The 122,087-nt window shown below is 37.8% G+C and overlaps 7 protein-coding genes across 19 annotated transcripts; all 7 read right to left on the bottom strand.

The window, feature by feature from the left end:
- Positions 1 to 3,254: 3,254 nt before the first annotated feature.
- LOC113643736 (E3 ubiquitin-protein ligase TRIM50) lies at positions 3,255 to 8,657 on the bottom strand. Its single transcript, XM_027148158.2, has 6 exons — positions 7,401 to 8,657; positions 6,575 to 6,670; positions 5,890 to 6,120; positions 5,206 to 5,228; positions 4,721 to 4,851; positions 3,255 to 4,055 (listed from the first exon to the last, which is right to left on the bottom strand). The coding sequence occupies exons 1-6, from the start codon at positions 7,806 to 7,808 to the stop codon at positions 3,496 to 3,498; spliced, it is 1,449 nt and encodes a 482-aa protein (XP_027003959.1). The 5' UTR covers positions 7,809 to 8,657; the 3' UTR covers positions 3,255 to 3,495.
- Positions 8,658 to 9,374: 717 nt separating this feature from the next.
- On the bottom strand, positions 9,375 to 27,420 carry atp1b3b (ATPase Na+/K+ transporting subunit beta 3b). Its single transcript, XM_027148157.2, has 7 exons — positions 27,012 to 27,420; positions 17,319 to 17,447; positions 16,180 to 16,278; positions 14,368 to 14,555; positions 13,920 to 13,970; positions 10,925 to 11,011; positions 9,375 to 10,381 (listed from the first exon to the last, which is right to left on the bottom strand). The coding sequence occupies exons 1-7, from the start codon at positions 27,115 to 27,117 to the stop codon at positions 10,214 to 10,216; spliced, it is 828 nt and encodes a 275-aa protein (XP_027003958.1). The 5' UTR covers positions 27,118 to 27,420; the 3' UTR covers positions 9,375 to 10,213.
- Positions 27,421 to 30,317: 2,897 nt separating this feature from the next.
- tfdp2 (transcription factor Dp-2) lies at positions 30,318 to 65,735 on the bottom strand. 8 transcript variants are annotated; one of them, XM_027147891.2, is made up of 15 exons: positions 65,557 to 65,735; positions 64,766 to 64,887; positions 56,287 to 56,351; positions 54,279 to 54,342; positions 48,235 to 48,323; positions 44,932 to 45,062; positions 44,543 to 44,590; positions 43,137 to 43,169; positions 39,548 to 39,710; positions 37,662 to 37,811; positions 36,663 to 36,731; positions 33,689 to 33,840; positions 33,267 to 33,433; positions 32,050 to 32,092; positions 30,318 to 31,464 (listed from the first exon to the last, which is right to left on the bottom strand). In XM_027147891.2, exons 3-15 carry the CDS (start codon positions 56,299 to 56,301, stop codon positions 31,332 to 31,334), a joined length of 1,257 nt encoding a protein of 418 aa, XP_027003692.1. In that variant the 5' UTR covers positions 56,302 to 56,351; positions 64,766 to 64,887; positions 65,557 to 65,735; the 3' UTR covers positions 30,318 to 31,331. The 8 variants fall into 8 exon arrangements, with proteins under 8 accessions (XP_027003692.1, XP_027003696.1, XP_027003691.1 ...); XM_027147895.2 differs by lacking the exon at positions 54,279 to 54,342 and having other exon boundaries at positions 65,557 to 65,734; XM_027147890.2 differs by lacking the exon at positions 64,766 to 64,887 and having other exon boundaries at positions 65,557 to 65,734.
- Positions 65,736 to 68,464: 2,729 nt separating this feature from the next.
- mkks (MKKS centrosomal shuttling protein) lies at positions 68,465 to 73,643 on the bottom strand. Its single transcript, XM_027145303.2, has 5 exons — positions 73,235 to 73,643; positions 70,877 to 71,563; positions 70,036 to 70,217; positions 69,215 to 69,325; positions 68,465 to 69,035 (listed from the first exon to the last, which is right to left on the bottom strand). Exons 1-5 carry the CDS (start codon positions 73,518 to 73,520, stop codon positions 68,607 to 68,609), a joined length of 1,695 nt encoding a protein of 564 aa, XP_027001104.2. The 5' UTR covers positions 73,521 to 73,643; the 3' UTR covers positions 68,465 to 68,606.
- Positions 73,644 to 77,915: 4,272 nt separating this feature from the next.
- rffl (ring finger and FYVE-like domain containing E3 ubiquitin protein ligase) lies at positions 77,916 to 93,700 on the bottom strand. 3 transcript variants are annotated; one of them, XM_027148197.2, is made up of 7 exons: positions 93,466 to 93,698; positions 92,166 to 92,235; positions 86,121 to 86,320; positions 84,832 to 85,227; positions 82,825 to 82,893; positions 80,420 to 80,630; positions 77,916 to 80,285 (listed from the first exon to the last, which is right to left on the bottom strand). In XM_027148197.2, exons 3-7 carry the CDS (start codon positions 86,304 to 86,306, stop codon positions 80,104 to 80,106), a joined length of 1,044 nt encoding a protein of 347 aa, XP_027003998.1. In that variant the 5' UTR covers positions 86,307 to 86,320; positions 92,166 to 92,235; positions 93,466 to 93,698; the 3' UTR covers positions 77,916 to 80,103. The 3 variants fall into 3 exon arrangements, with proteins under 3 accessions (XP_027003998.1, XP_027003999.1, XP_027004000.1); XM_027148198.2 differs by lacking the exon at positions 92,166 to 92,235 and having other exon boundaries at positions 93,466 to 93,700; XM_027148199.2 differs by lacking the exon at positions 82,825 to 82,893 and having other exon boundaries at positions 93,466 to 93,695.
- A 1,118-nt stretch (positions 93,701 to 94,818) lies between these two features.
- Positions 94,819 to 106,052, bottom strand: eif4h (eukaryotic translation initiation factor 4h). 4 transcript variants are annotated; one of them, XR_007144310.1, is made up of 9 exons: positions 105,898 to 106,052; positions 100,155 to 100,342; positions 99,999 to 100,063; positions 99,832 to 99,922; positions 98,470 to 98,541; positions 97,951 to 98,097; positions 97,432 to 97,481; positions 97,016 to 97,131; positions 94,819 to 95,773 (listed from the first exon to the last, which is right to left on the bottom strand). XR_007144310.1 is itself a non-coding variant. In XM_027148200.2 (8 exons), the coding sequence occupies exons 1-8, from the start codon at positions 105,954 to 105,956 to the stop codon at positions 95,768 to 95,770; spliced, it is 744 nt and encodes a 247-aa protein (XP_027004001.2). In that variant the 5' UTR covers positions 105,957 to 106,052; the 3' UTR covers positions 94,819 to 95,767. The 4 variants fall into 4 exon arrangements, 3 of the variants coding, with proteins under 3 accessions (XP_027004001.2, XP_027004002.2, XP_047676205.1); XM_027148200.2 differs by lacking the exon at positions 97,432 to 97,481; XM_027148201.2 differs by lacking the exons at positions 97,432 to 97,481; positions 98,470 to 98,541.
- A 12,665-nt stretch (positions 106,053 to 118,717) lies between these two features.
- si:dkey-35i13.1 (uncharacterized protein C11orf87 homolog) lies at positions 118,718 to 121,626 on the bottom strand. The gene is made up of 2 exons (XM_027147976.2): positions 121,034 to 121,626; positions 118,718 to 120,483 (listed from the first exon to the last, which is right to left on the bottom strand). Exon 2 carries the CDS (start codon positions 120,325 to 120,327, stop codon positions 119,857 to 119,859), a length of 471 nt encoding a protein of 156 aa, XP_027003777.1. The 5' UTR covers positions 120,328 to 120,483; positions 121,034 to 121,626; the 3' UTR covers positions 118,718 to 119,856.
- Between the last annotated feature and the right edge of the window lie 461 nt (positions 121,627 to 122,087).

The raw sequence follows: 122,087 nt of genomic DNA, 5'->3' as shown, positions 1-122,087 counted from the left end.
ATTTACATTTACAGCATTTGGCAGACACCCTAATCTAGAGCGACATACAAGTGCTTATTCACATTACACATTACATATTTGCAATTGGCTTCCATCCTGAACAAGGTCAAACTTATTGGACTTGGAATAAGTAGAGTAGAATCTTTAGGGATTCTTTAGGAAATAACACTTCTTGCTGACTAACCCTGTGTGATCTAAAATGATGTCTTCATGATAACCTTTATACCATCTCCACTCTAGCTGGTCATTGACAAATCAAATAGAACCACCACTACTAGGGAAAACTATAAATTACACTGACATGCATTCAAGTTAATAATTCATGGAGTAATGAAAAATAGTGTTGGCTCTTTCACATCATAAAGAAGGCCTATAAAACTAGCAGAATACCTGTATATGTATTTTAAGACCTACCTGCAAAACTCAGTGGCTCTTAGAGATTGACATCATGACAAATCCACTATGGTCATGCTAAGAAGAAGGGGTACTGTCTCCAAACTGTGTCCCAATTTTTGGCAAAATGACTGTTTACTTTGGACCAACACTACCATTAGCGACAGACTGCAGAAAATGTTTTCTGTGTACACATTCCCTCTTGTAAAAAAAAAAAAAAAAAAGGATCTCACCCCTTTTAGTTTCTTTATATATTTTCTTCTGGCCAGATGAGAACAAGGTCACTAGACAGATAGCGCTGTTGAGCAGACTGTCTAAAGCCAACAGCAAAGTTCTCCTTGAATAAGCCCAAGGCCTACAAAGCACCAATAGATCACCTTCCACTCATCTGCCCACACACACAACACAAGTCAAACACACATTGCTAGGTTGTCATTCTAAGTAAATGTTGTCATATATGTCCATGTTAATACTAAAACTGTATTTAATTTAATAACACATTGCAAACGAGGCCAACATTATGAAAATGACTATTTTTGAGGGCACATTTAGAAATAGGTGCAATATTTTTTAATTTACGGCTGCTCTCTTGAAACTAAACCGTTGGTTTGTCATGGAGAGCCTATATGTTTAGTCTACATCCAACTACCATCCATGTTTACAAATGGAGGAACTGATTTATGAGCTGTTTTTCATAACCTTTCCAGAACAACTCTGTCCACCTTAAGCTCATGGAGCTTTTTGCATTTTGTCATTTTTTTTATACATTTGTAGTCAGTACCTTTTATGTAGCTACTGATTTAAATGTATATAATCCTGACACAGGCCTATTGTATATATAAAATAAATGTCTTTATAATGTGAGTCTCGATTTTAGTTTAATAGTCATACAAGCAATGCGATTTGTGTTGAGAAAGGTATCACTGCACAAACAGCACAGATTTATATCCAACATTCAACTTTATAACTAGAATCATTCTGCATTACATAAAAAAGGGAAAACATTCCCTGTACACATCATTATCCCTTTAACAAGAGGTGTTACAGTATGTTCATGGATACCCTTTTTTATTTTCCCTCTCTTTGTGCTTTGGAACTTTGATGCTCTGCTCTGGTCATACTATCACCAAGGAGACGGGCTGAGGCGTTGTCATAGTATTTCCATAGCAACTCCTCTAGCTTGTTGAAGGCCAATGATCCATTATTCCCATAGAGTGGGTGAGTGGGTGGAGATGGGGGAAGGCAGAGGAAGCACTGGGCCTCAGGGAAAGGTCTCACTTGTTCTGTTAATACAGTATATTGATTTAGTTTTTTAGTTTTTTTATTTTAAATATCTCACTGTAGTACTGTGCATTTGTGTTTCATCCAAATGAATCCACCATTACTTAATTTACATGAAGGTAACAAAAATACAGTTAGAGAGAGAGAGATTAATATTGTTCAATAGTGAAATGTACATCATTTATGATGCATATGTAAGACCATATTTTTTTATACTAGGGAAGGTGGACACTTATCTTGCTCAGTGAGCATGGTTTGGGGCTGTTTGTTTTGCTCAGTAGACTCAGTAATCACTGTGAGCTTTTTGTGCCGATTAATAAATTGCTGGTGGAACAAATGTCTCTTTGCGAGTCAGGAGTAAAGTAAAAAAAAAAAAAAAAACACCACACATTTCCATTCTGTCAGTAATTCAGGTGTATTGGATTTGAGAGATTCATTACTGACAAGCTTCAAACACTTAAACGAGACTAAGATGTACAGCAGATCATACATGGTAGTCTCTCGTTTCTTTCTTGCCATCACTTTGAAGATTACAATTCAGTTTATAATCAAGAGAGAATTTTTAGCCCACACTAAATTCTGGTTGGTTGTGCTGTACAGGGAGAAGTGGTTGTGTAACCTGAAGTACAATTGTTTTGTGTGTGCGCTAGATGCAGGAACATCAACATTGCCATCTAGTGGTCAAATACAAGTAGTGCTGGTTTAATATCTAAGAAAAAATATATAGGAAAAAAGTTGCCACCCCTTAAGAGTAACATCTAGTAAAATCTAAAAACATATTTAGATAATCTGTTAATCTGTTAGAGCAAATAAATTGCAACGTTTTGCATTACATTATTTACACAAAAATATAAATAATGTAGTTCCAAGAAGTTTAGTTCACAGAACTAAAGTACTGTTCTCAGAGGTCAAAAGCATTTTATAATATATTTATAAGAACGTATCGTTATACATCAAATGATTTCTAAATTCTGCTTTAAAAAACACTAAAATATTTAACTAAATATTCTATTTAAATTTAAGTGTCTGGAATTAAAATAAATAAACCACATAGTTTCAGGAAAACTGAAAACTCGGCTATAGTGAACAGTTATGTTAGGGGTGAGATTAGTGGTAGCTCAGTGTTTAGGGTGTTTGACTACTGATCAGAAGGTCACAGGTTTAAATCCCAGGTCCACCAAGCTGCATTTGCTGGGCCCATGAACAAGGCCCTTAACTCTTAATTGCTCAGTTGTATAAATTGAAATAAAAATATAAGTCACTCTGGATAAGGGAGTCTGCTGTAAATGTAATTTTACATCAATAATGTAATGATTGCATTAATATAAATCTCATTCACCCCTTCTCCCTAAATATGTGTCTTTAATTGTTGAAAAAATTGTTAAGGAGTTACAAAGAATTTTTATAGTTTGTTCAGGCAATTTTAAATTATATACAATTATGGAACATATTATTATAACTTACAGTATGAAACACTAAAGTAAATGCATAGAATAATATAATAGTTTTTTTTATATAATATTTAAAGCTAGGTCTAACTATAAGTAAACAGTAAATATAAACAAAATAGGTTTAAGAAATACACTCATCAAAATCTTTTAAAAAATTTTACAAATTTTTTTACAGTTCCAAAATAACTGCAAAAATACAGGAATTTATATTCATGCTGAAGCAGACTAAATGTAAAAAAACGGCAATTGAAATTATTTTATACTTTTAGTAGTTTATCAAATAGTTTATATATTTATTTACAGTTATACTCTCAGTAAACTATCATACAAGTTTATAACCACAGCTATAATTGCTTCTAGGCTAATCTCTCTAGGCTTCAGTGAATGGCCGTGGCAGGATTATTGGCATCTTGTTGGCACCACGCTCATGCCAGCACACGTCAAACAGTGGGTAGACCTTCCCCTGCAGCTCAGCCTGATAGGAATAAATGAATCCAAGCTCATCTGGACTGTCCGCGTTATAAAAGGTCAGCTCTCCTCTGTCATAGTCCAGGAAAACCCCCAAGCGTTGTGGCTGACTCATGAGGGGCAAAGAGACACGATGAGTGGTGAAGGCCTCATACAGCCGACCCTCCTTTAGCCCAATCAGCCACACTCCTCCCTCAGGGCTCTTGGGAAGCTTACTCTTACGGCAAGTAGTCCCTTTGATTAACCCCAGCCTCCATTTTGGTTTCTCTCCCACCTGGACCTCCCAGTAGTGCTTGCCTGATGAAAAGCCACGGTTGGCCAGCACACAGTAGCTGTAGCTGAAACGCTCAGGATTGTTGGGCAGGCGGTTGACGAGGACTCCACACTTCACCGTGGTGAGGTCTTCAGTGAGGTGCAGCATCGGGTGAGCTGTGAGAGGGTCAAAATTCAGCAATTCGGGAGCTGTTAAAAAAAAGGGGGGGTTAGAAAGGTTGACATTTTACATTTATAAATTTAGCAGATGCTCAAAGAGCAACATACAGATGTGTACTTAAGTCTCACTGCCATATCAATCCTGGGCAACCAGCCAGTCATGAGGCTATACATTAAATCATTGCCTATTCAGTTTACAGACTTCAACTGCTTTGGTGATCATGTGCCCACTGTAGCTCGTTCTTGGCTGTCAGGAGAGGAACCCAGTGTGTACTGCTGTTGTAGCCAATCCACTAACGGTTTGAAGTGTTGCATGTTCTGAGATGCTATTATGGTTTACACTGGTTGTTTTTAACTGGTCAACCTGGCCATAGTTTTATGATCTCTCTCATTAAACTCCACAATAATGCTAGTCACTGATTGTTTTTTAAATTATTCTTCGAAAACACTAGAAACTGTTGTGTGTGTAAATCGCAGGATATTTTGCTGCTGCCACTTGATTGGCCGATTACATTATCACATCACTTAGGAGAGTGTTCTTATTAAACTGGTCAGTAAGTGTATATTGTGTTAGAGTTTTCATATGCAGAGTTCAAACATCTATAATTATATCATAAATATGATTATCAATGTGCATAATAAATATTAGGATTTAATCATGCTGATTTTCATCAATAACCGAATCTACTCTTAACCTGGTAAAACTCTCCTGTGTAATCTCTTCCATACAGTCATTTTGATATCACTGTGATTAAAGCCTGGCTTAAAGCTGATGGAGCTGTAGGTCCTCTCGTTCTTCTGTTCTCTCTGCTGGCTCTCTCGAAACCTGAAACATCACAGAACATTTTGAGTGCTGAGCATAGCAACAATATTTATGTGATATCTTCAGAAAAGCCAGAATAAAATATATATGCAATCCAGTTTTTGTTTAATGATTAGAACCTAGTCTTTCAAATTCAGTGAAATTACAGATTAAAATTATTAAAACACACGCACACGCACACGCACACACGCACACGCACACACACACACACACACACACACACACACACACACACACACACACACACAGAGAGAGAGAGAGAGAGAGAGAGAGAGAGAGAGAGAGAGAGAGAGAGAGAGAGAGAGAGAGAGAGAGAGAGAGAGAGAGAGAGAGATCCAAATAAGAAGTGTTGCTTACCTTGGGGCTATAGAGCCATATTTCTAAAAAGAAAAAAGTTATAAATACAAGTTGTTCTAAGACCAGATTTGTCTTTTTGAGTTATTCGAAGGCAGATAGTTTAGCAAGAAAATGCATTAATAAAACTTTTTTTTAAACAAAGTTGTTTCAGGAAATGATGTTTGTTAGTCTTAAACATTACATATTTTCTAATGGATAAAATGTCACATTAAACTTAAATATAAAATTGATAAAATTGATAAAAAATAAATTGACAAGATTAACTTTACCATAGTTACCTTTCAAAATCAAAAGTTATTTGTTTATTTAATTATTTTTGCAAAATAAATGATTAGGATTTGTTTTGTTTTATCACTTCAGTAATATAATGTGTTGTGCAGGAGACATACCTCAGCAATATTAACTCCTAAACAACCACTTCACATTTCCTCTGTCTGATAAATAATGTTGCAACACTGTAGAGTTCAGCCTGATTTAGTTCATTGTGTAAAGAAACTTGACTGTAAGGGTATCTACATTTTAAAGCTTACATAGATTATATGCAGTATAGCATAATACTACATGAATAGACTAAAAATGCTTTGAACAGGATAAGATTTCCACTATTCATGATATTGATATTGATGATATATAACAGTGATATGTTACATTTTTTTGTCATTGTTTTAGCCTGTATGCACTCACAGTGATAAAGTCCAGATGGTTCTCGTTGCTCAGGGCTTCTAGTGTGCCTTCAGCCTCCTGGAACTTAGCCAGCAGCTGACTCATGTGATCAGCCTGGGTCTGGATTGAGGAGATGAGAGTCGAGGCGGTGTTCTCTACCTTCTGCATGAAGCTGGCCTCCTCGAGTTCCACCCAGTGTCGCAGCTCCCCAAACTCCTTCCGCACCACCCACTTCAGCACGTCCGACTCATTCTACTCATACACACACGAGAAATTTTTTTTTCCACAATTGTCGGACTGTATGTTTATAAGCACACCCTCCAGTGTCACCCAAATGAGGATGAGGTTCCCCTTTGAGTCTGGTTGCTCTCAAGGTTTCTTAGTTTTACCATCCAAGAGAGTTCTTCCTCTCCACAGTCGCCTCAGTCACCTCAGACTTGCTCATTGGGGATAAATACAAACACATTTAAACATGTCTAATATTAATCTTTAATTTTTGTATTATATTAATTTTTATATAAACCTTTTGTTATATGTTTATGTTCTGTAAAGCTACTTTGAGACAATGTCCATTGTTAAAAGCATTATACAGTACAAATAAGTTTGAATTTGAATTTTACAGTCATAGTAATCATCTGTTTTGAAATGACATGCCATTGTAAAATCAAGGCTTAAACCTAACCCTGACCTAATGGAGTTAACTCACTGTAATGCGAGACTTATTGTAGGCCATTTTACAAATCTGCTCCTCCAGTTTCCTCTTCTGTGTCTGAAAGTTAGTCAGCAGACAGGAAATGTCCTCCTGAGGAAAGAAGAAAACCACAATGCTCCAATGCACTTTACTGTAGGCTTACTATCATTAATTTTATTTTTATTCTCATGTGGATGAAAATACCAGGGACATTCTTATTCCATTGTTTGTGTACAGTGGTGTTTTTTGATGCAGACTGATTATAAGAGGAAATTCAACTGTATCATTAAAAATCCAATTACAGCAGAAACAATGAATCCTCACTCCGTTTACTGAAGTCCGTTTCTTATTATTTCCCAGCACACAAGCAACAAATACTGTATGTAAGTGCTTTTTAAAGACAAGTGTGAAGCTCTTTATAGGTTTATTGTTAATATTTAACTAAAGAGATATTAGGTGTTTTAGGATTCAGAGGTGGATTTTGATCATCACAAATAAAAATAGTTTTATTAATTTTTATTATACTTATCATCATACTTTTCACCATCCCCTGAACAGCTTGTGGATCCTCAAAGTTGTAATATTTAAAAAAAAAAAAGTTCTTGAGGGTTCTGGAAATATTTTTTTCTAAATAATTTTCCTGTTGATTTACATTTGCACTTACATTCTGTCTGTTTCATCTATAATATAGAGGTGTATGTGTCTCATGCAGAAACAGTGGAGAGTTTTGCACATTTTTGTGACATCCTCTTGCCTCATACATTTGTGATTTTTGCTAAACATCTGGGAATTTCTGTATAACTTAATGATAACTCTATTAAAAATTAATATAATATTTTACCTTCATTCGGCTGTAGACGCTGCTGATCGGCGTGACCTTGTGTGCTTTGTGGCTTCCGATGCTGCCACACAGTCCACAGATCAGTGTCTGATCTTCCTCACAGTACAGACTCAGGGGATTATGGTGTTGGTTGCATGTCTCTGGAGGGCCTTGACCTGGTTCACTGATCTCCCGCAGGGCATCCACAATGCGAGCCAGTGAAACATTAGGTGGAGGGCTGTCCCCATCCACTGCACAGCGACACACAGGACACTGGAGCTGCCCCAGAGGATCCATGCCCATAGAGCGCACACAACCACGGCAGTACGAGTGGCCGCACTGCAGCATAAGCGGCTCAGAGAAGACCTCCAGACACACAGGGCAACGCAGCTGCTCCTCTAGAGACTCTAGACTGCAGCGTCTGGCCATCTGACACAGATACGTCCTTAAACGTCCTTATTTACCAAGGGTTTAAAAGAGATCAAATTTAGAATATGTTCTAGTTCAGCACGACTGTGTTGACAGCTGTGTTTTTAAGCTTTTCAGTCTGGTTGTTGGTCTTCCTCAAAGTGGTTACAGGAACTAGGAACCTTTCTGTATATGGTATGATGTTTTAAGCTAAAAAGCCTTTCAGATAAGAGCTGCTTTCACCTTGCTTTTACAAAGCCTCAGCTAAAGGTTCTAGCACTATTCAGGGTCGGGTCTATCATAACAATGCTAAATAATACTTGAAACTCATAACTTCATGTCAACATGGGTCACCTTCAGTGATTGTAACTATCAGCCACTGATTGCACAGGAGCGTAAGCTCCTGACTCTGCAATAACATTGCTGTTATCAGAGGAAAGTGTGATTACATTACTAAAAGCAAATTACAAGTAAAATGGAATTTCAAACACTTCAGAAGATAAAACATTTCCCCAATCCTTGTTTCTGCCATCACAACACTGAATGTGAATAAAAACATTACATTTCCTCCCAACATTTACTCAGATATAGAGTGTGGATGTTATTTTACTTCATTAGCATTTTGGGTTTCACCTCCTAGTGAGCACAAGGTTATTCACAATAAACTAGGAAACCTACAAATACAGAAATCATCATCAAGAACTTAATACAGGACATCAAAAAATGCTTTGGAATTTTGTAAAATGCTTTTGGAAGTGTTTCACACACACTGAAGCTGAGCTCACATTCTGCCATATAAAAGAAACATCTACAGTAATGTTGTTTACTACATTTTAAGTAGTATATCTAATTACAGACAGAAACTGCCTTCCTAGTCCTGTTACTGAAAATAAGGAATTATATGAAAATAGTTTCCACATTGTGAAACACCACACAAATCAGTCTATAGGGGGCAGTATTTAATATCTTCTAAACACTTGGCTAAAAAACTGCATGACTTTTGCCAGATGCATTTTAGGAGTGTCAAGATGGGTAGCATGGCAGTCTCAGCTTCAGTGTCCTTGTTTCAATCCTTAGCCCATGTCAAGGTGTCCAATTTTTCTCCCTCCAAACAAAAATGTGCAAGTAAATGAACTGGCTACTCTGAATGCATGTTCTCTGATGGACAATTCTTCCCAGAAGGATCTGGACCTGTCACAACCATGTCCAGGACACACAGTTACTGAAGATGAAGGAATGAATAGATAGAGTACAATATACTAAATTAACAAGGATTATTTACATTTCACAATATAAAACACCATGAAGCTGTGTTATAGCATGAATACATTATCTCTAATTATTGGTTGGAAATTGTCTATATATTTTATTAAGCCTGAATTGGTTTTGAAAAATGAGACTTTTCTTTTGAAAGAAACAATGACAATCATGGTATTGGAATTTTTTTTTGTTGAGCAAACATTTTGTGAGTGAGTTGGGCTGCTTTGGTCATGCAGACCTGCCAACCCTGAAATTAGTTTTCTGATGACACCTATGATCAAAACACAAAACACTTTAAGGAACGAATGACTTGCAAACGCAACTGTGTCCATGTTTAAAATCTCCTTTATTTTAAGTTGTTTCCAAACAGATCTTAAGGCATCTGCACAAAGTACAGTTTCTGCAGAGGTTTTAAAAAATCACTTTCCTCGGATGGTAGTGATGGATTGGAAAAAGACTTGTGTGTGTCCCACCCCACCTTAATAACCTTTTCATTTCTCCAAAATCTTAAATTACAATTCATATTACATATATAGTATCATAACCTTGATTTCTTACAGCAGTCAGACATAGTGTGTGATGATACAGGAAAAAAAAAAGTGTCTTTAAAATCCATTAAATATGTACATATAGACTTCACATTATGGCACTCGCATACACATATGCATACATATCTCACTCACACACACACAAACACACACACAGCAGGCTGCACAGCACTATAAGAGGGAATAGACATACAACTCTATGCTCTGACACGTCTATTTACAGGTCCCTGCTTCCTGCACGATGTCACTAGCTTTGTGTGTTCCAGAGATGGGGTTGAAGGAGGCTGAATGTGCACTTACTTTTATTAAATTTTCCAGTGAAGGGGTTGGTGTGTAGAAGGGACGAATTGTTAATTGAAATCTAAATATATATATATTTATATATACACACACACACATACACTACACACATTACTATATGAGCAGCCCATTGCCCTGTTATGAACCTACCTTCAAAGTACAGTACAGATAAATGCCAAGCACCCTCAAGATGTCAAGAGGCAGTGTGACATGGGAGGAGCGAGGGGCTACCTCATGCAAGTGTGTGTGTAAGGAGAACAGGTTGTAAGACTGGGATGCGAGTGATGGACATCGTGCAGCTCCGGTGAGCAACCCAGTCTACTTGGTCACTGTGATGCGGAAGGTGATTCTACCCAGGAACTTGTCACGTTCATCATTGTTGCGCAGGTTGGAGCCCTCCACTTTACACTCGATGGTCAGTTGTGTGTTATAGTCTTGCTCAGTTAGCTGCAGCTTCACTGCCACCAGTGGCTGCACATATTTAGCCTGCAAAAGAAATATGTCTGCCTTCATCTAAGCAAGTCATACACAGCATTGCACTAATCAAGGCTCACCAGTGATGTGCAACTGGTAAAGACGAACAGGACTGTAAACTAGCTCTAGTCTATCTCTTTTAGGCAGATCCTCCAGTTTCCTGATACAGTTAGCACACTGTGCTCAGTAAGAGCTTCCGCTCAACTTTGTAATACTTTCATTGCAAAACTTTAAAAATCAGTTAGTTTTTTTCCTGAACACTGCATTTACTGCCAACTTAACAGGAGTCCTCATAGTATTGGGGTGAACATTTCTCTAATTTCCTTCAGAATTAAACTGTCTTTGAATTTTTGGGCTATAGAGCATATGGATGAGGAAATTATTTGACCAGAAAATAATAAAATGAAAATTTAGATTTATGTACTTTTACTTGAGAGTGGAAAAGAAACTCTGTTGTAGTATGGAATGAAGACCAGAATTACAACTATTACTCATATTAGCATCACCATACAGTGTAGCTGATTCTGACATCTTTTATTCTGTTATAATACTCACATGTAATTTCTTGCCATAGTAGGGGAAATACATCTTGTCAATGTTGCCCTCAGTTGGGAAATACTGCATCTGCAGAGGAGTTTCTCTCTGAAACAGAAAGAGGATGAAGGGTGAGGTTGTGCCATTATTCTTTACTGAGAATGGCACTCGATGTGTCCTGTGCTGTTGCCTATAGCAACAGGCTCTTCTCACCCAGCTAGCTGAACTGGATGATGGCCAGGTGACACTTAACAATATGTTACTATTCTTGACATACAGTCAGGAACACACAATATTTATCCCACCCCCAGACAAGCACAGTCTCTCATTCATGTTCAGTACAGCAAGGCAAATACACAGTCCAGCTTCAGTACATACCACCTCTCATGTTACAAAGCACACGCATTCCTCTGACATATGCACTACTTATTTGCATGTCCAGATAATACCTGATGTGTTTTCCTCCGAAAACACTTCATATCCAACTGCTTAACACTGAACAAAATGATGGAATCGCACAAATTCAACAGTAACAGGGTTCCTGTAGCTTTCACAAAATCGTTTAAAACCTATTATTGTTTTTCTGAGCTAAGAAAGATTAGAGAGGAACAAACCTCTCTATTGCATAAAAGAGATGAAACAAAATGACTCCTTATGCCATTTTACTTTCCTGCACTGCTCAAATCTTTCGCTATGATTATTAAGCATCAGTTGTTTTCTCTAAAAGAGATCCAAAAACTAGATCAAAATGCAAATAATGCTAGACAGAGATTTTAACCAAGACTGGAGGGTTCCAATTAAATTCTGATAAATATATAGCTGATTTAAAATAGCTGAAGTCTATCAGGTCTTTTCAACAATTCTCTCATCTGATAGAGCTTAGAAATAGGCAGTCAATTTAAAAGTATTTGACCGTCTCTGGTACAGCTGTATGCGCTACATTTCTTCCTCTTCAGAATATTAAAATATATTCCCCTAAAAGTAAATGGCGTAGAATAAACAGTAAGAACCTTTCACATAAAATGTTTCTGCCATTTTGGTGCGTCACATGTAAATGCCAGTAATCCGTGTTAATTGAGGTGTTTCCATCATCTTGTAAATGATTATGATAAGCAGTTATACAGGTTAGCAGTAGTAAGTGTGCAGCTCGTCACATGCCTCAATGTGGCTGTTAAATGGGACTCGCATACAAAGGGTTATTCTTAATTAGGTCATGACATGATCATGTGTAATAGGTGGATCATGTGTAAGGGTCATATCTTAAAAATATATTGATGGATATATCAGATACACAGAAATATGAATTTACACACATCTGTCTGTGGAATATAAAAGCAGAATGATTCAAATTAGACTGTTTAAATTAGATGAATTAGGTTAGATAAAAGTTACTTGCTAGGTTACTTGCTTTAAACCAGGTCCAGTATGAATAAAGCTTCTAAGAGTAAACTGTGGTTCAAGAATTCACAAAATCTGAGTTCTTTAGAACTGTCTAGTCATCTTCTGAAATTTTCTCTGTTAAAACTCTTGTGCTTCACATGCAGCCTAATTCTTATACATATCCACGGGCTCTCACTACAATTTACTGTGCGGTCGTAAATGTCCCGTTTCATGCTTATGCATTTACTCTTCAGATTTACAGTAGGACTAACACCACTAAAAGTTATTTTGAATAAAAGTTGCTTTAGAACATGTTTACCAGACATGTAAGGAGTGATTATTAGAAAATTTATACATAGCAGTCCGGCTCTCATTTTCTTAAAACTGATCCACATTTGTACTAAATCCTTCCTTAAACTGCGAACGAACAGTCTCTCACATCTGTCTCACCAACACAACAAATGAAACATAAGAACCAAAACTGAATTATAACCAAATATATAAACTGCAATATGTTCTATCGTGTGTGTATTTACTACTTCAATTTTTCTCACTAGGGTAACTAAAGTATAGCTTTGGAGATGAAATGGATCGTCACTGGAAGATGCGTCCTGCCTACTGCAAATCCTTCATTCTGTTAGTCTGTCAGGTCAAGCAACACAATCCACTCCTTTATAGATTAATGTAATCTCTAATGGAAGCACAAAGGCGTTGAAGGCTTTACTGCAACCTGCAGGAAAACAAGCTCTGTTAGAAGGTGAAATCAGGGGAGCAGTATGAGCAGAGCCTGTTTCCTAAAACGAAACAGAGCACTATTCCTGTTGTCCGTATATACCTTCAAAGGTTACTACCGTTTGCAATCAAGTAAACAAGGGGAAGGGTGTTCAAAGCTAGGGAGGACATTACAGTAGGCATGTATGGTGACTAGCCAGTTTCCCCCAGCTAAAACTATATAAAGTTCAACTGCTTATCAAAACTTTGTGACTTTAATATTAAATGTATTCAAACTTCCACCATCATTTAGGTACAGTCAGTACAAAACTTAAGAGCTACAAGACTACAGTAGCTGATCTATGTGAACCCTGTTATATAGCTATAAACAAGATAATCTCAAGTAGTAATTTCCTCTTACCTGGTTTGTTTAATTAGCAAAATGTATTTAACTGACCAAATGAATTCTGCTAGCTGACTGCTTAGGGAGTTACAGAGCTGGAAAATGTTCCAGCTTAGAATGAGATGCAACAAGCCTGAGAATTTCTTCCACTTCCTTTAGCTGGGGGTTTGAAGGTATACAGTACACTGTGTCTTGCATGAGGGAATAATAAAAGTGGCAGACACAAGCAGTAGAGGACAGGAGCCGAAAAAGAAGCAGCAATGTTATGAAAAAGGGTCAGAACAAGGTCCCTGGTGACAGCAGGGAGGTTGGGCCTCAATTCTTACCACTTAAGTGAACTGCCAAGGCAGCATGGAGAGAGACCATATACAAACACATGATTGAAAAACAAAATGAACACACACTCATACATTCATTATAATGAACAAATTTTTTTTTTTACTAAAAACAAACATGCCTCACAAACATGGTTGATTATAATTTGCATATACCGTACACATGCAGGAAGGAGGTGCATTTTACCTTGGCCGTGCAGTTGACATATGGCTTTCCTTGGGGCCTCAGACCTATAACCTACACAATACAACCAAAAAAACACAAGAAAAAAAATCTGTAGTTTGATCCAAAAATCGATCCAATAAAATTGTGTGAGTGGTGAAAGACTACAACTGGGAACCAGAAAATCTTAACAGGAAGCCCTGGCCAGAGTGCAGTGTCAGCCCATATACCCTGATGCCAAGCCTAGCGTGCATAACCTTCTAATCAGTAAATCAGAACCATAAAATCTGAGCCACAACTCAAGAGACAGCCCTATGGACAATTGACAAACATTGTCTTTGGTTCTAGTTGCTAAGATGAGAATGTTTTAGATTAGGTATTTCTTCATTAATATACAGGACTGAAAAGGTTTGCCTAAATGAGCAGCAAATTCTTCTTTTTTAATCTAAAAGTGTGTGTTTTGTGGACTTACCCGATTCAACTTGATTAACACGCAGGGTTGTCCATCGCTATATCCAAAGTTTGTATCAGCCAGACCAGAACACTGACGCAGTTGACTGCGCTTGAACTGGCATACCTGTTTCTCTTCTGGACCCTCCTGCACAAAATAGTCACCTTCTGGGCATTGAACATTCTGCTCCTGCAGCGTATCGTTATAATCTATATGGGGAGAGAAAGTATAATTTATTTATATATTAAATCAATACACATTGCTATTCAACAATACATAGGTTTTTGTTTTGAATTCAGTATCATTTGCCCAGGGATATTCAAAAACAAATAGCCTGTGTTGCACTGCACCGCTAATTATCCACTGCCTTGTGGCTAACTCCAAAAAAAGACAGATCTAGGAGCATGGCCTGAAAAAAAAAAACATGTTGTGTCAGCCAGCTTTAAGATGCATCTCTAGCAGTTTCCTCAAGTTGTAGAAAGGTACAAGATATCTTGTGTTCTCCTTGCTCTGTGAACTCACAGCACATAGCCGAGACAGTGCTGCTGAGGTGTGCACCCAATACCATTTTGAAGTGCCAATAACAAGTATCTTATCCTGTATATCTTTTTATAGATAGCATGGTGGTGATGGAAGCAGCTTTGAATGTGCCAAGAGCACTGAGTCAGACAGGCAACAGTCACTGGCAGCTGGAACTGAATGGCAGCTGTCTTCAACAGACTCCTGTGCAACAGAGCAGCTCTATTTAGGGACCACACTTGCCCACCCCATTAAGACAGGGGCCATGAAAAGGAGGTCTAAAAACTGCCTCCTTAAAACCATCACCTCAAAAGAAAACCGACCCAGTAAAGACATTGTTTCTTTTGCTGTGAGGAATTCTTTATTTCTGAAACAGGAAGGGACTTTCATTCAGTTACAGGTTTGGAGAGCCTGCGTACTAGGTCAGTGGGTACAAAAAGCAAAGAAAAATGGCCTGGATTATTTATACTCTTGTATGATGAAAACATTCATGTTGAACCACAATACGCCATAGGAAATGCAATCTATTTCTGATCTAGTAACTGTTCCATTACACCAGTAAAATGAGAAGCAGACAAAATAGTGGCGGCTTGTTGCAACCACTTTAACCACCATATCTTTCTTAAATTTCAATTTTGAAAATGGATCCATCAGTTAAAATGGCTGCATTTCAATGACAAGGCCATCAGCCACCATGTTTCATCTCCCATTTCTTGTGTACAAAAACATTGAATATTGTCATTTAAGCTGAATTCGTTGTTCCATCAACTTAATGTTTAATGTGCAATGCTGCTACAGGTCCACAACAGACTGAACAGCTATCTCAGAACTCCCAGATGATTTCCAGCAGTCTCTTGTTGTGCCACTTATGACAACTAGGTTAAAGTACTAATTAATCCCCAGGCAATTTAGGATAGTATCTTAATCATTATAAACACTCTTAGCATAGACTTTATCCGGTAACTACTGGTATTCCTATCAATTATCTCTAGTATTATTATTAATTATGTATGCAAGTACTGTTTTTTCATACAAGAACTTTTGTGAATGAGATTGCTTTATTTAGTGCTTTACATAAATTTACAAACTTTAGACTACACAAAATGTAAAACTTAACATATTATGAAGGAAAAAAAACACAAAACACATTTCCTATTTCTAGCCAGTGATGTACATGAAACATCAAATGACAGGTATTTCTAAATAGATGTCCCACTTAAACTGTTGAATTACTACAAGCCGTTGTGTTCCTTCTGCATGCTCATTGAGTTCTCCTGCAGTTCTAAGCATTTTACAAAAGGAGGCACTACTCACCCAGGAGGAAGGTCTCCAGCTCCTGGACATACTTGCTGTACTGCTGCGAGTTAGAGCGGTTTACTACCATGTCCAGATACTTGGGTCTGATCATCAGACCTGTCAATACAACAGCAGGACAAGTTAATATAATTTATGTAGTAAATACCTTCATATTATTCAGTTTATTTCACGGATAAACATTTCACTTTCAGGGATCCTCAAAGACCAGTAATGTTTATAAATTAGCATCAGATGCCATTGATGCTAGTAGAAACATTTTCGATTTTCTTAGGCTTGAATCAATACATTGAACAAATTCAGGGTTTTCCAACGATACATCAATATAACCACAGATCTGAAAAATTCTCACCAGTCATTGTGTCAATTCTAATAAGCGGTAATTGGTTTCATAAAATGATAAAATTAATAGCACTGCAAATAGCATCAAATTCAGAAAAGTATTCAGAATCATACAAGATCTCACAAATAATTAATTGCTCAGACTGTAGAACTGGTGAATTAAGACAAAAAGTAAATAACGTTAAAACAAACAATTCCTGCTAACTGAGAATTCTTATATAAGGGCATCTATATACATGTTTGTTCATCGGCTACTAAGGTGTTATGGAAAAAAAAAGAAAGAGCGCTACCTATTGTGCCACTCTGAGTCTCCGATATTGCAACAAAGAATATTAGTTTGCTTACTTGCTAGTCTGTCCTAAATTGGTATGTAAAACAAAACACTTTGTACACCAGTTCTACAGTCTGAACACTTAAACGTACGATATCACTTTGCCATATACAGTAACATTACCATATGGGATTATGAGCATAAATTTCTTTTCTCTGAAACCCAAACTGGCAGTTACATGCTCAGAGAGTAATCCAAAGTGCATTACCATTACAATTTATGATACGAGAGAACAAGAAGAGGATGTCTAAAGTGACCACCGAGTCTTTGATTGCTATTGGTTTTATATCAGAAGGATGTCAAATGGCTACTGTCTAATGGACAGCATACAAACAGATGACTCAGCAGGCTTTTCCAAAAGAAAGTTCACAATCCTGTAAGGCAAGTGTAGTTTTGTGCATAATTAAAATTTTACAATTCCTGTTTGTTATGTTTACTTGAGAAAAGGTTGAAGGTGATACAGTACCTGGGTTGGCGACTCGATCTCTGTACTTGGGCATGGAATCATCCAGTGTTTGCAGCATCACCCACATGGTGAGAGAGAACATCCCAGCAAGGAAGCCATAAAAGACCAAATAGAAGAGGAAGATGAGAGCTGAGAAGAAGAAAAAAAAAAGAGAGAAAGAGGCAGAACTTTACTATTTCGCAGGTTTTGGGACAGTAAAGAACGCCTATACAGTTTGTATACAGATGCTCTTTGGTGTTGGCAATTAATTTTGGATTAGACTTTGGAGGTCCAAACCACCTTTTAGCCCAACTTCATTTTTCTTGTCATATAATCCTTGATAGAGACAATACAGATGACTATGTGAAACCTTGCATATGACTGTGTATAGCAGCGGTGTCCAATCTTATCTGGAAAGGGTCGGTATGGTGCAGGTTTTCATTCCAACCAAGCAGAAGCCACACCAGAGTCTACTAAAAGCCAAAAACAACCGATTAAACAGGTGGAATCAGGTGTGGCTTCTGCTTGGTTGGAATGAAAACCTGCACCCACACCGGCCCTTTGTGGATAAGTTTGGGCACCCTTGGTGTATAGGAAACCGTGTTCTATCCATATACTTACAGAATTACTGAGATGTACTCTTATAACTAAATACTACACACCACAAAGCAAAACTTCATTTTGGTTCAGAAGCATCTCAACCAGAGGTGTATTTTAAAAAACTGGCCTTCAGACACTGCTAGACACTTAATTTCTATTCCATAACTATTTGAAAGTAATATACATGTTATAGTAATAAAATTGGGAACCAATGGAAAATGCAATGACCTTTGCAAAATAGATATATTTTAGAACGTTCTATAAGGTGCTTGATAGAGTTGAAATTTAATGCATTTTTTAATATTGGCTGAAGCAAAGCACATAAAATAGGGTTACTTGGGAGAGAAAAACACTGAGGGCTGAGAGAGAGACACTAAAGTTACTTATAGATACATATCTGAAGTAGTTTGTTGCTACTATAAATAGCATCTAAGGGAGGAGAGTTAAGTGAAGGCACAGCAGTGGCCTGGAGAAAGGAGACAACATTCAGACACAGTACTACGTACTTCATTCACTGAGTGTTCAAGCGTACATTTTTCAGATGTTCTAGAGATATCAATAAGACCTCCTAAAAGGGCACACGTGCTATCCAGGCATCTGTTAAAGCATGCACGTTTAGCTGTTTAGCAGCTCAGTAGGTTTCGAATAAGATTGTGTGTAGTGGGACACTGCAGAGGAAGGAGGTTGATATTTCTAATAATAAGCACTTAATGACAGTCACTGGTAGATAAATTGGCCAGTGGATGCTTGAAGTTGTTCAAAATGTCAAGTGGCAACAAAAATGGTCTAACACTCGAAAATACAGCATTAACATCACAATAAACTTTTCTGAAGTCATCAGCTGTTATAATATTCATAACTACAATCTTACTCATTGTTATAAATAAGTGATTGCATGTTAAGATCTATTTTTGTACCAACCTTTTTATGATCTCTTTTAAAAAGGGCCCCTACTAAATTGTCAGCAAACAATAAAAATATTGCAATTCAATGTATTATAATGTATATGCTATTTTTGTCATACTGTTCAACATTACTGTCGGGATCTGTTGGAAAATGCCAGATCAATGAATTTTACAGCAAATATTAGTTTATTCATCTGAACACAATCAAGTCAAAATAGTCCAATTATGGCATTGTTGCAAATGACAAGTCATAATGTGACTGTGGCTCCTGAGATGTTTTGAGAGTGACCTTTTTAATGTAGAAGCTAGTACCCAGCAGAAATAAAAAGGCAGTGTTTTTATTGCATGAGAAATTAAATGGCAGTGTGTCTGCATCTGTAGGTGTCATATTATGTTGGTCTTCCTCCAGTTGGCTGACACTTGCCTGCCCTTTAATCATTTTAATGAGTGTACACATTTTAAAATCATGCGGCAGTTTGCAGTCAGGCAACCAACTATGTTTACTTCTGGTTTGTAAAACTACCGTCCAAAACATGGAAAATCTTTGTGCAGGATATTTACTGTACATCTCAAATATGGCAATAAAATGACAGGTGACAACATTAAATCCAACTGGGGACCACTGACCTTTTAACATTTACATTTTCTGCATGTAGCAGAGACCATAATGCAAATCAACTTGCAGAATTGGTTTAGTTGTTTCTATTGAAAAAAATGTTAGTACAAATAAGTCATTATCTAAGAATACCATCAAGCTAAAACGCTGTAAAAGAGGATTCTAATCCTAATTCACAGATCTAGGGTTACATTTTATTGGAATTACTAAAAGCTTTGTGTCAATTTTTATTATTTAAATCTTTTTTAAGCATATTACACATTTAAAAAAAAATTCATAGTAATGGACAGTTATGAAGTAGTTGATATTAAAAATACAATATTCTTTTATTGACTCGATAGAAAACAAGAATAGATACATCGAAAACAAGTGTCTAAGTGTCTAGAAAGTGTCCGAGACAAACAACATTCAGAATTAACCAACAGCAAAGAAAATGAATGGAATTTCAGGCTGTTCAATTAAACAGTAGACCACAGTTAAATCCATTTAAAAAGTTTATAATGTTTATTACTTTTATTATCTAAAGATGCTAAAAGTTATATAGGAATCATTCCAGTTTGCAACTTTGTGTGTCTGTCAAAGATCAAAAGGATTTACAAATCAGTCGCACTTCCCTCCACTCGGGTGTCTATAAAAGATCTCTCAAAGTGAAATAGTGAAAATCCATCCAAAACCCATCATAGAGTTTGCTCATCACTTGTTTTCTGCTCTTAGCTGTTGATGGAGTTTGTCTCCCTCATTCAATTGTAACCGAATCTCAATACTTCTCCTAGTGACTCACTAACACGGATAAAAATATCAGTCAGCAGGAAGCCGGGGGCTGTGGGATGGACCCCAACATGCTGAGGTTTGGGAGAGTAGCACAGCAGAACAACAAAGCCTGCAGTCCGTGGGTGGAATTTTTGTAGGTCAAAATGGTTCGGTATGGCATCTATGGCTTGAAGACACTTGCTTATAGACATGTAATGCAAAAACAATGTGATAAACAGATACCAACTGAAAGCCTTTTAACATTTAGTGTAACCTCTGCCCCAGACAAAAATGTCTGTACATGTCAAATAACAGCCCATTAGGCTGTAAAGCCTGCTTAGTGTTTGCCCTGTTCCCACTCATTACTCATTACAGGCTCTCTGTTATGAGCCTGTTAAGACCAATTATACACACTATTGCCTGAAAATGTTTTGAAGAACTTGGATATAACCACCAACCACATGAGCCAATCAACAATGGTGTGGCCAAAACCAGTTTCCATCAATTCTGGACATTTTTCTTTGTAATTTTTCTGATCCAAAAATGTTTTGTATTTAAAAACTGTAATGAAATCCAGGACCTGTCTGCAACATATCAAATATTTCATAATTCAGAATACAGTTCATTATACAGCTTCAATAATTCTCAGTAACATCACTGGAGGACCAACACTATTACAATGAGATTTCCGTTTCAGATGTCAACATTTGGAAGCATTGAATGATTGCATATATGTTTTGTAAGACATATATAAATATTAAAATACATCATATAAAGTCCATAACATGGATAATCTGTCAATATATGTTAATATAAATATGAATATGTAGACTTATCCAGAGGTTCTGGACTGCATGGTTGGATTGGGATATTCAATCTAAATACTAAAACATCTAAAAGTTGTTTTTGTTGTGTCTGGCTACATTGCAACATTGCTTAAAAAGAGACTTTAAAAAAAAAAAAAAAAGATCTAGAACCCTAGTCTCTGTTGGTGGACAAGACAGATCCATGCTAACAGCCTAAATGATACACAGCACATTCTACTGTATTCTGTGATTTTCCTGACCAGAAACCAAAAAGACTCACTCTTGTGAATCTTGTGAATTAATAAAATCAAAGTTACTCGAGAATAACCACAAAGAGGACAAACATGCATCTTTCACATCCTGTATTATTTCCTCTTCACTGAATTAGCTTTTCCAGCAGGCAAATTGTATTCACATTTGGTCTGCTTTATTTGAAAAAGCAAAAATACAAAAACGCTATGGCTAAACCAAGGATGTTCCCAACTCTGGTCCAGTATGATAGCCTAGATTGAGACAAGTTGAGTTGAGTAAATTACAGCAGTACACCTCATGTCACTAACTAATCATGTTATAATATTCAGATTGAGAGGATGGGTTAGAAATAAAATACTATAACCTACCAAATAAAGCAGAAGCAAATGAGATTAGCATGCGTGTGCAATCCCTTCAAAGGGTTCTACATGTCTGAAACCCCCACACTTTTGTCTTTTCACTTGCTTTACTTTACACACATGAGACCTTTAAGTGTGTTTTGCATAGCTTTGTGTGCTTTAGAGACCTGAGCTGGCCTTGTTGTCATTGTAAATGCAGGTAAGCCAAGTCTCACATTCAGGCTTCCCTCAGAGTTTTAGTGATTCAATTCTATTATGTTCAGAACATTGTCTCAATAGCCTTTATAAACTACCAACTGTGGGCAAGGCAACAAAACCCAACCCAGTTTTAGAGTGAGGTTAAGAAGACCATCTCAATTAAATTACTAAACACATTTGAGTATACCAGTACTAATTCAAACTTTACTATAAAGTGGTTATGTACGGGAGAGATAAAACAGGCATGAACAACTTGTGGTGGGAGTGAAACTGGGAACGATCGGTCCGTGCTGCTGAGAGAAGGATGAGAAACCAGCCATGATGGGCTGGGGCAGCATTCCAAATTCATTCACAACGGCTCCGAAACATACTTACCCAATTACAGCAGACAAACTCTCGTCATCAGTTGGTTCAGGCCGTCATGGAAAAAAATCATGATATTTCATTGTGGTTAAGTGTTTAAATAACAATTTAAATTAATCAGCAACCATTCGTGATGGGAAAATTACTGTTTGTTATAAATGTGGAAAAAACAGACATGCTGTCCAAAAATGCAATTTGACATCTTCACACGCACACACACACGGTCCAATTGTCCACTCAAACTTTAATTCAAACCTGCTTGAGCACTTCAGTGTGTTCCCACATTTTCAGTTTAATCTATTATGTTGGAAAGCTTAGGGTTTGCTGTGAACTATATTCACATGAGCTTAAATAACTGATACAAGAGCTATGCAGTGTGAGTGAAACTGTATCATAATCTTCGAACCTGCTTGAGTGTCAGTAAGCACATGGACAAATGCTACGACCTTCACAGCCTGAGCCCAGAAGATACATGGACATGTGGAGAAGCTCTATTCAATCAAACAGAGATTAAAAAAAAAATCTATTGTATGCTTGCTTATTGGTCAATAGACACAAAAGATTATAATCAATCTATACTCCATTCCTTGTAGCTCATATTCATCTAATCAAATTAGGAAGTGCATGACGAGTGCGTCAGAATCGTCTTGTTTGACCCTTTGACCATGTGTGGAATGGCTCAAATACTGCATAACTCACAATATCTTAATACTCACTGGAGTTTACCCAGCTTGAAAATGTTTACACTCTACTTTTAAGCCCAGATGAGAAACAGTACATAAGCTTAAGGTTTAAAACACACACACAGCCTGAATCCGTCTGTTGTACTGTCTAAGATACAGACTAGACAACATGTCTTTTCCTTTCATGCACACAATGAATGCATAAGTGTTTCTGGGCCATTTAAGTTTAGATTTTTGCTACAGTTAGTTACTAATTTCCAATAGATTCCACTGTTTTAGTTTATTCATTTGTCACAGCAAACGATCAGTTAGAATTGGTAGACTAACATGAAGATAACCCAATAATGGAATATATAAAGCAAGATAAAGGCTAAAATTATAATCATACTTATTTTGTCCAATATTTAGATTACCATCATTTTATTACTGACCAATTTGGAAAAAAACATTTCATTATGTTCATTACAATTAGCCTATTATATACTACAGCTGTGAAATACAAAGATATAGTATGGATGAGGATAAATGGGGTTATAATACCCTCATTGTGGGCATCATCAGAATATATATATTATATATATTATATAATAGTATATATAGCTTTTTTTTTTTTAAGTTAAAAGATCTGGAAACAGCTAATGGGGTTTTAAATTTAGCTTTAAAATTGAGACAAAATTGTACAAAAAATAGAAAATGCAACACCACTAATTTATTGACAGCTTGTCAGTAACATGTACATATAGTTATGAAAAAAATAAAATAAACAAATATGATGCAATTGTAACTTTCAGGTCCATTATCCGTTTTGTGCGTGAACAGATTTAGAGGAAGAAAACAGTTGAATCTAGCACTCATTCTTAAGTTCCATACATTTATGCATTAAACAGAAAACACTACACCTGAAAGTTTTCACGGTTTTGGGAGTAATTACCTGTCCACATACACTCTACAAAAGCTTTCTACTGAAACACAGACTGGAAAATAATTATAGCACGCTTTGATTGATTATATAATCAGTTAAAATGTAAGTAACTGTAAATCTCATCTTTTAAAATCTAATAAGGTTAACCGAATGAAGTTTTGCTAAGATTGCAGTTAGTTTCACAGTTGATTGCACCTAATTAAAAGAGGAAGCAAACTAAAAATTTATATTTTAAAAAATTTAAGTATAATTTTGTTGTTCTGTGATCAGCGTTGTTTTACTTCACCTTATTAAATTTATGGCTCAATGTGTCCAGTGATTCTAAACTGTAACATGGGCTAATTCACTGGGAAATAGAAGTGCTCAGGGTGAAGAGCCAAGATTACAAGAAGGAAAGACGTAGCCATTAACTCAAATCCAAGCCTTTTATCCCTTCAATACTCATCACTCTCGTCATCTCTCCAGGGAGAGCAGTGAGGGTCTGGGATAAAAGCTATGCAGGCATTACAGTTTTTCCATTACTCTATCATGAACGTGACATACCAAGATCTGTGCTGCCATCACTGCAGGGAATACACACAGACAGAATAAATAGATCTTTCCTACATCCCACTTTAGCTGCTACTTAGTCATCATTCTGACTGGTCAGTCAAGGATATATAGAGTATATACTGTACAGAGGCCACAGAAGAGCATTAACAGGGCAAGAGGCATTAAGCATTAACAATGATATGTTAAAAGTTAAACAGGACAATAATTGTTAGTCTAAAAGGATCGTTTAATGAAACTAATACAGACATCAGACATTTGAATTACAAAAATTATACTGCCTTTAGATTATTTATTTAGAAAATGGCTGCCTTTGTGGATCATAAAGAAAAGAAATAACTGCAGGAAATCAATTGTCCAAAGAGGTTATTAGAATAATAACTCAAGATAAAAATTAAGAATTTATTTTTTACAGTAGAACAGTAAATTCTATTTTTTGTGACACAAATCATAAGTGTAATCATTTTCCACCACAAATGTCCATCCACATAATGTTGTTTTGTAGTGGGATTTTTCATTTTCTACTTCAAGTGAACAAAAACGATTCAAGACTAGGCAATCAAAATGTTCACCAATACAGACTAGTGGTTGTAGTCCACAGAATGTTCTTGTCTGCTCCAGACCCAAACAAATATTTCCAGTCTGATTGGGTCATGTTTCATAATTCACGGTCACAGATTTGACCTACTTGATACAGGAGAAAGGTACATTTTCTAGTCAGGTAAACAACACCTAAGCATCAAAATAAATCTATTTGCAAGAATGAAGGCTTCTCATTTAGAGAGAATAAAAAAGCCAATACATTACTAATAATGAAAATATTAAATATATTATATCCAGAATTCCATAGGCATGCTAAAGCTAGAATTAAGAGTCATAGTTTTACATTTATGCAAGGTAAACAAATATTGCCACCGCTGTCTTTTTTCAGAAAAAGGCGAGGAAATTGGATATGAGCAACTGTTGAATCTGCAAGGAACTCAAAATCAGAATGAATAAATGAAGATCAGATTTAGTACAAAAGTTAGGGAGAAGATGGCAGCAGAGCAGAGCTTGGAGAGCATCAGAATGGAAGACGCCCATGATGTGATGACATCTGTGCACTACAGCTATCCGGATGTCAGGTATTACATCCTCTAACAGATACCTTGAAATATATAAATATGTTCTTATACATTACTTTAGAATTAAACCTCAACCTTCCACATACTGATCTAAAAAAAAAAAGCCTCAAGGCTTTACAAAAAAAGGCATACTGTCCTTACTGGCTTACTGCGGTTATTCTCTGCTTAATTATTGTATATAAACACTATTTAATGTAATGCATATAATACATATTTGGGTATTTGTCAGGGCCTTTTTACTCTGTACACTAATCCGCATCTAATCATTGGCCTCTAGCAGCATGGAGGAAATCAGTTTGACCTTGAAACCAAAGGGAGGGATGAAGCACTGAGGGAGGGCAGAGAGAGAGAGAACGAGAGAAATTGAGAGAAAGAGAGACGGAGGGAGAAAGAGAAGGAGAGAGAGAGAGAAATTGAGAGAAAGAAAGAGAGAGAGAGACAGAGAGAGAGAGAATGAATATCAGGGAACTCATGTATGCAGCAAGGGAAAAGCCATCGTTAGTAATATGGGGTAAACTACAGAGCTGTCGTTAGTAATATGGGGTAAACTACAGAGCTGTCGTTAGTAATATGGGGTAAACTACAGAGCTGTCGTTAGTAATATGGGGTAAACTACAGAGCTGTCGTTAGTAATACGGGGTAAACTACAGAGCTGTCGTTAGTAATACGGGGTAAACTACAGAGCTGTCGTTAGTAATACGGGGTAAACTACAGAGCTGTCGATGCTCAAGCACAAGCTTAGAATTTTTATTTTATGAAAACAGAAAATGTAAACCGGCAGCTGGCATTTCATTTATAGCTTGTAACTAGGCAACAGGGAGTAATTTAAGAAACTGGACCCAACCCCCATCTTGTAGAATGTACTACGAAACAGCAACGTGTTACACTTATAAACCCAGACACACAATCTGTAGCTTTGCTAACGTTAGAGAGACATCACGACCTCAGACACTCAGCATGTCGTGCGGCGTGAATTCAACTCGAAGATTTGACAAAAGATTCCGGCGGAATTTTCCTCTCCTTGCAGAGCAACACGGCAAAAGCTCATTTGCATAATTATGCACGTAATGTGCTGCGTCATTGCGTCACAGCCGAGCGAGAACGTGGAGCGCGCGCGCTACCGCAGTCGGTAATTTGAACGGCAATTTATTTCTCCTGCGATCTTATGATGAAGGTGACGTCAGTAAACTTAATCTGCGCACCGTCTCGGCTCTGAGAAAGCGCTAAACATAGCACAGGTCGCCCCTTACCACAGCATCAAACATGCGCTTTAATGCGCATTGGAGTCCACAAAGTGACTATCACCAAAAAAACATCACGCGCGACATTTACACAAAAAAAAAACACCATTAATGAATCATCTGGTGCTCAAATCATGTGTACTCAAAGGCCACATTACAAACAAACAATCTGCTAAAATGTTATCATAAAAAAACATCCAATTATAGGGGACCCTATTATGAAAGGCATTGCAGGGGTGTGTGCGCGCATGTGTGTGTGTGTGTAAAGCGTGCCATTTTATTTCATCAGTCGTCAAAGCAGCATTGTAGAATCTGACATCACACCCTAGTAGGCAGGTTTTCTTACCCCAACTGCTTGCAGTGCGCCCCAGAAATTCCCCCGTGCGCGGATTGTAGATAAAATCTTTCCAGCTCGATTCCTTTCCTTCTGGTTTCTCCTCCTTATTTGCCATGGTGAGGTGAAGACGGCTTGAATTGCAGGAAACAGGGAAAGCAAACGCGTGTGAGAGAGAGAGAGAGCAGGGATGCCCCTTCCGAGTGGAGAGGAAATGAATGAGGTTTGTGTGCGGTGCGTCTCCACGAGCGCGGCGCTGTCAGAAGCTGCGCATGCGCAGTACGGCACCACAAATTCCAAGGCAATCACAGAGACCCTTGTATAAGAACCAACAGTTAGGTTTCACCAGTTTGTTTAGCGCTAGGAATCTCGTTAGGGGCGAAAACATCACACATTATAACACTACAATCGTGTAGTGTTCTATGGTTGTTGTCACTGCGTAATATTTGCTAAAAAAATCAAAAATCCTATAAGCCCCGCCCTCAAGAACACACTTGTGTGAACGTGATTAACTGATTATGGGGCCGATTATAAGGGACAATCTGAAAAACGTTTCTAGGCGCACCCTCGTGCTGTTTAGATCTAGAACTCTAGAGAAAGATGGACCAATACATCCAGATCAATATGCATCGTGTTATGTGATGATCTATAATGGCTGAAGTACAAAAGAGCTACATATGATGCTTCCTTCCTACACATCACACCTGTAAACATAAAACATACAACATACCATGGCACGAGCATGGCTTTAGGATGTTCAGATCTTACACACACGCACACACTTAGCACTTACCCTATGACAGTGCAGCTCTGCAGCGTTCACTGAATGCCTGTTGTTTTTGATGAAAGTGTTGGTAAAAATAAAAAGTCACAGAATCTCAATTTACACCCAGGCCTCATTCAGTGCATACTGTTCTCGAAGAGATCATAAGGATCAGAACGTGTTAAATTTGTACATTTCTAGACAGGACATGGTATATCTGTGTTCCGGACAGAACTGAACAGCCTGAAACAGAGAAGCATTATTATGGTATTATACTTTATAAAGAACCTCAAATAAAATATTTTGCTAGTCACGTGGCCTGAAATATCTGATAACTTGTGGATTTATTTGTCCATGATACTAAACTATATTCCGACAAAATATATTGAGTACCTGGGAAACACCAGGCAACGTAGTGCCAGAACATATCACTGGCACTGCAGGGCTGTGAATCATAATTCTAGATTATAATAATTTAATTTGATTAGTGTGTGCACTGGAGCTGCGTAATTCTGTAAGACATTACACACAATACAAGACATTGAGAGCGACGATCACGATTACAACAACGATCCTTCTGTATCATGGTGGAATTAGGACAGAAGCAAAGAATGCAAAAAAGTATAAAAAAGACATTGGCCCATACTGTACACTAGGTAGCATAAAACCTTAAATATCCTACCACAAAATTCAAATAAAATGACAAAAATGAGTGGTTTGATATAAATGTTTAAAATATCAATAACCTTAGTGTACACTTAACAGGTATTTTTCTATGGTCCCATACTTGCTGACAATCATTTAGCATGATTATGATATATTCATGAAAACAAAGTATCATGTTTCGTTTATTATAAGGTCAAACGGTTATATATAATTTAGAGATAAAAACATTCATTTGTATTATTAAGCTATTTTAAGTAATAAGTATTCTACAGTACAGCCATGTCTCAAAACATATATCCATCTCTGTTACTAAATCCCATTTAACTGGCTAGAGGAAAAAATAAACTATTAAACTATCGTTAAAACAGGAACGCCCAGTCAAATATTTGCCTTTTCTTTTTTATATTGTCAGCATTGTTTGTCTTGTACAGTTCAACAGCACAATGATGTGAGAAGAATATGACTACAAAGTTATTTGTAAAGTATTGAAAAAAATTGCTTGTCATATTTATGAATAATGTAGCCAATCATGATGCAAGTTATGTGTAGACATTGATTTATGCATTTAGCCAAAAACTGCAGAAACAGTTCACAGGCATGCATATAGACACACCAGAGATTTAATAAGATCACCTCACTCCGCCAGTCATGGGGCGGTAGTGCATTAAGTAGAAGCAAGAGCTTCAGTTAATGTCCACATCAAGCATTAGAATGGTGGAAAATGTTAGAGATTTAAGCACTTACAGTATGTACATTGCTCTGGATAAGGGCATCTGCCAAATGCTGTAAATGTAAATATGGAAATCTAATTTCAGTGACTTTCATCATAACATAATTGATGGGCTAGTTTGAGTGTCTATATTATATATAACTGCTTATGTCCTGTTGTGGCTGATCTCACCCACAACAGCATGTAGAGTTTACATAGAATGGTCTGGTCTGTGGGCAGAAACTTGAGGCTAGAGGTGAATTTCCAGACTGGTTTGACCTGACAGGCCATTAGAAAGGTGGTGTGCTGAAAAGAATGCCCAACATGTCAAAATTTGAAGCAGATGAGCTACAAGAGCAGAAGACCACATCCATTCTTGTCAGCCAAGATCCAAGTCTTCAGTGGGCAGCTATTCGCTGAAATTACACAGCTGAACATTGGAAAAAAGACCAGGAGATGTTTTTTTTTTCCAAATCAACTATTCAGTTTTGGTTGAAGAAGAAACAAAAAGAAAAAAAAATATATTAAAAATCAGGAGAAAAAGTGACACCACACCAAGTATTAAGATGTTCATCTAAATAAACACATTAGACCGTAGAAGAATGTGGACTGTTTGTGTTTAATTTTATTTATTGCCTCAAAGAATCTTAAGTAAGCTAATATATCAAACATTTTGGGACAAATATCTTGGCCACCATTAATTAGGTGAGTTTAGGAATTCTTAAGCAACCCAGAAGCAAAATGTTGAGCAATTCCTTTATGCTATCTTTCTCTTCTGATGTGATAACATACCAGAAAACCCCAAAGTATTTATTCACAGTTATAAACATTGAAAATGTTGCCCTTATCGTAATTCACAGACTTATTTACCACAAAATGTCAGTGTTCTATCCAGAGTATAATCTAAAATCTGAGATAAGTGTATATATTTTGGCAGAAAAACTTTAGAAGAATAAAATCTGAGTTTGAAAGAAAGACTTACCATTTTTGCTCAAACTGAACAGGGTGATATTTAGCAGCAGAGATTTTTCCCCTCCCCATTTTTGGCCACCAATTTGGCCAACAGCCAGCTCTCCCAATCATACATGAAATGAATCTAACCATTTGCACAAGTGTATAAAAAATAAAAATCATAACTGCTTGTTGTACAGAATAAGGATTTGCTGTAGAGACACAGAGGTAACCAAAATTATAAGTTTATGTATACATATACATACAGAGTTACATTTCCAAACCAAAGTAGGAATCATCAGAGAAAAATACAAGTAATAATAATAATATTACTCTTTTGGGTTTTCAAATAGGTTTCTAGGTTTAAAATGCTGACTTGAGTAGGACAAAGACGGAGATATCCCTGGTTTCGTCCTTTTCGTATCTGCTATAAATTTCTAGCAAAAAAACAGACATTAGCAGGAGATGCTACTCTACACATCACACTTAGAAAAACACTTCACTCCCTAGCATGCGTCTCTTCAGGGCATATGCACCTAATCTCATTATGGTAATTTCATTTTTGTCCCCATTTCATTCTATTGCAGTAAATGGCAAGACATGAATAAACTAGGCGATGCACAACAAAACTGTGAAGAATCTTAAGAAAACAAACAATTTTTTTATACTTCCACACAACATGGAAACAGTTATCGATTAGCTACTGAAGCTATCGATTTCTTAACAGCACATATGGGGGAGGTGCAAACAAAAAACAAAACAATAAAGCATTAGCTGTTGTCTAAACACAAGAGATTTCACTGATAACGGAACAGGACAGTAATAAATACAATGAGACTGAGTACTGAGTGAAAAGGTGGTTTTGAGGCAGTATGAAGACCAACTGAAAACTGTTGATGTGAAATTCCTGCCAGCACTTACTTCCTCCTCATGCTTGACCTGAGGTATTCAAGGAGAAAAAGCACCATTAGGACACAACTGATCAATCCTCCTCAGATACATAACCAGTATTGTGTCTGCATGTGTGTGGACGCCCTTTCGCACAAGATAGATAGATCAATGAAAAACAGAGATCGATATACAGTGGGCTAAACAGATGGAGAGTTTGGAATATCACATCACTAGGAAGTGGAAGCTTATTCCCGGTGTCTCATTCCACCTGTGGATTTGGCAGAAAGTCAAACAGCAGAACAGAGGCCCAGTCTCTGGGAAGCACGAGGCGTCAGCACACTGATTTCCGAGTTCATTCTGGAGAAGATGGCTCATCGTCGTCATCATCGTCATCGTCATCATCGTCATCATCCTCCTCCTCGTTGAAAGAGCTGGGTGTCTGGCCCCGAGATTCGGAGGTGTATGAGGGAGCAGTGCTGCTGTGACTACAGAGAGAAATTAAGCTATTTGAATATGCCACATATTATACATTCTGAACAATTATAAAAATTCACATGGGTATAATGGAAATATTTAGGATTTTAGAAATGTGACCTCTTAAATCATCTTAAAATGGACAGAGATATACTTCAGGAAATGATAAATCAATTGTAAAAAAAAAAATTGTCATGTTTATAACAAGAAATTCCAATTTTCACTTTTTACTTACATGCCACATCTTATGATAAATTTGAAGTTTATGCTACTTTGCTTTATCCAGCTACCAAATTAATTAGCACTGCTTGTAATGTGTAAATGAACAAGTACACAAATATAACAAGAAGTTAAACATTATGACTAATGTGGATTCTCCGATAATGCACACTAGCTTGTGTAAAACATTATTCTAAAGGAAATACAACCAACAGAACTATGCTTGACAATAATTATAATCAATATGTATAGTAGTGTTATTTACATCTGTACTTTTGAGAGTCACAAACAGCTGGAACCAAATTATTTGTGTGTGTAAACACACTTGGTCAATAAACCTGATTATGATTCTGATATGCTGAAAGATGGAAATATACCTTGTATAGTTGGGAGTGGTTCTGATCGATTTCTTGGCCATGCCTAGGAATAAAAATAGATAAATAATAGATATATAAATACAGAAACAAGAATATTCATAACTGTATTTATATAACTGAAAACCAAAAGAACAAACTTGTCAAACTCCAAGCACCTGAAGTCTCCGAATAACAGTCTGAAGTCTGAGTGCGAGACTTTGGTGGTGATCTGCACTTAATCCTTCAATTCTTAGGTTAATAAAGTCTGTTGTTAATGTAACTACATGCCTTGTTTTTTTTGAGTCAGGCCAGCACAAATTATAGCTCTTTTGGATATTTTATTTGTACTTAAAGCGATCGTGCTATAAATGCAAATTGATAAATGTGTCAAAAAAAATCTAGACACATTAAAGGTGCAGTCAGCAATTTTGGCTTAAAATATACAGTCATGCATGTCAGCTTTCTATATAGAGCCACATCCTCAGATACACCAGACTAGAGCACATGAAATCTGGCAGTGAGAGTGAATCATTTCTGAACTCATAGGCTAGCAAATATATTCACATTATTTAAATTTACAGAAATAAGCAAACACTCTTATCCAGATTGACTTATAGAGCTTAAGCTCACCATCAAGCTGAAACACTGTTCGGTAAAATATGGAATAAAATACACACAAGAATTAAAAAAGAGCACTATATAAGAGCTAATTCAAGGGCTTGGTGAAGAGGTAGGTCTGAATAAATCGTTTGAAGACAACCATTTTTGGTCATTTCCTGGAAGACCTAAAGCTCAGAATTCTAAGGAGGACCCGACTCAATTTTAAATGCATGGGATTTTTCACACAAACATGACAACAGATATATATATATATTGTATATTTATAAAATCACACCCTCCAGTGTCACCCATATGAGGATGAGGTTCCCCCTCAGGATCCTCTCAAGGTTTCTTCCTTTACCATCTATGGGAGTTTTTCCTCGCCACTGCTGCCTGAGTCACCTCAGACTTGCTCATTGGGAATAAATACATACACATTTAAATATATCTAATATTAATCTTGAATTTTGTATTCTATTAATCTTTCTATTATTCTTTATATTAACCTTTTGTTCTATGTTTATGTTCTGTAAAGTTGCTTTGAGACAATGTCAATTGTAAAAAGCGCTATACAAATAAACTTGAATTGAATTGAATTGAATATACTTCTTGTATTTTAGATGTAGAGCACAACATACCTGTGACATAACACTCTAGTGATTTGGGCACAAGTGACTTGGCCACAATGAGGTTCTCTGCGGTGCATGTACCGTTCTCCAGCCCCAGAGACATCCCCATACGCTTCAGAATCTCAATGTCATCATGGATCTCGAACATGTTGTCAAAGTTAAAGAGGTATTCACATCTGCAACAAAGAAATGTCGTGAGGTACGTGAAAACTACATGCACAAAAATGACATGGTAGAATAATGCAAGAAACGTAAAGATAACTGTCATAAGAGTTTAGAGAGGTAGACTTAGAAAATAAAAAGATGCTGAAATGGATTTTATTTCTTTGTGAATCTTATATTTGAAGTTTCAGAGCATATAAAGAGTTCTAGATTATAATCCAGTTACATATGGCATGGACAAATAGAGAGAGAGACAGAGAGACATGTACTTGTCACTGGAGATGGAGCAATCGATGACCGTGTGCACGTCCGTATTGAGAATGATAAAAGGCAGCTGAATGACCGAGCCGGGCGGAGGTCGGGATTTTGAAGCCGCTTCATTAGCCTGATTCCTCTTCACCAGGTTCTTAAAGGCTATCTGCTGCTCAAGGGACAAGATAGAGTGGTTGGTACATTGTGTAGCATGTGTAACGTACACACAGCCTTCACTGAATGATGTTTAATATGCCAGTGGCACTACAGCCAAACATGACAATACAGACTGGTCACTTTTCTGTAGAACTAAATATAACCTCAAACTAAAACAGGGATTAATGATTTATTCCTAACACATGTAGTGTGTGGAAGAAGGTTGTGCAGGTGGGTCACTTTTTACGTTTCGGTGTGGGAAAGAGAAGCCACTTGGGCCTCTTCCCTGGTGAAAAAATTAATACAATGAGTGTGCTGTAATGTGAAGAATCAATTAGCACAGTGACGTGACCTTTCCCAAATTCCTACGTTATGTCTCTCAGTTAGTTCCATCTCTACACATGGCTATGGGTGCTAATGATAGGTTAATAGAAATATCTTTGACTTCATCCACTGGATCATATTCCAGGTCTTAATGGGTCTTAATTTAAAAAAATATAATAAAAATCAATAATAGATCATTTATTGGTACCGGAACAAATTATTAAAAATATCCCACAAACCTTTACTAGCTTAATTAAGAAATAACAGCATCAATGAATATGCCATCTGGAAATGCTTAATATCCTCTAACGGCTAGGCAGCTGGTTAGTAAACAGTTTGTCACAAGTAGACAGGAATTAGATTTCAGTATCCAAGAATTATCACCCTATTCTCAAAATATACCACAACATGAATAATTCTGTTAAAACTATGGCTATGACCACCACCATCTTCATCATCACCATCAATTTAATAGACACTTTCAAGACATCACAATCTGAGCTCATATACAATAAGCTGAATTATTACACACGTTAGTGTACACACACACAAACACGTGCACACACACAAACACATGCACACACACACACAAACACACGTGTACACACACACACAAACACACGTGTACACACACACACACAAACACGTGCACACACACACAAACACATGCACACAAACACACGTGTACACACACACACAAACACACGTGTACACACACACAAACACATGCACACACACACACAAACACACGTGTACACACACACACAAACACACGTGTACACACACACACAAACACACGTGTACACACACACACACAAACACGTGCACACACACACAAACACATGCACACAAACACACGTGTACACACACACACAAACACACGTGTACACACACACAAACACACGTGTACACACACACACACAAACACGTGCACACACACACAAACACATGCACACAAACACACGTGTACACACACACACACACAAACACACGTGTACACACACACAAACACACGTGTACACACAAACACACGTGTACACACACACACACACACGTGTACACGTATACACACACACACACACACACACACACACACACATGTTAGTGTACACAAACACACGCACACACACACAAACACACGCACACACACACACACACAAACACACGCACACACACACACACACGTGTACACACACACGTGTACACACACACACACACGTATACACACACACACGTATACACACACACACGTATACACACACACACGTATACACACACACACACACGTGTACACGTGTACACACACACACCCACACACGTACACCCACACACGTGCACACACACACACACACACGTGTACACACACACACACACACACACACGTGTACACACACACACACACACACGTGTACACGTACACACACACACGTGTACACGTACACACACACACACGTGTACACGTACACACACACACGTGTACACGTACACACACACACACGTGTACACACACACACACGTACACACACGTGTAAACACACACGTACACACATACACACACGTGTAAACACACACGTACACACATACACACACGTGTAAACACACACGTACACACACACGTGTAAACACACACGTACACATGTACACACACACACACACGTGTACACACACACGTGTACACACACACACACACGTGTACACACACACACACGTGTACACACACACACACGTGTACACACACACACACACGTGTACACACACACACACACGTGTACACACACACACACACGTGTACACACACACACGTGTACACACACACACGTACACACACAACAAACACGTGTATACACACACACACAACAAACACGTGTATACACACACACACAACAAACACGTAAACACACACACAACAAACACGTGTATATATACACACACACAACAAACACGTAAACACACACACAACAAACACGTGTATACACACACACAAAACAAACACGTGTATACACACACACACACACGTGTACACACACACACACACGTGTACACACACACACACACGGACACACACACACACACACGTGTACACACACACACACGTGTACACACACACACACACACACACACACACACACACACACACACACACACACACACACACACACGTGTACACACACACACACACACACACACACGTGTACACACACGTGTACACACACGTGTACACACACACACACGTGTACACACACACACGTACACACACACACACACACACACGTATACACACACACACACGTACACACACACGTACACACACACGTACACACACACGTACACACACACGTACACACACACACACACACACACACACACACACACACACACACACACACACACACACACACACACACACACGTACACACGTACACACACACGTACACACACGTGTGCATGTGTGTGTATGTGTGTATGTAGGTAAAATGTACAAATGTACATATGGTCTATGTTAGTACAAACCTGTAGAATTAGCTCCTCTAGCTGGCTTCTTTTCTGCCGAATTCTTTCTAGCCGCTTCTGCTTCTCCAACTGAAATACACAAAGACACATTCACAAAAAACTAAGATGGAACATGTAAATTTCAGTGAATCTACTCCTTGTGTTTGCTTTGCAGAGTTTAACACATGCACAGACATGTGTATGTCATTGAAAATAAAAAGCTATTCAGACAGGTGAAAGGCAGTGTGTGCTTTAGAGATAGCTGGGCTTTGCAGGACCCTGTGTTTATATATAATAAAAAGCAGGGAGAGCTGCCTCAAGCCCTCTTCTCATTGTCCCTTTATTTTGCTCTACAGGCTGCCACAAAGACTCCTTTCCCTGTCTCTCATTGCCATCATATCAGACATGACACCATCAGATGCTTTCAGATGGCTCTTTAAACACCCACATACAAACACACAGCAGTGAACACAAATGCTATACTGGTGCAAACTGCATTACCGAAACTGCTTGAAAGCAGAAATCTTGAGTTGATGAATATAAAAAAAGCACAAAACACTCATTTTGAATAAATAATCATTTCTCGTTCACAGAATTTAGCAGCATTTAAGTCTACTAATTAACAAATTGTTTAAAAATGTGCTGTTATTTAACAAAGAAATTGGTATAGTGAGGTTTTCTCTAAGGAGATGTTTGTTTAACATTTATGGAAGGAGCTTAAAGTGTCAGCATTATGTAACAGTCACAAACTCTCTCTCTCCCCCACAACAGCAACATCATTGTGAACAGCCACAGAACATTAAGTGCTCTAATCAACGCTATGTCAGTGTTATTAGATGTAATGAGGGCACAGAGAGAAACTGTTTCATTATTGTCAGCCACAACTTGTCAAAGTCACAGAGAAACAAGAAACAGCACCGTGTAGCAATTTTACATGTCACACCCATAGGAAGTGGTTCTGAGTTTGCATTCATAGCTTTAACTGAAGTTTCTAATGACAAAAGTCTCCCTCAAACCCACCTCCAGGTTGCGACATTCCTGTGCTGAGTTAGTGGGAAGGCCAATCCACCGAATCTCCTTCTTCTCTTTGGAGATTATGTTCATGGCCATCAACACATTCAGTGCATCATACACCCGCCTGCGGATGTTTTTCTGATCGTACGCCTGCTGCTTGTAGAAAACACACATAGCATTTTATGAAAACACCTTTTCTGCACTCTTGTTTTCCTGTTTTCTTTTCACTTTTTCTCTGTAAAAAAAAAAACAAAAAAAAAAACAAAAACAAAAAAAAAACAGCCTCTCTCACCCCCTCTTAGACCTGAGCTGCTTCCGGCACCTGCAGGTAAATCTTTTTTAATTACACTTTTAACATTCCAGTAAAGGGATTAAAATCCAGTCTAGTCAACATCAGGAGTCCTGTCAGAACTAATAGCGGAAAGTATTTACACTATATTAAAAAAAATAAAGAAAAGAAAAACAAAAATCAAAAACTCAGACTACTCTAAGCTGTCTTTATTTTATATTATTATAACTGGGAATACACTCATGAACTGGTTCTGAAAAATGGGTCAATAAAATCGGTGTTTATTTCTTTCTTTTTTAAAATTCATTTTGTTAAAGCGATAGAAATTACAACATGCCATTATTATTATATTTACACATATGTATATAATTATTAGTCTGGTTGTTGTTATTAACCTGTTTGACAACTAACACAAATTGAATTGGGTTTGATTTAAACTCATAAGTCCGTTCAAAATTAGATGTGCTAGTTATTTATTTATTAAAAAAAAATTTTTTTTGGTACAACATCTAGAGCAAAGAAAACTATCAGCCTCATAATACATTAATATATATCTGGAGATGAAACATGAAGCAAGTCAATGCTAAGGCTAGAGTTAATACCAACTCAAGTTTAATTTAAACGAATGCTTTTTAGTTTAATATGCTTGACACATTTTTATTTTGAAATAAAGAAGACATTATGTAATTCCATCAATCTCTGCTCATTTATTCATTTACAGTATCACACACACCTCCAACCTCCAGATGTCTTGCGAGAAAGGACACTTCCTTGCAGGTCTCACATTTATCCCTGCCAAATAACTGATCTGAGACGGCACTAAGAGTAACACAAGGAGCTCATGGCACAAGCTAGACACAGCTCTGAAGCTGTGTCGAGCTCCGTATGAACGTGACTGGTGATAGATCAGCAGCTGCAGGTCTACAGTGGGTGGAACTGTTCTGACAAAGTATAGGTTAAATTCTGTGGACCTTTAGGAATTTTCATGGTCGAGGGTGAAGAGGCCACAAGAAGTAACAAAGAACAGTCTGTCAAACAGAATTTGCAGCATTGGGCCAGGGGTGAGGTTAGTGTGTTGAAAGGCAGTATTTTAAGAAACAAGGTGCTCAAGACTTCCTATCTAGATAAAAATTGAACAAAAATACTTTAAGCAATATTCCCTAATAAAGGTGAAGGGCTTTACATAAAGCTGCTCATTTCCCCACTGATCAAAACAACCAATTTATTGATCTTTTACACAAGGGATCTATTTGTTATGATTGTGTGTGGGTTAATTTCCATTCTAAACATTAGGAGACTTAGTGGCATCTATATGGCTCTGAAAACAGACAGGCTGTTAGATCTGTAAATGGTGAACAAACACCCTGTATTTATAATTGACCTTGAAAGCTTTTTGATGCCTGGAACAAGCAGCAGACAAATCAGAGGAAGAAAACCAGTCAATTTGTCTATGTGATGAATTGAAGATTATTAGAATTTGCCTGGATTGTTCTTAAAATCTTTTCTTGCTTCATGTCGATTTAAGACAGAAAATTATACAGGCATGAGGTGTTCACACACTGTATATCGGTTACTGCCCCCTCTGTGCATGCACGGTACTTACACAATCTGTAGATGCGAGGTTGCTGGCGTGAGTGAACTCTGCCACTAGTTCATCAGCCACCTCGTTGTAGGATGTAGTGCCCTTCATCTGCACCTTCTCACACACCTTCATGGAGAAATGCCTGAGCCCCTTTCCTTTCTTATCAACTTTCTTCATTCTCTTACTGCAGACAGACACAGAAAAAGCAAAAAGAACAAAATATTAAAGAAGCAGTTTGTAAATATTAGTTGGGGTGTAATTAGAAGCCCAAAAGAAATAAACAGCACAGTTTTCCTAAGGGATCGTGGAAATTAAGTGATTAATGCAGCTTTCACGTCAATCTGAGGTAGAATGATGACTGAGCTGATCACTAAATCCCTGGCTACTTTCAGGAAAATTCACACACAGCGCCTACTAAATACAAGCTGCTTTTTTTTTTGGTAGACCCCAGAACACTACTCCTGACCCAAAGCATTCTCCTACCGCAGATCGTGCTATCGCACATCCTGTAGCCAATGCCAACAAATGGCAGAGAGGCACAGTGAGTGGGAGGAAGCTGAAGGATATTGTGCTCACAAGTGGATACTCATAAATTACATAATCATTCAAGAGGACCTGGATGTGCAAAAAAAGCCTTTCTGCAAGTGTTAGAGAGGAACATGAAACATCCTTCAACATCTGAGCAGGGTCTCCCCTTCCACTGCCATTAGAGGACTGCTTTACTAAGACTTGGACCATGCCACAGGAGACATTTGGGGCTTCGTTGTCTATCCTTTTTGGAACAATTTCCACCAGTGCTTGCTGTCATTATGAGATAACTAGATAATCTCGCTGGATAAAGTAGCTCACACAGAGGATAATTGGTTTATGCGTCCTGACTATAAACTTTATTCATCATTGATGGATAAAAGTACATCTTAACAGTCCAACTGTGGCTTGAGATTCATTCCCAAATCCTACATGTTAACCACAGTCCAAATAGATGCTCTAGTGCATCATAAATCTTAGAAATTCTGCTAGCTAATCAAGTGAACACTATCATGCAAGCAATATAACAGTAACACATTTTCCATGCCAACTTGCTAGTCATAAGCTAAGGCTTAAGGAAATATATACTTTGGTATAAAGCCTGTGGAATATGTCGATAGAGTGTCAGAACTGTAATACTGTACGTGTTAGAGGAAATAGGATTTTGTAGCTTCACAACAAGCCGTTAAATTTTCCTTATGTAAAGATTCAATTAATGTAGTTTTGCATAGTATTTTGAATCCTGTATTCTTCAACACACATCATGTGTCTGCAGCAATAAACTTGCCAAATGCTGTAGCAATTTTTGATTCATTGTGTTTTCTTCTTCGTTTTACCAACTGACGCGGTATGACACGGTTACGAGGACGTGTTTGTGGTATTAGGAACAGTATTTTTATTTGGTGGATTTAGGACAGTGTAACGTTTTTGTTTACCAGCCGTTTGCCATCAGTATTGTAAAGTTTGGAGAGAATCTTCTGGTTCCTGCTTCCTGATGTCTGTAGCCATAGTTGTTTTCACAAGCTAATACAACAGTATGCTAGGATTAGGAGCAGTAATATAATATAAGCGGTACTTTAATACACAACTCATTTTTTATCTTGTGATATATTGAAATGTATTGATAGATACACAAATATTTTATTGAGAAAAATAAATTGGCTTCATGGATTACACATGGATTAGCCCAGTTTTTGTGATTTTATAGTATAAACATGCATTTGTAACCAACACAAATTAATTTAGGTATAAAACAGAGAATGGGTCTATTTACGAGTCTGCTTTGTGAATTAAAGCGAGTGAATCCATTCACATTCATCTGATTTCTCTCTGAATTTCTCTCATTTAGAGGAAGTGTATAAATAAAATACAGCTTTCAAGTGAGCGCTGCAGTGAGCGGTGAATTATATAACTCCTGTTGAGCATGCTCGGTGTGGCAGTGGGGGTTGGGGTGCTTCACACAAGCAGCTCAGAGACTCGATTGTCAGCAAAGATTAGTTCCAGACGCCAGACTCACAATACTGGCAGTAATGAGAAGATGTATATGGATGGTTTGTAGTAGTGCAAGAGAAGGACATTTGAAGTGTGTCAAGTGAGACACGAGTTCTGTCTCTCTCTCTCTCGCTCACACACACACACACACACACACACACACACACACACACACACACACACACACACACACACACGTGTGAGTGTGTGAAAATGTATGCTACTCTGAAAACCACATTTCTCCGTAGCAACAGTAGCGAGGCTCTCTCTCCTCCTGTGATGAACCGAGGAAGTGCCGTCTCAGAGAAGGGGGAGGGGATGAGAGAGAGAACGGAGTGAGAGGCAACTGACCTTCTACAAGAAGACACATCTGCTCATGTACGGCTAATGGGTGGAGACAAGGGAGTGAGGTGAAGCAGGGCACGTGTGCGTGTTTGAATGCAACAATAAATGAAATCTTTCATATTTGACATTACATTGTATAACTCTAAGTCTGTGTGAGTGTGTGTCTGTTAACATAAGGCAGTGCATCCTGAAACTATATGTGCCTGTGTGATTGTGCACAAACACACAAAAAAGACACACGCACACACACACACAGACACACACACAGCTTACTTTAACTATGCACTGAATAATTTACTGAGTATTCAGGCTGGCCACCATTAGAGCTGTAAAAATGAACCTCACGATACTCGCGATGTGCCAATACTTTGTGCGATGTGCCATTTTCCTACTATTTACATACAGTATTCAAAACAAATTCAGTCTTGTCGAGATGCCACATTTGTTAAACAATCTGGACAAACGAGAATTTCTGTATGCTTGCATGGCAGAGGATAAATGCCATCTTATTGGGCACACTGTACAGGGCATGTTTTAATTCATGTAGCAAGAAAGCACAGTGAACAGAAAGCTGTGATTTTGTCCTATGTCTTAATTAGACAGAAATATATGAACAAGGAGAGAATATTAATAGGCTTTCCCTCCCAATTTAAACCTGAATGCAGAGCTACTACTCGCAAAGCATGTCATGCTTCTACCACCAGCACCAACCACTCCTGTCTTCTTTCTAAATCAATACACAGCTCTGCAGCACCTCAGCAGGGTGCATGCTAATCAGGAAATGCAGCTATCCAACTACACAGCCAGGAACCTTCCTTTAGATAAAACCTTACAGTAATACAAAAGTGTTGCCTCGGTCATGCCACCAGCCATTTTCTTAAGTATAAGTATATTCAGTATCAGAGAAAAATTGTTTTTGCAAAGTAGCAGGATGTAAAGCAAGTCATAGCAAGTGTTATGTGTGTGTGTGTCTGTGTGTGTGTGTGTGTGTGTATGTATGTATGTATGTATGTGTGTGCGTGTGTATGTATATGTATGTGTGTGTGTGTGTGTGTGTGTGTGTGTGTGCGTGTGTGCGTGTGTATGTATGTATGTGTGTGTGTGTGTGTGTGTGGTGTACAGTGAGAACCAGTGAATATGCAGCTTCACTCCTCAGCCTTCCGGCTCAGCATCTACTCAGCAATCATCATATACAGAGACTAGATCAGACTGATATGAGTGTTTAGTGAGAAAACAGCTTGCATACCTTGATGAGGAGTCACTGGAGCACAGTCCATCCCTGTGTCACACACATACACAGCTATTAAAACACGATATACGACCCATTCGGCTACGTGTGAATAATCATTACAGACAAGTCTTTATGGTATACCGGTATGCTGTACAAACGTCTGACTAATGGAAATAAAGTGCCACGTATCAAAGAGTAATAATAATAATAATAATAATAATAATAATAATAATAATAATAATAATAATAATAACCACCAATATATACCATTGTACATCTGTTTAAAATACAATATTAAACAAATTTTTGTAAAAAGAAAATAATACAATAATGATACATTCAAATAAAAAAATAAAAAAAAGAATTTTGCACAAGTCATGATTTGATAACGTAAACTAAATAAAATTGAAGTAACATACTCTAATCATCCTGCTTTTCTTGGTAATAATGCATTCAAGATGATGCTGATTTAATGAGACGAGGCAGAGACAACAATTTCTTTACGTACATGCAACTGAAGCATGTAGTAGAAATCTCCAAAGTTAAGGAGATTTAGCATAATTCATATTATGGTTATGCTTCATAAATCAGTCATTGTGTTTACTGTAGCGATTACAGATGTAGAGGCACAGGGAGTCTAAAATGTATCCCAGGGGACACCTTGAAAAGAGCACCAACCAATCAAAGGGCACACACACACACACACACACACACACACACACACACACGCAAGGAATCGAACCCCCAACCCTGAGGGTACCGGGCAAACATGCTAACCACTAAGCCACTGTGTTCCCATCATCATCATCATCATCATCATCATCAACATCATCATAGAATATATTAAATACTTAAGAGGTCACTTATATAGGAATCACATGTTCAGTCATTGGCTGTGAAACAATAATTAATACTGGAAAAATATTGACCAAATTTAGTAAAATATATATATCCACGCAGCATTCTTAAAGATATAAAAATAAAAGCTCCATGAGTAGTTTGTACAGGCAACAATGTACAGGTTAAGCATTAATATAAATTCATATATTTAAAGGCAAATGTTTTAAAAAGCCCCGAATCGATTTTTTGGAACAGCATGATTTCCTTTTAAGCACTTAATACATTTAATATGAATCCATGTTAAAACAAACAAACAAACAAAAAAAAACATTAGTGAAACTTAAGAGATGGCACACATCCTCTCTCCATCCCTTAAAGAGGGTTTCATAAGCGAGGCCATGCTTATAGGCTTCTCTCTTTATTTCAAACCATATGATACAAAAACCAGTCATTTCAAATCGGAGACTAAGATGGGGAGTGCAAAATAGGCACCGTGTTCTTCTAGCTCCCACACATTTTAGTAGAGATTAGTGTATCTTTACAGAAAGGACCTTAATTATATCTGATGAACCATCACTCACCTGTCTGAGTAATAAGAGTCTATAAAGTCATGTGTTCGTTTCTTGTTCCTATAAGAGAGAAATCGAGGGGCCGTTTGAGAAACTATAAGACATTCAGGAGCAATAAGAAATCGAAAACGGCATAACAAACCACTGTCTTGTATTTTAGTGTCAAATCTATAAAATATATAGTAGTATACAGTAGCATATTACTATACAATACAATACCAGCTGTAATGTTCCAAAGAAATGCCATAATATTCTACTAACAGTAGGTCTGATCTTATGAGCCCTCGTCTCAGACACTTCATTTAATAATCCCACTCTCATCTCTATAGATGTTTCATACATCTGGGAATTCATGAGCATGCCAAGTTGATGCGTTTATGTGGGGGAGAGAGTGCACGCACCCTGGGGTCCATTCGTTGCCCTCTGGAGGGCATGTTTGTGTAACCATGGCAGCAGGTGTAGTGTGTGGCGTGAAAGGGCTGCCGATCAGGATACTTCCTGGGTGAGTCACCCTCTGAGGGGTGCTTATAATCTGCAGAAAAAGAGTAAAACAGAGACGGAGAGGAAGAGGATAAGAATAACCTGAGCCAAATATAGAATATATAGTCTTTCAATCTATATCAATATATACCATAAGAGGACAATATGGACACACAACCTAGAAATATGATCAATTCTTACATGTCAGATCTTTCTTGAAAGGTTGCTGATAAATGCACTTTTATATACTGTACGTATTATAATGTTGTTGTTGTTTTTTTAAATCAGCACTGAAAAATATTTTGGATTAAAAAATAGTCTGCATAATAAAGATGAAATGATGTAGTTTTCCCAGATAGAAGCCAATAAAAGCGATTATTGTTAAGTATTACATTTATTTATTTAATTTAAATTAGTTTAAGGTGCTTTTGCGGTATTATTTCACGAAAGCTTTTGAAGCATTTTAGAATGTATTATTTTGTTAATGCAGCAAATGAGTGTCCTTCCAAATAAATATGCAAATTTATATATTATGTAATCGCATCTTTATATATACCCACATGTACAGATTGTCACTTCTAACACACATGCTCTTATATATCGAGTCCACATTCATGGATTTATGATCAACAGGGATTGCAGCCTACCAAGGACACATTTAACGAATCGTCTGTCACATTCATGTTGCATGTGTCTTCCCTGCCTTCCCTCTGTCCTTCCTTGCCATTCCTGCTATCCTCACCTCTCGCTGTCCCTTCATCTCTTTGCCTAGCATACAGTACAGAGGGCCATGCTATTGGCAACCGTGCTCTGTGCTGTGTAGGCTTGTAAATGTGTCATGCATATTATCAGTAACTGACCAACAAGCTCATAAATGGATCAAAACACATAGATCTGTTCTCTACTAACTAAGCTTAAACAAGGTTTATGATGCTCCTCCAACCTGTTTTTCAAAAAATCCCCTTCCTGACCTCCTCCATGGCACATTGTTCTATCCACCTGCTTATCAGAGTTCTTTCATTTTTCTCTTTAAGCATGCTCCTCCTCCTCCTCACTCTTTCTCACAGTGTCCCCACTGAACCCTCTGCTGCCTGTTCCCCCTGTCCTCCACTTCCATCCTGCATATATACATAATTCAGTGCCTCAACACAACACTGCACACAAGCACACAGCTGGCCGACAGATCTCTATGCGTCAATGCCCCCTGCTGGCCACAGAGTGTTCTGCAATAACTGGGATTAAAACCATGACTAAACAATCGAATCCAGAATTATTGGCACCCCTCAAATCAGGCACAAAATTTTACTGACAGTCATCAATATTTGCATATAAAATGCCACTAATTCTGTGACGGGGCGCGGTACAGTGTTATTTGCACTCCTGCAAGGCTACCCATGGAGCGTTATCCATTGCAAAATTTATACACAGGGAATCAGGTGCTTTTTGCCCTTGCCCCTGCATGCAGCCTTTTTAATGACCTGCATAAAGTGCAAGCCTAAATTGTACTTTATACATTAATTCTTTTTGAGAAAAATTAATGTATAATCAAACTCAAAAGTCCACAGTATGACTTAAATAAAAATGAATACATCAACACAAAAGGACACTACACGAAGGAGTGTGTACAGTTTGTCACTGTCTCAAATCTAGGTCTTTTAATAATATTTAACTGACAACAAATTGGTACTCAAGCCTAATTGCTGCAGACAGGACAGACCTTAACACCAACAAAAGCCTCACCAGCCTATGACGCAAGGTCAAATACGGTGACCCACTGAAAGGAACATATTTACATATTATTATAGTGGTTACAATATTGTATTTTTGCTGATGTGGGGAAAGAAGTTGGCTGCTGCAGAACTAAGGACAAGCCTGTTAGCTCAAAGCATCCGCATGAACAAAACAGTTTACCAGCAGATGACTGGTCATCATAGCATACAGAGAGGAGGTGCTACCTGGTGTAGAACCAACAACCTGTTTCTGAATGTTGATAAAACTAAAGAGATGGTTGTTGACTTCAGAAGAGCACAGTGTGACCACTCTCTGCTGAACATCGACAGATCATCGGTAGAGATCGTCAAGAGCACCAAATTTCTTGGTGTTCATCTAGCGGAGAACTTCACCTGGTCACTCAACACCAGCTCCATCACCAAGAAAGCCCAGTAGGGTCTCTACTTCCTACGAAGGCTGAGAAAGTCACATCTCCCTCCCCCCATCCTGACCATGTTCTACAGAGGGACCATTGAGAGCATTTTGAGCACCTGCATCACTGTCTGGTTTGGGAACTGCACCATCTCGGATCGCATGACCCTGCAGCGGATAGTGAGGACAGCTGAGAAGATCATTGGAGTCTGTCTTCCCTCTATCATGGACACTTACACCACATGCTGCATCCGCAAAGCTAACAGCATTGTGGATGACCCCACACACCCCTCATACACACTCTTCACCCTCCTGCCGTCTGGAAAATGGCATTCGGGCCCTCACAACCAGACTGTGTAACAGTTTCTTCCCACAAGCCATCAGACTCCTTAACAACTGAACTGAACTGTACTGAGCACAACATACACACGTCATCTGTATGGACTGCACAGACCTACAACACATACGCACACTTCTAATATAAATCTATCAACTTGTTTACATGCTGCTTACATTCATCAAACTGTTTAGATGCTTACTGTTTACAAACTGTTTTGCACACTTTTTTACTTTTTTGCTCTTTGCACACACTGTCTAACATTTCAGTCATGTTGCACATACTGCACAATATTTCAGTTGTTGCTGTTTTTGCACAATCTTATACACTATCTCAGGGACCTGCTGCTAAGAAACTGTTCATTCTAGTATTACTGCACGCAATATTGTCTGAACTTACAGTATTTACATACAGTATTGACACTGGTCGGTCGGCATTGTTTTTTGTTTACTGTCTTTTGTGTACAATCTTTTTTGTATTTTGTGTATTGTCTTGTAACCTTTTGTCTGCACTGACTTTTGTCCTGCACTGTCTTGTTTGTAATGTCCTGCACTGTCTTGTCTTGCACAGTTTGCACGAGGTTGCACAGTTGCACTTTATGTGGCTAAGACTACTTACTAAGTCCTAGCCCTGTCTTTGTTTTATGTAGCACCATGTTCCTGGAGAAACGTTGTCTCATTTCACTGTGTACTGCAACAGCTATATATGGTTGAAATGACAATAAAAGCTTCTTGACTTGACTCACCATCGGGGCTCCAACATTAGAGTTCACTGCTCCTAAAGTGATCTTGGTGACAGGGCTATAGTTGGGTGATGCTACAAGAGAAATGTTGCCTGCAAACAGAAAACGACAACAACCAGAAAAAAGGTCATGTTGATGTCTATAACCAATACAGAATGAACACCACAGTAGAGTTCTGGCTATGATGAATATTAAAACAAGTATTAGATTCAAATACATGGCCACAATATGATTTTTAAAGATAAATAATAATAAAATAATAATAAATAATTAAAAATAAATAAATAAATGAATGAATGAATGAATGAATGAATGAATGAATGAATGAATGAATGAATGAATAACAGAGTTCCATTAATCTGAAAGCCTGACGCTCGGCGACTGACGGCTCAGCCAGAGCTCAGAAGAGTTTAGAGGGAAACTGCATTTGAGCTATACAATCAACAGAAACCCCTTTTGCAAATGACATTTAAAAAACAAAAACATGTCCTAACATGCATCTAAAAGAGCATATTTGACTGGTGTGGGAGGCACAATAACAGTGAAAAGGCTCAGTGTGGCTCAATAAGATACACACGCAACCAGTGGATGTGACGTGCCTAAAGTGCAAAAAGAGTTCATTTTTCTCAGGGGCTCTGTATCTGAATGGGAATGCAAATACCCTCAAGACTGTTGAATATGAATGCAAGGCAATGCAAACTGTCCTAGAAGCATGCAAGAGAGAAAATACTGTACATGTTGGGCATTCATCATCAGATACCATACACATCCACAGACTACACAACAAAACCTCATACGACAATGCAGACAATAATAAATGAAAATTACTAGAGTTCAGACTGGGCTGGGAAATGAGACAATAATATCAACCTTATGATACACTGACACACCACAATACCATAGTTTTTTTTTAAAACATCTCAAATTGTGTAAATACTGTAAACTTCCTGTCAGATTAAACTCGTCTGGCCACTCTTTGTGGGACCTCAATGCGTCTCAATGGATGTTTTATTTTTTTGGTACGCTACTGTGTGTAAAACTCTAGAGGCCATTGTGTGTGAGGATTACAGGAAGTTAGAACAGTTTCTGAAATACTTAAACCAGCCTGGTACTGCCAAGTCCATCTCTTTAACAGAAATCGCCTCGATTACTAATACCGTACTCACTGCACGTCATCACGTCGTGTGACGATCACTACCACACTAGTGCTGTACATGGATACGATGGCCTGGATTTCAACTCGGGTTGCCAGGTGCTGCCTACAGGTGCACGTGGGAAAATAAAGAGCTACTTCTCGAAAATGGCCATTTTCTGCTGTAATAACATTCATCTATCATCATTGAACTACAATCTAAATGGCAAATCTAGCACATAATAAACTGCATACTGCCGCTGCATGTCATTGTGTAGCTGCATTTATACAGAGCAATGGTGACTCTGTGGTTAAAGCTCTAGGCTACTGATGGAAAGATCAGAAATCCGGATAAGGGAGACTAACAAAAAGCCAAATGAATGAATGCACTTGTACCTGAAGCCATATTAAAAAGTTAATAAGCATGAACACATAATGAACACTGTGCTTAAAGTTTGTACATGAATCTGTCTCATAGTTAAAAAAAAATCTAAGATCAGATTAAAAGTTACTTTCCTATATCTCCATGTCCTGAAATGCTTTACTGTCGTATACCACGGCAGGTTCTCAGGGCTAACAATTATTTATTTACTGTTTACAATTATATTTAAGGCTATGAAACGCTTGAAAAAACACATTAGCTCCTGTTATTACTTTAGAATTATAGCAACTTTGCACATTTCTTTCGTCTCCAGTCTGTATGTTTCAATCTCAGAATTAACAATACAAAAAAGTTGTTTTTGTGAAACTCCTAATGCAGCGAACTGTATGTGTGACACAGGGCATTGACACAGACTGTATTTGTAGTAAAATGTGCAGATGAGTTGCTTTGAAGTTTAGCAGTGCGTTTCTGTAGTTTTTTTTTATTTTACCACAGCACCTGTAAATTCTCAGATCTGATTATCTTTCTAAAACACTACGGTTAACTGTAACAGGAATATACAGCATGTAATGCTCATCTTTTTCGAATAATAGCTCTGGCATGTTTTATTCTTTACATAGAGCATGTTTTGCCATTTATCTTTATTGACGGACTCAGGTCACCTTTCCTGTCAATATGAATCACTAATAATCATCAAGAGCGTCACAGCTACGTTAACGTTTCAATCTACAAATCTAATTATTTCTTCCTTTATTGCATTTTAATTGTGTGACTTTGAATTTCATTGTGCTTTGGAATTTAATTATTAGCAGATTGGGAATTGGTTATCATGAAATCGGTTGAACTTCAGTTTGAGTTGAACTTCACAAGGATAAATGACTTATTATGTAGCTGAATAAAATACTTGCTGTGTGAGATAAAGAAGACAAAGCTGTGACATGAGTGCCAGGGTTGTGAGTGCACAGCTGGGACGGATGGTAGCACACACACACACACACACACACACACACACACACACACACACACAGACACAGACACACACACAGACACACACACAGACACACACACAGACACACACACAGACACACACACAGACACACACACAGACACACACACAGACACACACACAGACACACACACAGACACACACACACACAGACACACACACAGACACACACACAGACACACACACAGACACACACACAGACACACACACAGACACACACACAGACACACACACACAAAAGCCAGGGTCTCAGCAGAGGAATGTATCGGAGCCTCGGCTCTATAGGGTAACAATGAGCAGTGCTTCATTAGAATACAGCTGAGCTTCGGCCCCAGCAGAGACACACGTGCGCACACATACGCTCACTCTCACACAAAGCCTAAATTATACATCTACACATTTAAATAACAACAAAGAAATCCTACAGTTTTAACAGTGATTTCTCAAAACGATAAAACAAGTAAAGATGAAGCAGGAAACACAAACAACTATAACAGCAATGTTGTGAACCTAGATCCCAGATATTTAGTGCACAAGCCTGCAAATGACTTGATACACAACTTTAACCCCCTCTTATAAATACTGAACATAGCGCTACCTCGAAAGTGTTTGTCTGGATGCAGTAATCTGCCTACACATGACTGACTACGTTACCTGCTTGTTTTTGATGAGGAACGAGCAGAACGTCCATATCCAGCTTTCTCTCTTTCTGCTTGTCTTTCATAAGTCCACTACTCAAGATTCGTTCTTAGTCTTACACACACACACACACACACACACACACACACACACACACACACACACACACACACACACACACACACACACACACACACACACACACACACACACACACACACACACACACACACACACACACACACACACACACGACAGACCACTCCTCCCCTCCCCCGAACTTTTAGCTACAGAGGAACTACAGAGAAGAGGTCGTCCATGGGATAGAAATCTACTCAGACATCATATTGAATGTAAGCTGTTATTACGGAGATATTATTCATTTCTGAACTGTAAAATCCACACACTGGACTGAACATTGGGTTCGTTTAGATTTGCCGTGATGTTTAAATGACCTACAGTTCTGCCAAAATTTACACTTACATCTTACTACAATACAAATATGTGCAATATACTGTAAGCAGGTTTCAGAACAACAGTGACTGGGTTCGTCCAGCTACAACGGCCAGCTCCATTAAAATAACAGCTTCACAGCCACAGTTTCTGTTAACAGGTTACGCATACTTAATTAGGTGTGGCGTGAGAGAGAGAGGGAAAGCCTACATGACTCATTACTCAGGACTGGTGATTTAAAGCATTCAGCATTAATCAACACTGCAGTTCATTTCATCTCTGGTTTAAACCTCTTTTGGATGGTTTGGTTATTTTGGAAGGATGAAATTAAATAAAACGGAACGCTAAGTTTCCTCTCATCACACATGCATGTAGTAAACATGTGTAACATCTATTAGCCCCAGAAATGGACAATAGAGATGTGATGGGAGTAAAGGGAAAGGAGAGACATGGACACATCTGCCTGGTTAAACCAACACGACCTCTTCACACATCCAATCACTAATCAAATGTATTTGTTACTACAGTATATGGACAGACACAAGAAGCCATGCACGCACACACGCACACACACACACACACACACACACTGTCTCACTCCTGCACACACACTCGCACACTCTTGCATGCAAACACAGCCCTCCCTTCACATGAACTCAGTGCTCAGTCTACTCAGACATACACAAGCGCACACAAGATACACACACAAGAGTCAGGCACACACAGAGACACACTGACACAGGGACACACATCACAATCACACACACACAAGCGTTATCTGATATCTAAGCATGTGTATGCGATGCAGCAGCACAGAGGAAAATAAGCCCAATACAAGCAGCTGAAAGTGTTTCATGTTCAAGTGCACATCAAGTGAAATTAGGACTTTAAAACTAAATACTCAGCCACACCATTTGTGTCCGTCCAAAGCACAAAGACCCGATTCTCTGTCGTCGCCTCTAAACTCACTTCATGCCTGGACATGTGGATTTGCTTAGCTTATATTCACAGTCACTGAAATGTTAACATAACAAAACCACACACTAAAGAGTGCAGAGATCTTATAGAAAATGTAAGTGTCCGTTTTCCCTTCGAAAATTATTCATGTTTCATTTGGTTTATTCTGGCTGTTTGATATAGGACGACTATAGACAACTATACACAGTACAGTTGTGTATTTCTGCTTTTTTTTTCCTATTTTCACAAGATAAATGCAAGCTGTTGATACTTCTTCTTGCAAAGTGTAGCTTGAAGCCCAGATCAGATTAGAAATGGTATACTAGTATTAATCATATCAAATCAAATTGTATTTGTCACACATACAGGGTGCGATATGCAGTGAAATGCATTACATTCATTATGTAATCTTCTATACCAGGTTTGTTTTATTGTCTTTCCACAAGATAGTAGTAAGGATCAATTCGGGGATATTTTTGGCAACTAGTATTAGATTAGATATTGAGCGTGTTGATATTTGTTCCTATATTCATCAAACGTATGATTTGGGTAGAACTGTAACTTCGACAGAGGGAAATCTGTCCAGTCATGTAAGTATTTTCTGTGAAAAACTTTTTCATGAACTACACAAACGCACACAACACCAAGTCGCTTCACACACACAAGATAACTGCAGAGTTAAGTAATAATCAGAAGAATAGAACAAAATTGATGTGGTTTGATTTGACAGAATTAATATCCAAGTTTTTCCAACCCCATACGTAGAGCATTTGCTCTTGTGTACTGATGTGTGTTGCATCATGGTCCTGGAGAAACATTTTGTTCCAATACACACAACCGATATAAAAATGGCAATAAAAATCCACTTGACACGACTTGACCCTCTTTAAAGACGTTACATTAACGCCTGACCTGTTTATATTAACATAACTTTAGCAGAAACTAACTTGGATCGGCAAAGAAAGTAAACACTTTTACAGCTTATTTGATGTACACAAGCATGTGTCTCATAAATCCTGTGCATGGATTGAGTATCACGTGTATTCACAGTGTGGATCACTGAGATGTCTCTGAGGACCTCATGATATCGGAGATGAGCACTGCTGCGCCGGTTAATCTGTAAATGTCACCTAGAACAACTAGAGGCTCCTCAAATATTACTCAATTATTAAATAACATCGTCGATGGATGTCAGCGCTGTGGAAAATATTACGCAAATTGTACTACACACTTCTGTAGAGGCCTTGATGAAATGAACAAAAGAGTGAAAGAGTTTCAAGGTATTTGTCTTCGGATTCTTATTGTTTCCATAGAATATGAAACGATGAGAAAAATCAAGACAACACACTGGTTGAGCAGATGCATGTGCATGGTTTAGGGAAAATAATGATCGTGTTGAGAAAAGAAAAGCTGAGGCTGGATCTGACTCAGAGTTACAGTATCTGACCTGTAATTAGGCAAAGGAGGAATATTCTTACCTTTTGTTAAGTTCTGGTTACTCAGAAAAGCCTTTAAATCACCACACAGAGATGCAGTGCCAACCTTAAAGAAGACGATATTGGGAGTGAAACTGATTAGTAGGTTAATGATTCTAGGTAATATACAGAATATTGAGTAAACAAAGCCGCACCTATAAACATTATAAGCCGATGCCTAGAACATATTTTGACACCCTGGCTTTTAGAAAAGCATGCATATATTTGACAACATGCTTTTATTTCATTCAATTTTTTTTCATCGTGACTAGCTGTTTTAACAAGAACACAGTCAGTCTCTAACTAAAACTAAGCCTTAATCCTTTCTAGCTAAGAGTGATTTCTAGTTAAGAGTGAAAGTAATAATAATAATAATAACTTTATTTTTATATAATGCCTTTAAAGTAGCTTCTCAAGGCGCTTTACATAAAAAATTAAGGCCACCCGATGGTGAAGTTGTTGGATAGCTATACGCTGGAATCAAAAGGACCGAACATTATCAGTTCTACAGTATCTCTGATCAGATATCGGCGGTCAGAATTATACTCCTGTGCCACAGCTGGATTAAAAACCTTAAAGTCTGCTTTCCCACAACAGTGAAAAAACTAACAGTTTTTTACTTGTGACTTAACGACTCTGCTTGAGGTTAAAACAAAGCTACTTCAGACAGTTAAATGCAAAACAGAAATAATGTTTCAGTTCAACAAACCTGAAGTTTTCAGCACTATCTATTGTATTAAAATGTAGATTTTTGTCCACATGAAACATAAATTAGATTTAAACAGCAGTCTTATCTTTAGGTCACAAGGTAAGAAAGTTTGTGCTTTCTCTGGCTACAAAATACGAATAATTGATGAATTTCAGATGTGTTTCAATACGTCAGTGTTTCGTTGTAAAGTACATAGAGCTGGTCTGGCTAATAGTGCTGATAAGGAGAACATACATGCTGCAAACGCACTTAAATAGGAAGAGCTTCATGTCAGTACACTCTTATGTCCTTATGCGTAGCAGCTTTTGTGCTAAACACAAATCTTCTGTCTAGTATTTATTTTTTGGTGAGTAGAGAAATGTCTGTTTCGTAATAAAACCTACACAGTTTATAAGAAAATATATGCAAGTGTATTTACAAAAACAAACAAACAAACAAACAAACAAAAAAAGACATAAAAGCCTCTACCGTAGCAGCACACTTGTTTTGGAAAGACAACGATAACAGAGGAAGTCAGATGCATGGCGTGGTATATTTTTCACCCCACTGTGGCGTGAAGTGAGGCAGGAGGACGACACTGTGGTCATGTAAAGTGCAAGATAGTCTGTAGGCTGACGTGCCCTGATCTGTGTATGTTTGCTAACACTTTGTTGTTGCAGAATAATGACATAATGCTTACTTGTTTGGTAACGTTAGCAACAGTATTTCGACTAGTTTGTGAAAAAAATCCTTTACCTTCTAGGAGAAAAGAAATTCTCTGTCATGTTAGGCTAATATAAAACAACTAGCAAACTTGAGATCATCTCCATGAAATGAATAAACATTTAAACGGAATAAACTTTTATTAAGTTTATGTAGTGTAATAATTGTGCTCATTAGAGGAATGTTCGAAAATGTTCGTGATAAAAACTGCTGTGTATTAGAGACACAGTCATTGCTGTATGATGGAATTAATACAATTGTGAATTTTTTTCATTCATATTTGGAGTCAGATTTAAACTAAACCCGAATCTAACACAGAGATAACTTCAGTGTGTCTATAGTTACAGGGTACCTGGTTCGATCCTGGGCTGGGGTTTGGCTACTGTCTGTCTGGTTTCTGTGTTCGTTCTCCACTTATCTCCTACCTCCAAAAACAGGCTGGAAGATGAAGTGGCTACTCTAAAATGCTTCAAGGTGTGAATGTGTGTGTGAATGTGTGTGTGCATGGACATATCCAGCGTTCCTGATTTCTTGGCTCTGGTTCTATGCCCACTATAAAGCATTTACTTTATGTGAACAAGTTTGTGTGTCAATACTCACTGCGTTGGCCATCATATAGGAGATAGCAATGAGCTCCTTCCACTAGTCACCAGTTTTCAATCCTCCTGTAGACAGAAAAACACAAACACACAAGTCAGAAGAAAGTGAGTGTGTGCATGGAGTAGTATACACATGCAACACATTTACTGATCCTAACTGTGTACACAGGATTGTATGCATGAGTGTGTGTGATTATAGGCCGTGTGTCGGTACGGCGTTGATCTAAGCTACTTATAGCACAAAAACACAGATGTGTTAAATGAAGCAAGGAAATAAGCCCAGCCTGACGCTTTGCCCTCTGTAACATTTTTATAGCAAGAATCTGCAAATGAATTTCATTTGCATGGACTGGTCACGGACAGATATGCAAGAATTCTAATAGTGTGACTCTTATTAATGTGTCCTCTCTGTCCCCTAATCGTATATTACTTTGCCATGCCACTAATTATATGCTCCCAACTGGTCAAACGCTGTGCTATTCTCACACTCAGAGGAACACGTAACGTACGCAAATGCTCAACATGCTGCATGACGTGCTGGTGAGAACATCAGACGTTAGTCTGAAAAGAAGGACATCTTTCCTTAGATCCAGTGCAGAAACACAAAAACCTGATTGCCTTCTAAAAGCCATTTACTGTATACGCAAACCATCAAATATTAGAAACACGTGACGATAAGAGCTGTATGTACTGATTATACGTGTGTGGTATCCTGGGAAAACCCACACATGGTGACATTTTGGCATTTATATAAATGAGCAGATGAGGGTTAGGAGTCTTGCTGAAGAGCCTAGGATTTTAACGTGGGATTTCAATTCACAACCTTCTGACCAGCAAGTCAACGTCTTAACCACTGAACAAGGGATAATAGTGGGACTTTAACATTCTACAAAGTATCACTGCCAATGCTCATTGCATATATATTATATTATATATATTATATTATATTATATTATATTGAAAGTAATTTCAATTTCTTTGGCTTACATAAATAATCAGGAATATCATACATCAGAAGTTACATGAAAAGTGTGTGAAACCTTACAGACTTCCTGCACATACAAACTGTAGAATAATGTCTAACTACATAATGCAAATTCAGCCATCTGCACAATAGATGTTCAATAAAAGGAGTAAATGTTTTGCTCCACTTAGATTATTGTGTTTGTGTATCTTTTGTGCACCTGCTGACTATTTGTGACCGCACACCTGCTGCAGCTTCCGAGGCGGTATTTAACTCATATTCATTTGACATGCTGCATTTTCTGAGAACACACAAGCTTCACAGAGTTCACCAGACAAATTCCATCGGCTGAACAAATAAATATTAAAAACAAACTGACGCTAACTGAATGAATCCGACATGTGTATATGTGGTGTGTGGAATAAAATAAGTTTTTTCACAGTGTGGTACCACATCTAAATATCGCATTCAAAATAGAAAACAAAAATATTTCAAATAAAAAAACAAATCCATTCCATCAAATAATCACACCAGACAATTTTGATAACATTCGTATCTGAACTGAATACGATAGAAAAAGGGAGCTGATCCAGTACCCCACAGCAGGACTGTAACTAACTCTACAGATCGATGATGGTTAATAAAAAAGTCTAAATATACAACAACCAAAAACAAAAGAAAACTAGTTGCTACACTAGAATTTTCTATTTTTCTATATTCTATAATTACTTTGAAACCTTAATCATTATGTTTGTAGCGCAAGACATACGTGATCATTTCTGCAAAACATTTTCTTAAAAGCTTAAAAAAAGATGATAAAGTATTTGTAAAAAGGAATGCAAACTGAATTGTTCAATAAATGCAAGATATCAAATAAGACTTTTATCCAATTAAATGATACTGCTATTTTAAACTTCAGTTAACCCTGTGTGTGTGAGAGTGAGTGAGTGTGTGTGTGTGTGTGTGTGTGTGTGTGGTGTGTGTGTGTGTGTGTGTGAGAGAGAGAGAGAAAGAGAAGAGAGAGAAGAGAGAGAGAGAAGTGAGGGAGAAAGAGAGAGAGAGAGAAGTGAGGGAGAGAGAAGAGAGAGAGAGGTGAGGGAGAAAGGGAGAGAGAGAAGTGAGGGAGAGAGAGAGAGAGAGAAGTGAGGGAGAGAGAGAGAGAGAGAGAGAGAGAGAGAGAGGGAGAGAGAGAGAGAGAGAGAGAGAGAGAGAGAGAGAGAGAGAGAAGTGAGGGAGAAAGAGAGAGAGAGAGAAGTGAGGGAGAGAGAAGAGAGAGAGAGGTGAGGGAGAAAGGGAGAGAGAGAAGTGAGGGAGAGAGAGAGAGAGAGAAGTGAGGGAGAGAGGGAGAGAGAGAGAGGGAGAGAGAGAGAGAGCGAGAGCGCGTGTCGATGGCCAGTCTTGTTGAGGAAAGCCATGGGAGAGGCATTAAGCAGACAGCTGGTGAGCCTGCCTGTGCCTGTGGGGGAGATGAAAAGGCCCTGCTGCCCCCCTTATCCCATCAGACCCCTGCTGCAGTCTCATATAAAGGCCTTTTGTCCTGCGAGGGAGAGGCCGAATAGAGAAACCACAGAGTTCTTCAAAGTGGCTGCAGCTCCCGTTTTCCTCTAGATCTTCCCTTTCCTTTATCATTCTCTAAGGAAAAGTCCACCCCCAAAATACAATTGAGCTGCACACAATGGCTTAAACGCATAGCTGCAAAGGACACGACATTCTGAGACAACTTGTTGCTGACTAAGAAGTGAAAGCAGGTGTAGTGTCAGGCAGTACGAGTTCAAACTAGATGTCCATGCAATACAAAGTTCACACTGTCATCATCTCTCTCCTCAAAGAGCAAACAGACTTCTCAAAGAAACATGTGCAAGACTTCCAGGACTGTTTGCTTTCATGGCTGAGTTTACGATGTCAGTCAGTGCAACGGCAGTCGACTGTGGGCTTGTGAGCCTTGATTTGCGTTGAACACAATCAGCATCTCATTACAACTCATGCATCATAATATACAGTCATGTGACCCAACTGACGCATGACTAATGTTTAACCTTGAGAAACGAGAAAGATAAATCATTTTCTAATCAAAACAGGCTGCAAAGTTCTCACTCTGTTTCACACAAATACACACATCATGGGTTTTTAATTGTCTACTCTAATTGCCTACATCTACTGCTCAAGACCACAAGGTTCCACTAGCGTTAATTCCGGTTCACTACAGACTACACTACACTTCACTACAGACACCGACGACTGCCTAGTTCACACCTGGCAGAAACATGCATCCAGTGTGATGGTTCAAATGTGTCTCAAAAATGCATTTGTGACAGGATCGCTCAAAACTACGTTCAGAAGTGGTCTGGGACTCAGACAGCAACCAAGGGGTCAGTGCTCTAGCTGGAAAATATGTAAGACTGTAAGACTTTGGAAATCGCACTAAAGGGTAAAGCTCTCTGAACGACGGATAAAGGACTCGTAGAGGAAAGCAGCTGCTGTGAATAGCGCCGTTGTCTCGTATCACGTTCGTTTTTAGGTTTCCTTAACGGACCACAAGATCAAAAACAAATGCTGAAAATAAACGGGGTAAAAGACTGAAGAAATAAATGTGTGTGGCAGACTTCCTCCATCAGAAACAATCCAATCATTAAAAAAATCCAGACATGTAAAACACTTAACAGATTGATTTTAAAACTTTTCAGACTTTCTTCAATTTTAAATTTTAATACAAACAAACCAAACAAACAACAAAATAATGTTTTCTTGTGTCGATTTCTTTTTCAATTTTAATAACAGTCGTACTTTTTTCCATTATTATACATTCCACAGACGGAGGAAATATCGACGATTAAATAAATCACTACACATTTCAGCTCAAACACGACACTGCAGCCTGGCTGGCACATTCGTTCATTTCCCTTCTTTAATTGCTTGTCAGGAGGACAAGGCGACACCAGAGCTTAGCATGGGAATAGTGAGCTAGGAATATTCACCGTGACTAGAACCGTCATTTTCCTAGCAAGTCTTTATCTCTTGCTATGTGTGATGTGATTCTTTCTGTCATATTTGTGCCATTGTAAAGAATATAAACTCCAGCCAAACCGTCTCATCATTCTGCCTACTTCACTGACTCAAGGCTACTGACCTGGAAGAGGTGACTCTGTTAGATCTGCTGGGAAAGAACAATACTAACTTAAGAGAGAAAAACCGTGGTTAAAGACTCTCTCTGCTGGAGGTCACAGTCTGTTAGTCTAATCAGGGCTGAACTGTAGAGAAAAGGTTAACTAGAAGCTTTCCTCCACCACACAGTGAGTTCAGAAAGCATAAAGTACGCTGCACTGGAGTGGGGGTGAGTGTCAGGGTGTCCGTATCCACCCTCGTGCTCTCCGCTCACTGACCCCCTCCATCTGTCACCAGTGTCGCACAGTGGCAGTCTAATCACCATGGCAACAGGGTCACTTAATATGATCATACATCAGATCATACAGCTCATCGGTGCGTGTGTGTAGGAGCGTAAAATGTACTAAAGAGGAAGGTTTCAGATCTTAAGACATGAGTTGAATCTGTGTTCTGCAATTTTCACATCGCTGTGAGGGCATATGAAGACTGGACTGGCTTCACAAGCTATTAATCTGAATGGCAAGTCAGCAGGAGGGCCTGAATGCACAAGCTAGACAGAGGATAGAGGAAGGACAGAGAGGACAATGGGTTTAGGACACATCCCTTGGAATCTCACATATCGTGTGTGTGAGACGATCTGGGAAACCCATCAGTATAGCGGTGGTTACAATAAGGCCGTCATAAACATATTTCATCAAAATGAATTAGGAATCATTTTCTACATTTTTTTTTTATTCTTTTCTAGGTTTTATAGATGACGGTGGGTTAAAGTGCCAGCACTCAGTCTGCCTAGCATGTTTAAAACCTGTTAGCGACACCCAAGCGTGATTCCTTCGCACGATAAACATCAGGCTTTGACGGAGTTGTCGGACAGCTATATGCTGGAGTGAATGGATGGAATCTTTAAAAAACAGTTTCACTACAAAGCAAGATCTTTAATTGTGATTGAGATTTGTGCAAAAGGTAAAACATTTTAGTTCTGGAAATCCCACATTTTTCACATCTAGGTACAATAGAATAAATTCCCCATAAGAAGGGTGTTTCCATGCTAACGACACAGGCACGTTAGAAATGTCATCAGAAATAACAAACATCTAACACTGATCCAATATCAAGTATCCACACAAGATCGAGTCGGGTTCGGTATCAGATTTGTTCGCCGTGCATATTTTCTGATCTGATGGAATAACGTTTCAAGCCATGAGAACGTGCTGCTCGTGAATACGGGACACAGCTTTTCCTCACACCTAATGATAAACTTACCTCACATACAGTTAACTCGCTCTCACAGTGTGTAGGTCATTTACTTTTTCGTGGCTGTTCATTTTGGCACAGAACACAGCAATAAAATTCTGATGTGGACCAAAATGAAATAACCCAAAATAGTTTAGCTGCAGTCAGATTGTGACCAATAAATAAAACAATCTTATGTATTTCGCCCGGTCCCCTCTTACATGTCCTACACATCGGTGCTGATGTCAGTATTAGCTATCAGGCAAAACTCAAGACTCTACATCAGTATCAAAAATTAAAATATGATATCAGTGCATTTGTAATATAGTCTGATATTTAAGGACAAGACTGAGATCTCTCAAGGAGTCAAGAAGCCATTCAAGGCAGAGAGCAGGAATAGAAGTACACACTTTTAGGACAAGTCAAATACAGCAGGTGCTAAAATGGTTCCGATTTATTTGAACATTCGGTAAATAACTCTGTCTAACATCACTATATCTTATAGTAAGAATCATATAAACCACAAACTCAGCCAAAGGAAAAGCTTTAGTGCATGTTCTAAAGAAATCTGCTTATGTACTATATATATTTGACAATAATCTCAGGTGAATACACAGTTCCCCAAGTATGGCCTGCTGGTGTTATTGGACTAACAGTATAGTAACATTTTCCCTCTTCTCGTGCACAATTGCATCACAGGTCTGAAGCAGCCAGGAAACTGACTGCTAGAGCTTGTGTTTCCCAGAATGGAATGTGTATGGAGGTTATGTTGTGCTTCTCAGTGCTGGCTTGTATGCACACGTTCACTCCAAAACAGCACAGTGTCTCATGGGACGCGTTACAGTGACAATGGAGTACACAGCACTGAGCTCAACAGCTGTGAAATGGCGCCAAAAGGGATACACAGGCTTTCTCTTGCCTGCTGTCGTTACTACACAGACGCACAGTTCCAAAGCTTTACATGATTTGCAAAAAAAAAAAATCTTAGATGGAAATAAGCCACAGGGCTGTAGAATTTCAGCAGCTGCTCAGAAAGTGTTCAGAGACATTACGCACCAAGCGGCTCACTCGGTCAATGTTCTGGTGCAAATGTGGGCACGATCCCAATGTGCCAAGTAGCAGAAAGGGTTGGGCACCTGTCACACAGACACTATGAGCTCCTGGTGGGGGTCTCGTTTTCCATCGCCTCTACACGAGGGATTAAATGTGCAGGCCGACTGCAAGGGATCAACAGATGTCTGTCTTAAATCTCACAATCTGCACAGGAAGAAAACAAGCCAGAGGCATTACAATGAAGATATTCAGACTCTTAGTTTCTTAATGAGGGCAACAGCCTAATCGATGATTAGATTAGCATCTTTGTGTGTAGATTCTCAACAGTGCAATCTTCCATTGGATCAACCCCTACTGACTGGAACAAGCAACTACATTTAAACAAATTCATGTCTATTCTTCCTGAAAACCATTCAAATGAAGTTACATACTAACTCCTGAACAACAGCAAACTCTGTGTTCGTCACCGATGGATCGTCTCAGATTCGACTTTTTATACGGAGTTGCAAATCTCTGTAACTTTCTTTTGCAACTGAAAAAAGTCTACAGCTGTAATGTGGTGTCTGTTGGTTGGCTGAAGCCTAAAAGAAAAAGTTTCCACCAAGGTTTGCTGTGACATGGCTCACTTTAATTATCAACAAACAGAGCAAAAGAACAAATAAGGGCTCAGAACATTGAAAATATTCCTGTTCGGCATCGGAGAGTATTTTTGAAATCACAAACATTGCTTGTTTTTTTTTCGTCGACATGAGTCATGCCACAAAATTTACCCAGTAGACTCCAAATCATCAAGATGATCGCTGTGTTAAATCAGATGCCATAAAAGTACAACAAACATGACTAAAAATGATAAACAGATGTACAACAGGCTAGCAAAAAAAATAAATAAAAAAATTTCAGCCAAACTGATGCTCATTGATCAGTATTTAAGCACAGAGAGAACATATCCAAGGGATACTTGGGTGCTTTCAGATTACGACAGGGGAATGAAGTCAATAAAATCCATAACCAATTACTCAAAATGCAGTTCAATGACAAACAGGCTTCCTGTTAAACAATACAGCTTTGAGACTTTGGCTGTTCAATGCCATGTTATGCACATCAGAGGAAAAATTAACCTCACTTGATATAAACAAATCATTTGTGTCAAGCCGACATTGGCTTCTTCTTCCTCCTCCTCCGCTTCTGGCTTCCAAGCGTTCAATCAACAACCTTCATGGAGACTGTTTTAGGGTAATCAGCAACCTGGAACCTTTTATTTTAGTGAAGGGTGTATTCTGTAGTGTTTCTTTTTTTACAATGTGTAGAAGGTATTGTGTAGTTTTATTTTTTTAACATGTAAGGGTTCAAATGATTTGTGACGTCCAATGGCTTCCAAAATTATAACGTACAATTCGCAGCTGCACTCTGATCTGTTTATTACAATATAGAGATCAGATGCTACTTCTACTAGTTCATGTTCAGCATGAGTAAAAAAAATACATGTGTTTGGCATATATTGTATTATTGGAATTTAGTTGATCAATCAGGTAAAATAAAATCATACAGTTTGCAAGAATAAGAATGATGAGCGGTAGTGATATACCCTTACCATTTTCCCAATTTCAATACAATACAATAAAGGCTTTGAAGACTGGATACCAGATACAGATCCTATGTTGACATTCTTAGTAATAAAGATGAATGTTTGCTCATATGCAAGCTGGTGTATATATCATTAAGTTACACAGAAACGTCACAGGGCTGATGGCACTATGCGTTATGTGTTCTGTGCATCAGTTACGATATATCAGATTTGACCGGATATCGATCACAATGTCCAGACTTGATGCTCAATCTTCCGTTGGATCAAATTTAACCATGTTAGTGGTCTCTAGTGGGAATATTTAAAAAAGCCTCTGTCTATGATAAATGAACATAAATAACTTTACTTCACAAAAAAGGATGCATCTATCATAATCATTATAACCAGATGGTTATATATAAACATTCTGCCACATAATCATACCGTAATATACTGATATACTCCGGTCTTAGTCATAAAATAGATGTTGCGGTTTTAAGAAACTAAACCAGGAGGAAGGGAGGTAAATTTTTATAACATAGCACTGAGTCAGCTGGTATTTACCTGGAAATCCCTACAGAAGCACGTCTGAATTAAAATAGTGGCATGTAGCTTCTCCTCAAAGTCAAGTCGATGGGACTTTATTAACCATCTGCTGCAGGACATGAGAGCAATCTCTATCCAACCTGAGCGGAAATGTGCAGATTGCAAAGTTTACAGAGCATCGCCCAGCTGAAATATATGTGCTTTCAGTATTGCGTGGCATATGTATGAGGTAAGACATAACAAAGGATACATACATAAAGTCACTAACACACTAACACTACACTTCTGTGTACTGGATAAAATGGGTAGTAGGACAAGTGTTAAGTCAGCTCTGAGCTAGTTTAATTCACACAATAAACCCTGAGAAGTAGCTTTATATTATATATACAATATATAAAATTGTATATTATGTATATGTATGAAAGGATAAAGCTTTGTATTAATCACACAGTGCTATATACCCCTGATAGAGGCTTGCACTCAATAATACCTTTCTGCAAAGTGATGATAATTTCTCTCATATTATTTATGATATTACTTGAGTTAGCAGTAACAGTTGGTGGTACTCGTTAATTAAAAAGGTACAAACTACTTTATTAATATTATTATTTTTATCGTTATTATTAATCATTAGTACGCATAGAAATGTCAAACTAACTTCACTCCAGCTGCAAGTTTATGATAAGCCACACCAAAGCACTTTTCCATCCAAGATGTGTTTTAAAACGCTGAAAAGCTACGTTCAAGGGCTCTCTGAAGTTCTGTCACTATTCATATTCTCTATAAAAATATATCCAAACGTTCATTACCTGTAGTACAATCCGGAGCCCCAAGTAGAAATATCCTAAACAGAAAAACTCTGAGGAAAATTAGCAAACAATAAAATCTCAATAGAGAGAATTAGTTATATTTGACAGGGACAGCTCGAACTGCTAGGGCCCTCGCGTTACTTCCTGAGTGCCGAACTCTGCACCCAAGCTTGGCGGTGGGAGACAGCCGGCAACTCTGATTGGTTACACCCGCTCGTGACGTGATACACTATATACGAAATGATTGGACGTCCACAATGAAGCCGGCCCCCGTAGCTAGGTCCTCGCACAAAGAAGACGCGTGCAGTGGAAGCGTTCTAAATAAAAGCTGATTCCCTATATAGGCGCCGTACATAGGGGTAAAATAATAGCTGTAACTAGTGGCCTATAAATAAAATATGAAGCCAATTGGGATTCAGCCCAAGTCGTTTAAAAACCTCCATGGCTGAATTGAATTAGTTCAGACAAAGAGGGGCAATGTGTTTGTTTTGTATGTTCAAAACTGTCATGTTAAAAAACTTTCATTTGTCAGAGTTTAAGTTACATTTTCTACAAGAAAGGGACGTACAAAGCTACAATTAAAGCTCTGTATATTCATTATACCAAACTATGTGTCTAATTCTAAGTGACTATTAATTAATAAGACGTGTTTAGTTTCACGGTTATCATACATACATTGCATGCATTCTAATAATTTACTTTGTTTATTCACTATTTAAAAAAATAAAATTAATAGTTTTAACCTGTCAAGATCACAGAAAAAAAAACAAAATAATGAAAAAAAAAAACACAATTTTTTTCACATCATATTCTTTAAATTAGAATAATGTAAATTCCTGCTGAATATGTGCCATGGTGAATGTGTCCATGTAGTAGAGATAAGTAAATGTTATTGGATAAACAATTTTTGTAGTTTTTATAAACCGTATTTGATTTCAAGTCTAAGAGGTTAAAATACACAATACTGCTACAAAATACATAGTACAATAAGATAACAATAAAAGTTTGCTTTCATAGAATAGTGTGGTTGATCTGGTAGAAAGGCTGTTTCCTGTGTGATTATAGATTGTTTTTAATGAATCTTTTGTTAATGAAAGATACACATAGATTGTTGTGAAAGATATTTAACCTATGTTTAAAGCGTTATACACTTTTACATTTAAATGTAACGGCACTGGGGAATGAATGATATTCCAGTTTATTTTAGGGACACATACCAGTAACTTGTTGGGGGAATATATGGTAAGAATGGTACTGGTAAGAATATATCCCTTAAAACATTTTTGCTGGGATTTTTCAACACCGTAGTGTGACTGAAAAAGTGGCTACTGATGGGATTATCAGGAGTGAAGTCTTCAGTAATCCTCTACAGAAACAGTGTGTTTAATTACTTGCACAGATATTTTATTTGCATTGTTAAGTTGGTGGATGTTGTAGCCTAGTGATTAAGGTGCTGGATAACCAATCGAAAGGCGAAAGGTCATGAGTTTGATCCCCACATCCACCTGGCTGCCACTGTTGGGCCCCTGAGTGAGGCCCTTAACCCTCAATTGTTCAGTTGTATAAAAATGCACTAAAATGTAAGTTGCTCTGGAAAAGAGTGTCTGCTAAATGCTGGAAATGTAAGTCTTTCCAGGCAGTAATTGGAGGAGGCAAACTGCTAGTGTGAATGTTCTAATATAAAGGCATAATGTTTCCTAATATCTAAAAAGAACTATAGTGTTAGCTGCACAGAATGTAATCATCTTTCATCTCTTGTCGCATTAGAAAACATTCCTGAGAGAAAAAAGGTGACTATGCCTTTGAATGCCGAAAGAGTAAGTAGAGGTAGATTAGTAGTCTGATAAAGACTCTAGGAGAGAAACCACAGGGAGCTTGTAGTTTCTTTCGAGGCACACACACACCTGCACTTTGTGACACTGTTCTGACCGAATTTAACCACGATAATACTAAAGTCTCACACACACTTCATTGTTTTAAAGTCTAGTGTTGCTAGGTGAAGCTTTATTACTGTGAATATTTTTTTTTCTGTAAACATTTAAAATATAATGATAAAGTGAGGAAACTTAGTTTAGGCTATTTCATGTTCTAAATTACTTTGTATGGGCTTTGTTCAACACTTGTACAAACAGCAGATTATAAACTAGAGAAAAAATATGCAGCTATTTTCAATACAACCAATATATACAGAGAATTTGTAATGTAGAAAACACTGCAGTCAATTTTCTTCTGTCAGGTTGAGGATATGCCTGAATGGTTTCATTAAAGAGATCCACAGTAGAACAGTGTGTGTGGAATGCAGCACTTAGGAGCATGATGTTGTAGGAAAATAATCATATAAATAAAAAGATGGACTAGTGTGATGCAGCCGGATGCAAAGACACAGACACATCCCAAGCCAGAAGTTCATTAATGCTCCTAACTCATTTTCCATGGTGTTTTATTCCATGTAATCAACAACAATTGGATTATTTTATTAAGAAATGACCATACTTTTTATTCAAATCAATTTATAGTTACACCATGTTGTGAAAACAGCAATAAATAATTATCATTGCCATTATAGCCAAAACAACTTTAATAAATGTACCAATAATTCTGAAGCTGACTGTAAAATAACCTGTAACACAAGTACATGTCTGCTAACCACTTAAAAGGTAAAAACCTTTAGACCAGCATTTAAAAAAAAAAAAAAAAAAAAAAAAAGTGCAGTAAGGTAGCTTTAAGGCAGCTCAGCTGTGCCAATAAATCATTTAAATAAATAATAAATAACCAATAAATAAATAAATAAATAAATAAATGAAAATGAAATAAAATAAAAGAAATAATACAAAAAAGTACCACAGAACAAAATATCAAAAAACATTTTCTTTTGTTATAAATAATAATGATAATAAACATATAAAGATACAATAAAGATAGTTTTATTATAGTTTCTTAAAAATGCAAATAGTTTTGAATCACAGAACAGCAAAATGGGCCAGAGCATGAAAATGAATGTCTCCATCTAATGTTGAGATACAGGAACTTATTTACGAATATATGCTCAGTTAATTCACATCCCTAATAATATACCTTGCATCCAGCACCAGATTAGCTGTCTCTGCAGCAACGTTCAAGGCATTGAGTTTTGCAGTGAACGAGTCCAACAGTCGGGGTTGAACATCAGGTTTAATGGGTGCTGGCAGGAAGTAGAGATGTGCTGTGTTCAGTGGAATATTTAAAAAGATCTTCTCCAGATCTGCCCTTTCCTTTGCCAGACCACAGCTGCAAAGGTGCATGGCTGTGGTTTGTGAGTGTGCATCTTTTTCTGTAACCCAGCAATGAGCATGAGTCAGGTCCATGAGGAAGTCCTGGTCATTGTGGTCTAAAGAGAGAGCCACAGACTGCAGAGAGCAGCAGAACGCCTCTGTAGCTAAGAGGAACTCTGTGTGTGAGCACTTTAGAGCCGAGGATGCTTCACTGACCTTATACTCAACCTGTTGGAAATATAACAGATCACATACAGCATATACACATGTAAGCGCTTGGAATAGCTGAAGAAATTGGAAAAAATATATATGAGGAACATTTATATATGAGATATGTTTTTCTCATATACTTATATATGAGAAAAATATATATGAGGAACATTTAAATACAAACACACAGTGCTCACCGTGTATTTTAAGTAAGCAGACAGCACAGTCTCTGTACAGCCTCCTCCAATTAGTGCATACGGTTCCTTAAGAGTCAGTCGTAGCACATGCTCAGCTCTCTGACACGTCACCTTCAAAACAATGCAATGCAAAATAAAAAATGAACACGAACACCAGTAACTGATAGTAGAGGTATAAGTCATTGTTTTGTCTGTCAAACTCAAATAAATGACACACAAAATAGGTCCATTCTGGAAAAGCAAAATAGACTACAAAAGCAAAAGGAAACAGTAGCCACATGTGCAGCAGCTTTGCAAGAAAAATGTATAAATCAACTTCATTGTGGTTTTTCAATACTGCAGTAAAGGTTGGATTTTAAAACCCCACAAGTAGAACACATCTTTTTTTCAGTTTATCATTTACAGTCTGCCAGCATACCTTCCACCACAACCTGCATTCTAAATGTTATATTTACGAGACCCGAGTTTCTGTGATCTGTAACTAATGTTAGATAATTGAGCGTGTCTGAAACAAACCCTAAACCCATTAAATCTTAATACACTTCTTTGCCTTATTTGAACATGTTGTGCATTCAGATAGTCCTCAGACCTCCTTTTTTCTTCCTCAGTAACTTTTAATCTGTTTACATAAGATGACTTTGTGAAAATCTGTTCACGCTTTTCCATTATGGAGCACTTATTTGCAAATTTTGCAGATTAGAACGTGTTTCATTTGAATCTATTTTCAAGGAAAGCCAAGACATTACAGAATAAGGAAAAGATTCGGGAACGTGAATACTATAAAAGGTGCCTTTTTTTCCTATACTCTAGCACTAATTAACCTTGAGCTCCTCTAACATCGTTTCGTTCCTGTGACAGAGCACCATCGTATTAACGGCCGCCTCTCCAGATGGAAGGAGCTGGAGATGCTCTTTAGATCCAATGCGGTGCAGATGGAGTCCCCTGATCTGTCCATATGCTTTGGCTGGGACAGGGGAGCAGATAGATGCCATAATCTGAGCGCCTGAAACACACAGAGAGCTGTGAATTCCTTGTTAAAGCATTTGGAGCTATGCTGTAAACTCATTAAACACGAACATTACTCTCAATACACTTCTGAAAATATATCTTGTGGCTGCAACATAAAAAAAAAGATTGTTTATGAATGCTAAGTATCCTAGCAAACACTATAACATGTTTTTATTAGTTACTAAACTCAACAGCAAAATATTTATTTTGCTGTTTTACTGCATGATCTGAAATTAACTCTGGAGTGTAAGCTCACCACAAGCACAAGCATCCATGAACAGCTTGTTTCCTGATATATGTCCTTATGTGTCATAATTTCTGTAATAAATATCTAATCTACTTTATCTTGAGTGGAAATACATTAAACAATGCTGTCATTTACAAGATTGTTCTAGATTATCTTAATGTTAAATTTTATTTCTAAACATCAAATATATATATTTCTAGGCTTACTGAGTACACAAACATTAATATTTCATTAAACATTATTACCATATCTAATTTTGGGTTGTAGAAATTACTCTATATACCTGTAATATGTTGTTGCTTGTTTTTGTTACACAAATTATAAGTTAGTTTTTCCAAATAATATTACAGATTTCATTCGTTATTTTTATGTCAAAAGCAGCAACAAAAGACAAAAATGGCTTAGACCTGTCATTTGGGCAATTGGCTCCATTAGGGCAAGTCCGAGCCGCTCGATGACCACCAGTCCACGTTCCTTTAAGTACTGCTGCAGCACTGGGTGAATCACCTTCTGACATGCAAACACTTCCACACCGTTGTGAACCACGTGCTCACCCAGCTTCAGCAGCTGCTCCAAGACGACCATTTCTGGATTTATTCCAACTTGGATCTCTAAAGCTGCTTCGCCAATTTCGGAGCAGTCACCTGAGAGAGATGTGCTAAATAACACAATTTTATAGGGACCTGGACTACGGTTCAGATCCACGGACTGCAGAATAGGCACTTCAACTAGTAATCCAGGGAAAACAGTAGAATCTTTCACAGGCTGTCCTTCTACAGTCACAACCAGCGTTTTTCCAAAGATGTTTGAGGAAGCAGAAGGAACAGACTGAAGGAAGGCCTGTACAGTCAGAGAGGCAATATGCTGTGATTCATCAGAGTCGAGCATACAGGCTGGTTTGCTAGTGACCACAGTATGAGCTAAAGTGACGAGTGATCGAACACTGCTGAAGTCCACTTGAACCTTACAGACACAGTCATCTGCACGGAGATATCTATTGCATTCATTTAACAAGTATTTATACACTCGAGTTGCCACAGCAGATCTGAGTCCCAACCTCCTGGCATTTTCAATGAGGCCAAGGCAAAAGACTCCTGTCAATATAAATGAAATTGGAGTTATGAAATGTTAATGTCTCACTTCAGGCCAGTCTGATCTATCCTTGAAGCAGTTTGGAGGCATTGACACTATGTTTCTGAACAACTACAGAAGCCGTTGGATTTAGATATAGAGAACAAGCTCCTGGATTTATTGATTATTTGACCACAAAAACACTTTTTTTTTCTCCAGTGTTTTTCATTGTTCTGCAACTTCTGGTATCTAAGCAGCTCAGTTTTTCTAGCAGATCCGCTCTGTAATCCGATAGGTAAAATTAAAATTTTGGAAATTGGAAGTTTTCAGCAACTTTCATAAATTTATATTTACAGTTATACAGTTATGAACTGAGAACATGGCTTATACATATGTGTGTGTGTGTGTGTGTGTGTGTGTGTGAACATATATATATATATATATATGCTACATATATATCTGCACTTGTCTATTTGCACAATTGCTTCTCTTTGCACTTCTGGTAGATGCCAAACTGCATTTCGTTGCTGTGTACCTGTGCAATGACAGTAAAGTTGTATCTGTCTGTCTGTCTGTCAAAAAATAAAAAATAAAAATTATATATATATATATATATAAATATATAAATATATATAATCTGTCTGTCCATCAGTAGGGTCTAATGAAGCTGTTCAGAGGTCGTGCTCTCGATAGTATTAACTTGCTCGTCACTGCTACCTCACCTGATACAGCACTACAGTGTTGTATAAAGTACTAGAAAGCAATACTTGAGTAAAAGTACAAGTATCGTACTAGAAAAAGACTTTGGTAGAAGTGAAAGTCACCTTTTAGAATATTACTCAAGTAAAAGTCTTAAAGTATCTGATATTTACTGTACTTAAGTATTTGAAGTAAAAAGTAAAATCTCAGTGATTTTCGGTAGGCATAAGAGCAGGGGCGGTTCTAGGGTTTCATCTTGAGGGGTTTTAGCCCAGTGAGAATTTTAAACAAGAAGAGTTTTATATCATATATTATATGACTACATAGTAAGCCAAAAGTTATGGTATTATTAAATGGCAAAAGTGGACACCAAAATTTTATGCATGATGTAATGATGTCAGTCTTGAATCAGATCAGTTCATGTATGTTTGCATTCTCTACAAACAGTGTGTCCAATGAATGCAGTCATTAATAAACTAATATTCACAAGACAAAGACCAAATAAGTGTTATTTTTATTTAGTATTGATATTGCATTAATATTTTGTTTGTGCTATCAACTCTGGTAATAAGAATGGTGACATTTCACTGCTTTTGGTTGCCGCTGTTTTATAGATAAATGGCTCCAGCTCTGGCTGCGCGTGCACGCTGCGCGTGCCTGTGCTTCTCCGTAGAGCGTGCGGAGCTGCGTAATACGATCTAGGAGCAGTGATTCGCCAAACCTCCCTTATTGCAGTCGCACACGTCTTATGATTTTATTTTGTAGTAACGAGTAACGAAGATGCTTAGTGGAAATATAACGGAGTATACATTTTATCTAGGAAATGTAGTGGAGTAAAAGTGAAAGTTGACATTCAAATAGCGAAGTACAGATACGTGAAATTTCTACTTAAGTACAGTAACGAAGTATTTCTACTTCGTTACATTACAACACTGCAGCACTATAATAACTCTGTCTAGTGGCTTCATGTTAAATGACTTTTTTTTTTTTTTTACCTGTAAACAAACCGCAGTCGCTGAATCTCGCGGTGTGATCCGAGATGGCTGCAGCGATCAGTTTGAGCAGCGGCTCTGAGAAAGTGACAGCTCTGATCAGTACAGATGATGTGGATGTGGAGTGAAAATTTCCCCCGACGTTGTTGTGAATTTGTTTTAATCTGCCACGTGGGCCATAACAAGATGACAGCAAGTGCAGCATCACTGCTAACCTGTGGCATATTTCATCATTGCTAAGAGGCTCATCCGTGCACACAGAAGGCTTTTTCTTACAAACACGAGACATCGTTTTACAAACTGTAAATTGTAAACGTTTAAGCTGGCACTAGAACATTTTAACGTAAAACGTGCAGTTGTGTTGATATTTATTCTTCTTCGGTTTGTAACTGCTGTTAGCAAACACATTTATGCTCATTACCGCTACCTACTGATCTGGAGTGTGGATGAGTTTGGATTCTTATGTTGCATATAGACAAACGCCTTGTTGTTGGGAGAGATCAAGGCTACAGTAACTCAGATATCTACTCTGTAAAAAAACAAAAAAAAAACGATGATTATGAATTCACAACACAGTGTTCTTTAGCTGGACTACAACAGCAGAAGACTATGTCAGGTTTCACTCATGTCAGTGGGCAAAACTGGACAGTTGAAGACTGGAAAAAGACTGTAACCTAGTCTGATGGATCATGATTTCTACTGAGGCACACAGATGGCATGGTCAGAATTTGGTGCCAGTAGCATGAAACCATGGCTCCATCCTGCCCTTGGTCAACAGTCCAGTCTGGTGCAGGTGGTGTAATGGTGTGGGGAATGATTTCTTGGTGGACTTTGGGCTCAATCATTGCTAGAGTCCCATGCCACAAGTAAAAGTCATCTCAAACCAGTTTCATGGAAATGAAAATGACTTCAGTGTTCTTCAGTGGCTTTTCCAGAAACCGGATCTGAATCTGGTAGAACACCTTTGGGATGTGATACAAGATGTTCACATCATGGAAGTCTCTCTCACTCTCATTTTCTACCGCTTATCCGACTACCTCGGGTCACGGGGAGCCTGTGCCTATCTCAGGCGTCATCGGGCATCAAGGCAGGATACACCCTGGACGGAGTGCCAACCCATCGCAGGGCACACACACACTCTCATTCACACACACACACACACACTACGGACAATTTTCCAGAGATGCCAATCAACCTACCATGCATGTCCTTGGACCGGGGGAGGAAACCCCCGAGGCACGGGGAGAACATGCAAACTCTGCAGAGATTGAACCTGAGATTGAATCAGGACAAGTAGCAAGTCAAGTAGCTTAGGGACCATGGAGATACATAAAACAGCACAGAGCTAAGGAAGCAAACAGAGCAAGACAAAAATGACAGACAGACAATACATTATGCAATATGCTACAAGACATATAGAAAATAATGCCAACCTTTATACAGTATGTCCGGACCATTGTGCATAGAAAATGATTCATGTAAACATATGTACACATAATAGTAGTATTTGTTATTAGTTAGCAGTATGTCAGCATGGACCAAAATCTCAAAGGAAGGTTTTTAACCTCTTGTAAAATCCATTCCACAAAAACATGAGGCTGCCTTGAGTGCAACTACCCATAGTATAGTGTTTCTAATAAAGTGTTCAGTAAGTGTACATAGGTGAGACTATTATCTAGATTGACATGCAGACTAGATATATTTGGAGCACAAATAGTTGAAGCTTTCGGATCTTCTTAATATTCCGATCTGATCCATGTCAAAGGTACCTAATCATTTAGTATGGTGAACTTTCATCTTGTCCAGTGTGTGAGCTGCAGCATGTTTGGTAATTCTTCCTCCTTCATTAGCATTAATTTTACTTGTGATAAGTGTATGTTAGTTAGCTCTCTGATGGAAAAGATCTCAGCTTTAGAGGTGCACATCCAGACACTAGAGAGGGATAGCGATAATAGTGTAGTTTCTATAGGGGAAAATCTGGATGGCTTAGGTGCCATTAGCAACCGTCCAACTCCGGCATTAGAGCCCTCACAGCAGGGCGAATGGGTGACAACTCGGTGGCAAAGTCGCAAAGCCAAAGCTAACGCCAAGGGTTGCCCATGGGAGCACCACTACTCTCCACTTCACATGTCTAACAGGTTTGGTCTCCTCAGTGAAGCCCCTTCTGAGAAACGTGAAAGACCTTGGTTATAGGAGACTCCATCTTAAGGCATGTGAAATTAACTCAGCCTATAGGGGCTCCAGCAGCACTAGGTGTATTCCGGGAGCCAGGGCACCAATCTGGCAGGTAATCTTTAGGGTCTTAGGAAAGCAAAGGCAAAGGTCCTCAAAGGCAGTTTTCCATGTAGGAGCTAACGATATACACCTTTGTCAGTCAGAGATTACTAAGAGTAATATTGTAGAGGTGTGTAAATTAGTGAAGGTGATGTCCGATGCTGTAGTATGCTCTGCCACATCCCAATGTGGGGTGGCGATGTAGCTTTCAGCAGGTTATGGTCGCTGAACTGCTGGATGTCCAAGTAGTGCTCTAAAAACAATGTGAGCTTCATAGATAATTGGAGCACTTTTGAGGGCAAGTTAGGACCTGTTAGGACGGGACGGTGTCCATCCCACACGGAAAGGTGCTGCTCTCATTTCTTGCAGCATCGCACATAGTTTAAGACAAGGCCTAGTTAATCAGTGACAATCCAGAACCAGGGCCAGGGAGCAGACAAACAGGCTAATCCAACCATCTGCTAGCTGCATTGAGTTGTCACCCAGGGTTCACAGTATTGAGACTGTGTCTGTTTCCGGATCTAAACAAAAAAACACAAATACTCAGATAATTTGTTTTAGAAACCTTATTAGCATAAAATGAGATCATAGTGAATGCACAGCCAGCACATTTGATCTGAAGCTAGGACTGTTAAATATAAGATCTCTTGCACCTAAAGCTCTTATGGCTAATGAAATGATTACTCATCAGAAGTTTAGTGTTCTGTGTTTAACAGAAACATGGGTTAAACCGAACAAATTTGTCGCATTAAACAAAGCATATCCCCCGGTTATATTTATATACATCAGCCACGCCTAACAGGCAGGGGAGGAGGTGTCACAGACCTCCAGGACCATATTCTGATTTCCTCCATGAATTTGCAGATTTCATTTCAAGCCTAGTTTTTTCTTTAGACAAAGCAACAGTAATTGTTGGAGACTTTAATATTAATTTTGTTAAGTTAGAAGATCCTCAGAGAACAGCAGTTGTTTCCATCTTAGATTCAGTAGGGGTGAATCAGAATGTAATAGGATTCACTCATAATGGAGGTCACACACGTGATCTCGTGACTGACCATTTAGAGACCATTTAGTTTTTCACCTTGCCAGGGATTGATCTGCATGGTCAGCCATGGTCAGGTCTTTATCAGCAATCAGGTCTGTGCTGAGCTCAGAGTTTACGATGACCCATTAGTTCCTCAGTAGCTCTCGGTTGCACTATTATTAACTGTTAGAGTATCATCCAAATGTAGATGAGCTTCCCTTCTGAGCCTGCTTCCTCTCAAGGTTTCTTCCTCAAATCCTCTCAGGGAGTTTTTCCTTGCCGCTGTCGCATCCGGCTTGCTCATTAAGGATAGGGAAATTGTCATTATTCTATATTTATTTCTTTTTTTCTCTTTCTTCTGTTTCCATACTTCTGTAAAGCTGCTTTGAGATAATGGGAACGCTATACAAATAAAATGAATTGAATTGAATCATCCACCAGATGTCACCGCTGATGCAATGGTGTAAAACATCACTATGCTGGGTGACTATTTCCAGTTGGTTGTGAAGATTTACATTTCCAGTTAACCACATTATTAGTATTCAAACACGCACAAATATTTTGCGTGTATTCCTCTCCACCTCGTTCACTCCCCAACACCAGATCATCAGTATCTTTTATACTCCTAGCATTCTGGTCCATATATAATTTGATGAGTCTTTTATTTCTGTAACATTTAGCACATACATCACTTTAAATCTTTAAATATCAAAACCAATTCCGCAAGTCAAATTCAAACCAGCTCCATTTTTATAATGTCAATGTGTCATTTTTTGTTGTCGATTATATTTAATGTTAGATTACGCTGACATGACGTGGGTTCTAATTTAAACTTCTAATCTTCTAATTGTATGTCATCAACACAGGGATCATTTTCTAGGCGTGTATGCATATTTGCTTTCATCTGCTCGTATACGTAGAGAGTTAAATCACCGCCATCTATTACATGTAAAGCTGTTAACAATAACCTGTAACATAATAAACAAACTCCACCCATAGTTTGCTCTTTCCTATCCGCATTATATACCTGATACACATGACAATACAGTTCTTTCATAATTTAATTAAGGCTGGACAATAAACTACTTATCAGTGGTGAACCCCTTATCAGTCCTTACAATACTAATCCTGTAATGTGTAAACAGGCCCCTGATCACAGCAGTGTTGTGTTCTGTGAATGTTCTGAACATTTTTTTACCCATCTTTACAAAAGAGCCTAATGTTTTGGATTATTTAGACTTGAGACTAGACATTTACAGAATAGAAGTGTATGTGATTTGTGCATATACACATTGTACCAGTACTTAGTTACTGATGAACTTGATAAACCTGTCTTACTGTTACACATACCACAGCTTCTTTATAATTAAAAACATGACAACGAAATGCAGGAAGTATTTTAATAAAAAAAAACTTTACAAAAAGAAAAACATACAAGGGAATTGAATTAGTTACTCTAATATGTAGTTTTAAGCGAACTTCTCTCCAAAGAGAGTTTTGTCGACAGAAATTGACATTGTATCTGAATTAAGGAACAGGATCCCATATCTGAAAATAATCATGAATTTACAAACAGAAACATTATAGAGAAACAAACTCTCTATAAACTCCCAGGTTCATTCTGAACAACTTACCCTGACATAAAGAAAGAAAGAAGGCATTAAGTTACAATTATTTTTATTCAAACAGTAACAATCAGCACTGGTTATTCTACAGCAACGGAGAAATGTGCAGGTCCCTGGATTGTACCAGCACCAGATGTTAAAAGTAATTTTAATTTTTTAGTAAAAAGTAATGACAATATCTGTCATGATTTAAGGTGCTGTCTTTTAAAGGTTTCTATAAAAATCACATCTCTGCTCTGCATAGTTTGCTAAGCTCTGCAACATGTAAAGGCACATTTCTGTTTCGGTGCTCTGTCCCAAAAGTACTTCAGCATAAATGACTTTCATGATCAGTTTCCACTAATCTGGGTAATCTAAAGGCATTGAGATGTATTAGCAATCATTTAGAACTGTAGAGTGCCATAGACAGAGACAGTAATCTTATTTTGGCACAGTATCGAGACTTGCATCAGTGCATAGGGCTGAAATGCTGCTAATATTTCACCTACTTCCTGCAACCGGTTTCTATTGCTGAGAGGCTGCAAATGAACAATGGTTTCCAGCGAAAGCCTGGTAAGATGCCACACTGCAATGCACTGCAATGCCACACATCATTCGAGTCTACTGTGAGTACCAATTATCAAGTACCAGTATCAAGTACCAGTGAGACAATGATGTTCTGTGTTAACACAGTGAGAATAGCAGCACAAATCAGTTGCTTACTTTACAGGTTTAGACAGTAGGCCTCGGGCAGAAAGAACATTAAGGCATTACTTGTTTGCTAATGCATTTTCTTAATATGGGGGTATAGCTCATTCATCTGAAGACAGTCTTAGCTATTAAACTTATGCTCAAAGTGACATTGTATTATATATATTTATATTTTGCATTGATACAAAAAGACTAAGCTGATGAAATATTAAATGGCTTTGCTTATATTTTTATAAAGCAACAGAAATGTTCTCAAAATCTTCTTTTGAAACCGAAGGTCTTTAGACCCAGGGTCAGCTTGGAATGCATCCGATATAAATGAATTATCCCATTGAATTTCATCAACATTCTGTTTTCACAAAATCATGAATCTAAACCTAAATCTGGACCTGTGAAGATGAATTCTGAGAATCTTCACTGCAATAGCAGAAAGAGAGCCAGAAAAATGCAGCAAACTAAATGAAAATAAGTAAAAACTAGTTGTATACATTATTTCCTTCTTGATATTAGGCTATGTCTTCCCTAGCTTTAATAACATCAGTTCAGTGAGAATAAGATATCCTGAGTTATTTCCTGTCAGGTTTTCACTCTTTCTCTGACTGGATGCTCCAAATCACCTAGAGTTTGTGGGACTTGTTTAGGTGTCACCTGCTCTTTGGGATTTGGTGATTTTTCAGGCCCGTCAAACTGTCAATGTGTTCCATCATGCATGTCAATCAAGTGCACTCAGAATCGGCTTTGCGCAGCCTACAGATGTCATCATTGGATGTGGGAGTGTTAGTGTTGGACCGACCTGCAATACTGATATTGTACAATTAAGCCTTGCTACTGGATAATGTGATTAAGTTTTAGTTTGAAGAGCTTATAATCCTTCTGGCCTCACATTCCACATAGCCAGTGTTTTTGTGTGGATAGATTTTGGTCATTTTGGTTTAAACTGGAACATGGTTTAGATAACGATTCAATTATTTGTAACAATACATCCTGAATCTAAGAATTCCATGTAATGTACCAGCATTATAACATTTGCAAAGTAGTTTCAAGCTACGCACTGTAGAATTTAATAACCACAAACCTTTCTTGAAAGATAAACAAAGACAAGAAAAATTATTGCTAGTGTATCGGCTTTCCGTTATTCACAGTTCAACAGCTGCTGGAAGGTCAAATAATGCAGCAGGCCAAAGTGTTTATAAAAAAATAATAATAAAAAAAAATAGATGAGAAAGGTTTCTAATTCCCCCAAACAAAGATGCGCTGGTTCAGGATCGGAAAACGTGCACGGCCCGGACCACATACTGTCTGCAGATGGGGCATTCGCTCATGCGCTTGCCACACTTTGTGCACGTAACCATGTGTCCACATTCCAGAAGCACACAGTCAATTGGAGAGTCCATGCAGATCTTACACATGTTTTCTTCCAGGGTGGCTGCTGCTGACGTATCTGCATATAAATGGGAGACAATGAAAAACAGAGCCTAGGAAACACACTATAAAAGACATGCTTAACAGCTGATGCTCTAAATATCCTACCTAGCCAAGCTGGAATGTGTACCTGAATGTGCTGGAATGTCTCACCTAGGTTCTGCAGATCCTTCTGGTCATGATAGAGGCGTGTGACTCGCTCCATCAGTTCCCATTTTTCACAACAGCCCTTGTAGTTGACGAAGTTCCTGGCCAAGATTTCTTTTAACTGACGCACGCTCAAAGCCTCGATATCCTCTACTGATGAGATGTCTGAAAGAGATGCCCGCCTACCTGAGGGTAATGCCTCATCTGAGTCTGTTGACTAAGATAGAAACAAAGCAGGAAATGCATGAAACTGAGAATAGAGCGGTTTATTTATGGTGACAAACTTAAATGGAACTTAAACAAAAACATTTTTTGCAAAGAGCCACACAAGATTATAGACATAAGTCTCCTGCCCGTCTCTCCTACATGACACGTTACTGCTTACGTTCTCCTTTTTGCATGGGAATTTATTAAGGCACTATTCTGGGACTGCTGAATACAATAGTATTCAGTGCAAAGCAGTCTTTTAAAGCCATAGTGTAAATAATATAAAGATTTGGTTTGTACCTGGAAAACAGAATAAGATTACTAATAAAAACTCATCAGCATAGATTTGTTTTTACTGCTAAATTCTAGCATCAGAGATGACAGTTTTATACGTTTCTCTCTACTCTGAACTGACTATCGCTGTGTATTCATAAGACTTGGGTTCAATTTCGATTTGGCACAGAGAACATTTTCAAGTCTGAGCAAGTCTGTTTGCCTACAATGTGTTAAAGATGAAGGTGGCAGACAACATCTCTCTGCTTTATGCCATAGGGAGGTTAACACAAATTATATTTTGCAAATCACCACCAGGTCTTGTGCAGAGGGGAGTTTTCTAGCAAAAAAAAAACAAAAAACTAAGAGAAACTTCAACATTTCTCTGTAATGGCAAGCACAATCACTGTGGTTATATTCATGACTTGTCACTGTTTGATCAGTTATGCGGGGACTGCTGACAGATGAGAAAGTCCACACACCCATGCAGCCTCGGTGCAAACACTCAAATCAATTCAACGCAAAAGACACTGAAAGCAGAAGAAGAAAAGCCAGAAAGTCCAGCCATGTGCCATCATGCATACCAGAACACAACTGAAGTACTTTACTTAATAAACAGCAGGACCGGATTCAAGCATGTTATGGATAAACTGCACGACTGATCTTTGTGTCCTAACAATGACCTAGGGATATTTACTGGATCTCTGATTACATCCTCTTGAGTTTACTAGAAATTAATTTATTCTCAAAGTGAAATAGTTGAATTACTGACTGCAATAACTAAATCATGTCTGTCGACAATAAGTTCACCACAGTAATCACACCGAGCTTACACGCTAGATACTCTATGCTCTATATGCAAACAGATGCTCATGTTCGAGTACGCTTCTCAAGCAAAGAAGGATATTCCCCAAAAAGCACTAAGATCATAGCCTCTTTCAGCCTGATCATGTGAAAAATATACGGGAAGGACAATAGAGGAAATGCTGAATGTTTCCATTGAACAAACGCTATGAGGCTTAAAAGATAAGAGTTTTTAGGTGAGTGACACAATTACATCATTTAGGATATTTCTCTTGTTGGAATTAATTTTGCGACACGTCGTCTCATGTTCACTGTAAAGATCAGCTTCCGACTTTGGTCATGAATATCAGTTAAGAAGTTCTGACTTTTTCTATTTTCAAGTAAAATATCTATCCGAGTTCTATTCTCGATTTTAGAGAGTCATTTTAAGATATAACTGTGTAGGTGTGTATTACACAGTCACCATCATTTCATAGTCCTGATTGAATACTAAATCATTTTTGTAGTTTATCTTTATATCGAATATTTAAATAATTCTATACTGGAAACCTTTGAGCTTCTATAGAAATAAAACATATAGCTTTAAGCAATCTCTTAAATACACAATTCTGACACAAAGTCACTCATGTTTACTTTTTATGCAGTATCCCGATTGACAAAAATAGGATGAATTATAATTATTGGGGGCTTTGTAATCAACATATAACATCATTTCCTAGCTAAACTGTTAACAGTCACATAAACCAGGATATTCTCCTTTTTAATCCTTCTAATAATCACTATTAATTAAAATGTTTAGAAAGAAAAGTCTAATAATTTCATCTTAAATGTTGGTTAGAAAAATATGTGAATAAAAAAAAAAAAAAAAAAAAAAAGGCAGAGCATGGCCCATGTCTGCTAGCTAGGAACTAAATGAAGGAGAGGACATTATAAAAATCTGAATTTTGTCCTTCAAGTTGGTTTAAATTCACATCTTTAAGCAGACATGAAGAACCAACAATTCAAAGATAAATTAGAGTTCAAACTGTTTTTTTCTGTGTCGCTGCTCATTTTCTTGTCCTCTTCTTCGTTTCACACTCCTAGCTATGTAGCAGCAACAGGAACATAAAAGACCGACATTAATCTACCTGGCATTCCTGTGCCCTCTGAAGCTCTGTCTCCTCAACATCAACTGGCTCCTCTGCCACTGACTCAATCTAAAGGTCACAAATCACACGCTTCATCAGCCACAGGAAACTGCTATGGAAACTACAACACCATTTTCTTTCAGCCTTAAATAGCTTAAGGACTAATTTACAATGTTGCCTACATCAACTTTAACATAAAAAGTGCTTACATTTCTGCATACGCCGACTATCCACTTTATTACGAACACATGTACAACACATCAAAAATATTGCGGTTAGACCACAACAGCAGAAAACCACATCAGGGCCCAGTCTTGTCAGCCAAGAACAAGAATCTGAGGCTATCCTGGGCACAGACTTACCCAAGCTGGACTGGAAAAAGACCTGGTGGTTATTTATTTTTTTACTCTTCAACTGTCGGGTTTGATCGAGTCTGTACCCCTAATAGAACAGTAACACAAGGTGGTCTCTCTTCTGCTGTTGTAGTCCATCCATCTCAAGGTTTGATGTTTTGTTTATGCTGAGATGCTTATTAAGAGACATTATATCCTTTCTGGCAGCTCGAACCAGTCTGTTCATTTTCTGAACTGCTGTTCAATCAATGCTTTTTGTTATTTTCTGTCCCATTCCATGTAAACTGTGGCCTTAGGAACAACACATCCAGGTAAAGAAGACAATATGGGACATTTTTAACAAAAGCATAAACATGACAGGAAAATTTGAAATATTCCATAAAAAGAATTTTTTTCAGTAAGGAAAAGCAAACAAAAGTTGGATAGGACTTTTTTTGTCAGCGAAATAGCCACCAACTCAGGTGACAGTCTTGTGTGATGGAAGTTAATATGCAGTTTAAACATGAACACAACCCTCAACAATTACACAACTTCACATATTATACAATGTTCTCATACCATGGTCACTATTGAATAGCTCTGAGACACATCATTTTAACATTTGCTTTCCATCCAAAACTGTTTTCTTTCTCTTTTCCAGAATCGTTTAGTTGACAGAAAGGTATCCAGAGTTTAGCCGTGTTTCCTTCGGTTACTAAACGCTAGCTGTAGCACTGCTACCAAATGTTTCCAAATGAATCAATGAGTCAAGGTCCAGTGCAGATATAAAAACAAGTATAATAACACAATCTAAACTTTGTTTCTTTTGAAGGAGACACTGAAACAAACCATACATATCACTCTGAATCAGGAACTGTTTAAGTTTGATGGAAGAAAAGAGGGACATGATTAAAAATAAAACAAACAACAATAAATAAATAAATACCACAGCACTGCAATCTGGAGGTTTCTATACAGCTCTTACAATAGTGACAGGTAATCATTCAATCACAGGTTTATATTAATGCGCTTGTTTAAATATTATAGTTTCTGTACTAACAATTTGTAATGTGCTCCACATAAACAGATTTATAAACACACTAAAACTGTTGCTACGTTGCAGCTCTCTGTAAGACAAGGTTTATTTAACGTTTATGAAGGACGTCAGCACTTTGTAACCGTTCGGTGCATCATGGAAACCTCTTCCATCGTGGATTATGCTATTAATTTCTGTAACACCATAAACTGCTTCTGTTTTGTCTCGTTGACTTCAAGAGAGAAAAAAACAGAGAGCGTGGTGAGGTAGCAACTGTTATTGATGTTGTAAAAGCAAGTAATAATGCAAATAACTTGCTTTTTCAGATGTTGTACAACATTAAATATAACCAAGCAAGCAATTTCCTTTGAATAAAAAAGATAAAAAAATAAAAAAATGTCAGTGTTAGCAAACACCTCTTGCCGTACAAGAGGTAGAAAACCCCTTGAGATGTGCTGTTATTGGCCGATTTTCTTACAGCACCTGCCTATTGTATTTTTCACCTTGTATTTTATTTCTAAAATAATAAATGTCTATCTTCATATACATATACAACAAAAAGTATTGCGACTGTAAACATTGTAAAAGCTTATTAAAACTACACTGGCATTAGCACTGAGGGCTTCTACTTCTCCTTACCTGCCCATCTCCTTCAGTCTGTGACTGGGAAGTCAGGTCGCTCAAAACACCACTTCCTGTAGAGGGTTGCTCGGTAATTGTGGTTGGTTCAGAGATCATTTCCTGCTCAGACAGAGGTGTGTGTGTGACTGTCTCGCTTGGTGTGGATGAAGCAGAGGTAGGGGTCTGTTGACCAAGAACCAGCTCCACAAGCTCCTCTTTTTCCCTGCACATCTGCGTAGGGACTTCATGCAAATGAAGATAGTCCCTTAAATCCTTTACTTTTAGCTTCATCAGCTCTGCCCGCTCAAACATGGTACCATGGAAACGCTGACACGTGTGGCACAGCCGCGGACGAAGCTCTAACTGAGCCGAGCAGCGACTGCAGTAATTCTTTTTGCAATCTACACATACATGCTGTAATGAGTGAAGGAAACAAAGAGAGTGACGTTCAGATTAGATTTGGGATGGACAGGATGCGCACATGAAAAATATGTATCTTTTATGACTAATTTGGTAAAAAGTGTTCAGTGTCTCCACTCAGCTGCGAGTTAATCAATAACAGATCACAATCCAAGCAAACATGCACACACACCCTAGCTCTGAAAATCCTCTTTAGCATTATCTCACACATTGATCACAAATGTTCAGCATTCCAGCAGTTCAGCTTTCCAGCTATTTTACTTCTTCCAAACATTATTTGATCTGTACTAAATAAAATGTGGCTGCATGTCAGAAATAGCTTAGTCACAGTGCAATTCTCTGGCCATTTCCTGTGCTCTTGATTTCGTAAATAAATCCTGTTTTTCATCAGTTTATAAGTTGCTGATCTTTACTGCAACATTCTCAGGGAAATCCCAGAAAAAAGTACTTGGAAAGGCCATGCTCAAAAAAAGTACAGATTATGATTTCTTTACAATGAATAAAAAAAAATATACTATTCTAAGGCTGACTCCAACACTGCCGTATATTTCATCTTAATTTAAAGAGTACGTTTTGAATCTGAAACACCTACTTAGCTCAGCTACGTGTTCTTCAACCTCTTGTTCTTCAAGCAGTGCAGTATTGTCATGATCTCAGTGCATCAACATAACCACTAATTACTAAACCTTTCAACTGTTTGAAATGGGTGTTTTATCCAATTGGAAAGACTATTAGAACGGCTACCGTGGTGGAAATTATTTAAAATAGCCATAACATGTCACCAATAATGATTTCAGGCTGCTCAAGCAAATCTTTTTATTAAGCTGAACTGATAAACAAGCCTGGGAAGCCGCTTTTAGAAGATACCCGCCACTAATACTCATTACCTTTCTTTCAAGAGCATCAAAACGGCCTCCACATGCCTTACACATGTGATCTGGAGCTGTGGGAGATGGATAGCTGCTATAGCCTGAGTTAGTATACGCCTGATGGCGTGAGCTAGATCTGTGGTTGCTGCTTTCCTCCACAGTGGGCGAGTCCAGACAGAGCCAGTTACAACAACTGGCCCACATACTCCTCACACGTACTGAGGAAAGAGAAGTAAAACAATACAACTTTATTAAAAAATAAATTTGACATCATTTCTGTCCAATATGCTCGCTCATTCCAATATTACAATGAGTCAAAATTGGCCATTAACAGTACAAAAGACAAAACAAAACACTAGGCATGTAGGTTACTTGTAGAATATAACTTACACTAACTTGATTTGTGTAACATTTTGTGTTGCATTAGAACATTAAATCTCATAAGTCTGTAAGAAAAGTACTTTAGAGTACTTTATCAGTATGATATATATAGACACATGCTTGCATTATGAAACCACAAGTTGCATTTGCATCCTGCTGCTCAGTTTGATATTTTGTTCATAGAGCATTGTCATATCATCTACTGTAGATGTTGGCCTATATGTCTCAGTGTCTGGACATGGATTATGCTTGTGGGTTAAAATAAAGTACGAGAAGTCTCGGAAAAAAAAAAAAAACGCTTGAAGTGCAAATTGCTTTTTTAGAGACTAAACTGCACTCTGGTTATCACGCACCCTAGGATCTAAGCACTGAAGAGTGAGTTTACTGGCTCAGAATACCAGCAGGTGGACTGGTGCTTGTTTGCTGAAGTAGGATGCCTGGCTATCATTTATTCAGCATGTGTGCAGGCTGAGATATTAGAGCCTCACCACACAGCTCCTACTAGGATGACACGTATTATGAAACACAGAAAATAAGCCAGAAGCCTGGCTGTTTTCATAAACATATATTAAAAAGTTCTGCAGTAAATAACGCACGTATGACCTAAATCTAAAGATCAAAACCTGCTTTAATGTGGGATCCGTTTCTGACACCTAATCTCAAAACTTTATAATACTCAAAAAAATGAGGTATACGTGATTTCCCACAGAAACACTTCTCTGCACTATCTAACCCTAATAATGACTTAAAGGTAATGATTTAAAAGCTACTCCTCGTGTGTTCATGAAGACGAATGAGTCATCATTTCAAGTCACATCCCTTCATTTGTACACTGTTTCTTATATAATTCATTGCGTGACTATGAGAGGTATGTTAACTGTAGTAATGCTGGATTTAAGAGCCTTTAACACACAGTCATAGCATGGCTTATAAATATATACATTTATTTATTTTGCTTTTAAATTATTAGGTCGTATTCCCATAGTATTTTCTGATCTTCTCCCATGATCTATGATAGAGAGAATCTGTCTTGGGGCAAGAAATTATTTGGAAAGTCATACCCAAATGGTTTACTTTTTTGTGTTTATTTTTGTGAGAAAGTGAGACCTGGGGATGAAGCCAGCTGGGATCTTTCTCTCCAGGTGAAAGATCATGTTGTTTGTGAGCCTGGTCGCAACTGCCTGCATAGTGTGCACACTGCTACGCCCGTGAAACAGCTCACAAGTGATAAGTGGTGTAATGTGAGCAGCAAGCATTTCTTCGAATTTGAAAATTGTGTTGTGCCGATAAGGCATTAGTTTAATGGTTTTATTGGTTTAAAACTTTAAACCAGAATTGAGTGGTGGTTGTTGCAGGGATGTGCATATCAAGCATTAGGCTTTGAGAATCAGATGCAAAACTATGTCTTACAATATTTAGGAATGCTGTCAAAATCCAACATGGACCTGCATGTTAATAATTTGTGTGCTATGTGTGCTATCTCAAGCTTTTCCACATTTTCAGAAATCGATAACTCTTTCCAGGCACCTGTGTATAAAGAAAGTTGTATTTTATCAAAAACAGAGTGGTTGTGGTCATGTAATAGACTGCAGAGACATTGGTCTCTGGTGCAATTTGAAAAGCTCCATGATCGAACCGGTAAAACATCTGCTAATAGAAAACGATATAATATTTACACCTGAAAAATATATTTGCTGAATTGGATTTTGCTGAAGGGTATCATGGGGGTATTTTTAATTAATTCCACTAGAACGTCTTATGTAATGCATATAAAAACAACTCAATTCTGAATTCCAAACTATTTAGAACCTCATCTTTGTATTTTTAGTATAATTTATTATTAGGCATACCTTTCTGTGATGTGTGTAATTCTGTTATTTGGTATTTGTGTTTGTTATTGTTGGTTCGGTTTTCCATGAAATACTTGTTATACTGTAAAGCTCAGTAAATTTAAATGACAGTAATAATAATAATAAAAAACACGTTTGTAATTACTAAAGGCTCCTGAAGTAACCTCATATAAACAGCTTGATATCCGAGTGGATGACAAACTGACATTTCTACTTAGTCATGATGAAGCAGAACCAAATTTTAGTCAGTGATTCAAAGAATCTTTAAGATCACATTTCTTCATGATGTTGGTGATATATGAAGCCAGCAATTTGTGAATATATATTATATTATATTACAAAGTAATAATTTATAAACTTTAATGACTTTGAAATACCATTAAAGTTTTTCATGCTTGTGAAAAAAGGCCATGTAGCAGCAGTACACGTGTAAAGCAAACCCATGAAAGAGAATGCTGGAACAAACGATGGTATCCAATATCAAGGAAGCAAAGGCACAGCAGGACTACCTGCACTCTACTGTCCTCTATTAATAGTCTACAGTGGTAACCCAAGTCAAACACAGAGACACAACTGCTCCCATGGCTACACAGTCACTTTGCCCTGGGGTAATAGTGTCTTCATGAAGACAACAGCAACAGCAATGAAGACAAAGGTTGGGATAACCTTCTTAAAAAAGCATTATACAACTTTAATATTGTGCAAGAAATTCAACCTTGTATTAGAGCTGGAACTATATAAAAACTATACATTATTACAGAGACAGTTAAACAGATAGTTACTGTGCATGAACTCATCACATTTAAGCCTGATGACTTTTTTTCAATAGGCCGTTGTATCACACTTAAGTTTTCCAGCCAGTTTGTTTGGAAACCTTATCTAGTTGGCTTTGTTTGGGAATCAGCTATCAGCCAGCTAGCTCGGGAATACTGTGAGATGATGCAGCTGTACTATTCGTTTAAGAAGCGTCTCTGTTTCAGCAGGACGCAACCTGATTTGCTGTTAGATATCATTTTGGGAGAAAATTTCCCATAAATTTAATCCAGCAAATCAAGCCTGCTTACAGTTTCATAAATGATCACATTAAATCTCATGTAGCGGAACACCACAATATTTTTTAAAAAAAAAAGCCTTTTTAAAAAACATTCAACTTAAAAGCATGAAGCCATGCTAACTGTTACTTATTACACTGTTTTATGTTTCAGTATGTACTTATTACACATTTTTTCATGTGTATATTACACCCCTATTCTATATAAAGGTGAATAGGGATTTTGACACCATGAATTTGATGAGCATAACCACTAATATATTTAGATTTCACCATCGTTCTAATTATTGCATCTGACATTGCAGTGTAAAATATTTTATAAGAGGCAGATTGAGCTGTCCATACATCATGTGTCATCTATTATCACTACATTGTAATAGTGATTAATCAAAAGACTCAGTTGCAATCTTAATGCTTACTAGAACTAAAGATCATCCTGATGGAATGTGCAGATGAGATGCAGCTCTCTTTTTCATATCAGCCTTTGTCAGGAAGCACAGCAGATCATGCAAAGTTTAACAAGGCAATGGGGCACTCCCTCTGTCCCTGCTCTCCAAATGACGTGCCACTGTCAGTGCTTATTTACAGCCCCACAGCACAGGCCCAAGAGAACAATAACATAGCTTTGGCAAGACAACGTGTAAAGGAACAGGATATGGTGCACTACTGACTACTTTCTCACACTGCAGAACAATATGCAGCTTGTGTCTGTTAAAATACAGAACAGATTCAGTTCTTTTAACTTTATTTTAGCCTCACAACCTTCCAATCGGCGGTCTAACACCTTAACCACTAAGCTAATACATTCCACACCCTTTACGGTCATAATAAGCCCCACATGCAATTAAATTTTGCCACATGGCTGAGGGGATCAGTGCTCATAAAACCACAAGAACATTAATGAGGTCAGGCACTGATATCAGGCAAAGAGGCCTGGTGCAGAGTCAGCATTTCTGTTCAACCCAAACGTGGTCAGTGGGGTTGAGGTCGGGGCTCTGTGCAGGCAAACATCATATTTCTTAACTATTCTAATCGTCACAAAGGTTTTATAAAATGATTCTCAAGATTTTCCCCCCCAAAACTCTGTTACTTCTGATCCTTTCACATTCAAAGGGAGTAAGGCATAGTCATGATCAATTCCAAACGAATCCTAGCCATTGTTATGCAAGGTTGGCCTTAAACAGTCAACTGACAACGTTGATATAAAGGTTTATCATTGTAATTTCCTTGTCAGATCGGTTGACCTACATAGCTAAGCCACAATTGTGCAACTGGTGAAACTACACACGACTTGCACATGCAAGCACTTTCCATTTTCGGTTCATTGCCAAATACCAACTATAGAAGTTTAGGCACTTGCTTATTTGCAATATTTGATAATCCACGATCACTCATTTCTGAACATTGTGATCATAAATGGAATGACCAATTTATTTAAAGTCCCTGGAAACATTTGGAACAGCACAAAAAAAAAGATTTATGCATTTGGGTGGAGATGGGAAACCAAACAATTCCACATCCATATGTGGCAAACATTCAGAAGACACTAGCCAATCATCGGCCCAGAAAAGGGCAGACAGAGCTTTCCTCTGAAAGTGTTACACTGTTCTGTGAAGCAGCATGAGCAGCAGTTCTAAAAGATGGAGTAAGTATGTTAGAACCACCACCATCCATGGTTGTTGGCTGTTGTATGATAGGGAATACTTGCCTGGTTATGGAATCGGGGGGTGGGTGGTTGGTAGCCTAGTGGCTAAAGTGTTGGGCTACCAACTTGAAGGTTGTGAGCTCAAATCCCAAGTGAACCAAGCTGCTACTGCTGGGCCCCTGATGAAGGCCCTTAACCCTCAATTGCTCAGTTACATTAAAAAGTAAGTTGCTCTGGATAAGGGCATCTGCCTAATGACATAACTGTAAATGGCCATGTGACACAATGAATGGTGGGTAGTAAATGGTAAGTGACCAAATGGGAGGGAAAATAGAGGTAAAATACCTAGAGAAAGATGCATAATAAGTGCTTTGTTGTATCACATGACCAGGTAAGTATCTGACTGTCCACATAATAAAGAATTCATTATACCTCCCTTCCCTCCTGTTTAGTACATGACTAATAGGAATGGCTTCTTTCTGACATCAGTTCATTAAGATCACCTCAGCTTTGCTTATGGAGTGTTTTATTTGGTGAACTACTGATAAAACAAAGTCAATTTAAATGCTGCATCTGACATGTATGTATAATAACCACAACATAATTTCACCATTTACCTGCACTGAGAAAAGAACAACCTGTTTCACATCTAATTTAAATCTTATAGCAGATGCCGAGTCAGCCAATAAATGTTTACACAAAACAGTTTTTTTCCCCAATCACATTAGTGAATTAATCTTTAAATATGTATCATTTGTCCTTTCCCGGTCAGGACTAATTATTCAGTATTATTAATGTAAAAACGGGAATAAGAATGTGAAACATTTCTGTCTGAACATGCCTGAATGCCAGAAAATTACAATTATTTATTACTGTATTGCTCGTGTCGGAAAAATACACAGAATTACATACATAACATGCATCGTAAGACAGAGTTTTATTGAGTGAAAAATCTGAATAATTGCAAGCTTGAAATATGGGTGTAAATAGACTTTCTATTCATACCTGGAGTCACAACTGTAGTTCTCATATGCTACAGATGTTTCGAATTAAGATATGTTTAGTATTCTTTCAACTCATAAGACATAATAAACTGAAATAAGTAGTTTAGGTAAAGGTTGCTGAACTGTCCTTACCTTGACTATGATCCACTGGTGTTTGTGTAATGTGTCAACTTTAGGGAAGTGTGGTTCATATCAAACACATCTACAGAAGGGAAACAACACTAGCATGTGAGTTTCTGGGGCAACTTTATTGCAACATGCAGGAATCACAAATCCCATGACACACACACACAGACAGACAGACACATAGACAGACACACAGACAGACACACACCCACAGACAGACACACACACACACACACACAGACAGACACACAGACAGACAGACACACACACAGACAGACACACACACAGACAGACAGACACACACACAGACAGACAGACACACACACAGACAGACAGACACACACAGACAGACAGACACACACAGACAGACAGACACACACAGACAGACACACACAGACAGACAGACACAGACAGACAGACAGACAGACACAGACAGACAGACAGACACAGACAGACAGACAGACACAGACAGACAGACAGACACAGACAGACAGACAGACAGACACAGACAGACAGACACACACAGACAGACAGACACACACAGACAGACAGACACACACAGACAGACAGACACACAGACAGACAGACACACACAGACAGACAGACACACACAGACAGACAGACACACACAGACAGACAGACACACACAGACAGACAGACACACACAGACAGACAGACAGACACACAGACAGACAGACACACACACACACAGACACACACACACACAGACAGACAGACAGACAGACACACACACACACACACACACACACACAGACAGACAGACACACACAGACAGACAGACACACACACACACACACATTCCCCCACAAAGAAACCGTATCTTTTACATAGTCACAAATCAACACAGCAGCTAATGCGAGCACATGAACAGGAAAGTGCATCAATAAATTATGCCTTTAGTTTCTGTTTCTTTCTGGAATGTTTCTCAATGACAGCATGACAAAGCGGTAACAGCTGACAAACTCAAGTTATAACAATAGGTGTATAATAGAGTTGGAGAGACGGATCTACATGACAGAACTTTGAGATTAGCTTTAAAGGAAGTTAAAATCAGACACGTTTCATTTGGTTCATTAACAGAAGAGAGAAAAAAGACCCCACACCGTTCACTGAATCCTGTCAGTATAAAGACCAAAACTTATAGAAACTCTCCAATCTTACCATGTATAAAGTTCATATAAACCCACATGAGACCAGATGTAACCGCCCGTCTGATTACTATCTGTCCTTATGGATCACCTTGTTAGCAAAGTTTGCTAAGTTTTCAAACTCAAACTTTCCATACCTGCAAAACGTAACACGCTTCAAAACTCGTCCAGAAGTGCTTTATCTACTTCACCGAAAACACGGAATCCGAAAAGTTACGTTTCCAGTCGTTTCTTCATCAGTCCCTTACACGCTACCTGAAGCAAAACAGTTCATAGTAAAAACTCGTCCACTTCCACTTAGCAGGTCAACGTCTCATTCGCTATTGTTGGTAGTTTTGTAGTACGTGCGCGCGAGTTTTGGTAACGTCACGTGATGGTGAGCGCGCACGTCGTAAGCAGAAGGTATGTACTAAATTGGCTGTGGTTTGGTCCACATGCATGCATACATACGTAGCACACGTGAATCGTGTATACTCCCTTGCATGGCCAGAGTATTTACCAGGAATTATTTGTCGGAACAACTTTTCCTTAAAGTTTCCTTACTATTAGGAAAATTAGAAACATTTCACGTGTCAGCAGCAAAAGGAAGTGGAAGTTTAATACCTTGAGACACCTTTGCTGGGTTTGAAGACCTTTTGAGTAAGCAGGAACCCACACATTCTAGTGGCTTGAAAACCAGTAGAAAAAGTACATTTTATAAAAATGGTAAAATTGTGACCTCTAGTGGTTTCAAGCTGAAGAGACATGTTAATTCATCCTAATTTTGATTATTTATAATCAAAACCATATATTTTATGAATCTTAATGGCTAAAAGTTCTAAACATGTAGTATTTACATTTAACTTTGTGTAGTGACTTCTAAACAGGTTGCTCTTTGTTCTCTCAAAGTTAAAAAGACAAAAATTTCAGCTCGTCTCTTCACAGCAAACTTATTCGTGATGTCTTGAGAGATTCACCCATGATCAGAGTTACGTTACCGGTACTGCAACAGAGAACACTGGATCCTCCCATTAAATTTATATAAACATCTCCATGCTGAATCACCCAGAACATTCAAAATTTATTAAAACAAGCATATTAATATAACCTTGCGATTTGCCTTGCACCCTGGTGTACTTTAACGCTGCAGAGAAAATGAATCATTACCTTCTGATCAATCAGGTCTGAGAAACAGACATTAGGCAACATAACTTTAAGGATGCTAGTTCAGCATCATTTATGATCAACATCCACCTATACTTTGTACAGACATATTGACACTGAACCACCAACTATTTTGCTTTATTAAAGATTAAAACTGCATATTTTACCTCTGCAACAATACAGCTATAAGATATAGTATGCTGGAGTCATGAATTAGGTGAAGTGACTGCTCCTCTTAACCAGCAGGTCTCCCATTCTGGCTTTATGGAAACTGCTCCCAGTTAGATGCAGTTATTTATGCTTTGTTGAACATGAAAGTGCTGGAAATATGTAATTCATTTGAAACGTTTTTAAGATGATACATTTTATTGCCATAAACAGTGTAGGAAAATGAAAAGAAAAACAAAAGAATAAAAACAGCCAATTTCTTTAATATAGTACAGTAAGAAAATGCTCTACGACTTCCGTTTCATGTCCAGTAAAATGTCAAATAAAATGGTTGCAACACATGGATACCCAAAGAGAATTCTACACTTGATCTAATCGTAGACAAGACGAGTGGCTGATGTCACTTGACTAAAAATGTGTATGATGTTTGTTCATTAAGTTTCCTATGTGAAGGCAGCATTACTGACCATGTAAGAGATCCACAGCTTTCTCTCTCTCTTTTTTTTTTTTTTTTGATGAAATACATGCTGTGGAAGTTAAGAGCCTGACTGACACTGTAGCTGATATCCATGTTCATAATCTATCATGCTTTCATTTCACTCTTCTACTCAGTGTGGCTGTATCTGGATTATACAGACATGGTCAAAAAAGTCTTCCAAAATGTTGAATTATATACGAAACAAAGAAATATTCTGATTCTCCTAACACTTTAGCTGTTTAATGATTAAGACAGTGGAAACAAAAGGTTATTTCACAAAAAACTGAGCAGCAAATTAGGAAGCAGTACAAAAGACACAATTGGATCGGAATTATTCCTGTTTTCTGGCATTTTAACTTGATTTAACATGACAGTGCCTTGGGAAAAGGAGACAAAAGCACATACTGTAAGGTCCTTACCCAAAGACAACAGAATGAAACTGAAGCCACTGTCCTCAGAGTCTTGCTTAGGTGTGTAGGAAGTTCATTTATAGCAGATAGTCACGTGTGGGTGTTAACCCATGCGGTACCCATTTTCAATCATCTTCTCTTTAGCCAATTGGGGAAGCCTGGCACCTTGAAAGATTTTTTGCTGACCAAAGCCTGTAGATCCAGTCTAGCCATCCGGAATAATGCAGCCACACAGCTATATCAATGCTTTAACAAGAAAACAAAACAAAAAAAATAAGAACAATGATTTCACAAGGGCCTGTTTCACAAAGGCTGAAAGGTAACACCTAATATTTTGATAAACACAGTGACCAAATAACACAATCAGCCCCATGTGAACAGGAGATTGCAGTAAGCTAATAAAAGAAACTTCAATTCTGTTCATTAAAAGTTATTTTACATTCACCCCAAAACTGAACACTGCTTGTACAATTCTACCACATAGTTGAAATGAGCCAATTTCCCATTAAACACAACCGGGGCTAGGAGAGCACCATCCAAGCAGCCCAATGTGCATTCAGATATAATATATTTTCTTCTTTTACTGGAGGGATCTCCACTAACAAGTGAGCGCTGGTGCACCGACCATGCAGGACATAAAACTGCTTGTGCCTTCTCTGAAAACATCAAATCTACAATGTTTCCAGGGGTGACATTGAAGAAAAAACACAAAAAACAAACAAAAAAAAACAAAAAACAAGGAGAATGAAGGCAAGGCAGGAGAAATAGCCATTGACGGAGTAACCTGCATCACCGGCACAAAAATCTACTGAAAAGCACAAGTTACATGTATCTATAACCTCCCGTTAGGTAAGAGGCTTCCCCAAATTACATCCACACCCAAACTGCATTTTACAACTGTACAGAACTGTGATGGGGGAGTTTATTAGCGTTTGACTTAAAAGAATTTTTATTTATTATTATTATTATTATTTTTTTAAAACAGTTTGGTTTTAATTTAAGAGAGCAGCTATAAATCAAACCCTTTTTACACCACAATATGAATGAGCTTTCCCCAGACAAACTACAGTACAGAGCAGGCACTATTTACAGGGAAGCAGGGGTGGATGTAAAAATGATTTTTTTAGTTTGACAGGCATTCACAAGCTGCTCGTTTGTGTATGCTTGTGTGTGTGTGCAACTGTGTCATAAAAGTGTATGTTTTAATCAGATTTTTCCTTCATGAATAAATATATTCAAATTAAATTGGATTCTGAAGAAGGAGGAATTATCATCTCAATTATTAGGAATGGTGACCAAGGCTTAACATATTTCTGTTGTCATGATGATACTTTTTTGTGTGTGTTGTGTGTCATGTCTGGTTGTATGTCCTGGTCCTGCAATTTGCTCTCCCCGGTGCTCCCTCCCAATCCCTCCCTCCAACTATCCATCCAGCTCAGCATACTGAGGGAGGCTGCAGTCTCTTTAGTGTTTTTCTTTGGATATTACCTCCTCCCTGGGTTTGGCACCCCCAAAGATGGCCGAATTTGGGTTGGCCACTTGGTTCAGGGGTTCGGAGACTGTGCGAGGCTTCAACTGTAGCCTTGGTCTCTGTGCTCTTTCCTCTGGAGAAAAGAAAAAGAAAATACATGGTCAACACTGCCATATATTACAGATCTTGGGATTTTTAAATATTGGAACACTTATTAATATAACGACTTTGAGCAATCAGAGAAATACGCAGCAGAACCAAGAAACCTGACTACAAACCACCAATAGGTGTCACTACAGCGCTGTATTAGAGGCTGTGCAAATACCAAATACCACTTTAAGCTAATGTACAGGCAAGTGACAATTTAATAAAGCTTTAATGCACTTTAGCATAGATTCAAGGAAATGTAGAAGTACAAAATTCTTCCCTCAACTGTTTTTTAAAGATGGTTGAGGTGTGAAAATCCCAGATGATCAGCAGTTTCTGAAATAATCAAGCCCATTTTGTATCAACAAACATTTAAAATTGCAAAAAAAAAAAAAAAAAAAAAAAAAAACACATTTTCTCCCATTTCACTGTTTGATGTGAACATTAACTGAAGCTTTAACTTGTAACTGCAAGGTTTTATGCACTGTGCTACAACCAGGTGACAAACTGCTCAAATAGGAATGCAGGTGTTCCTATTAAAGTGGACAGTTTGTGTTGTGCGTACTGTATATCAATATTCCTCCTACAGGCAGACAAATTTTAGGTGGTTCCATCTTATTCTCTGAGGTGAATCTTCGACCGTATTATCAGTATTATTAATTCTACCACCGTTAACCTCACACCGCAAAATATGCCAAGAATAAAACCACTTATAAATATTGGATCATTTACAGTCATTAAAAGATTTACATGTCTTATAGATATAATATACACAAAAATGGAAGCATGAATAAAGCTATGACACCATCAGAGGGTTCTCTGAAGTCTGTTGAGCCTCCACGTGGTGGTCCGTCTCTGTAGCGGCTCATTCCACCACCGCCGCCGCCCCGTCTTTCGCCAGGACGACTGCCTCCGCGACTCCGCCCACCCATGAAGTCATCATCTCTAAACCCTGGTTTTGGAGAAAAGAAAAGCTGAGAGATTTTTTTCCCTCTCTCTAAAAATCCAGGTTGTACCAAAATACTGATCTTGAAAATTACTTCAGAGTAATTAAAAAAAATAGTAATTTCAGATCAGTATTTATCAACAGCTCCTAAAAGGGATCTCTTTCCACACCAGCCGTGAGACTGTAACAATATGACTGATGGCAATGAGATGGAGTCCCTATGACATCATGAAGCTTAAAAAAAAAAAAACTAAGGAAAAGACAAAATTTCAGCATCTCTTCATTTCTATGACAGAGTATTCTAAAGCTACCAGCAAGACCATCTAGACCTGTATAACAGGCTTTTTTCCCATATGCCTTTGTTCCAACTCATCGCACCTCCTCCTGATTGGTCGAAGTCTTCTCTGGAGTCTCGTCCCCCTCCTCTGGGCCCCCGTGAGCCACCGCGGCCTGAAATATACATGGGGCTACGTTTAAAACACACTGCAATCTAAGGAAAGGTGTGCGGCAGAGCCATCCACACACACACAGGCGCACACACACACAGGTTCTGCTAGAGATCCCCTGACATGCCCTGGTTAGTCACACTGCTCGGAAAAGTGGAACCATATTCACAGAAAGGCAGCCTTGGGAAAACAGCTTGCATGTAAGTGAAGCTAAGAAGAGAGGATCTGGGAAGCCCATGATGCAGGATTATTTGCTATTAGAAAAGAAAAAGAAAGGACAAGGAAAGACATTGTAGTGAATGAAGAATTAGCAGGATGTGAACAGCTGTCTGCTAAAATCCAAGTTTTTTTGGCTAAGTTGTAAAAGTTTAATTAAATAATAGTGGAATAAAATATTTTCCTTTAGACAATCTACAAATCAAACCATGCAAATACTTCAGCAAGCGAGAGATACACAAAGAACAAACCAGCTCTGTTCTGACCGTATCGGAAAATAAGTATCTTACACATTAACACTTTAAATTCATCAGAATAATGGTTTTAAGTTTTTTCTTTTCATTGAATGATATTCAGTGACTATTTTATAAAAAAATTCTTAATACATTCTCCAACTAATTTAATAACAAATATAGGATCAGTGACAAAACAACAAAATTATAAATGGAATATTTCTGGCTTATAAATGATCTTTTCTGGTCTTCAATAATCTGATCATGACTACAATCATGACCCCCCCCCCGGCAATTCTGACCATCCAACCTGCCCCAGGTCTAATTTCAAAAAATATAAACAAATTAGTCATTTAAATCTCCATGATCCTGAGTAGGATTAAGAAGTTTCTGATGAAAGAAAGACAAATGTCACATGGTATTATGCAAGCACTGTATATGATACATGGTCTTTCTTGGTCCTGCAAACATCATTTGACCTCCACGCTTTTGTGAAAGTTATTTTACTTCGATTTACTTCAGGTGTGTCACGGATACGACACGCATTGTAGTGCACCATCGTTTATTTAATCTTTAAAATGCAATACTGCTGAGTTTTAGTTATTCTAAGATCATTTTCAAACACACATGCTTTTTCATTTCTTGCCAACTTTGCTACAAATTCTTACTAAGACCTGGATTTGAGTAGACAATGATGACTGAAAGACCAAGTGAGTGAAGACTTAGTATTTGAAAGTTAGTGCACCAAAAAAAAGCAAAACAAACCTTAAGTGTCTTATGAACTTATGAAAATATGGAGAGTTTTATGACTCATGGGACTCATCAGTGGACTCAGAGACCCATACCTCTGTCGTCTTTTCGGAAGCCGAATCCACTTCCTCGCTCTTGTCTCCGTCCCTCGGCAATGTCCACCCTCAGTGATCGGTCTCCAAGCAGCTACAAAAAAAGAGCAGCAGCATGTCAGCGCAGTCTGCATTACCATATTATTTTTACAGAAACACAAGTTACTCACAGCTCCATCATACGTCAATGCCTCTTTTAGAGATTCCAAGTCATCAAACTCGACATAACAGAAACCTAAAAGCAAAGTCAGAACAAATGTATGAATGCTGGGTAGATACTGAGGTTTGAACGTGAATTCATTATGAATCTTTTACACATGATTCACCTTTAAACTTGTCGGTCTCTTTGTCTCGGACTAGTCGCACACTCCTCACGCTGAGGTCTCTGAAGATGGCGTCTATGTCTCCTTGTACTGTGTTGAAAGGCAGGTTGCCGACGTATGCTGTGTACGGAGGCTCTGTTGGGAGCTCCTTCTGCTTGCGTGGTCCGCTTGGACCGCCTGCACCTCGAGGTCTGTCCAAAAGCACAACTGCTCAGCAACCTTAACGTTTTCTAAGTCTAAAAAATAGTTCTGCATTCCTTGGTACAAAAGTTCATATACACCAAATTTAATCTGATTTTATAATCAATTACTATATGATGCATAAATAAGAAGCTTAAATTTCTATTGAACAATGTATTTCATTTGATTTGGTCAGAAAAGATGATTAAATATTAAACAGAGCTTGCATGATATGCTTATATTTTAGTCTATGCTTTTTGTCCTGCTACAATTCTATAAACTGAAATGGTGATATTGTTACTATAAACAAAATATTGTTGTTTTGAATGACAGCGGTGTAAAATATAATAAAAGTAATATAATCTTTTTATAACCCAATTTCACCAACACCAGTAACATACAGCTCTTAGTGATACGGAACCAAACAGGCTGAATGTGCATGAAGAGTTTTTGTTTTTATACACCAGCTTTCACACATCCTATCAGGAGATGATGGATATTTCATTCACGTAGGTCATTTTCCATTTTCCTCTGAAAGCAGTTCAGCTTTCACCTTCTGGATCCGTTTTACTTCTGTAGTTACTTCTGGCAGTAGCTGCTTTACCTGTCACACTCTTCACTGGACCACATGTTAAACCACTTTAGACAGTACTAGCAGTTTTAGTCACTTATTATTAGTGGTATTTTTTAGTATTTTCAGCAAATCAGAGTCTAACAACACGTATGTATAAGTCATAATAATTGCATGTTAAGAACAGTCAATGTCTTAACATCAGTTATCAGGGATAACTTATCGGATGCACTTAAAAGTTTTATTCCACACTGATAAATATGACAATTACGCAGAGCATAAGGCACAAAACTGCTGTTCTACCAAAATAATTACTGAACAGTGACTGGGTTACATTCATGACATTAAGGCTATTTTTGGCAATGTAATGAGGTTTGAATCAAGTTTGTTTCTGGCTCCTCTGCCTCATTAGTATGGTTACAGAATGACTTTACTAGTCCATCAAACCCGGTGCCTTTGTGTTCATCTTCCATAATGAAGTGCATGAAGAACACAACATGACTCATCATATGCTTTTTAAATTATTTTGGTGTGCACCATGCTACCGGTGTGTTGTGGAAACAAACGACATTGCCTATGCCACCCTTTAATACGTACAAACACATACATATATCATATTATATATATATATATCTATATCTCACACATCATATAAACACCTCACACATCACAACACACACTAATGAGTACACTTTCTTGAAATAGAGCAAGTCCCGAGTACAAGCTGCGTTCAAATTCACGGGAATCACACAGTACCGTGGGGAGGTCCCTTGTCCGCATGACAGCTTTCACACTACTGAACTGTGCTGTGTTTCAGATTGAACCTTCAATGTGAAAACTGGCTTAAAGATTAAAGTGACAAATATTTTCAGACGTTGGTGTCTATAAGAAGAAGTTCTGTCACTTCTGGGGAAAACAATAAAAACATATTGAATCATATACCCAAGAAAACAATTTCATTGGAACTTTAACACCAAACAAAGTCTCACAAATACAAAGCGACTGCGTTACAATGTGTACGAACGACATCACCTAAAATCATCATACATCATGTCTGTCCTATTTGTGTGCCAACAAAAATGAAACTTTATATAGTTACGTTTAGCAACCTTGACAATTAACGCTGTAAAAAGCACCATACAAACAAATCTGAATTGAATAGAACAATTACTAAACTAAAACCTGTGCCTATCCAAACACAAATATTGTTCCAACACGTTGTTGTAGTAATGAATATTTGCAAAAATGCTTAAGGCCACAAGAAAAACTAATTTTCCCTTGTTGAAGTGGCACAGAAAGAAAATTATTAGTTTCCCCACCAGAGGGTTCTGTGCTAACAGTTTTATAATCTCTTTTTTTTTAATATTATAAAGTGAACTCAGAAATGAAAGACCTCGCTGCCCAGCACTACAGAACTCACAACCCTGTCTCTACACATCAATTTATAAAGCATTATACTGAGTAAAACAAACCTGATAAAATGGAGCTGTGAAAGAACGCTGCTGCACAGAAGCTTTATGAAGGAGGAACCAATAACATTCAGAGAGAAATTGTCACTGCAAGTGTGTGTTTGAAAAGAAGTGACATGCAGAAGCTGTCCAACGTGCCAGACATTCCACTGGTGTCAGAGGAAATGTATCTCCAGGGAAAGCACAGAAGGAACGCTGACCATTTCTGCTGATTTTAAGCCTTTTCCTGATCATCGGGTCACACTTTGAATATTAAAGTCACAATTTTCTTTGAACTACATCAGACAAACTACAACTAAGTTTAATACATTATCAACTGAGAGAAGCTGAACTGACAATTCTACACCTTCTATGGGTTTATTGAGACAGCTGCATAAAAAACTAAGAAAAGTGGATTTAAACAATTTTTTTTTTATTATTATTATTTGAATTGAGATTGCAATTAAAAGACCTTCAGGTCTCGCATTACTATGGTGACGAGCCGTTGTTACGTCTTTGCTTGTGAATGATTTGGATGAAGGACATCTCGTCAACATCTGACTTATTCATTTAGTGTCATACGTGAACAACAAACAGTCCTACAAAGAGTGCAGCGAGTCTTCCCAAAGATTAAAATAAACTAGCAAAATGCGTCATGATTTTTAAGCTTCGGTGGCAGGTTTTGAGAAAGACCGAACATGCAGCCAAGGCTCAATCACTGTTTATTCATCTCACGCTTTAACGCTGTTCTGTATTTAGGAAATTAACATCATATTACTTAATAAATGTAACACAAGACAAAGTTCTCAAAAGGAGTTTTTTTTATAAAACTCACCTGCAGCATTCAAACATTCATCCTCCCCTTTTTCTTTGTTCACTCTCTCTTTTTTTAAATTCTTTGTAATTAGCAATAAGAGGAAAATAGTGGTGCTCTGTTTTATGCAAACGTTGCACAAGTGCAAATGTTGCAGAATCTGAACGGTCCTTGAATAGAATTGCTTCAATTTCTTGTAGGGCTGGAACTATTTGGATTACACATCTGCATTGCTTAAAAATCATAACCCAATCTCTTAAAAAAAAATAATAATAATAAAGATTTACAGTGGGTTGAGTCATACTTCCACAGCTGTGTATCATACTGTCTACTGTAAGCTGTAAGTTTTCATGCAACTTAGAGAACAAATTTAACCCAGCAGAATCATTTATCATTACATTCCCTAATAAAGGCGAGCTGTCAAATTACAGACGTTATATCGTTTCTAAACCAAACCGCCACGGAGATACAGCATTAAATTAAAAGGTTGTGTTTTAAATCTTTCCAAAAATGAAATGAATCTTAACATACGGGAATCAAATTTACATTTGAATTAAAATACATTTTCCAAATAACAAGAGTGTATATTTAAACTGTGTAAACACTATTCACATCTGTTTACATTGATATAATGTTCGATCATGGAAAGTATGATCTACTGTGTCGACAGAATCTGAGCTGCCCTTAATTTAAAATGCTGTGTGATATAAACAGAGATGTTTTGCACAAAGCAATATGTGTGGGGACCCAAATATCTGACTGTCTGTAAATATTATGATTACACAAGATCCCATTCAACTTACAGAACAAATGAAATCAGTAGCAGAGTGGCGGGAAAATTTCTTTCCAAGATAGAAGTGTCTTTTTGCTTCTCAACTAGAAGACGGCATTTAACTAACCTAAATGTGTGCGTAAATAGACTGATCCATGATGCTAAAATGGGGAAATTCATATCTTTACTGCTTCATCTCCCCTAAAATGACAAGTGAAATGTTACTATATAGATTACAAATATCTACATGCATGCAATGACTCATTTAAGTTGCATTACAGAAGCAAACCAATTAGGCTACCAATCAGAAGGTTGTGAGTTTGATTCCCACATCCACCTGGCTGCCACTGCTGGCCCCTGAGCAGGGCCCTTAACCCTCAATTGCTCAGTTGTATAAAAACAAGATAAAATGTAAGTCGCCTGGATAAGGGCATCTACTAAATGCTGTAAATGTAAGTTGTACTCGGTCATGTGCCCCAAGTCTCCTAGAATAGGCTCCAGGTTCCTCATGACCCAGTAGGATAAAATTTAGAGAATGGACAGATAAAAAGCCAACCCTACTCTATCACATCAGCTTCTATACAGTATCAATAACATTTATTCAAAAGCTTATATGAAAGAAAGGAAAAAAGCTCAAGGCGACGGGATGAAACAATGCTGGGTCTTTTACAAGTGTCTGCAAGCAACTGCAGAGTTCGCCATGATACAACATTAATAAGATCTTTTTAAAAAACCATATCTGTAACAACACAGATCTCGTGATGTGTGCGCTTCTTAAAAGCACAAAATCATGTCTATACCATGTCTGTGATGACTGACAAGTCAACAGCTAGAAACACTTAATCACAAGGGGTGTTGTATATTAGAGCTAGTTAATCATTCTCTCAATAAAGGGAATGCAGAAAGCTGCTCTCAGCACATCATCTTTTAGCTTCAGATGAGCAAGTGTATATAAAATAAAAACAAACTATGTATAAAGTCTATATTGAATATTCTATACAAAGAGTCAGCAGGTGAAGTGAAACCACCACATGCAGTTATAGGAAGCTATATAAACAAGTCCATCATGTGGTCCTATATTAAAGTCCTTCTTTAAATTACATACAATAACTGACCTTTTTATGGAATTAAATGAAATTAAATTCTGTCAAAGACACAGTAAATTAAAGCAGCGATACTATAAGTAATAATCTTGGCAACCAGTTAAAGAGTATAAAAGTCGAGTTGTTCACAATTCTGTAAGAGATGTGAGAAAACGTAAAAGAGATGTGAGAAAACGTAAAAATCCAAGTCAGGAAAACGATGAATTGTGTAGAATAAACGCAGTGAAAGGCAGAAGCCAATCGGGGCCCTATTTCTACACCCCCATGCGGAGCTGCTCGGACAGACTGAGACCTACGAAGCTAACAGTTAGCCTCGGTGTAGCGATGTCGCTTCACTGTAAATAAACACACATTTCAGCAGCAACTCGAGTGCAAACGGTCCCAGAAATCATTTCTAAGTGCTTGGTTAAAGATCGTATTTGCGCTAAATCTCTCATTTCGCGCCTGTTGCTATGTGCATCACAGCTCACAGCTCCATGTGGGACGTGTTTGTTCTTAGCTGAAGATACCTGGTGCTAACTGCCTCGTTGGCAACAGATTTACACTCGCATCGGATCAAATATTACACGCTTTAGCATCGATACCTGAATACAAAGAGGAACGCGTTGTAAAAGGCGACCTAATGATCACGCACGCACATCTGGATGATGCGTGAATCCCCGAGCTTGCGTGTTCACAGCGACCGACTTCCCATTCATCAAACCGGGGGCTCGCAGCTCGACACACCGCTCTACGCGCCTGGGCCTACACTCACTTTCACTGAGTGCAACCGCTGACCACGACACTACACCGGCTCGTCCTCGTTCAACCTGCAACCGACAGCTCGATATCCAGTTTCTCGGACACATATTTCCTTACCCTCGTCCACCACCAAAGCTACCATAAGCCCGGTCATCGAAGGTATCGTAATCCGCCATGTCCGTATTTGCTGTCCAGAGAAAGCAGTCTGCTAGAGGGGGGCCTTCAATATACCACTGTGACTGTTAGCTGTCTCATTAAATGCCTACATTATTTCACACGTATTAGAACTTTCAGAAAAATATTACATCAATTCCTACGAATATAAAAGACACGTGTTTATGGATTTGGTTAAAAAATGTTTTGTAAAAAAAAAAAGAAGCTAAAAGTTTTAGAGAAGAAGAAAAAAATTAATCAGGCAACGCGCACAAAGCGTTAGACAGGAACCCGTTAGCAAAATGCAAATACCGGCTAGCACAAAATAATCTAGGGACAGGACGATGTTATAAATTCTCACTTTAAATACATTTTATTCAGTTCATTCTATTATGCTTAGTGTTTTTTATAAGTGTACAGAAAAAAGCAGTGATTCTTTGTTGATATATTCGATTTTAGACAGTTTTCACCCAAATAAATAAACGCTCAGAATAAACAAAAGTCATATAAATATTATATATAATATATATAAATAAAATCTCAACCCAGTTTCATTTCGGCCACCAACAGTGTTTAAACAGTCAAGCCGGAAGTGGCAGTGTTTGGGTTGACGATCAGAACAAGGCAGTAATCTGTGTTTCCCTACTCAGAAAAGTCATCATTAAATTCTATGCATATCAACACGTCACCAGAAAATATAAGACAAGCAAGTCTATTAATAAATGTGTATTAATAAACAACCACAGAATCCTCTTAAATTAATAAAGACAGATCCTCTTAAATTAGTATCTATCTATCTATCTATCTATCTATCTATCTATCTATCTATCTATCTATCTATCTATCTATCTATCTGTCTATCTGTCTATTTATCTGTCTGTCTGTCTGTCTGTCTGTCAATCAATCAATCAATCAATCAGTCAGTCAATCAGTCAGACTGTCTGTCTGTCTGTCAATCAATCCAATCAGTCAGTCATCCAGTCAGTCATCCAGTCAGTCATCCAGTCAGTCATCCAGTCAGTCATCCAGTCAGTCATCCAGTCAGTCATCCAGTCAGTCAGTCAGTCAGTCAGTCAGTCGGTCTCTCTATCTATAGAGATTTAATATAAAATCCATTAAGACCCATCTCTCAGTTAATGAAACCACAGTATGACCACCACTAAACAGTTATGAGATACGGAAAAGAAGTAGGCATTCCTCAAACTGTGGCCACAAATGTGTAAGCACATAATTGTGCACAAACATCTTTCAGTTTTCCACTGTTGGAGTGAAAGAACCGGGTAGCCTTGACATGTGGTTCAACACCGCTGAACGCCTTTGAAATTAATTGAAATACAGGCTGCACCCCAGACCTCCTTTTGCTTAAATAGGCACATCTCCACAGCCATACTCCAAAAACTATTGAAAAACCTTTTTGAGAAGAGTGGAGTTTATCATGATAGCAAGAGGGGGATAAATCTGGAAAGAGATGTTCAGCACCACATATGAGTATGATGGTCAGATGTCAATATATTTATGGCCATATAGTGTATTATCACAGCATTCTCAGCCCAGTAGTGACAATGAGGTTACTCAGTAGTGGCACTGCAGCCATTTTGGAGTTATTTAACCACTGTATTAAACACAACTACACAGTGTGTACTCTTACACACTGACCTCCTGTACACCCTCCACCTGGATGCGGGAGAACTATTTTTTAATGTGGGTTTTTAATTTTTGTAACTAAAAATGATGCTGATTTGTTGAAAAATCTCAGCAATGCTTTGAATCTGTCTGATCAGAATCAGAATATTTTTTTCTTCAAGCAGATAGTGAACAAGGAATTCATTTTGTCAATGTAGTACAGGACAGCACATTGACCAAAAGTACATTATAACACAATACTGAGTAATGCATTACAACCTTGTACAAATCATAATGCAGCAGAATATAGGGGTGTATTATAATTGTTACCATAACTATAATTGTGCAGTTACTGCAGATGAGCGTATAATAACAACTGAATTTTTGTTGTATTATAGTGACTTGTTCTGCTTGTCAGATGAGAAAAAATGTGGAAAGAGTTTTATTTAGGGTCCTTACCCTGGGTTTTTGTTGTGAAGAAAAAAATACTAAAAAAAGAAGGTGGTATTTGTGTAGTCAGTCTTCTTCACTCTGGACAAGGACCTGACCACCAATTGTTTTTCTCTACACTGTAGCTTGTGTTTGGCATGCTTGGATTGTGTGTGAAGTTTCAGGGCTAAACAAGACAGAAATGGAGGAAGTGACTATTGATTATTGATTAGGCTGTAGAATAGGAGCAGCACTTTTGACAGCTTACATTTCTTTTGGAATTTGTGTGACTCAGGTGACATGGTGACTTAATGTTTAGCATGTTTGCCTTCCACCTCCAGGGTTGGGGTCTTATTCTCTGTCCTGTTTGCCCTATGTTTGCTTGCTTTCTGCATGCTTTGGGTTTCCTCCAATTTCCTCCCACGGTCCAAAGACGGTAGTAGGCTGATTGGCATTTCTACATTGTCTGTGGCGTGTGAATGACTATGAAATTGTCATTGTTGTGAATCCAGTCCAGAGAATCCACACTTTTCAACCTGAGGCACAATACATGTGGCTAAGGACTGGTTAAATAATTCAGTGAGAGCAGGAAACAGTTTTGAGCAGTGCCTAAATGTTTCTGGTGAGACAATAGCAGGACCTGGTGTTTTCCTCAATTTATCTATCTATATTATCGATATGAATATAGGAGGGAAGAGAGAGCAGGAGCTGTTGATTCACAGAAGTTAAGAACTCATAGAAGTGACACTGTAGGAAGAATACTGATCATTCACTCAGCATCATATCAGCAGCATACATCATGTGTATTTCATACGGTATATCAGATGCACTTGCATATTACAATTTTTAATCTGGCCAGTGATATTGTTATGTAAGCCCTATAGTCCTGCACTTTGTAATATTTGTCTTTGTACTATTTTTCACAGAATTATCTAAATAAGGATTAAGAATCTGCGCAAGACTTATACTAGGTATAACGTTTTGTGTCAAATAAAAAACAAACAGATACTAAAAACTGCAATATTCTATTATCGTTAAATGAATGATTTAACGATTGATGAAATTTTTCAGTTTGTCCAAGCTGCAGTGGCTCTGGATGCATGTTTCTTTTTAGGACCTTTGACCTCTCATCCTTTTCTGTTGTCTAGCAGGCTTATAGTTTGTGATTATTTCTAGGATTTTATGATATGGAATGTATTATACAGTCTATCCCTTCAACAACGGTTGAAGATTTTTTTAAATAATGTGTACTTATAAAGTAATTCATCATCCATTTATTTGTTATTTTTATTTGCAACAGTGACATTGAGCTTGCTCCATATGTGTACTGGCAGTTCCAGTCCAGTAATAATTTCAGTATTTTGTCAATCTATGACATGAGGCAGAATATCCACTAGAGGGAAATAGAATATCACTGAGCAAAATTGGAGTACACAAATGGCACATCAAATATTGAAGTAATTGAATATTCATTTATAAAAAATAAAAACGAAAAAATATATATGTTATTATTTTCCATGTTCCTATATTTTTGTCTACACTAAGAGATTCCATACCCATATATAATTTCAACATAGCTTTATTAATAAAATGCTATGTAAATATGCTACATATAAATGATAGACTTAAATTTTCCACTGTGAAATTTGTAGTTGTTTTTGGCTAATGCCTGTGAAGTTGCATACATTGATATCACTGGGTTCTTAAATCACTTAATGCAGTCACACTCCATGAGCATTGACCCACGAAAAAATACACGCATAGAAGGACAGTGAAACAACCATCATTATTCCAAACGACTTGTGTGTTAACTGCCACTCAGATGTTCTGTTCACACTGATAAGTACTTCCAATATTTTCTTTCACTGGTGAGCATGCACCACACATATTAAAAGATGCCCCAAGGTCCATCATATTGATTTACTGAAGCCCTGAGGATGGTAGATGATGATTATGATGTATTCACACATAGTCAAAACCACCTGCAATCATCTGATTAACCTAAAAGATCGAAATTAACTTCTTTTTCTTCTTTTCTTTGGTTCTTCTCCAGGGTTTTTGGTTTGATCTTGAGCTCAGATCTGTGTGCTTATTGTGTCCTGGGATATCACTGGTAATAAAAACAAATGTACAGTTTTGGTTGTAAAGGATTCTTGTGTCTGTGGAATGACGAAAACAAACCTCAAAAATAAATAAATAAATAAATAAAAACAGTCTGGATTAAGAAAAAAAAATTAAATAACATTATATTTCATTATTTCATAAAACCTCTTGGACATTTTATTTTTTTTACCAGACTTATCTTCAGAATTCTGTACAATTTCAGTGATTATACTGTTCATCTAATAAATATTTCTGACCCGTCTCTACAACACTTTACATCAAGAAAGTGCCTATAAGTAGAAGTAGACATGTTAAAACAGTATTAAAACACTAGGCTATGCTTAATTGAACTTAAATTGCATATGCAGAGAGTCAAGTCATGCCAGTTTCTTCTGAACGTTCCGTCAGTCAAAGCAGTTTCTTTCAAATCAGTTGTATTACTTATAAGCTGTATACATAAAAGAATTTCAACATCATATCACATGAACTTAATTTGTTCTGCTCATATCACTTCTACAGGAAGCCTCAAAACACCTGTATTATTAGAGTTAAAGTGAGCCGACTTGGATTAAAGCCACCCACATTACAGGGACAACTATGAAGCAGTATTACTTCTGACTTTTCTTTTTCTTGCTTATTGTTATGGAGGCCTGTTTGTACTTGCATGAAGATCTATTGAAGTTTTTAATGGAGAATACAAAGGTCTTCTGTAAAATGGTCAGTATAATATTGTCTGTGAAATGACAATTATAGTTCCATTAATATTATGGACATACAAATTCCGTTCAAAGTTTATATCAACACTGCTTCACTAGGTGACAGAGAAACATATATATAACACATAAAAGCAAGCTTACCCTGTGATATGGTGGGACCAGTCAATTACAATTAGCATACCATATCAAAGAATTTCTGATGCTGTGTTATAAACTAAAATGCAATTTGCACTGTAAGACGTTACTGTAAATATTTACAGAATGATAACCTACTGTAACCTATATATTTAACATACATAACACAACACAACACAAATTTTCACAGAGTGAATTTAATTTTAGTTTATTGTGCAAAATCATATCCATGCATGAAAATGCACACAATTGTAAAACATGTTTACAGAAAAGTACTGCAATATGGTACACAGTATAAAATAATACATAATCCAGTACATCTGCTTATTTGGCTGAAGCTATTCAAAAGCAGAGGCTTGTAACTGATGCAAGAAACTACTCAGCTTAAGGTTAATGGCCTTTCTCAAGGACCCGATCATGGCAGTTTGGTGGTGCTGGGACTTAAACCAAGAATTTTTTTGAACTGTAGATTAGCTACCCTGCATTAAAGCTGTTAGTGCAGATCGATGTTATAAGTGTTTAATCAATGCAAGCTAGTTGAGCTTGTCAGTTAACTTGTTGCCAGTGAATTACATTTCTCAGAATATTTTTTACAGTACTTCTATATTTTGATTATTAGACTAAAAAGGGGAACATGTAATTTCACTCATATGAGCTTTCATTGTCTTCATATTGTTTACTGAAAGGTCACAGTGAAAAAAACAGTAGATCTGTTATGCTGGCATGACTTGAGCCCCGATTATCTATTTAGCGCAAAGCCAGAATCAAGACTGACTCAGTCTCCCTCCACAGCACAGTAGGACTCACTGAAAGTTTAATGAGTATGTAAATTCTGTAAATAACTACTTAGCTGTTAGCTTCATTCTTACCAGATCTCAATCCAACTGAACATGTGAGAGATTTCAGAAGTTCCCTATACCTCCACCATTTTGTTCATTAATTTATTTTCCTTAAGTTTTTCTGCAACCGCTGGCTGAAAAGGACAGACTGAGACAAACACATAGACCAACAACCTTTTAGAGGAACCTCATTTTTTTCACTTGTACTTGAACTTACTCAATGTTGACTCATTGTGGTTTGTCTGTTGATACCAGAGTAGCTGGTTTGAATTCTTTAAACACTGTTGATGGGGGCACGGTGGCTTAGTGGTTAGCACGTTCGCCTTACACCTCCAGGGTTGGGGGTTCGATTCCCACCTCCGCCTTGTGTGTGTGGAGTTTGCATGTTCTCCCCGTGACTCGGGGGTTTCCTCCCAAAGACATGGTCCAAAGACATGCGTGGTAGGTTCATCTCTGGAATCTCTGGAAAATTGTCCATAGTGTGTGATTGTGTGAGTGAATGAGAGTGTGTGTGTGTGCCCTGCGATGGGTTGTCCGTCAAGGGTGTATCCTGCCTTGACGCCCGATGACGCCTGAGCTCCCGGTGACCCGAGTAGTTAAGCGGTAGAAAATGAATGAATGAAAAACTGTTGATTTACACCTATGATTTACATTAACAACAGTTTCCATGAATGGTGTAAAAAACAAAAGGAGTCAAAGCCACAGTCAAAGAAGAATAGCCAGACTGGGTTGAGCTAACATTAGAACTGTGATAAGCAGAAAAACATCTTACAATGCACAACATACCTACAACTTAGGAAACTGCTTCAAAAGCATAAGAGCACATTGGGTTTTATTCCCGTCAGCTAAGAACAGGAATCCACAGTGGGCACAGGCTCATTGAAACTGAGCAGTCAAAGATTGTTGAAAAGACTGCTGCCCATTGGATGTTTGTTCTTCAGATAATTCTTTGCAAACAATGTTTTGCACACTCCTGTGTGTGATAATCCTACAAAATCAGTAGTATGTTAAATACTCATACTAAAAAAAGCTCATGTCCTGTATGTGCACGATTGACTGGATAACTGTGTGAATAAACAGGTGTACAGATGTTTTTATTAATGTGAAAGGTGTGTTTTAATTGCTTAAAATATGATAACGAGCAAGGCAGCTTTTCAATATTCAATAAAAGCAATTATTGTATATTAATCTATTTTGTGTTTTGTCAGTCCAGAATTTTGGTTTAAAAACTCTCACAGGTCCTACACACAGTGTCAGATACAAACATAAAAACAAAGGGTTTAACACGCAACATCTTTACTACTAAACCTATTAAGTAATTTATCTTAGTTTCAAAATTTTTCTACCTGACAAACAGAAACTGTATGATAAATTGCATAGCAGAACAGAATAATATACATAAAGATTTTTCTTGCAAAAAAAATGTTCCCTTGAAGATGCTAGTTCTGGGCAGGAAAAATAATACATCATGCACAATTTGTCCAGTCTGATTCTTCAGTATAATGATTTTAAACAGTTTTTTTTAAAGAAATATTCAATTTGGAAATATTCTTTTTGATTTACTGGAAATATTCTTTTTGACTTTATACTATATTTAATATACTGTAAAACTGTAGAGTTTACATGTATGTATTACATTGATTGCAAATACTGTATGCTGCCTTTAGATAAGTCAGAAAGATATGTTGAAGGTTTATTTTCAAGCTGTTAATAAAACTCAGTATATTGTCAGTGTAATGCCATCTACTGTTATCTCTTGGCTGATGGCATTGCTCATTATTAGTTTAATATACGACTCCTTTAGTTTATGTTGACAGAAATTACGTTGAATTCCAATGAGTGCTGCTTTTTAAATAAATGCTAATAAAGAAACCACCATACCTGTTTGATCACTGGACTTGAATAAGTCGCAACATACGCTTTGAGCATATCAGCCTGTGTGACTGGACACCATGACAGCCTGCATCAGCTTCTCCATCTCAAGGCCGCTCATTAGCATGCACTTGGGCTGTCTGATTGATTTTATGCTGGAGCAGGCAGAGGACAGCGCTGAGAGGCTTTCACATCATTTGAATTTCCATGATTGATGAGAGGAATTTTAATGGAACAAGGCAATAGAGGAAGGCTTTTTGAATGGGCTATTCTATTGTTTTAGTGATTGTGTACTCCAGTATAAACTCACTCATCTTGAGTATATGAAAGAACGTCCAGCAAGGGCACAGAGATTTTTTTTTGCCAGTTGACCTAATGCAGCACACTGGAATTTTCATTCTGTACACCTTGATCATTCTTTACTGTAATCACTTTTTTTTGTCCCGAATATTGTCACGTTTTCAGCTCGGTGCATTGTGGTGCAAACTGTGTGCTGTAACTGATCTCTTGAACAACATGGACATGTCATCTTTAGTTCTAATATTTTACAAAAAGCATATTTCTTTAAAGGTCACCATGCTGGTCCTGTTGTAAAGTGGTTGCTTGATCTTTAAAGTATTAGATTTTAGATGTTCCAGCCCCAGTAGAAGGACACAGAAAGTACAGCTTTGACATTTGGCAACTTCCCAGAACTCATTTGTAATGATACAATAAAGATAATTAAATGACATTGACTTTGGAGAACAAAGATATATATATATATATATATATATATATATATATATATATATATATATATATATATATATATATATATATATATATATATGCATCATCCATTAACACTGATATTAAAAATTTATTTAATCAGCTTTAGAAATATTATTTATGAAAATTCCATAGTGTTACCTGGAACTTGGGATTTATATGATTGTCATTATATGAGGTTATAATCTCAATTGACACAAAATATTTATATAGAGGGGATGCCAAAAAATGAAGCAAACATTTTAAAATTCTTCATGCATCTAAAGTAACATGTTTCTCTACAAAGGATAATTCAGTGTAATGTGAATTTGTGCAAAGCACTGTATAAGGACAGATCAGTGATAAGAATAACATTCATTATGGCATAAATCAGGAAGTCCAGAGTTATCTTTCTTTACTGCTACTAGCACTCCTAACAGTGTTATCTTTAAAGTTACATATCATTAATTGCCATTGCATGACCAAGAGCAACCTCAGCAAAAACACAATCTTCTATGTGAAGCGAAGCTGAAACTTCCCAGACATGGCTGGAGGCCGCTCAGCTTCCCAATCACTCCCAGTGGGTGTCTCGTGATGAGAAGGATAAATATGGCACTCTCTGCAGAGGAACAACACTCCAACTTATGTGTTTTCTTGCCGTTTTGCAGATTCTCCAGAGGAAGCACAAACTCCAGCTAGCACAATTGGAAGGCACATGCAATCACCCTCTTGACTCATCAGCATTCCCTCAAGTGAGAAGACATGCACACTGGTTACTATCTTCCCCTCCAAGTTTATCCCAAAGGGCCAATAAAAAAGTTTTAATAAACACCAAAATAACCTCCATGATATTTTTACTCCTGTCTTTCGTATTGAATACATTTTTACTGTTTTCTAAAAACAAACTGACACAAAAGCCTTCTTATTTTCTCTTGTTTTTATTCAATTATGCATTGTTTCTGTTTTGTCTTGCAGGCTGTCTATTCTCTGGTTTTCTGTTCTTCTCTGATCAAACTCTAAACATTATATGTGCACAATGTCAGTGCAACCAGAAACTAAAGCAAAGTTACTAAAGTATTTGAAACTTGGCAGTAATATTTTGGTCTGCCTAAGTTAACATGGAATGGTAAGAATAAATATTAGTGGCTGCGGAAACAGAAAAATTGTTCGAACCCCAAGGGAACATTTACAGGAAAAATCTTTCTTTGACTGTCTCACCAAATATTTCAGTTATAAATGACATATCAGCAAGAAAAGAACACCAAAAACTGCAAATGAGAGGAGAGAAAAGCTGTTCAGAGGTTCTGCATAGAGGTTATGAAGTTACAAAGGCAGAGAGAAGGTGGGTGTAAAAAAGTTAGCTGAAAATATTTAGATCATATTCAAACTTGCATTCAGCTGTATGTCTTATTCTGGCTGCCATGTTACATAAGCTCTTAGAATTGGACTATTCTATTCTTATTGTACTGAAAGCTAGTGCATGTGCTGGGGTCATTGTGATATTTTGGTCTTAATGTAGCTGTAACTAATGTAGTACACAGGTTAAGGTATTTGCAATTACTGTCTAATTGGATCCTTTTTTTTTCTTGCCTTCACTCTTTCCCATTTCTCAGCCTATTTCTGTAAAAGACTTTCTATATCTGTGACTGGCATTGTCCACTTTGGCCCATTTTGTAGCTGTTTATTACAGAATTTTATTGGTTCTCATCTTTTTACTGTCAATCACATTTCTTGAGGGCAATTCAGGCAACATTCTTTTTCCACTTTACTGCTTGGCCCATTTTTCCCTAGAGCTGTTTGATGCCTTTCATCTGCACACTATATATTGGCAATACTCCTACACACTAAAGCATCATAGCATGAGATCTGAAGTGCTGTTTGTATGAGAACTCACTGCTTCTCTTTCTTAAGCCATCGACCTAACTGCCATTTTCTGTGAATGCTCAACACAGACATCTGTAAGTGAATGGCTTTGTCCTTATTTTGAAGTGAGCAGCCATTTTATCTCTTGAGGCACAGAGAACTCACATGTTGAACTGTAAAGCTATCTGAGGCAGGTACAAGAACAATATGTAATATCATAATGCAAAAACATCTCACAGCATCTTATAGCATGACAATTTTTTACACTTTTGTAGAAGCACATTGTATGAAATGACACTAATTAGCAAAATCCTGTTTGTCTTAGACGATTTGCTGTTGCGCAAATTGTCTAAGTTTTCTTAATTGGAAAATGTTTGTAAGGGACTCATAAGTAAAATAAGCAATTCTGGCATTCAATCCTAACTGAATTACCTTGGAATTACTATGCCCACTGATAGCATTTCATATAAAGACATTTCTGCTGTTTAACATGTAAAGTACCTATTTTTATTTTTATTTATTTATTTATTTTTTACAAATCTATATAAGATTAAACTGATTGGTGTGTTATGCAGATCTGATAATAACGGTCTTAAAACTTAAAAAAAAAACAGTACATAATCTACATAATCAATAAACCTCCCCTATGCCCGGATTCTACCTATATATTGTAGGAAATGCAAACATTCAAGAGTGTCAGATGACTTTTCTGGCTACTCTGATTACCGAGTCCATTAAAATAGTAGGTCATTCAGTAAACAGGAGTTGGGGGGAATGCACTCTCACTCCCACACCTATAATGCATGGCTGCTAAAGCTTTTATCAAAGTGGCTCATCCTCCACAGTCCACATCTTCCCAGTGAAAAAGCTGTTAAGTGTGGAATGTGTTGCTCATGACTGTGCCAGACCACACAATGAGAAGCAGAGGAAGAAAGAAAGGAAAAAGTAGTAAGTTCTGCAGTAGTTTGGCAAGGTTAGGTGTCATCTCACTTGAATTAGCTATAGATAATCTGCCCACAATACAAGCATAAAAAAATGACATCTGTAAGCCATTTACACTAATTGATGTTTTAGAACTTGGCTATCATTGCTTTTATTCCAATTACTGGATATTGCTGGAGTTGGGCACTTAGGCTTTTACAAGAGATGACTGCATAAATTGTCTTGTCAATGGTAATTAAAATTGACTTATAAACAGACACAACAGATTTTTGTGATTTTTGTCCAGCCAAAGATTTGTTCCATTTTTTCATCTAAACGTATGATCTGAATTTGGATTTAGTTTCTGTGTAGAATCTAAAAGTAAGTTACTCAGTGGGAAAGGGTTTATTGTATTATATGAATTAATGCAAGTTAAAATCACTCTAAGCACTCTAATCACTCTTCTGCTCCTCCTTTGGTTAAAAGCATCAGCTAAATGAGAAATAGTAAAACGAATATAAATGTAAATATTAGGTTCCTACACTGACACCTGTGAAGCCAACCACTGTATCTTTTTAAATTGCTGCTCACACATAGAGAAAAGTGTTAACAGTTGGCTTACTCATACAAATCCACAGATGCCTCTAACTGGTCAGTGTTGCTCTTTATCCAACTCATCCAGAGAGCATGGCCAATTTTCTTTCTTGAATGCCAAGCTGTAGATATGGTTTATTTCATTCTCTGTGCTGTGATTATGTGAATAACACAGACATGCCTTCTATGTTTGTAAAGATGCTTTGATAGTTCTGTGCAGTTGTGTCAATGTGGGTGAAAAATAAAATTACTAACCTGGGCCAACTAAGGGGGTCCTCTAGGGTCTGACATTAATCATGTAGGGCCTATAGTTTAGTGAGCTTCTTGTTATGGCAAGCAAATATAAGCACATATTTCTGTGGTCTGATTAATTGAACTTGATTGAACCTGCTAACAAGGTGACCAATACTCACCCAGTCTCAGAAAGTGCACATGAACATTTGTGGATGTAAGGACTGCAATAATGACACAAGACATTTAACAAAAAAGTACAATCGGATTTGTCATAACTTCCGAGTCGCTTAACAAAATGTGTTCTCTGAATATGCATCGCAATAATGGCTTCAATTATTTCAGGTTTACAGCCAAAAGGCAAAATCTTTGTTCATATTGGACAGACATTATAACATTGGATGACTACATACTATTCTCCAGCAGAATGCCAGCTCACTTGTAATGGGCTTTTCTATTCCCTGTCACGATTAGCACATTATGCTAATGAGCCTATTACCTTAATGATGCTCCATTTAGAAATGCAAGAAGAACACACACACACACACACACACACACACACACACACACACACACACACACACACACACACACACACACACACACACATTTTCACAATTCTTTATTGGTATTTCAAAGTAGGCATTGAAAAATAAAATAATACCTGTGTTCATTACAATGTTATATTAAATATCTCCTTATGGTTAAACACAATGTCAACGAAATACAGAAAATAACTTCTGGAAAAATTATTATTCACTGTAGATTTTAAATAACATTCCTTAGATATAATCATAGTATAATAAAATAGTTAATTGTTAGCTTTAGATTAATCTTGAGCAAAAATGCAAAGATGAAAGCAATGAGCCAAAGCCTTAGCATAATACATAACTAAAATACCTCTGGAAATATATTGTATATCGCTATGGGACTTACAGCACTCTGACCAAAACATGAAGATGCTTTTAATACTACCACTAGGAGCTGCAATAGTGCACTAACAGTCTCAGGGAAAGGGGCTAAACTACTACACTTCTTCATGCCAAGCTTTCAGAGAAAGTTCTCAGCTCTCACCTGATCTTAGGCCTATACTTGACATAAACTTAGATCACAATTTTGCCTAACATCAATACATATTTTTTAAATAGACAGCTATAAATAAGGTGCACAGCAAAATCCACAGTGTTGCATCATACCATTGTCCTCCATATTAGGTTATTCTATCTGGATGCAAATGAGAAATGTAAGAGTTCATTCATAAATCAAATGTTAATTTAAATTCCTACACTGTGGGTGTGAACACTGGGGACCTTGCTGAGCAGACTGTATAGAAATACTCTAAAATCTGTACCAGGAAGTATGAGGAAAAAGTCTACATGCCCAGTTGTTTGTATTAGTCCTTATTTCAGCTCTTACATACAGAAATTCACGATATTTCTATCCTCAATTCAATCATGAAATCATACCTGACTTTTGAAAACAAATATATCATCCAGCATGTCGCCTACTTCTAATCAAATATTACAGATTGGTCCACATCATCCATCAACTCTGGCGATCCAGATGACAATTGTGTAGCAGGCAATCCTTGTTTTAGAGGTGGGAGTCTATTTATTCACATGGATGAAAGAAGATCTATACAATCCTCACACATTATCTTATAAATCGTTATAAATCTATTGGCCTTTAAGCACGCGTCTATTGTTTCCACCGGGCTCCTCCCTCCTGAAGCTGAAGAAGACATAGCACTGTTCATGCGTATAGAGGTCTGTATCTCCCCGTGTAATATAATTATTCGAAAACACGGGATGTATTTACAGAGTCAAATCATTGGGATGGCACCGCATTAATCAAGACACCGCGACGGATTCCAACAGGTGATCAGCACTCATCTGGCTTGTATGTCTCGTACTATCTGCGCACTCTTTCTCTGGGATGCCTGCCCTGTCGGTGGCTTCTTTATCCGATATTTTCGAGTTTAGATCGCTTTTCTGCACCGCCGTTGGTCTCTCCATTACGCAGTGCCTGATCTCCGGCTTCCCGAGCACGGCTTTAGGGCGGCCACTGTCGCGTTCGTACTCCTCCTGTGCTTTCTGCATTTTGCGCTTCCTCAGCTTGCTCTTGTGCAAGTGAAAGGTGGCGAGGGAGACCAGGATAGTGCCGGCGATCATCGCCACAAGCACTAAGAGCACCATCGTGGACGAAAAGGAACGGAAGAGCGGATCGGTGGGGTCGGCGCACGTGCCATTGGCGCGCGCCGTGCCATTCGGGTTGCACGGTGGAATCGAACGCGCCAGGCTTTCGGAAGACCCGGCGCTCATTTAGTCCTTTTAAAAAGTGTATTCCTCTCCAAAAAAAAAAAAAAAAAAAAAAAAAAAAGGACGAGGTGATGACGGCTGTCGGCGAATTGCGTGTCACCGTTGCCTTTATATTGCGCTCTTCCACGGACGGATTTCAAGGTTCCCTCGGGAGGCACCCTAAAAAAGATCCAATACAGAATTGAATAAAAGTGGTAATGCGGTTAAGGGAAAAAAAAACACTGAAACCTCACCATCACTTTAGTGTAATGTAGTGTAGTTTAAACTCCGAAATGTCTGACTAAACATAAAAAATAGTTACCCACAATGTATTATAAACATCGCTTACATATTTTATTTCTGTCCAACCAGGAGCAGGGGAACTGATAAAACCTCCAGCAATAGTACTTGAACTTTGATAATGAATAATTAATTATATAAGGATAATTGGTAGGCCTGTCGCTTTATGGACAGTCTGCAATATGTTAATAAATATAATAATAATAATCGCAGGTTAAAATGATTCTTATTCATAATATATAAAAAAACACCGTTTTGGAAGGAAAGAGATTTCATTTTTAACTGCGGCATTCCTGCATAAGACTAAAGTGAACACCGGATGAGCTACAAATTGCAAAATATATCAGAAGTAGCACATCTGACATGAATTTTCTTGAGTGCAACGACTACAATCAGTGCAATATATCACATAATAAAAAATGCAGTTTACCTTCCACAACTGTGGGAATCCTGCCGTTCCGGAGGCGAAGACTGGCCGCGTTTGCAGATTACGAGAAAGAAATAAAAAGGAAGCAGAAAAGCGGCCAATCCCTCACAGATCGTGATGACGTGTCGATAACCCCAAAAGGGCACAGTAACCAGCAAGCTCATTCATGCATATTTTTTACACGCATATGCTCCGTCTTTCACTCAGATCTGCAGAGTAAAGCTTGTAACGCACTGTAGAGGGAAGACACGACTCGCTTTTGTTGCCACTCGTGTCACGGAAAGCTGCGCCCGTTCTGTCCCGTCAGCTGAGTCGGCGGAACTCAACACTTGCAGGAGAACAATAGACGCATTTAAAGATTTCAGTGTGTTCGGGTGCAATGAATTCTATCGAGCTTGTTAGATTTCTTCTCATGGCGTGATGCGCGAAAGGAGCTGTTCAGTGCTGAATTCGGGGAGGAGGGGGGTGAGGAAGCTAAATCGCTATATAAAACGAGGAAACTGGGGCGCGCGTACTAGTGTTTAACGCGACACTGATACGGGATCTGAGTTGGACTTAAAGAAAGAGCGTTCCGAGTTGTCGAGCTCACAGCTGTTTTGTCAAAATGGCAGAATGGATGCAGAATATGTGAGAGGATACTAAATATACCAGGATACTGGTGTGATACTAAAAAATAGCATTGCTTATGCAACTGTATATCATTCATCTTCAATAATTCTAAGTCTATCCCAGGGAGGTAGGAATACACCCTGGAGGCAACAAAATACATAGTCCCATTGCAGGGCACCAGCCAATCCACCTACTAGTACTGGGAGGAAACCAGAGAACCCAGAGGGAACTCCCACTTGGGAAGAACATGCAGAACACTCTTTTTAAACCTTAATCATTAAAAAAAAAACACTAATGATTCCTTTAACTCATGACCTAAACTCTGACTTGACAAAAGCAGCCAGGTAGTGATGACTTCATGGTCTGGATGCCAGTAGAGAAGTGCTGACCATCCATTGGTGTAAATTGTCTCCTTAGATTGCACTGTCAATGTCTTAGCACTGATCTC

The sequence above is a fragment of the Tachysurus fulvidraco genome, chromosome 11, assembly GCF_022655615.1.
Source record: "Tachysurus fulvidraco isolate hzauxx_2018 chromosome 11, HZAU_PFXX_2.0, whole genome shotgun sequence".
Taxonomy (NCBI): domain Eukaryota; kingdom Metazoa; phylum Chordata; class Actinopteri; order Siluriformes; family Bagridae; genus Tachysurus; species Tachysurus fulvidraco.
Note: the sequence above shows the minus strand (reverse complement) of the source record. Positions and strands in the feature narration are given on the sequence as shown.

What these genes read in the sequence shown, in the direction of transcription:
- rffl (XM_027148198.2), bottom strand. Translation starts at nt 86,306, where the DNA reads ATGTGGGCCAGTTGTTGTAACTGGCTCTGTCTGGACTCGCCCACTGTG. An exon ending in TTGATGCTCTTGAAAGAAAG is followed by an intron (nt 85,228 to 86,120) that starts GTAATGAGTATT and finishes CACTCATTACAG; the next exon opens with CATGTATGTGTAGATTGCAA. An exon ending in AGAGGGCACAGGAATGCCAG is followed by an intron (nt 80,631 to 82,824) that starts GTAGATTAATGT and finishes TTTCTATCTTAG; the next exon opens with TCAACAGACTCAGATGAGGC.
- LOC113643736 (XM_027148158.2), bottom strand. Translation starts at nt 7,808, where the DNA reads ATGGCCAGACGCTGCAGTCTAGAGTCTCTAGAGGAGCAGCTGCGTTGC. An exon ending in TATGGCTCTATAGCCCCAAG is followed by an intron (nt 4,852 to 5,205) that starts GTAAGCAACACT and finishes GTGATGTTTCAG; the next exon opens with GTTTCGAGAGAGCCAGCAGA. An exon ending in ACACAGGAGAGTTTTACCAG is followed by an intron (nt 4,056 to 4,720) that starts GTTAAGAGTAGA and finishes TTTTTTTAACAG; the next exon opens with CTCCCGAATTGCTGAATTTT.
- atp1b3b (XM_027148157.2), bottom strand. Translation starts at nt 27,117, where the DNA reads ATGGCAAATAAGGAGGAGAAACCAGAAGGAAAGGAATCGAGCTGGAAA. An exon ending in ATGTCAACTGCACGGCCAAG is followed by an intron (nt 11,012 to 13,919) that starts GTAAAATGCACC and finishes TTTCTGTTTCAG; the next exon opens with AGAGAAACTCCTCTGCAGAT. An exon ending in ACTATGGCAAGAAATTACAT is followed by an intron (nt 10,382 to 10,924) that starts GTGAGTATTATA and finishes TTTCTTTTGCAG; the next exon opens with GCTAAATATGTGCAGCCACT.
- eif4h (XM_047820249.1), bottom strand. Translation starts at nt 105,956, where the DNA reads ATGGCGGATTACGATACCTTCGATGACCGGGCTTATGGTAGCTTTGGT. An exon ending in CATTGACGTATGATGGAGCT is followed by an intron (nt 99,923 to 99,998) that starts GTGAGTAACTTG and finishes CTTTTTTTGTAG; the next exon opens with CTGCTTGGAGACCGATCACT. An exon ending in CTTCCGAAAAGACGACAGAG is followed by an intron (nt 98,542 to 99,831) that starts GTATGGGTCTCT and finishes TGTATATTTCAG; the next exon opens with GCCGCGGTGGCTCACGGGGG.
- si:dkey-35i13.1 (XM_027147976.2), bottom strand. Translation starts at nt 120,327, where the DNA reads ATGAGCGCCGGGTCTTCCGAAAGCCTGGCGCGTTCGATTCCACCGTGC.
- tfdp2 (XM_027147891.2), bottom strand. An exon ending in AGGAATGTCGCAACCTGGAG is followed by an intron (nt 36,732 to 37,661) that starts GTGGGTTTGAGG and finishes TGTGTATTTCAG; the next exon opens with TTGGAGAAGCAGAAGCGGCT. An exon ending in TGCTCCATCTCCAGTGACAA is followed by an intron (nt 33,434 to 33,688) that starts GTACATGTCTCT and finishes TCTTTGTTGCAG; the next exon opens with ATGTGAATACCTCTTTAACT.
- mkks (XM_027145303.2), bottom strand. Translation starts at nt 73,520, where the DNA reads ATGTCTCGTGTTTGTAAGAAAAAGCCTTCTGTGTGCACGGATGAGCCT. An exon ending in GCCAATTGCCCAAATGACAG is followed by an intron (nt 70,218 to 70,876) that starts GTCTAAGCCATT and finishes TGTGTGTTTCAG; the next exon opens with GCGCTCAGATTATGGCATCT. An exon ending in CGATGTTAGAGGAGCTCAAG is followed by an intron (nt 69,326 to 70,035) that starts GTTAATTAGTGC and finishes ATTGTTTTGAAG; the next exon opens with GTGACGTGTCAGAGAGCTGA.